Source organism: Chiloscyllium punctatum, chromosome 36, assembly GCF_047496795.1.
Source record: "Chiloscyllium punctatum isolate Juve2018m chromosome 36, sChiPun1.3, whole genome shotgun sequence".
Lineage (NCBI taxonomy): Eukaryota > Metazoa > Chordata > Chondrichthyes > Orectolobiformes > Hemiscylliidae > Chiloscyllium > Chiloscyllium punctatum.
In genome coordinates this window covers 37,234,584-37,377,726 of record NC_092774.1, presented here as the reverse complement: position 1 = coordinate 37,377,726, position 143,143 = coordinate 37,234,584, and the positions used below count along the sequence as shown (strand labels likewise).

The 143,143-nt window shown below is 46.8% G+C and overlaps 22 non-coding genes across 22 annotated transcripts; 21 read left to right on the top strand and 1 right to left on the bottom strand.

Annotated features, from left to right (window-relative positions):
- Nucleotides 1–4,968: 4,968 nt before the first annotated feature.
- On the top strand, nt 4,969–5,040 carry trnae-cuc (transfer RNA glutamic acid (anticodon CUC)). Its single transcript has one exon. It is a non-coding gene; the product is annotated as a tRNA-Glu (tRNA).
- Nucleotides 5,041–20,906: 15,866 nt separating this feature from the next.
- trnan-guu (transfer RNA asparagine (anticodon GUU)) lies at nt 20,907–20,980 on the top strand. The gene has a single exon. It is a non-coding gene; the product is annotated as a tRNA-Asn (tRNA).
- A 28,247-nt stretch (nt 20,981–49,227) lies between these two features.
- trnae-cuc (transfer RNA glutamic acid (anticodon CUC)) lies at nt 49,228–49,299 on the bottom strand. The gene has a single exon. It is a non-coding gene; the product is annotated as a tRNA-Glu (tRNA).
- A 22,517-nt stretch (nt 49,300–71,816) lies between these two features.
- Nucleotides 71,817–71,890, top strand: trnan-guu (transfer RNA asparagine (anticodon GUU)). The gene has a single exon. It is a non-coding gene; the product is annotated as a tRNA-Asn (tRNA).
- A 3,284-nt stretch (nt 71,891–75,174) lies between these two features.
- trnan-guu (transfer RNA asparagine (anticodon GUU)) lies at nt 75,175–75,248 on the top strand. Its single transcript has one exon. It is a non-coding gene; the product is annotated as a tRNA-Asn (tRNA).
- A 3,286-nt stretch (nt 75,249–78,534) lies between these two features.
- trnan-guu (transfer RNA asparagine (anticodon GUU)) lies at nt 78,535–78,608 on the top strand. The gene has a single exon. It is a non-coding gene; the product is annotated as a tRNA-Asn (tRNA).
- Nucleotides 78,609–85,254: 6,646 nt separating this feature from the next.
- On the top strand, nt 85,255–85,328 carry trnan-guu (transfer RNA asparagine (anticodon GUU)). Its single transcript has one exon. It is a non-coding gene; the product is annotated as a tRNA-Asn (tRNA).
- Nucleotides 85,329–88,614: 3,286 nt separating this feature from the next.
- On the top strand, nt 88,615–88,688 carry trnan-guu (transfer RNA asparagine (anticodon GUU)). The gene has a single exon. It is a non-coding gene; the product is annotated as a tRNA-Asn (tRNA).
- A 3,286-nt stretch (nt 88,689–91,974) lies between these two features.
- On the top strand, nt 91,975–92,048 carry trnan-guu (transfer RNA asparagine (anticodon GUU)). Its single transcript has one exon. It is a non-coding gene; the product is annotated as a tRNA-Asn (tRNA).
- A 3,285-nt stretch (nt 92,049–95,333) lies between these two features.
- Nucleotides 95,334–95,407, top strand: trnan-guu (transfer RNA asparagine (anticodon GUU)). Its single transcript has one exon. It is a non-coding gene; the product is annotated as a tRNA-Asn (tRNA).
- A 3,286-nt stretch (nt 95,408–98,693) lies between these two features.
- On the top strand, nt 98,694–98,767 carry trnan-guu (transfer RNA asparagine (anticodon GUU)). Its single transcript has one exon. It is a non-coding gene; the product is annotated as a tRNA-Asn (tRNA).
- A 3,286-nt stretch (nt 98,768–102,053) lies between these two features.
- On the top strand, nt 102,054–102,127 carry trnan-guu (transfer RNA asparagine (anticodon GUU)). The gene has a single exon. It is a non-coding gene; the product is annotated as a tRNA-Asn (tRNA).
- A 3,286-nt stretch (nt 102,128–105,413) lies between these two features.
- Nucleotides 105,414–105,487, top strand: trnan-guu (transfer RNA asparagine (anticodon GUU)). Its single transcript has one exon. It is a non-coding gene; the product is annotated as a tRNA-Asn (tRNA).
- Nucleotides 105,488–108,773: 3,286 nt separating this feature from the next.
- On the top strand, nt 108,774–108,847 carry trnan-guu (transfer RNA asparagine (anticodon GUU)). The gene has a single exon. It is a non-coding gene; the product is annotated as a tRNA-Asn (tRNA).
- Nucleotides 108,848–112,133: 3,286 nt separating this feature from the next.
- trnan-guu (transfer RNA asparagine (anticodon GUU)) lies at nt 112,134–112,207 on the top strand. Its single transcript has one exon. It is a non-coding gene; the product is annotated as a tRNA-Asn (tRNA).
- A 3,285-nt stretch (nt 112,208–115,492) lies between these two features.
- Nucleotides 115,493–115,566, top strand: trnan-guu (transfer RNA asparagine (anticodon GUU)). The gene has a single exon. It is a non-coding gene; the product is annotated as a tRNA-Asn (tRNA).
- A 3,286-nt stretch (nt 115,567–118,852) lies between these two features.
- Nucleotides 118,853–118,926, top strand: trnan-guu (transfer RNA asparagine (anticodon GUU)). The gene has a single exon. It is a non-coding gene; the product is annotated as a tRNA-Asn (tRNA).
- A 3,286-nt stretch (nt 118,927–122,212) lies between these two features.
- On the top strand, nt 122,213–122,286 carry trnan-guu (transfer RNA asparagine (anticodon GUU)). The gene has a single exon. It is a non-coding gene; the product is annotated as a tRNA-Asn (tRNA).
- Nucleotides 122,287–125,572: 3,286 nt separating this feature from the next.
- On the top strand, nt 125,573–125,646 carry trnan-guu (transfer RNA asparagine (anticodon GUU)). The gene has a single exon. It is a non-coding gene; the product is annotated as a tRNA-Asn (tRNA).
- Nucleotides 125,647–128,932: 3,286 nt separating this feature from the next.
- Nucleotides 128,933–129,006, top strand: trnan-guu (transfer RNA asparagine (anticodon GUU)). The gene has a single exon. It is a non-coding gene; the product is annotated as a tRNA-Asn (tRNA).
- Nucleotides 129,007–135,651: 6,645 nt separating this feature from the next.
- trnan-guu (transfer RNA asparagine (anticodon GUU)) lies at nt 135,652–135,725 on the top strand. Its single transcript has one exon. It is a non-coding gene; the product is annotated as a tRNA-Asn (tRNA).
- Nucleotides 135,726–142,370: 6,645 nt separating this feature from the next.
- Nucleotides 142,371–142,444, top strand: trnan-guu (transfer RNA asparagine (anticodon GUU)). The gene has a single exon. It is a non-coding gene; the product is annotated as a tRNA-Asn (tRNA).
- Nucleotides 142,445–143,143: the final 699 nt, after the last annotated feature.

Here is a 143,143-nt window from a genome sequence, read left to right as displayed (position 1 = left end):
TTGGGGAAGGCAGAGGGTGGAGCGATAAAGGGAATGGATGGGGACAGAGGGTGGATGAGGGACTGGACAGAGGGCAGAGGGTGCAGAGATAGAATGGACGGGGTGGGGAGAGTGGCATGTGGGGAGAGAGAGAGAAGGGACTGGTAGGTTAGGGTAGAGAGAGAGAATGGACAGGGGATGCTATGGGTGGCGGTGAGGGAATGGACATGGGACGCTGTGGGGATGATTGGATAGGGAGGTGAGAATGCATCCCACCCTCTCCCAGCATCCCCTTTTCTGCACATGTGCAGTGCAGACTTTTCTGAATGACACGAGAGACGAGTCTGGAACACTGTGAATGCAATCACCATCACATCCAGGCATCAGGAAACCACTGCCTTTCTGTCTTAAAAACTAAATAAAGGTGTGGGCTATATACTAAGGATGGCGAGATGCGGCTGAGAAACTGAACAGATGGTCAGCACTTTCAGGAGAGGGGAGCTGGGCAAAGGGAGGAGGATGGAAGGATGAATTTGGGTTGGAATACATTGAAAGGCTTAGGAATTGAGAGACAGAGATTTCGGGTAGAAGATAGAGAAGGCTGTTCTGTGCAAACCAAAATTCTCTCATCCTATTTTCTGCCCTGCACTGACAGCAGTGATCTGTTTTCTCAAGTTATTAGCAGAGGAGGATTTGCTTTTCAGGCATGGAATAGAAATTTAGTCAGGGCCTGAATATCAGCAGTGTTTGAATCCAGGAGGGGAACTGTTTGTCTGCAGGAAATGATTTCAAATATCAACATGCATTGAGAATCCCCGTGAATACACGCAGCTTGCGTGGGAGTACTCAAGGGTTCTAATTGCGGAGAGGACTTTAATTTTTCAACGAAATGTGGACCAGTGTTCTCGCTATAGACGAGCCCTTCATTGGATCGTTCAATCTGCCGAGTAACAACGACCCCTTCCCCGTGGAAACTCTGTGAAAGCAAATTGAATTCCTCAAACTGATTGGAGTGTCACCAAGATTGGGGAGAAGCCAATCGAATGCATAGAGCTGGAGAGGGGATTCCTCGCAGCGCCAGGGACCTGGGTTCGATCCGACCCTCACAGTGACTGTGTGGAGTTTGCACTTTCCTACCCCTCCCCCACCCCCTGTTCACGTCGGTTTCCTCTGGGTGCTCGGGTTTTCTCCCATGTTCCAAAGATGTGCAGGCTAGAGTGGATTGGGCGTTCGAAATTCAGGGATTAGCTGTGGGATTAACTGGTGGGTCGGGGAGTGGGGGTATGTTCTTCGGAGGGTCAGTGTGGACTTGGTGGATCAAACGGCCTGTTTCCACAGTGAATCCCCCAACGTGTCTGCAGACTGGTTTCCAGCTCCATCTCTCTGTGCCGAAGGTCCTCCAGTATGTGTATTCCTTCGTTTTCAGCACCCAGAACGTCTCACCTTCTGCAAATCGAAAGACAAGTCCCACTCGGCCCTCTCTAATGTGTATTGTGTAACTGCTTAATCATATTTAGTGGCCCAGCAAACGCTGATAACCAAGTTCGGAAACCAGGAGGATGGCCTCAATCGCGAACTTGGGTTCATGTCACATGACAGGTAACCCCACTTCACTGTTACGCTCTCTCTCTCTCACTCTCTCACTCTCACACTCACTCTTCCATACTCACACGCTCATGCAGAGCCTTTCCGATAGACATGCTCTCTCTCAGACACACACTAATACGCCCCCCCACTCACACCCACGCATACATCTTCGCACATGATGACACTCCATCACACACACACTTTACCCAGCATGCACAAGCACATACACACTCTCTCTCTCATGCATTCACTCACACATTTGGGATGAATTTGCTTTTGCAGGATTATATATTTGGAAATAGAAACAGTCTGACTCAAGATTGGGATACAGACAGACTCACCTCACAGCTTTCATGCGTTGTTTGATGTGAGGTGTTACCTCCTTGTATAAAACATCAAGTTTCCTGGAGAACGTGACTTAACAGTTCTGGAATGTACATATTAATGAACCGAAATCTGCAACCCATTTTAAAAGATGAAAGAATTAACAGCAATCTAGGTTTCTTCAATACGTCAGTTATGTTGAATGACACTATAATGTTTTTGTGATATATTCTGTGTCTTGTGATTCTACACCACAGCTACCTGAAGAAGGAGCAGCACTTCGAAACCTAGTGCTTCCAAATAAACCTGTTAGAATATACCCTGGTGTTTGTGAGATTTTAAAACTTTGTTTCCAGTGAATACAGCCCACACCTCCCACTGTTGCCAGTAAACTTTGCAATTCCAATGAAACAATGAACCTGAAGTCCTGAAAAAGTATACAATTTGTAACAATATTAGCGACTCATTCACTGGTCCTTCTGAGACATGACATTAGTGCTGGAGGCTGAAAGAAATGAGCAGCTTTAAAACAAAAACCTGTTGGACGTCACAGAGTCTAAGCCGGGTGGTAAGTTCAGGTAACCTTTACTACGACCCTCTTTTGTTACAGCTTCAGATTTCCCCAGGAAAAGGGCATACAAAAAGTAGTTTTTAAAGAAAACACCTCCAGCTCAAAATGCACCCACTCTCCCCCCCCCCCCCCCCCCCCGCCCACTTTCTTTGTTGGTCAGCTGAGTTGACCCTTTGTAACTGGATCCCTGGTACAGCCGGGTAAAACATGCAGCTGGGATGACTGAGTGAACCCTTTCCCGCAACGGCAGTTTCCTTCACTAAAAAGGTCATGAGTGAATCAGATGGTGTTTTTTCCCCCTAAAAGTGGTTTCATCCTTAGATTCTGAAGTCCAGATTACTGAACGAGCTCCAATTCTGCCATCCACCGCAGTGGGATTCGAACCTGGGACGCCCCAGTGCTGGGTTGATCGGAGCACTTGGCCATCGCTCCTTCAATCCCCTTGCACTGGCACGTGAACTCGATGGTGCCTCCTCAGGTGGGAGGAGCAGGTGAAGCCCTTTTGTAACTTACAGCAGGTGAATGGCCTCTCTCCAGTGTGGACCCACTGGTGGGTCAGCAGTGCAGCTGACTGAGTGAGCTCTCCCCTGCACATGGGGCACGTGAATGGCTTCTCTCTGACTGAACCCCTTCCTGTACACTGAGCAGGTGAACGTCCTCACCCCGTTGTGAATGCGTCTGTGGGTTTCCAGCACTGATGGGGAAGGGAATCCTTTCCCACAGTCCCCACATTTCCACGGTTTCCCCATTGGGTGGAGCTTTCCTTGTGTTGCTCTGGGTTTGTAATTACAAACAGAGCGGGGACATCGTCTTTCCCACCGCGAGGGGTGTGATTTTAATTCCCCAATCTGAGTAAATGGTTTGAAGCGCTTTTCACAGTCAGCGCACTGAATCTTCTTCACTCGGTATCTCAGTATTCTCCCTGCCACACCAGTGTCCAAAGTCTCTCAAGCAGACAAAAGCAAACATTTCTTCAGGACCATGGGGACAATGGATGACGTATCTGACTCCACCTACTTGTTTCAACTGCAGCTCACAGCTTCTTCACACATCCCAATTAATCTTTCTCATTGTCATGAAACCGGCGTATGGGTACAATTCCTAATCTGCAGGAATGAGAATCGTTTCACTGTCTCGCGTCAGTAAATGTCCCTGAGAACATCAAAGTCAAGTCACAGCGCTGTCAGAGGAGGGGAAGCTGAAAGAGACCGACATACTGCTCATGGGCACATTTCACTTTCCCCAACTCACCGCCCCAACCACTGCGACTCTTGGGAGTGGAAAGGGAACAAACACCAAAACCCGGTCTCAGCTTTGTAAATCTTCAGGAAATAAGAAAACTGTACATCCCTTCGGGTCTTCCATCCTGGGCTGACAGCGTTGATTTTAAATGGCTGTCCAGTCAGTGTCGATTCGTTTTGGCTGAAAAAATCTTCCTTATCTCATCCCAGCATTTCTTGCCACAGAGAACTGTGCGGCAGAGTTCATGTATATATTTCCTTGTATGGTATTTTGTAAATTACATTCGTTTTCTGGTTCTTTGTATCGGGTATTTCAGGTTCATTAGCCGCTGTTTAAGTTGTGTTGGTAGGTTTGTGGGCTACCATGATGCTGAGAGGATTGAGTTTTCCGGACATCATTTCCCAGATGTCTTTAATGTAAAGCAATGTGGCTAGGGTTTCTCCAGACGTTGTGTCTACTTGTGTCAGTTTGTTGGTGTGAAATTGGCACACTGAGCTTATTGGGTCGGCAAAAATGAGGACTGCAGATGCTGGAAACCAGAGCTTAGATCAGAGTGGTGCTAGAAAAGCACAGCAGGTCAGACAGCTTCCGAGGAGCAGGAAAATCGACGTTTCGGGCAAAAGCCCTTCATCAGGAATAGAGGCAGGACCCCTCCAGGGTGGAGAGATAAATTGGGGCTGAGGTGTGCTGGGCCGAAGGTAGCAAAAAGTACAATAGGTGAATGGGGTTGGGGATGGAGGTGACATATCAGAGAGGAGGGTGGAGTGGATAGGTGGGGAGGGAGATTGGCAGGTAGGACAGATCATGAGGACAGCGCTGAGCTGGAAGGCTAGAATTGAGGTCAGGTGGAGGGAGGGGAAATGAGGAAACTGATGAAGGCCACATTGATGGCCTGGGGTTGAATTGACCCCAAGCGGAAGATGAGGCGTTTATCCTCCAGGCATCGGGTGGGGAGGGAGCGGCGATGGAGGAGGCCCAGGACCTGCATGTCCTCGGCAGAGTGGGAAGGGGTTTGAAATGTTGGGCCAAAGGGCGATGGGGTTGATTGGTGCGGGTGTCCTGTAGATGTTCCCTCAAGCGCTGTGACCTGACTCTGCGAGGAGTCTCTAGTCTCCCCAATGTGGAGGAGACCGCATCAGGAGCAATGGATACAAGAAATGACATTGTTGGATACACAGGTGAATGCCTTCGACCGACCAAGGCCCGGATTCGATTTCCGGGCAGGAAAGTAATGTTCGGTAGAGCTGTCAGGCTGTGCTTGCATCTCCCTGGTGGTCTAGTGGTTAGGATTCGGCGCTCTCACCACCGCGGCCCGGGTTCGATTCCCGGTCAGGGAAACTGTTTTCAGGGGGTTTAGGGGCTCCCCGTTCTTCGGAAATGCTCTATACAGTTATTTATTGATCTTCGTCGTTCCTGGGTGCAGCAGTGTGTCGTGGCTCGCTGAAATAGTGTCCTGATTCAGATGTGTTTGATTGTGTCGGGGTGATTGCTTCTGTAGTTAAGTTCTTGGTTCGCGTGCATTGTTTTCCTGTAGACGCTGTTTTGAATTTACCATTGACTGTTCGCTCCACTGTGACATCAAGAAATGGCATTTTGTTGTTGTTCTCCTCTTTTGTGAATCTTATGCCAGTAAGGAGATTGTTGATGGTGTTGTAGGTTTCCTCTAATTTGTTTCATTTTTTGATGAGAAAAGTGTCATCGCTGTAGCGGACCCAAAGTTTGGGTTGGATCGTTGGAAGGGCTGTCTGTTCGAGTCTCTGCATTATTGCTTCTGCTAGGAATCCTGATGCTGGAGGTTTCGTGCGTATTTCGTTGATTTGTTTGTAGGGCTTGTTATTGAATATGAAGTGGATGGTAAGGCACAGTTCCACGAGCTTGACAGTGCTATCTTTGCTGATGAAGTTGATGCTGTGTTTGTGTCTTTGGTTCTTCGAGTAGTGTCTTCAGTTTTCTTTGGCCACGTTGATGTTAATGGATGTGAACAGGGCTGTTATGTCAAAGGACAACATTAATCCATCCTCTTCTATCTCAGTGTCTTTGGTGTTCAGGAATTCTTGGATGGAGTAAATGGAGTGGAGTGAATCTTCGACTTGGGGTTTTAGTCCTCAGTGGAGGTGTTTTAGCCTTCAGTGGAGGCCTTTGACTAGTCTGTATATTGGTGTTCCAAGTAGTGAGACTATGGTCTAAGGGGGGCTCCTGGTTTGACGGGGAGGAGAACAACAAAGTGCCATTCCTTGATGTCACAGTGGAGCGAACAGTCAATGCGGAACTTCAAACTGGTATCTACAGAAAAACAACAGACCCAAACCAAGTACTTAACTGCAGAAGCAATCATCCCAACACCCACAAACGAAGCTGCATCAGGAGATTATTTCAACGAGCCACTACACACTGCAGCACAGAGAAACTACGAAGAGCACAAGAGAAATACGTATATAGTGTATTAAAGGAGAACGGGTCCCCAATAAACCCCCTCCGCCGATTTCTCATTGATACTTTCAAGGTGACTCTCAAAAATTCGGTTTGACCCTCCATTCTTTCCTGTTTGTTTTTTGTGGGTTTTGAAAGATTTCCCAATCCTCTGACTGAGTATTGGAGTTGGAAGGTTGTGTTGTGGTTGTACAGGACACTTTTTAGGCCACTTTTGGAATATTGTGTACAATTCTAGTCTCCCTCGTATCAGACGGATATTGTGAAATTTGAAAGGGTTCTGAAGCACCAATGGGTCCACAGAGATGAAGAGGCCCTTCTGCTGCCCTGAGTGTGGGAAGGCCTTCAGTGATTCCGCTGCCCTGCTGATGCACCAGTTGGTCCACACCGGGGAAGGCTGTTCTCCAGCCCCAAGTGCGAGATGGCCTTCAGCAGTTCTTCCCACCTGCTGAGACACCAGTGGGTCCACACTGAGGAGAGGCCGTTCTTCTGCCCCGATTGCAGGAAGGGCTTTGCACTTTCCTCCGACCTGCTGGCCCATTGGTGGGTCCACATGGGGGAGAGGCCGTTCAGTTGCCTAAGTGAAGGAAAGCCTTCATCAATTCCTCTGTCTTACTGAGGCACCAGTCCGTCCACACCGGGGAGATGCCATTCTCCTGCCCGAGTGTGAGAAGGGCTTTACCCGCTCCTCCACACTGCTGAAGCACCAGCTGATCCACACGGGGGGATGGGGGGTGGAGAGGGGAGGCCTTTTTGCTGCCCTGAGTGCGGGAGGTCCTTCAGCAATTCCTCCACCCTGCTGAAGCACCAGTGTGTCCACACCGGGAGAGGCCCTTCAGCTGGCCCGAGTGTGGGAAGAGGTTCATGTTTTCCTGCAACTTGCGGAAGCACCAGCGGGAGCACCAGTGCTCCCAGCAATCAGATCCCACCGGTAACGCTGCCTTTAGTCACCCCCCAGTACTGAACCTCCTGCCAGTTCTGACAGTGGGTGCAGTGGGAGAGTAGGTGGGCTGTTTTTGTTTTCTGCTGGACTGCAATTGCCTCCCCCACCCCCCACAACTACAACCCCATGGTGGCTCAGGGTTAGCACTGCTGCCTCATGGCACCAGGAACCCAGGAATACTTCCACCCTTGGGGCTCTGGGTGCAATTTATGGAGGGTAGGAAAATGGATCTGAGTGGGTTACTCTTCGGAGAATCTGTGCAGATGTGTTGGGCTGAAGGACCTGTTTCCACACTGTAGGAGTTCAACCATCATATGAGCTTTGCTTTCATTGGAAACTGCTGCTCATTGAGCCAGGGACTGCACATTGCCAAATGAAATGATCCAGAGAAACGTAAGACCGCAAGACCATCGGAGCAGAAGTTAGACCATTCGGCCCATCGAGTCTACTCAGCAATACGTTAGTGACAAAAGTAGTGCAGATGAGATTAGCTACAGTGTGGAAACAGGCCATTTGTCCCAACAAGTCCACAGCGACCCTCCGAAGAGTAACCCATCCAGACCCATTTCTCTCTGACTAATATACCTAACTCTGTGGGCAGTTAAGCATGGCCAATCCACATGACCTGAACATCTTTGGACGATGGAAGAAAACAGGACCACCCAGAGAAAACCCACGCAGACACCGGGAGAATATGAAAACTCCTCACAGACAGCCACCCAAGGCTGGAATCAAACCTGGGTCCCTAGCACGGTAAGCCTGCAGTGGTAAACACTGAGCCACTACATATTGCAACCCGAAGTAGGCAAGCAGGAGGTTGGGAGAATGCAGCAAGCCAGGCAGCACCAGGATGTGTAGTAGTCAGCGTTTTGGGTATTAACCCTTCTTCAGGACTGAAACGTTGACTTCTCTGTGAGAAATGATTTACGGGAATGTTGCTGGGGGTTGGAGGATTTGAGCTACAGGGAGAGGCTGAATAGGCTGGGACTGTTTTCACTGGACCATCAGAGGCAGAGGAGTGACCTAATAGAGGTTACAAAATCATGAGTGGCATGGACAGGTTAATAGACAAGGTATTTTCCCTGGGATGGGGGAGTCCAGAACTAGAGGGCATAGGTTTAGGGTGAGAGGCGAAATATATTAAAGGGACAACTTCTTCATGCAGAGGGTGGTACTTATATGAAATGAGCTGCCACAGGATTTGGGTCAGGTGCTGTCAAATGGGACTAGATTAGTTTAGGATATCAGGTCAGCATGGACAAGTTGGACGAAAGGGTCTGTTTCCATGTTGTATGTGTCTCTGACTACTGGTCCTGATGTAAGTTTAAAATCGAGTCCAAGTCACTTTGAATAGTTCAATCTTGTTGAGCTCACCTCCTGAAAAGTTTCAGATGAATCCCTCTGAGCGATACTGTTTAAACATGCTGAGTTGGACAAAGTATCCCATCAAGTTCAACACAAACCCAGAGTTGAAGAAGTCAGAAGTCAGAACACCAAGGGGACCAAAACTGATCATAATATTCCAGGTGCAGCCTCATCAACGTCCTGTATAACGACAACATAACTATATCTAAACTCAATTCCCGAACTGATGAAGGTTAGTGTGCCTAAACCTTTCTTCACTGCCTTGTGTATCGATGTAATCAGAGATATAGGACCTACTTTAAACTGATCCACAATCCTGCTTCTGGGAGCACAATGACTAATAGGGAAGGCAAAAGGGAGATTGACCTTTAAATGGAGTATAAAAGTAGGGAAGTTATAGTGGAGGTTTTGATTGAAAGGGCAGTGAAGATTCAACCAGCTGACAGTGGATCTCAATCACATGTAGATCAGACCAGGTTCGGACAGCAGGAAACCAGATAGGTTTTTACAACAAACCACAACGAGGTCATCATTAGACTCTTAATTCCGGATTTATATTGAATTCAGATTCCACCATCTGCCGTGGCAGGTTTTGAACACAAGTCCCTAGAACATTACCTGGGTGAATAGTCTGGTGACAATAAAGTCGGCCATCGCCTCCCCTGAACACATTGGCTGATTGTGTTCGGAGGTAACAAAGGAGCAAGAGGTTTTAGCAGCTGCTAAGTTGTTGATATTACACAAGGGAACATCAGCACTCTCAGTAATGGCACATACTGAAGTCAGTGTCCTGTATCAGAGGGAATGGCTCGGGAACCATAAGAAATAGGAACAGGAATATGCCATTCAGCCCCTTGAGCCTTCTTCTCCATTCAGTAGGATTCTGGGTGATCTGGCATTCTCCACATTCACTTTCCTGCCCTTTTCCTGTAACTGTTCATCCCCCGACTCTTCACGAATCTATCGATCCTAGTTTTAAAGTGACATGAAGGCTGTCAACAGAGTTACTGGGGTGGGGGTGGGGGGTGGGGACGGGGGCTCAGGTCGAACTTGGGGACTAAAACAATGGCTTCACACTTCACAATATTTAACTAAGGGAATGTTTATGGTTATCCAATGCTGGAAATTGGGCAGGCATTCAGATAAAATTATTGGTAAATTATGAATGATAGAGGAGTCGGGAGAGAAGTGGTGTTCAGGCACAGTTGGATATCATTAGTATAGATGCTAACACCAGCAGCGACGGTAAAACAAATAAGAACGGAAGACACTAAAAGCAGACCCTCCCAGAGGATAGAGTGATGCTGGAGAGGGTCAGTTCTGTCATTAACCCTGATCAAGGCTGTCCGCAGGTCGACGAAGGAATGTTTATCCCTATCACCGTTACAAAGGATGTCAAATATGACCTTGATAAGAACTGTTTCAGGGGTAGAAACCAGACTTGAATGCTTTAAACACAGAATTCTGGAAGAGATGGGAATGGCTAATTCAACAATGTTACATCCAAACCAACACTTCTATTCGTGCGATAATAATAGAAGTGTTTTGGTTTTTATTTCGAAGATTCTCAGCAACACTGAGTAAGAAGCAACAAAATTAACACAAGAAGTACTGCAATTGCTACAATGTGCCTGCTCCCAATAGGGGGCCATCGGTGTGAAACTAAGGGAGTACAAGGGGCAATATTGGAAAGGAATTACCCAGTTCATAGCTGTAAGAGGGGAGACACAGACTGCTTGATCCAAACATATAATGGGCGGGAGTAGGCCACTGGGCACTTCGAGCCTGCTGCAACATTCAATAAGATCATGGCTGAACTGAATTCAACCTCAACTCTACATTCCAACACATCCCCGACAATCTTTCATCCACTTGGTTATCAAGAACCTATCTACCTCTGCCTTAAAGATTTTGAATCCACTGCCTTTTGAAGAAGACACACAACCCTCAGAAAGAAAAGAAATCATCCTCATTTTTGTCTTCTACATTTAAAATATGACCCTGTACTTTCAGATATTAAGATAGGGACACATGCTGCATTCAAATAATACCTGTGGTACAGTTAACTATCTCAAAGTGCTTCACATGAACATTGTGAGAATTCCTTTAAAAATCACAAGACCGGATCACAGATGAGACAGGTGACCAAATTCTTGGTCAAAGGGACAAGTCTAGGGCAATCTTTTGAACAGGTTCAATTTCCCAAACATCAGAGGACAAAGACGTGCACAGCAAACACAAAATAGCAAAGAATGGGGAACAACAGTGTCGTCATAACGTCACAGGATGAGTAATCCAGGGAACATGAGTTCAAATCCCACCACAGCAAGAGGTAAGATGTGAATAATTCAAATCATAAATGGGGAACACAAAGTAAGTCTCAGTATGGTATCGATGGCACTGACGTCAATTGTCCTAAAAACCCATGTTCACCAATGTCCTTTCATGAGGGAAACTGCCATCCTTGCATGGTCTGACTTACATGTGACTCCAGACCCACAGCAATGTGGTTGACTCTTAAACTGCCCTCTGAATTAGCACAACCAAGACACCTTGCACTTAGGGATGGATAACAAACATCAACCTTGTGAAAGTGTCATAACAGAAATTGCTGGAGAAACTCAGCCAGTCTGGCAACACTGGTGGAGAGAGAGAGAAAGAAACAAAGACAATATCCTGGCTTGAGTCCAGAACAGTTGTGAAGAAGGGTCACAGCACTTGAAATGCTATCTCTGCTTCTCTCTCCACATGTGCTGCCAGTCCTATTGGGTTTCTCCAGTATTTGACGCATTTTTGTGTTTCAGATCTCCATCATCTGCAGTTCTTCATTACACTGACTTAGGGAAGCTCAAATCCCATAAAAGGGTAGAGCAGAAGCGCTGGAATTACTCAGCAAGTCTGGCACCAGTTATGGAGATTAAAAACAGTTCGTACTTCGGGTCATTGAATGATCTTACATCAGGGACAAACTTTTGGGGAAGCTGCAAGAGTAAAAGGCACCAGTGTAACTTCAACATCTGGGAGAACTCTCTCAGCCTTAGGGGTCAGGCTGACTCAGCATTCTGGTCCTGCTCATTACCTGTTAAATTCTCAATTTGTTGTTCTTGCTATATTTCTACATGGTTGACACATTCCTATGTTTTAAAATGAAATTCCAGCAGGCAGGAATTTTCCATGTATGTAATCATACATTAGAGGGTTTGGAACGTGAATGTAAACTTTTAAACAGAAAGTATTTATTCATGCATGGGGTGTGGGCATCGCTGGCAATGCCAGCATTTATACCCATCCTTAACCACCCTGTGGTTGGTTGGAAAAGTGCATGAAGGTGTCTGAGATTGTCTTGATCAGCACAGCAATCTCAAAAATGGGCGTGCTCAGGTACAAGTACCCTCCACTCCCACAGCCAAGTCTGCATTCACTTCAATTATAGATGCCATCTAAACCTCCCAGGACAGGGACAGCATGGGATGACAATCAGAATAAAGCTTCCTCTACCCTTCAATTGCAAGTGAAGCTACCTCAACACTGTCCCCAACAAACACTGCCAAGACACAGACTGCATTGGGTTAGATACAGAGTAAAACTTCCTCTACACTTCCCCATTCATACAGTCCCAGGGGAAGGACAGCAAAGGGTTAAATAAACAGTCGAGCTTCTTCCATTCTGACTGACACTTAGTCCGTACTATACCAATCCTCAAGGAAAATTCAGAACTGAGACTATTATCTGGTACTGAATTCACACATCCTAATGGGAATGACAGCAACAGAAAATCATGTCGTGACACACAGATAAAACACACACAATGTACAACAAAACTAGACTGTTATTGGGATCAAAGACATTTAAATGACAGGAGACATAGTCCCTGCAGTGATCCAAATGTGAGCTGAACAAATTTCACACTTGTACAATATTCCCTGAGAATGCAATGTCCACCTCACTGCTGTCTATTCAGTTCCTCTGCTCTCGTTCAGGGCTGAGGTGCGGCTGACCACATTGTGGCGTGGGGGTTAAGAGGTTGGACAGTTCAGGTCAACTTGGATTGAGGGCATCCTTTGTCATGCCAGTGAGGTCAAGGGTCGCTCATTTACTCAACTTATAATCGGGGACAAGGGGATGTCAGGCTGGGCTTGTATCAGTTTGAGTTTTGAAGAAACAGATGATCCAATGGAGCTGTATAACATCTGGAGAGGACTTATTGTAAATGTAATGTCAACTCAATTCTAGCCAGAGACTAGTCTCTCATTTAAGATAGGAGAGTTTTTTATTTCTCTCAAGTGTTCTCGAGTCTTTGAAATTCACTTCTTTAGAGACCAGCATGTGTTGGTGGGTAACGAACTGGTTCTGGGTTGGACCGTCAGTCAATGTTGACTCGATGGCCTGAATGGCTTACTTGCACGCAATTGGCCTATATCAATCAATAATATGCACTTGCTTTATGGTTACCGACATCAAATTGCATGAGTGGTTTTGGTTATTTCATCTCTTATTATTGTATTCAACCAACTACAGCATCTAGAAACTTGCTTCATTACAATATCCAATATCTGCAGAGTACTTTTTCTTTTTGTCAAGACCATTATCTTGAACTCCGACGTGTGACCTCCTCATTGCTGTCAAAGTTCTTTATTTGTCTCTACATTGTCATGTTTTTACTTTGTCGAATGTCCTCCTGGCATTTGCAGTTAAGACCCTATATTCTGCCCTCGTCAACATTTCCCCTTACAATTCTCTACTAAGGATTTCATGACAAACCTCAGAGTGTGGTGAGACTGCGGAACTCACTACCATAGTGAATAGTTGGAGTGGAATACACTACAACTGAGGGTAAGCAACCCAATACAAATGAATGTCACTGTCACCAGATTCACAACACACTGAAATTTAAACATGCAATGTCCCTCAATTTCTCAACTGTCCTGAACCAGACTTGATGAAGAACAGATCTTGCACATCAACATTATAATTTAAACAACAACCAAATTATAAATATGGCAAATTTTCTCGGACAAAGTTAAAGATGATAATCTCATTAATAGCAATTATTTAAACCCTTTGATCAAGTCCCCCACCATCTCAGAGACAGAGACTTTAGCGGCAAATTAAGAAAGAATTTATTTTTAAACTTACCATTTCAAGCAAACAGTTTCCAACAATGGATTGCCAAGCCTTTGTGCAATCTTTGGACTATGACTGTTTCACAGACACGTAACTGTAAATCTAATTTAAAAGTCACTGCTGAATGTGAATAGACACCCCAGTATTCAGCCATTTCTTACAGGCTGGGACTCATTCCCAGAAAGAGCCAACAATTCTTTAACTGGACAGTAGAATCTAGAGAGAACAGCTCCTGGTCTCAAAGAGCAGCAGTGCCCAATGGAAGCAAAGTTGCAGGGGTGGGGGAGCACGACCGCATAAAACAAAAAAAAAGACCGACTCTCCCATTATCAGTACTGTCAGAATGTGCAGGAGTTCAGTCCTCGCAGTGGCCCACAGCAGCTTCACCAGCAGAATCAGATTGTTGGGAGCACTGGTGTGCGCGCTGGTGCTTCTGCAAGGTGCAGAATGATGAGAACCTCCGCTTCCACTCGGGGCAGGTGAACAGCCTCTCCCCGGTATGGCCCCATCTGTGCCTCAGCAGTTGGGAGGAATTGCTGAAGGCCTTCCATCACTCTGGGCAGGGGAAGGGCCTCTCCCCCGTATGGACCCGAAGGTGGGATGCCTGGGTAAAGTCCTTCCCGCACTTGAGGCAGGAGAATGGGCTCTCCCCGGTGTGGACCCAATGTTGCCTCAGCAGGGCAGATGTATCATTGAAGGCCTTCCCGTACTTGGAGCAGCTGAAGGGCTTCTGTAATATGTGGACCCGGCGGTGGGTCAGTAGGACAGAGGAATAGCTGAAGGTCTTCCTGCATTTGGGGCAGGAGAATGGCCTCTCGCCTGTGTGGACCCCCTGGTGGCTCTGCAGAGAGTAGGAATGCTGAAGGTCTTTCCGCACTCAGGGCAGGAGAACAGTCTCACCCCGGTGTGACTGAGCCCATGAGTCTCCAGGTCAGATGGGAAACGGAAGCCTTTCCTACAGTTGCCACATTTTCATGGTTTCTCCACGGGATGGGATTCCTTGGGTTTCTCAATGACAGAAGCTTCAGCTGCACACAAACGCGTGGACAGCACCTCCCTGCCGTGAATTCCACTTCCCAGTCTGTATAACTTTTACTGGCTCCACAATCAGAGTGCTGCAACAGTCGGGTCTCTCTTTCAGTCTCACTGATGCTGAAAACGTACTGAAAGAGGAATCAAAAAGCTTGGTTCCTTTTCACAGAATCACAGTCGAAACTTGTTATAGTCCCGATGGATTCAGTGACTGCCAGACATTGACGTGAAATTGAGGACTGCAAATGCTGGAGATTCAGAGTCAAAGCACAGCAGATCAGGCAGCATCTGAGGAGCAGCAGAGTCAATGTTTCAGGCAAAGCTCTTCATCTATTGATATTGAAACGTCCATCTTCAGATCTTCAAATAATCTGTAAAAAGAGATGACAAAAGTCATTACAGTCAGTCCAGGTTATAAATTCCCAACAAGCAATTCTACTTTCTGCAGAACATTCTTTTCTTTTTCCACAAAATTGAAAGCACCATCCCACCCCCTCTCACCCCTCTATTCTCACTCCGCTCAAACTAATCCTCCCGACGGTACTGATTCAGGATCTGACAGAGACCGAAAAGTGAAAACATCAAGACAGACACCTTAGAATTTTAGATACCTCCACCTGAAAGTTAGTATCTTTCACGACATCTAGGAGTGAGTAAGTCTGATTTTGGAAAGCAAAAAAATGTGTTAATTCAGGATGGACCTTCAATGCAGCTTCTTGAGAAACAACCAGACACGAAATGGTTAACATCTGGGGAGGTGGAAGTGGGGAGATGGAGGAAATGAGATATCAAGGCATTGACACCGACACCAGACAGAAACTGAACACACAGGCAGGGCAAACATTACGGGCAAGCCAGAGTCACAGAGATACACTGCACAGAGACAGGTCCTTCGGTCCAACTCATCCGTGCCGACCAGATAGCCTAAATTAATCTCGTCTCATTTACCAGCACTTGGCCCATCTTCCTCTGAACTCTTCCTATTCATATACCCATCCAGATGCCTTTTAAATGTTATAATTGGACCTACATCCATCACTTCCTCCGGCAGATCATTCCTTACACTTGCCTCCCTCACCTCAAACATATTATCCTCCTGTTCTGGAGTTCTCCCATCCCAGGGAAATGACCTTGTCTATTTACCCTGTCTATGCCTCTCATGATTCTATAAACGTCTGTAAGATCACCCCTCAGCCTCTGGTATACCGGGGAAAACAGCTCAAGCAATGCACTGCGTTTCCTTTTAGCTTCACACTCACAGAACCTTACTCCCTTGTAAAACATTGTTTCCCTCCCCCACACTGTCCATGGGAAAAGCCAAGACTGCTGAGACTCTGGAGTTGGGGGAATGCCACGTAGAATTCCTGCAATGTGGAAACACGCCATTCAGCGTGGGCGGCACGGTGGCACAGTGGTTAGCACTGCTGCCTCACAGCGCCAGAGATCTGGGTTCAATTCCCGCCTCAGATGACTAACTGTGTGGAGTTTGCACGTTCTCCCCGTGTCTGCGTGGGTTTCCTCCGGGTGCTCCGGTTTCCTCCCACAGTCCAAAGATGTGCAGGTCAGGTGAATTGGCCATGCTAAATTGCCCGTAGTGTTAGGTAAGCGGTAAATGTAGGGGTATGGGTGGGTTGCGCTTCGGCGGGGCGTTGTGGACTTGTTGGGCCGAAGGGCCTGTTTCCACACTGTAAGTAATCTAATCTAATCTAATCAAAAAAAAAGTCCACATCGACCATCCAAAGCGTAACTCATGTGGACACATTCCCCCTATCCCATTCCACTACACTTACTGCACACTATGGGCCCATTTAGTATGGCCACTTCTCCCAAAACTGAACACCTTTAGATGTTGGGAGGAAACTAGAGCACCCGGAGGAAACCCAGCAGACACGGCAGGGAGAATGGGCAAACTCCACACAGAGAGTCGCCCCAAGGCTGGAATGGAAAGTAGATCCCTGGCGCTGTAAGGCAGCAGTGCGAACCACTGATCCATCGTGCTGCCCATGTGTGCAGAAAGAGGTGGGGGCTGGGAACTTTGTTAATTGTACTACGCAGTGGATTGTTGTGTAAGGTAAAATCTCACGGCATCCAGGGAGAGCTAACCAACTGGGCACAAAATTTAGAAGCGCGTTGTTGGAGATGCTGGAATCCTTCCTGAAAACAACAAATGCTGGAGATCACAGTGGGTCAGGCAGCGCTGTGCTACTCTATGTGTGGACGTGGAGATGATGTTTCCACTAGGAGAAGGGTTGAGGATGCCAAGTCATTGAGGGCATTTAAAACAGAGATAGGTTCTTGATTAATAAGGGGTCAAGGGTTATGAGGAGAGGGCAGCAGAATGGGATAGAGAAACATATCAGCCATGATCGACTGGTGGAGCAGACTCGATGGGCCAAATGGCCTCATCCTGCTCCTGAGTATTGTAGTCTTAAAGCTGGGCAGGTGACTTAAGGTGTTCTCACAAACTATTTCAGAATCCTGAAGAGGGGTTGTTGGAATCGAAACTTTAACTCTGCTTTCTCTCCACAGATGCTTCCAGTCCTGCTGAGTTTTTCCCGTGTTCTCAGTTTTTGTTTCAGATTTCCAGCATCCACAGGTCTTTGTCTTATTTATCACAGTCGTTTCTTGCCCTTCCCAAGTGTCGGAACCTCATCTCCCTGATCTACAAACTGTTCACTTACCCTAGAAATGACCACTACCTCCTTATCAAAGTAGATCCCTTTGTTGCAAAATGATTGTTCAATTCTGTGACCAAAATTATTGCATTCGTAATTACTTACACCAGGGACTCTCAATATCGCAGGCCAGAACACAGCTAGATTGTTTCAGACAGTACATTTATGTGATTTGATACAATTCCCTATTCCCGACATTACCAGCGTGTTGCAGGGAATAGAGGGTTTGAATTAAGAAGAAGCTGGGACATTTTTCCAATGGAGCCGAGGAAGTTGACAGTTAACCTTATAGAGTTTTTTAAAATCAGAAAGGGTATAGATAAGGTCTCATTCCCAGGAGGCTCAGAATATTTTATTGCTCCAGAAGGTGCAAAAGGGGGTCAAAGCTTCAACAGAAATCGAGCAGAGCTGAGAACAGACAACATTTAACTCTGTGGGAACAGGGAGATCAGAGGACACAGAAATCAGGACCTGAAATCCGAGCTGACACCAGACTACCATGTTATCAGTGCTTTGATTAGCAGTGCCCACCCTCCACCTTTACTGAGCCTCTCAGTCGACTTGAATGCCACGTATCCCCTCGATATTCCGGATCCAATCCTTGTCATTCTGAAGCCATATCTCTGTAAGGAGTCTCTGATCATAATTATTCTCTTCAATGTGTGCAGTCAATTAATTCGCTTTTGTTATAATGCAGCACACATTCACAGACTGAGCTTTTAGTCTTATTTTTTGTGATGGTTAGAATCCAGTTTTGATTGCTAGTACATTTATTCTTCTTGTCCCTTTCTCTCATTCTCTGGTGTTTGGTTTCCACATCACTCCATTGCTCACTGGCCTTGATTTGGATTGGCTGTGGTAAATTGCCCAGTGTTTAGGGATGTGCAGGTTAGGTGGGTTGGCCATGGGAAACGCAGGGTTATCGTTTCAAAGTAATTGAAGGAGTAGGCTATTTGGCCCATCGACCCTGCTCCGCCATTCATTAAAATCATGGCGGATCGATCAATCGTCTCAGCTCCTCCTAATTGCATTATCCCAACTTCCCTTAATTCCCTTTCCACGCAAAAACCCCATCCAACAGTGTCTTAATGAAGCTGCCTCTACTGCTTCCTTGAGCACAGAATTCCATTAATTTACCATTAACCACATAGGTCCTGCCCTGAGTTGCCTCATCAAAATGCAACAGCTCATATTTGTCTAAATTAAACTCCATCCACTACTCCTTGGCCCATCGGCTCATCTGATCAATTATAATTTATATTAAACTTTCTTTCCTACCTTCTTCCCTAAAAGCTGAAAATCTCCACCCCACACTCTCACCCTCCATTCTCACTTTGTTGAATCTAATCACGGATGTCCTCATCCTGAAGGGTTTGGTTCATGCTGATTAACAGGCCCACATTCAAGGGGGATCTAACTGAAACGTGCAGAACATTGAACGCCCTGGACAGATTGGATATTGGGAAGATGTTTTCATTGGGAGGAGAGACTAATACCCATGGGCATAGCCTTAGCATAAAGGGAGAATGGAGATTAGGAGAAATTTCTTTAGCCAGAGAGTGGTGAATCTATGGAATTCATTGTCACAGAAAACTGTGGAGGCCAGGTCACTGAGTATGTTGAACATTGAGATAGAGATGTACAGCACAGAGACAGACTGTTTGGTCCAACTTGTCCATGCCGACTAACTATCCCAACCCAATCTAGTCCCACCTGACAGCACACGGCCCCATATCCCTCCAAACCATTCCTATTCATACACCTACCCAAATGCATTTTAAATGTTGCAATCGGACTAGCCTTCACCACTTCCTCTGGCAGATCATTCAATAAACGTACCATCCTCTGCGTGAAAACGTTGCCTCTTAGGTCTCTTTTGTATCTTTCCCCTCGAACACGAAACCCATTCCCTCTCGGTCTGGACTCACCCACCCCAGGAAAAGACTTTGTCTATTAATCCTATCCATGCCCCTCATGTTTTTATACATGTACAGTTACAACGTTTAAAAGACATTTGGATAAGTACATGAATACGAAAGTTTCGAAGGTTTATGGGCCAAACACTGGTCGGTGGGCCGAGTTTAGTTTGAGAACATACTCAGCACGGACTAGTTGGATGAAGGGTCTGTTCAGTGCTGTCAGACTCTGTGAATGACCTGTACTGGTCTTAAAACCATTTTCTTACCTCCCCCGATAAGCATCCACTTCTTTGTTGTTCAAAACTCAGATGAACTTAGCCTTAAATATGTTCAATGACCCCACTTCTGAACTCAATTCCTCTTCGTAATATACCACTTGCCTCGCTCATTGCCTGCTGCATCTGCCCGACAACTGGCATTGACTGGTGCGGAAGGAATCTGAGACCCCTTAGTACATCCATACATCATTCCTGATGAAGGGCTTGTTCCCGAAACGTTCCCTGTCCTTCTCCTCAGATGCTACCTGTTGTGCTTTTCCAGTGCCACATTTTTCGACTTTCACCTCCAGTCCTCACTTCCTCCACATTCCAATATGTCACCATTTCAACAATGCACTGCTTTTCTTTTAAACAGCAAAGGCTATAACTTCACATTGCCGCACTGCACTTGCCATGTGTCTGTCAATTGAGACACAGACCTGGACCAACTTCGGGAAGAGGCAAAACACTGAGTTCTGAACAAAAACCGTAGCACACTCAAAACGTCGGCTCTGTTTACCTTTCCACTGATGCTACTCGACCCGTTGGCTTTCTGCAGTATTCGCTGTGTTTGTTCGACACAAATGCTGCTTTCCATTAAAGAACTTCAATCCCTGTCCTCTGGTAACTGACCCGAGTCAGTGGCAATAGGTTCTTCTGATCATTAAGGTAAAAACAATGACTGCAGATGCTGAAAACCAAATACTGGATTAGTGGTGCTGGAAGAGCACAGCAGTTCAGGCAGCATCCAACGAGCAGCGAAAACACCACGTCTTCTCCCATCATTGACAACAGCCCCTGGAAATCTCCAGTTAATCATCTTTGCTCCAAAGAGAACATTCCCAAACTTGGGAATGTCTCCACAAAATGGAAATTGCTCATCCCTGAACATGATGCATGTGTTACAATGGGGAAGAGGTTTTGGCAAAATATTGTCAGTTAGCAGGTGGAAAAATGTTCAGGAAGTAAAACACAAATCCCAGTCTCCAGCTTTGTGAATCTTTAGAAACTCTTTGGGAAGTGGAATTCGAGGAGAATGAAGGATGAACTGTCCGACTGAGCAGAGACAGTCCAGACACCGTCCCCTTGTTTAAGAGGCCGATTGACTCTGATATTCTCCGGAGATGAACTGACCCGAGACATTGAAAGAATTCTCTGCACATCAGGAATTCAAACCCCTTCTCGGCTCGGGGCCAATGAGAAAATTCGGGAAGAGGCAAAACACTGAAAGGCTTGGAGGGCGATGGCCCCGGTGTAGGAGAGCTCGTTCCTAGTGTCATGGATGTGCCTGCAGATGGTGGGATCAGGCTGAACCCATGTCTCCATAATGAATGTCCAAGGCTTTATTATGGAAAATTAAAACTGATAGAAGATAATGGTAATTTTGGGCGGGGCGGGTTGAATTATGAATTGAATAGTAGGTTCCTCAAAGACACTTTGCCGGCCGCACTGGAAACTGTCTCTGTGGCGCAATTGGTCAGCGCGTTCGGCTGTTAACCGAAAGGTTGGTGGTTCGAGACCACCCAGGGACGGAGTGCTACTTGTTCTCGCTCCTACCGCTTTCTTGGCTGCGAATGTGCACGTTTTTCATGGTTTCAGGAAAATGTTTCCCAAACGGAAATCTTTTCCACTGAGGCAGCACAAAGGGGTTTCTGAATTTGTTGAATTTCTAACGTAAAGGACTGCGGATGCTGAGAATCCGAGACAGAAAGCGAAACTGCTGGAAAAACTCAGCAGGTTTGGCTGTACTTGGATGAGGTAAAAAACGAGTTCTGAAATGTTGTCTCTGATTCTCTTTCCACAGATGCTGCCTGACCTGCTGAGTTGCTCCTGCAATTTCTGTTTTTGACTGAACGTCCATTTCATCTTTCGGGATGAAACACCCAGACTCGCCATTTGCAGATATTTAACCCTTTCGAAACCTGTGAAGTGATTGGATTCAAACAAACTCAGCAATGATTTACTCTTTCGCAGCTCCACAGGCAGATAGACCTGGGAAATGAAGCTGTCAGTGTGGTTCTGTATTGGTGGGCCGAGTGGTGAATGCGATGGACATGAAATCCATTCCGGTTCCCCCTGCCGACTTCAGTTGAGAAACGACATCAAAAGAAAAGGGAGATTGCTCCACGGTTTTTTTTTTAAATGCAATCAGTGGACGGGTTGAAATATTTCAATCACATTGGCACTGGTCGGGAATCTGCAAACCACTGCCTGACAGGGTGGAACAAGCAGATACCCACAGAGCTGCTATTGAGGCGATGAGCCAAGAGTTTGGAAATGAAACAAGAACAGTGAGGGGCGTGAAGTCGTGATCGAAGTTAAGCAGGCACCTGAGGATAAAGGTGTTTTATTTCCCGGTGAAAGATACTGCTTCACAAAGTTGGGACTATGGAAGGGAAGCAGTGACGGTGATCATCTTTGGCTGTTCCTCTTGTGAATGTTCCCATTGTTGCGCATGTCCGTGTATAACGTCAGAACTCTGCAGCATGGTGGCGTTAGATACGCACAGTGCCAGGGGCGCAATGGATGACGCATCTGACTCCACCTACCTGTTTGAAATGCAGCTCACAGCTTCTTCACACACCCCAATTAATCTTTCTCATTGTCCTGAAGCCAGCACACGGTTTGAATTCCCGATCTGCAGGAACGAGACTCTTTTCAATGTCTCGCGTCAGGAAATTTCCCTGAGAACATCAGAGTCAAGTCATAGCGCTGTCGGAGGAGGGGAAGCTGAAATAGCCCCACACGCTGCTCACGGGCACATTTCACTTTCCCCAACACACTGCCCCAACCACTGCGCCTCCTGGGAGTGGAAAGGAAACAAACACCAAAACCCAGTCTCAGCTTTGTAAATCTTCAGGAAATAAGAAAACTGTTCATCCCTTCGGATCTTCCATCCTGGGCTGACAGCCTTGATTTTAAATGGATGTCCAGTCAGTGCCGACTCGTTTTGGCTGAAAAAAATCTTCCTTATCTCATCCCAGCATTTCTTGCCAGAGAGACCTGTGTGGCAGAGTTCATGTATATATTTCCTTGTATGGTATTTTGTAAATAACATTCGTTTGCTGGTTGTTTGTATCGGGTATTTCAGGTTCATTAGCCGCTGTTTAAGTTTGTTGGTAGGTTTGTGGGCTACCATGATGCTGAGAGGTTTGATTTGTCTGGACATCATTTCCCAGATGTCTTTAATGTAAAGTAATGTGCTAGGGTTTCTGTAGACGTTGTGTCTACTTGTGTCTGTTTGTTGATGTGAAATCGGCACACTGGGTTTATTGGGTAGGCAAAAGTGAGGACTGTAGATGCTGGAAACCAGAGTTTAGATCAGAGTGGTGCTGGAAAAGCACAGCAGGTCTGACAACTTCCGAGGAGCAGGAAAATCGACGTTTCGGGCAAAAGCCCTTCATCAGGAATAGAAGCAGGACGCTTCCAGGGGTGGCGAGATAAATTGGGGGTGTGCTGGGCCAAAGGTAGCAAAGAGTACAATAGGTGAATGGGGTTGGGGACGTAGGTGACAGGTCAGAGAGGAGGGTGGAGCGGATAGGTGGGAAGGGAGATTGACAGGTAGGACAGGTCATGAGGACAGCGCTCGGATGGAAGGTTGGAACTCAGCTAAGGTGGGGGGAGTGGAAATGAGGAAACTGGTGCAGTCCACATCGATGTCCTGGGGTTGAATGTATCCGAGGCTGAAGTTGGGGCGTTCTTCCCCCAGACATCGGGTGGGGAGCGAGCGGCGATGGAGGAGGTTCAGGTCCTGCATGTCCCTGGCAGAGTGGGAGGGGAGGTTGAAATGTTGGGCCACAGGGCGATGGGGTTGATTATTGCGGGTGTCCTGGAGATGTTCCCTCAAACGCTGTGGCTTGATTCTGCGACGGGGCTCCAGTCTCCCCAATGTAGGGGAGACCGCATCGGGAGCAATGGATACAAGAAACAACTTTGGTGGAAGCCTTCGAACTCCCGTGACCCGGGTTCGATTTCCGGGCAGGGAAGCAATTTTCAGTAGAGCTGTCAAACTTCGCTGCCATCTCCGTGGTGGTCTAGTGGTTAGGATTCGGCGCTTTCACCACTGCGGCCCGGGTTCGATTCCCGGTCAGGGAAGCAGTTTCCAGTGTATTTTTTGGGCTGCACATTCTCCTTAAATGCGCTGTAGAGTTACATATTGGTCTTCGGAGTCTCTGGCTGCTGCACTGTGTTGTGGTTCGTTGGAATAGTACCCTCGTTCAGATTTGTTTGTAGGTGTAGGGATGATTACTTCTGTAGCTAAGTACTTGGTTCGTGTGTGTTGCTTTCCTGCAGAGGCTGTTTTGAATTTATCATTGACTGGTCGGTCTACTGTGACATCCAGAAATGGCACTTTGTTGTTGTTCTCCTCTTTTGTGAATTTTATGCCAGGAAGGAGATTGTTGATGGTGTTGTAGGTTTCCTCTAATTTGTTTCATTTTTTGATGACAGAAGTGTTTCATGGGCGTTTCGTTGATTTGTTTGTCGGGCTTGTTACTGAATATGAAGTGGGTGGTAAGGCACAGTTCCACGAGGTTGACAGTGTTATCTTTGCAGGCTGAAGTTGGTTCTGTGTTTTTGTCTTTAGTTCTTCGAGTAGTGTCTTCAGTTTTCTTTGGCGACGTTGATGTTAATGGATGTGAACAGGGCTGTTATGTCAAAGGACAACATTATTCCATCCTCTTCTGTCTTCGTGTCTTTGGTGTTCGGGAATTCTTGGATGGAGTAAATGGAGTGGAGTGAATCTTCGACTTGGTGTTTTAGTCCTCAGTGGAGGCCTTTGACAAGTCTGTATATTGGTGTTCCAAGTAGTGAGACGATGGCCTGAGGGGGGCTCCTAGTTTGAAAAAGAGGAGAACAACAATAAACTGCATTCTTAGATGTCACAGTAGAGCGAACAGTCAATGGGGAACTTCAAACTCGCGTCGACAGAAAAACAACACACACAAATACTTAACCACGGAAGCAATCATCCCAACACCCACAAACGAAGATTCAACAGGACATTATTTCAACGAGCCGCTACACACTGCAGCACAGAGAAATTACGAATTACAAGAGAGAAATACGTATATAATATATTTAAGGAGAACGCGTCCCAAAAAAACCCATTCCGCCGATTTCTCAGTGATGCTTCCAAGCTCACTCTCAAAAATTCGGTTTGTCCCTCCATTCTTTCCTGTTTGTTTTTTGTGGGTTTTGAAAGCGTTCCCAAAGCGTTCCCAATCCTCTGACTGAGTATTGGAGTTGGGAAGGTAAAAACAATGACTGCAGATGCTGGAAACCAGATTCTGGATTAGTGGTGCTGGAAGAGCACAGCAGTTCAGGCAGCATCCAAGTAGCTTCGAAATCGACGTTTCGGGCAAAAGCCCTTCGTCAGGAATAAAGGCAGTGAGCCTGAAGCATGGAGAGATAAGCTTATCTCTCCATGCTTCAGGCTCACTGCCTTTGTTCCTGAGGAAGGACTTTTGCCCGAAACGTCGATTTCGAAGCTGCTTGGATGCTGCCTGAATTGTAGTTGTGAAGTTATGTTGTGGCTGTACAGGACATTGGTGAGACCACTTTTAGAATATTGTGTGCAATTCTGGTGTCCCTCCAATCAGAAGGATATTGTGAAATTTGAAAGGGTTCTGAAGCACCAATGGGTCCACAGAGGGGAAGAGGCCCTTCTGCTGCCCTGAGTGTGGGAAGGCCTTCAGTGATTCCTCTGCCCTGCTGACGGACCAGTTGGTCCACACCGTGGAAGGCTGTTCTCCGGCCCCAAGTGCGAGATGGCCTTCAGCAGTTCTTCCCACCTGCTGAGACACCAGTGGGTCCACACTGAGAGGCCGTTCTTCTGCCCCAACTGCAGGAAGGGGCATTGCTCTTTCCTCTGACGTACTGGCCCATTGGTGTGTCCAAATGGTAGAGAGGTCGTTAAGTTGCCCTATGTGCAGGAAGGCCTTCAGCAATTCCTCGGCCCTGCTGAGGCACCAGTCTATCCACACCGGGGAGAAGCCGTTCTCCTGCCCCGAATTTGGGAAGGTCTTTACCCACTCCTCCACACTGCTGAATCACCAGCTGGACCACACGGGGGTTTGGGGGGGGGGGAGAGTGGCGGAGGAGGGGAGGCCATTCTGCTGCCCTAAGTGTGGGAAAGCCTTCAGCAATTCCTCCGCCCTGCTGAAGCACCAGTGTGTCCACCCTGGGGAGAGACCCTTCAGCTGGCCCGAGTGTGGGAAGAGGTTCATGTTTTCCTGCAACTTGCGGAAGTACTAGCGGGGGCAACAGCGCTCCCAGCAATCAGATCCCACCAGTGACGCTGCCTTCGGTCACCCCCCAGGACTGAATCTGCTGCCATTTCTGACAGTGGGTGCAGTGGGAGAGTAGGTGAGCTGTTATTGTTTTCTGCTGGAATGCAATTGCCTCCCCTACACCACACAAACCCAACCCCAAGGTAGCTCAGGGTAAGCACTGCTGCCTCATGGCACCAGGAACTCAAGAATAATTCCACCCTTGGGGGTCTGTGTGCAATTTATGGAGGGTTGGAAAATGGATCTGAGTGGGTTAGTCTTCGGAAGATCAGTGCAGATGTGTTCGGCTGAAGGACCTGTTTTTCCACATTGTGGGGGTGCTATGATTCTATGAGCTTTGCCTTCAGTGGACACTGTTGCTCATTGAGCCCGGGACTGCACATTGCCAATGAAATGATCCAGCTTCCAGCCTTACCCCCGCCTCCCCACCCCCCCCCCCCCGCCCCCTCTCGCTTCTTGGAGCTTGGACCATCCTCAAGCGCCGGGGGGTTGTTGAACTCCTGGGCTCCAGCGGCCACGCCTCCACTGAAGAAGCTTTGGGAAACAGATGCAAAGGCAAGATGCAGAATAGAGAACCTTTGTATATGAAAGCAGCTTACAGAGATATTGAGCAACAGAATCACATGATTTTTACCCATCGTCCTCTGGGTTATCGACCCAGCACACTCACGCAGCACTACTCTACTTCTGTGCTCCCAGCAGCTGGATCGTGGATCAGTTTAAAGTAGGTCCTATATCTCTGATTACATCAGTACACAAGGCAGTGAAGAAAGGTTTCAGCACACTGGCCTTCATCAGTTAGGGAATTGAGTATAGATGTTGGCAAGTTATGTTGTAGTTATACAGGACGTTGATGAGACTGCACCTGGAATATTGTGATCAGTTTTGGTCCCCTTGGTGTTCTGACTTCTGACTTCTTCAACTCTGGGTTTGTGTTGAACTTGATGGGATACTTTGTCCAACTCAGCATGTTTAAACAGTATCTCTCAGAGGGATTCATCTGAAACTTTTCAGGAGGTGAGCTCAACAAGATTGAACTCTTCAAAGTTACTTGGACTCTATTTTAAACTTACATCAGGACTAGTAGTCAGAGACACGTACAGCATGGAAACAGACCCTTCGGTCCAACTTGTCCATGCTGACCTGATATCCTATATTAATCTAGTCCCATTTGACAGCACCTGACCCATATACTCTGGCAGCTCATTTCATATATGTACCACCCTCTGCATGAAGAAGTTGTCCTTTTAATTTGTTTCGCCTCTTACCCTAAACTTATGCCCTCTAGTTCTGGACTCCCCTACCCAAGGAAAGGACATTGTCTATTGCACTGTCGATGCCCCTCATGATTTTATAACCGCTATTAGGTCACTTCTCTGCCTCCGATGCTCCAGTGAAAACAACCCCATGCTATTCAGCCGCTCCCTGCAGCTCAAGCCCTCCAACCCCCAGCAACATTCATGTAAATCTTTTCTCATAGATAAGTCACTCTTTCAGTCATGAAGAAGGGTTTATACCCAAAACGCTGACTACTCCACATCCTGGTGCTGCCTGGCTTGCTGTATTCTCCCAACCCCCGGCTTGCCAACTTCGGGTTGCAATATGTAGTGGCTCAGTGATTACCACTGCAGCCTCACAGTGCTGGGGACCCAGATTTGATTCCAGCCTTGGGTGGCTGTCTGTGAGGACTTTGCACTTTCCCCCAATGTCTGAGTGAGTTTTCTCTGGGTGGTCCTGTTTTCTTCCATAAACCAAAGATGTGCAGGTCATGTGGATGGGCCATGCTTATTTGCCCATAGAGTTAGGTACATTAGTCAGAGGGAAATGTGTCTGGATGGTTTACACTTCGGAGGGTCGATGTGGACTTGTTGGAATGAATGGCCTGTTTCCACACTGTAGCTAATCTCATCCAATACTTTTGTTACTAACGAATAGCAGAGTCGGCCAAACTTCTTCTCCGATGGTCTTGCGGTCTTAGGTTTCTCTGGTTCATTTCATTAGCAATGTGCAGTCCCGGGCTCAATGAGCAACAGTGTCCACTGAAGGCAAAGCTCACAGAATCATAGAACCCCCACAATGTGGAAACAGGTCCTTCAGCCGAACACATCTGCACTGATCTTCCGAAAACTAACCCACTCAGATCCATTTTCCTACCCTCCTTAACTTGCACACAGACTCCCAAGGGTGGAATTATTCCTGGGTTCCTGGTGCCATGAGGCAGCAGTGCTAACCCTGAACCATCATGGAGTTGTGATTGTGGGGTGTCGGGAAGGCAAAGGCAGTCCAGCAGAAGACTAAAACAGCCCACCTACTCTCCCACTGCACCCACTATCAGAACTGGCAGGAGGTTCAGATCTGGGAGGTGACTGAAGGCATCATCACTGGTAGGATCTGATTGCTGGGAGCGCTGGTGCCCCCGCTGGTGCTTCCGCAAGTTGTAGGAAAACATGAACCTCTTCCCACACTCGGTCCAGCTGGAGGGCATCTCCCAGGTGTGGGCACATTGGTGCTTCAGTAGGGCAAAGGAATTGCTGAAGGCTTTCCCACACTTAGGGCAGCAGAATGGCCTCCCCTCCTCCGCCACTCTCCCCCCCCCCCCCCACCCCACCCCCAAACCCCCGTGTGGTCCAGCTGGAGATTCAGCAGTGTGGAGGAGCAGGTAAAGACCTTCCCACATTCGGGGCAGGAGAACGGCTTCTCCCCGGTGTGGATAGACTGGTGCCTCAGCAGGGACGAGGAATTGCTGAAGTCCTTCCTGCACATAGGCAACTGAACGACCTCTCTACCATTTGGACACACCAATGGGCCAATACGTCGGAGGAAAGAGCAAGGCCCCTCCTGCAGTTGGGGCAGAAGAACGGCCTCTCAGTGTGGACCCACTGGTGTCTCAACAGGTGGGAATAACTGCTGAAGGCCATCTCGCACTTGGGGCCGGAGAACAGCCTTCCCTGGTGTGGACCAACTGGTGCGTCAGCAGGGCAGAGGAATCACTGAAGGCCTTCCCACACTCAGTTCAGCAGAAGGGCCTCTTCCCCTCTGTGGACCCATTGGTGCTTCAGAACCCTTTCAAATTTCACAATATCCTTCTGATTGGAGGAACACCAGAATTGCACACAATATTCTAAAAGTGGTCTCACCAATGTCCTGTACAGCCACAACATAACTTCCCAACTCCAATTCAGGCAGCATTCAAGCAGCTTCGAAATCGACGTTTCAGGCAAAAGCCCTTCGTCAGGAATAAAGGCAGTGAGCCTGAAGCATGGAGACATAAGCTTATCTCTCCATGCTTCAGGCTCACTGCCTTTATTCCTGACGAAGGGCTTTTGCCTGAAACGTCGATTTCGAAGCTCCTTGGATGCTGCCTGAACTGCTGTGCTCTTCCAGCACCACTAATCCAGAATCTGGTTTCCAGCATCTGCAGTCATTGTTTTTACCTTCCCAGCTCCAATACTCAGTCGGAGGATTGGGAACGCTTTCAAAACCCACAAAAAACAAACAGGAAAGAATGGAGGGACAAACCGAATTTTTGAGAGTGAGCTTGGAAGCATCAGCGAGAAATCGGCGGAATGGGTTTATTGCGGACGCGTTCTCCTTAAATACACTATATACGTATTTCTCTTGTGGTCTTCGTAGTTTCTCTGTGCTGCAGTGTGTAGTGGCTCGTTGAAATAATGTCCTGATGCAGCTTCGTTTGTGGGTGTTGGGATGATTGCTTCTGTGGTTAAGTATTTGGTTTGTGTGTGTTGTTTTTATGTAGATGCTAGTTTGAAGTTCCCCATTGACAGTTCGCTCTACTGTGACATCTAAGAATGCAGTTTATTGTTGTTCTCCTCTTTTTCAAACTAGGAGCCCCCCTCAGGCCATAGTCTCACTACTTGGAACACCAATATACAGACTTGTCAAAGGCCTCCACTGAGGACTAAAACACCAAGTCGAAGATTCATGCCACTCCATTTACTCCATCCAAGAATTCCCGAACACCAAAGACACGAAGATAGAAGAGGATGGAATAATGTTGTCCTTTGACATAACAGCCCTGTTCACATCCATTAACTTCAACGTGGCCAAAGAAAACTGAAGACACGACTCGAAGAACTAAAGACGAAAACACAGAACCAACTTCAGCAGCAAAGATAACACTGTCAACCTCGTGGAACTATACCTTACCACCCACTTCATATTCAGTAACAAGCCCTACAAACAAATCAACGAAACGCCCATGAAACACTTCTGTCATCAAAAAATGAAACAAATTAGAGGAAACATACAACACCATCAACAATCTCCTTACTGGCATAAAATTCACAAAAGAGGACAACAACAAAGTGCCATTTCTAGATGTACAGTCCACCGAACAATCAATGATAAATTCAAAACAGCCTCTACAGGAAAACAGCACACGCGAACCAAGAACTTAGCTACAGAAGTAATCATCTCTACACATACAAACATTTCTGAACGAGGGCACTATTTCAACGAAACACGACACAGTGCAGCACCCAGTGACTACGAAGACCAAATAGTAACTGTACAGCGCTTTTAAGGAGAATGGATAGCCAAGCAACACACTGAAAATTGCTTCCCTGACCGGGAATTGAACCCGTGCTGCAGCGGTGAAAGCGCCGAATGCGAACCACTAGACCACCAGGGAGACATAGGCAAAGCTGGACAGCTCTCCTGAAAATTGCTTCCCTGCCCGGAAGTCGAATCCGAGTCACGAAGTTAGAAGGCTAACACCAATGTCATTTCGTGTAGCCATTGCTCCCGATGCGGTCTCTTCTACATTGGGGAGACTGGAGCCCCGCCGCAGAGTCAAGTCACAGCGTTTGAGGGAACATGTCCAGGACACCCGCAACAATCAACCCCAGCGCCCTGTGGCCCAACATTTCAACCTCCCCTCCCACTCTGCCAGGGACATGCAGGACCTGGGCCTCCTCCATCGTCCCTCCCTCCCCACCCGATGCCTGGAGGAAGAACGCCCCAACTTCAGCCTCGGATACATTCAACCCCAGGACATCAATGTGGACTGCACCAGTTTCCTCATTTCCCCTCCCCCCACCTTACCTCAGTTCCAACCTTCCAGCTGAGCGCTGTCCTCATGACCTGTCCTACCTGCCAATCTCCCTCCCCACCTATCCGCTCCACCCTGCTCTCTGATATGTCACCTCCATCCCCACCCCCATTCACCTATTGTACTCTTTGCTACCTTTGGCCCAGCACACCCCACCCCCAATTTATCTCTCCACCCTGGAAGGGGTCCTGCCTCTATTCCTGATGAAGGGCTTTTGCCTGAAACATCGATTTTCCTGCTCCTCGGAAGCTGTCTGACCTTCTGTGCTTTTCCAGCACCACTCTGATCTAAACTCTGGTTTCCAGCATCTGCAGTCCTCACTTTTGCCTACCCAATAAACCCAGTGTGCCGATTTCACATCAACAAACTGACACAAGCAGACACAACGTCTGCAGAAACCTTAGCCACATTACTTTACATTAAAGACATCTGGGAAATGATGTCCAGACAACTCAACCCTCTCAGCATCATGGTAGCCCACAAACCGCCCAACACACTTAAACAGCGGCTAATGAACCTGAAATACCCGATACAAACAACCAGCAAACGAATGTTATTTACAAAATACCATACAAGGAAATATATACATGAACTCTGCCGCTCAGTTCTCTGTGGCAAGAAATGCTGGGATGAGATAAGGAAGATTTTTTTCAGCCAAAACGAATCGACACTGACTAGACAGCCATTTAAAATCAACGTTGTCAGCCCAGGATGGAAGACCCGAAGGGATGAACAGTTTTCTTATTTCCTGAAGATTTACAAAGCTGAGACTGGGTTTTGGCGTTTGTTCCCTTTCCACTCCCAAGAGCCGCAGTGTTGGGGCGGTGAGTTGGGAAAAGTGAAATGTGCCCGTGAGCAGCGTGTGGGACTATTTCAGCTTCCCCTCCTCCGACAGCGCTATGACGTGACTCTAATGTTCTCAGGGACACTTACTGACGCGACACAGTGAAAATAGTCTCGTTCCCGCAGATCAGGAATTCAAACCGTATGCCGGCTTCAGGACAATGAGAAAGACTAATTGGGATGTGTGAATAAGCTGTGAGCTGCATTTCAAACAGGTAGGTGGAGTCAGATGCGTCATCCATTGCGCCCCTGGCACTGTGCGGACCTGACGCCGCCATGCTGCACAGTTCTGACGTTAACACGGACATGCGCAGCAATGGGAACATTCACAATGCGAACAACCAAAGGTAATCACCACCACTGCTTCCCTTCCATAGTCCCAACTTTGTGAAGCAGTATCTTTCACTGGCAAATAAAACACCTTTGTCCTCAGGTGCCTGCTTAACTTCGATCACGACTTCACACCCCACACTGTTCTATCTCATTTCCAAACTCTTGGCTCATCGCCTCAATAGCAGCTCTGTGGGTATCTGCTTGTTCCACCCTGTCAGGCAGTGGGCTACAAATTCCCGACTAGTCCCAATGTGATTGAAATATTTCAACTCCTCCACTGATTTGCATCTTTAACAAATACCGTGGAGCAATCTCCCTTTCTTTCTGATGACAGTTCTCAACTGTAGTCGGCAGGGTTCACCCCTGCGTGTGGAAACCACAATGGATTTCATGTCCATTGCATTCGCCACTCGGCCCACCAATACAGAACCACACTGACAGCTTCATTTCCCAGGTCTCTCTGCCTGTGGAGCTGCGAAAGAGTGAATCATTGCAGAGTTTGTTTGAATCCAATCACTTCACAGGTTTTGAAAGTGGTAAATATCTGCAAATGGCGAGTCTGCGTGTTTCATCCCGAAAGATGAAATGGACGTTCAGTTAAAAACAAAAACAGAAATTGCAGGAGCAACTCAGCAGGTCAGGCAGCATCAGTGGAAAGAGAATCAGAAACAACATTTCAGAACTCGTTTTTTTTCTCATCCAGGTACAGCTAAACCTGCTGAGTTTCTCCAGCAGTTTCGGTTTCTGTCTCGGATTCTCAGCATCCGCAGTCCTTGACATTAGAATTTCAATCAATTCAGAAACCCCTTTGTGCTGCCTCAGTGGAGAAGATTTCCGTTTGGGAAATATTTTCCTGAAACCATTAAAAACGTGCACTTTCGCAGCCAAAAAAGCGATAGGAGCAGGAACAGAAAACACTGCGTTCCTGGGTGGTCTCGAACCACCAACCTTTCGGTAAACAACCGAACGTGCTGACCAATTGCGCCACAGAGACCGGGCCAAACACCAGCCACACAGTGTCTTTGAGGAACCTACTAATCAATTCATAATTCAACCCGCCCCGCCCAAAAATTACCATTGTCCTATATCAGTTTTACTTTTCCATAATAAAGCCTTGGACATTCATTGTGGAGACATGGGGACAGCCTGATCCCACCATCTGCAGGCACATCCATGTCACGAGGAACGAGCTGTCCTACACCGGGGCCATCGCCCTCCGAGCCTTTCAGTGTTTTGCTTCTTCCCGCATTTTCTCATTGGCCCCGAGCCGAGAATGGATTTGAATTCCTGATGTGCAGAGAATTCTTTCAATGTCTCGGGTCAGTTCATGTCCCGAGAATATCACAGTCAATCCCCCGGCCTCTTAAACAAGGGGACGGTGTCTGGACTATCTCTGCTCAGTCGAACAGTTCATCCTTCATTCTCCTCTAATTCCACTTCCCAAAGAGTTTCGATAGATTCACAAAGCTGGAGACTGGGATTTCTGTTTTACTTCCAGAACATTTTTCCACCTGCTAACTGACGATATTTTGCCAAAACCGCTTTCGCATTGTAACATTTGCATCATGTCCAGGGATGAGCAATTTTCATTTTGTGGAGACATTCCCAAGTTTGGGAATGTTCTCTTTGGAGCAAAGAAGGTTAACTGGAGATTTCCAGGGGCTGTTGGCAATGATGGGAGAAGACGTGTGGGAATGGGCAGGTTAATGATCAGAAGAACCTCTTGCCACTGACTAGGGTCAGTTACCAGAGGACAGGGATTTAAGTTCTTTAATGGAAAGCAGCATTTGTGTAGAACAAACACAGCGAATACTGCAGAAAGCCAACGGGTCGAGCAGCATCTGTGGAAAGGTAAACAGAGCCGACGTTTTGAGTGTGCTACGGTTTTTGTTCAGAACTCAGTCTTTTGCCTCTTCCCGAAGTTGGTCCAGGTCTGTGTCTCAATTGGCAAACACATGGCAAGTGCAGTGCCGCAATGTGAAGTTATAGCCTTTGCTGTTTAAAAAAAAAAGCAGCGCATTGTTTAAATGGTGATATATTGGAATGTGGATAAAGTGAGGAGGAGAGGTGAAAGTCGAAAAATGTGGCACTGGAAAAGCAAAACAGGTCAGGGAGCATCTGAGGAGCAGGACAGGGAACGTTTCGGGCACAAGCCCTTCATCAGGAATGATGTATGGATGTACTAAGGGGTCTCAGAGTCCCTCCACCCCAGTCAATGCCAGTTGTCGGGCAGATGCAGCAGGCAATGAGCGAGGCAAGTGGTATATTACGAAGAGGAATTGAGTTCAGAAGTGGGGTCATTGAACATATTCAAGGCGAAGTTCATCTGAGTTTTGAACAACAAAGAAGTGGATGCTTATGGGGGGAGGTAAGAAAATGGTTTTAAGACCAGTACAGGTCAGTCACAGGGTCAGACAGCACTGAACAGACCCTTCATCGAACTAGTCCATGCTGAGTATGTTCTGAAAGTAAACTCGTCCCACCTACCAGTGTTTGGCCCATAACCCTTCCAACCTTTCGTATTCATGTACTTATCCAAATGTCTTTTGAACGTCGTAACTGTACGTGTATAAAATCATGAGGGGCATGGATAGGATTAATAAAGAAAGTCTTTTCCTGGGGTGGGTGAGTGCAGAACGAGAGGACATGGGTTTCGCGTTCGAGGGAAAAGATGCAAAAGAGATCCACGGGGCCACTTTTTCACGCAGAGGATGGTACATTTATTGAATGATCTGCCAGAGGAAGTGGTGAAGGCTAGTCCGATTGCAACATTTAAAAGGCATTTGGGTAGGTGTATGAATAGGAAGGGTTTGGAGGGATATGGGGCCGTGTGCTGTCAGGTGGGACTAGATTGGGTTGGGATAGTTGGTCGGCATGGACAAGTTGGACCAAACAGTCTGTTTCTGTGCTGTACATCTCTATCTCATTGTTAAACATACTCAGTGACCTGGCCTCCACAGTTTTCTGTGACAATGAATTCCATAGATTCACCACTCTTTGGCGAAAGAAATTTCTCCTAATCTCCATTCTCCCTTTATGCTGAGGCTATGCCCATGCGTATTAGTCTCTCCTCCCAATGAAAACATCTTCCCAATGTCCATTCTGTCCAGGCCGTTCAATGTTCTGTACGTTTCAGTTAGATCTCCGTTGAATGTGGGCCTGTTAATCAGCATGAACCAAACCCTTCAGGATGAGGACATCCGTGATTAGATTCAACAAAGTGAGAATGGAGGGTGAGAGTGTGGGATGGAGATTTTCAGCTTTTAGGGAATAAGGTTGGAAAGAAAGTTTAATATACATTATAATTGATCAGATGAGCCGATGGGCCAAGGAGTAGTGGATGGAGATTAATTTAGACAAATATGAGCTGTTGCATTTTGATGAGGCAACTCAGGGCAGGGCCTATGTGGTTAATGGTAAATTAATGGAATATTGTGCTCAAGGAAGCAGTAGAGGCAGCTTCATTTTGACACTGTTGGATGGGTTTTTTGCGTGGTAAGGGAATTAAGGGAAGTTGGGATAATGCAATTAGAAGGAGCTGAGACGATTGATCGATCCGCCATCATTTTAATGAATGGCGGAGCAAGGTCGATGGGCCAAATGGGCTACTCCTTCTATTACTTTGAAACGATAACCCTGCGTTTCACATGGCCTCCCCACCTAACCTGCACGTCCCTGGACATTGGGCAATTTAGCATGGCCAATCCAAATCAAGGCCTTTGAGCAATATAGTGATGTGGAAACCAAACACCAGAGAATGAGAGAAAGGGACAAGGAGAATAAATGTACTAGCAATCAAAACTGGATTCTAACCATCACAATAAATAAAACTAAAAGCTCAGTATGTGAATGTATGCTGCATTGTAACAAAAAATAAAACTAAAAGCTGCATTGTAAAAAAAGCGAATTAATTGACTGCACACATTGAAGAGAATAATTATGATCTGAGACTCCTTACAGAGATATGGCTTCAGAATGACAAGGATTGGATCCAGAACTTTGAGGGGATACGTGGCATTCAAGTCGAGTGAGAGGCTCAGTAAAGGTAGAGGGTGGGCACTGCTAATCAAAGCACTGATAACATGGTAGTGTGGTGTCAGCTCGGATTTCTGGTCCTGATTTCTCTCTCCTCTGATTAAATGTTGTCTGTTCTCAGCTCTGCTCGATTTCTGTTGAAGCTTTGACCCCCTTTTACACCTTCTGGAGCAATAAAATATTCTGAGCCTCCTGGAAATGACACCTTATCTATACCCCTCCTGATTTTAAAAATCTCTACAAAGTTATCTGTCAACTTGCTCGGCTCCGTTGGAAAAAATGTACCAGCTTCTTAATTCAAACCCTCCATTCCCAGCAACACGCTGGTAAAGTAGGGAATAGGGAATTACATCAAATCACATAAATGTACTGTCTGAAACAATCTAGCTGTGTTCTGGCCTGAGATATTGAGAGTCCCTGGTGTAAGTAATTACGAATGCAATAATTTTGGTCACAGAATTGAACAATCATTTTGCAACAAAGTGATCTACTCTGATAAGGAGGTAGTGGTCATTTCTAGGGTAAGTGAACAGTTTGTAGATCAGGGAGATGAGGTTCCAGACACTTGGGAAGGGCAAGAAATGAATTTGATAAATACGACAAAGAACTGTGGATGCTGGAAATCTGAAACAAAAACTGAGAACACGGGAAAATCTCAGCAGGACTGGAAGCATCTGTGGAGAGAAAGCAGAGTTAAAGTTTCGAGTCCAGCAACTCCTCTTCGGGATTCTGAAATAGTTTGTGAGAACCCCTTAAGTCATCTGCCCAGCTTTAAGACCATAATACACAGGAGCAGGATGAGGCCATTTGGCTCATCGAGTCTGCTCCACCAGTCTATCATGGCTGATACGTTTCTCCATCCCATTCTGCTGCCTTCTCCTCATCACCCTTGACGCCTTACTAATCAAGAACCTATCTCTGTCTGAAATGCCCTCAATGACTTGTCATCCTCAACCCTTCTCCTAGTGGAAACATCATCTCCACGTCCACACTAACCAGTCATAGAGTAGCACAGCGCTGCCTGACCCACTGTGATCTCCAGCATTTGTTAATTTCAGCAAGGATTCCAGCATCTACAACAACGTGCTTCTAAATTTTGTACCCAGTTGTTTAGCTCTCCCTGGATCCCGTGAGATTTAACCTTACTCAACAATCCACTGTGCGGTACAATTAACAAAGTTCCCAGCCCCCACCTCTTTCTGCACACATACGCAGCGCGATGGATCAGTGGTTAGCACTGCTGCCTTACAGCGCCAGGGATTCGCTTTCGATTCCAGCCTTGGGGCGACTGTTTGTGTGGAGTTTGCACATTCTCCCTACCGTGTTTCCTCCGGGTGCTCTGATTTCCTCCCAAAATCTAATGATGTGCAGTTTCGGGAGAATAGGCCATACTAAATGGGCCCATAGTGTGCAGTAAGTGCCGTGGCATGGGATAGGGGAAAGTGTCTGCATGGGTTACGCTTTGGATGGTCGGTGCGGACTTGTTGGGCTGAATGGCGTCTTTCCACATTGCAGGAATTCTACGTGGTATTCCCCCAACTCCAGAGTCTCAGCACTCTTGGCTTTTCCCATGGACAGTGTGCGGGAGGAAAACAATGTTTTACACGGGAGTAAGGATCCGTGCGTGTGAAGCTAGAAGTAAACGCAGTGAATTGCTTGAACTGTTTTCCCCCGTATACCAGAGGCTGAGGGGTAATCTTACAGACGTTTATAGAATCATGAGAGGTATGGATAGGGTAAATAGACAAAGTCATTTCCCTGGGATGGGAGAAGTACAGAACAGGACGATATTATGTTTGGGATGAGGGAAGCAAGTGTGAATTATCTGTCGGAGGAAGTGGTGGATGTAGCTCCAATTATAACATTTTAAAAAGGCATCTGGATGGGTATATGAATAGGAAGAGTTCAGAGGGATATGGCCAAGTGCTCGTAAAAGAGACGAGATTAATTTAAGCTATCTGGTCGGCACGGATGAGTTGGACTGAAGGACCTGTTTCTGTGAGGTGTTATCTCCATGTCTCTGGTTTGCCCGTAATGTTTGCCATGTCTGTATATTCAGTATCTATCCGTTGTCGGTGACAATGCCTTGATATCTCATTTCCTCCATCTCCCCACTTCCACTCCCCAGATGTTAACCATTTCGTATCTGGTTGTTTCTCAAGAAGCTGCATTGAAGGTTCATCCTGAATTGACACTTTTGTTTGCTTCCCAAAATCAGACTTACTCACTCCTAGATGTCGTGAAAGTTACTAACTCTCAGGTGGAGGTATCCAAAGTTCAGAGGTGTCTGTCTTCATGATTTCACTTTTCGGTCTCTGCAAAATCCTGAATCAGTACCATCGGGAGGATTAGTTTGAGCGGAGTGAGAATAGAGGGGTGAGAGGGGGTGGGATGGTTCTTTCAATTTTGTAGAAAAAGAAAAGAATGTTCTGCAGAAAGTAGAATTGCTTGTTTGGAATTTATAACCTGGGCTTACAGTGATGACTTTTGTAATCTCTTTTTACAGATTATTTGAAGATCTGAAGACGGACATTTCAATATCAATAGATGAAGAGCTTTGCCTGAAACATTGACTCTGCTGCTCCTCAGATGCTGCCTGATCTGCTGTGCTTTGACTCTGACTCTCCAGCATTTGCAGCCCTCAATTTCACGTCAATGTCTGGCAGTCACTGAATCCATCGGGAGTATAACATTTTTTGGCTATGATTATGTGAGAAGGAACCAAGCTTTTTGGTTCCTCTTTCAGTACGTTTTCAGCATCAGTGAGACTGGAAGAGAGACCCGACTGTTGCAACACTCTGATTATGGAGGCAGTAAAGGTTATACAGACTGGGAAGAGGAATTCACGGCAGAGAGGTGCTGTACACGCGTTTGTGTGCAGCTGAAGCTTCGGTCATGGAGAAACCCAAGGAATCCCGTCCCGTGGAGAAACCATGAAAATGTGGCGACTGTGGGAAAGGCTTCCGTTTCCCATCTGACCTGGAGAATCATGGGCGCAGTAACACCTGGGTGAGACTGTTCTCCTGCCCTGAGTGCGGGAAGACCTTCAGCAGTTCCTACTTTCCGCAGTGGCACCAGCGGGTCCACACAGCCGAGAGGTCATTCTCCTGCCCCGAATGCGGGAAGGCCTTCAGCTATTTCCTCCATCCTACTGACCCACCACCGGGTCCACATATTAGAGAAGTCCTTCAGCTGCTCCAAGCACGGGAAGGCCTTCAATGATACCTCTGCCCTGCTGAGGCAACAGCGGGTCCACACCAGGGAGACCCCGTTCTCCTGCCTCAAGTGCAGGAAGGGCTTTAGCCAGGCATCCCACCTTCGGGTCCATACGGGGGAGAGGCCCTTCTCCTGCCCAGAGTGCGGGAAGGCCTTCAGTAATTCCTCCCACCTGCTGAGGCACAGGTGGGGCCATACCGGGGAGAGGCCGTTCACATGCCCCGAGTGGAACTGGAGGTTCTCATCATTCTGCACCTTGCAGAAGCGCCAGCGGGCGCACCAGTGCTCCCAACAATCTGATTCTGCTGGTGAAGCTGCTGTGGGCCACTGAGAGGACTGAACCCCTGCCCATTCTGACAGTGCTTATAGTGGGAGAGTCGGTTGGATTTTTTTGTTTTATGCCGTCGTGCTCCCCCACCCCTGCAATTTTGCTTCCAGTGGGCGCTGCTGCTCGTTGAGACCAGGAGCTGTTCTCTTTAGATTTTTTTTGTCCAGTTAAACAATTATTGACTCTGTCTGGGAACGAGTTCCAGTCTGTAAGAAATAGCTGAATACTTCAGGGTGTCCATTCGCATTCAGCAATGACTTAGAAATTAAATTTACGGTTCTGTGCCTGTGAACAACTCATCATCGAAGGATTGCCCAACGGCTTGGCAATCCATTGTTGGAAACTGTTTGCTTGAATTGATAATTTGAAAAATTCTCTTCCTTAATTTACCCCTTAAGTTTCTGTCTCGGAGATGGTGGAGGAGTTGATCAAAGGGATTAAATCATTGCTATTAACTGGATTATCTTGTTTAACTTTGCCCTAGTAAATTTGCAGTATTCATAATTGTTTGTTTTTGTTTAAATTATAATTCTGGTGTGCAAGATCTGTTCATCAAGTGTGGTTCACTTCACGAAACTGCTGTGGGTCACTCCCAGGACTGAGCCCCTGTGTATTCTGACAGCGTGTGTGAAGTGGGAGAGTCAGTGGGCTTTTTTGATTTTGACCTTGCCCCGCCCTGCCCCGCCGCCAACTGCTTCCATTGGGCGTTGCCGCTTGTTGAGCCCAGGAGCTGTTCTCTCTAGATTCTACTGTCCAGTTAAAGAATTTTTGACTCTTTCTGGGAATGAGTCCCAGGGTGTAAAAAATGGCTGAATACTTTGGGGTGTCTATTCACATTCAGCATTGACTTTTAAATCAGATTTACAGTTACGTGTCTGTGAAACAGTCATTGTCCAAGGATTGCACAAAGTCTTGGCAATCCATTGTTGGAAAGTGTTTGCTTGAATTGGTAAGTTTAAAAAAAAATTCTTTCTTAATTTGCCGCTAAAGTTTCAGTCTCTGAGAAGGTGGGGGACTTGATAAAAGGGTCTAAATAATTGCTATTAATTAGATTATCTTCTTTAACTTTGCCCTAGAAAATTTGCCATATTTATCATTGTTGTTTTTTATTTAAATTATAATGTTGATGTGCAAGATCTGTTCTTCAAAAAGTCTGGTTCGGAACCGTTGAGAAATTGAGGGACATTGCATATTTTAATTTCACTCTGTTGTGAATCTGGTGAGAGTGACATTCATTTGTATTGGGTTGCTTACCCTTAGTTGTCGTGTCTTCCACCCCAACTATTCACTATGGTAGTGAGTTCCGCAGTCTCACCACACTCTGAGGTTTTTCATGAAATCCTGAGTAGAGAATTGTAAGGGAAAATGTGGACAAGGGCAGAATATAGGGTCTTAACTGCAAAAGCCAGGAAGACATTCGACAAAGTAAAAACATGACAATGTCGGGATAAATAAGGAACTTTGACAGCAATGAAAAGGTCACACGTCAGAGTTCAAGATAATGGTCGTGACAAAAAGAAAAAGTACTCTGCAGATATTGGATATAGTAATTAAGCAAGTTTCTAGATGCTGTAGTTGGTTGAATACGATAATAAGAGATGAAATAACCAAAACCATTCATGTAATTTGATGTCGGTAACCATAAAGCAAGTGCATACTATTGATTGATATAGACCAACTGCGTGCAAGTTGGTCATTCAGCCCATCGAGTCAACATTGACTGACCGTCCCACCCAGACACAGTTCGTTACACTATCCCTGTAACCCTGCATCTCCCATGGTCAATCCACCCTCACCTGCACATCCTTTGGACTGTGGGAGGAGGCCAGAGCACCAGAGGAAACCCACGCAGACACAAGGGGAGAATGTGCAAACTCCACACAGACGGTCGGCCCGAAGGTGGGATCAAACCCAGGTCACTGATGCCGTGAGGCAGCAGTGCTAACCACCGTGACACCACCACATGCTGCTCTCTAAAGAAGTGAATTTCAAAGACTCGAGAACACTTGTGAGAAAAACAAAACTCTCCTATCTTAAATGAGAGACTAATCTCTGGCTAAAATTGAGTTGACATTACATTTGCATTAAGTCCTCTCCAGATGTTAGACAGCTCCATCGGATCATCTGTTTCTTCTAAACTCAAACTGATACAAGCCCAGCCTGACATCCCCTTCTCCCCGATTATAAGTTGAGTAAATGAGCGACCCTCGACCTCACTGGCATGACAAAGGATGCCCTCAATCCAAGTTGACCTTAACTGTCTCACCTCTTGACCCCCACGCCACAATGTGGTCAGCCGCAACTCAGCCCTGAACGAGAGCAGAGGAACTGACCAGACATCAGTGAGGTGGACATTGCATTCCCAGAGAATATTATTCACATGAGAATGTTGTTCAGCTCACATTCGGATCACTGCAGGGACTATGTCTCCTGTCATTTCAATGTCTTTGATCCCAATAACAGTCTAGATTTGTTGTACATTGTGTGCGTTTTATCTGTGTTTCACTACATGATTTTCTGTTTCTGCCATTCCCATTAGGATGTGTGAATTCAGTCCCAGATAATGGACTCAGTTCTGAATTTTCCTTGATGATTGGTGTAAGACGTACTAAGTGTCAGTCAGAATGGAAGAAGCTCTACTGATGATTTAACCCTCTGCTGTCATTGTCCTGGGACTGTATGAATGTGGAAGTGTAGAGGAAGTTTTACTCTGTATCTAACCCAATGCAGTCTCTGTCTTGGCAGTGTTTGTTGGGGACAGTGTTGAAGTAGCTTCACTTGAAATTTAAGAGTAGAGGAAGCTTTATTCTGATTGTCATTCCATGCTGTCTTTGTCCTGGGAGGTTTAGATGGCATCTATAATTGAAGTGAATGCAGACTTGGCTGTGGGAGTGGAGGGTACTTGTACCTGAGCACACCCATCTTTGAGATTGCTGTGCTGATCAAGACAATCTCAGACACCTTCATGCACTTTTCCAACCAACCACAGGGTGGTTAAGGATGGGTATAAATGCTGGCATTGCCAGCGATGCCCACGCCCCATGCATGAATAAATAGTTTAAAAGTTACATTCACGTTCCAAACCCTCTAATGTATGATTACTTACATGGAAAATTCCTGTCTGTTTGGAATTTCATTTTAAAACATAGGAATGTGTCAACCATGTAGAAATATAACAAGAACAACAAATGGAGAATTTAACAGGTAATGAGCAGGACCAGAATGCTGAGTCAGCCTGACCCCCATGGCTGAGAGAGTTCTCCCAGATGTTGAAGTTACACCAGTGCCTTTTACTCTTGCAGCTTCCCCAAAAGTTTGTCCCAGATGTAAGATCATTCAATGACCCGAAGTACGAACTGTTTTTATCTCCATAGCTGGTGCCAAACTTGCTGAGTAATTCCAGCCTTTCTGCGCTACCCTTTTATGGGATTTGAGCGTCCCTAAATCAGTGTAATGAAGAACTGCAGATGCTGGAGATCTGAAACCCCAAAATTCATCAAATGCTGGAGAAAGGCAATAGGACTGGCAGCACATGTGGAGAGCGAAGCAGAGTTAGCATTTCCAATGCTGTGACCCTTCTTCACAACGGTTCTGGACTCAAGCCAGAATATTGTCTCTGTTTCTTTCTCTCTCTCTCTCCACCGGTGTTGCCAGACTGGCTGAATTTCTCCAGCAGTTTCTGTTATGACACTTTCGTAAGGTTGATGTTTTTTATCCATCCCTAAGTGCAAGGTGTCTTGCTTGTGCCAATTCAGAGGGCAGTTTAAGAGTCAACCACATTGCTGTGGGTCTGGAGTCACATGTAAGTCAGACCATACATGGATGGAAGTTTCCCTCCTGAAAGGACATTGGTGAGCATGGGTTCTTATGACAATTGACGAGTGCCATCGATACCATACAGAGACTAACTTTGTGTTCCCCATTTATGATTTGAATTATTCACATCTCACCTCTTGCTGTGGTGGGATTTGAACTCATGTTCCCTGGATTACCCATCCTGTGACATTATGACTCCACTGTTGTTTCCCATTCTTTGCTATTTTGTGTTTGCTGTTTACGTCTTTGTCCTCTGATATTTGGGAAATTGAACCTGTTTAAAAGATTGCCCTAAACTTGTCCCTTTGACCAAGTCTTTGGTCACCTGTCCTAATCTGTGCTCCGCAGTTGTGATTTTTAAAGGAATTCTCATTATGTTCATGTGAAGCACTTTGACACAGTTAACTGTACCACAGGTACTATTTGAATGCAGCTTGTGTCCCTATCTTAATATCTGAAAGTGCAGGGTCATATTTCAAATGTAGAAGACAAAATTGAGGATGATTTCTTTTCTTTCTGAGGGTTGTGTGTCTTCTTCAAAAGGCAGTGGATTCAAAATCTTTAAGGCAGAGGTAGATAGGTTCTTGATAACCAAGTGGATGAAAGATTGTCGGGGATGTGTTGGAATGTAGAGTTGAGGTTAAATTCAGATCAGGGATGATCTTATTGAATGTTGCAGCAAGCTCAAAGTGCCGATTGGCCTACTCCCGCCCATTATATGTTTGTATCAAGCAGTCTGTGTCTCCCCTCTTACAGCTATGAACTGGGTAATTCCTTTCCAATATTGCCCCTTGTAGACAGTTAATTTCACACCGATGGCCCCCTATTGGGAGCAGGTACATTGTAGCAATTGCAGTATTTCTTGTGTTAATTTTGTTGATTCTTACTCAGTGTTGCTGAGAATCTTCGAAATACAAACCAAAACACTTCTATTATTATCGCACTAATGGAAGTGTTGGTTTGGATGTAACATTGTTGAATTAGCCATTCCCATCTTTTCCAGAATTCTGTGTTTAAAGCCCTCGAGTCTGGTTTCCACCCCTGAAACTGTTCTTATCAAGGTCATGTTTGACATCCTTTGTAACGATGACAGGGATAAACATTCCCTCGTCGACCTCCGGACAGCCTTGATCAGGGTTAATGACAGTACTGTCCCTCTCCAGCATCACTCTATCCTCTGGGAGGGTCTGCTTTTCGCGTCTTCCATTCTGATTTGTTTAACCGTAGCTGCTGGTGTTGGCATCTATACTGATGATATCCAACTGTGCCTGAACACCACTTCTCTCCCGACTCCTCGATCATTCATAATTTATCAATAATTTCATCTGAATGTCTGCCCAATTTCCAGCATTGGATAACCATAGACATTCCCTTCGTTAAATATTGTGAAGTGTGAAGCCATTGTTTTAGTCCCCAAGTTCGACCTGAGCCCCCGCCCCCTCCCCACCCCCACCCCCACCCCAGTAACTCTGTTGACAGCCTTCATGTCACATTTAAAACTAGGATAGATAGATTCGTGAAGAGTCGGGGGATGAAAAGTTACAGGAAAAGTGCAGGAAAGTGAATGTGGGGAATGCCAGATCACCCAGAATCCTACTGAATGGAGAAGAAGGCTCAAGGGGCTGAATGGCATATTCCTGTTCCTATTTCTTATCGTTCCCGAGCCCTTCCCTCTGATACAGGACACTGACTTCAGTGTGTGCCATTACTGAGAGTGCTGATGTTCCCTTGTGTAATATCAACAACTTAGCAGCTGCTGAAACCTCTTGCTCCTTTATTACCTCCAAACACAATCAGCCAATGTGTTCAGGGGAGGCGATGGCCGACTTTATTGTCACCAGACTATTTAGCCAGGTAATGTTCCGGGGACTTGGATGCACAACCTGCCACGGCAGATGGTGGAATCTGAATTCAATATAAATCTGGAATTAAGAGTCTAATGATGAAATCGTTGTGGTTTGTTGTAAAAATTTATCTGGTTTCCTGCTGTCCGAACCTGACCTGATCTCCATGTGATTCAGATCCACTGTCAGCTGGTTGAATCTTCACTGCCCTTTCAATCAAAACCTCCTCTATAACCTCCCTACTTTTATACTCCATTTAAAGGCCAATCTCCCTTTTGCCTTCCCTATTAGTCACTGTGTTCCCAGAAGCAGGATTGTAGATCAGTTTAAAGTAGGTCCTATATTTCTGATTACAACGGTACACAAGGCAGTGAAGAAAGGTTTCAGCACACTGGCCTTCATCAATTAGGGAATTGAGTATTGATGTTGGCAAGTTATGTTGTAGGTATACAGGACGTTGATGAGGCTGCACCTGGAATATTGTGATCAGTATTGGCCCTCTTGGTGTTCTGACTTCTGACTTCATCAACTCTGGGTTTGTGTTGAACTTGATGGGATACTTTGTCCAACTCAGCATGTTTAAACAGGGATTCATTTGAAACTTTTCAGGAGGTGTGCACAACAAGATTGAACTATTCAAAGTTACTTGGACTCGATTTGAAACTTACATCAGGACTAGTAGTCAGAGACACATAAAGCATGGAAACAGACCCTTTGGTCCAACTTGTCCATGATGACCTGATATCATAAACTAATCTAGTCCCATTTGACAACACCTGACCCAAATCCTGTGGCACCTCATTTCATATAAGTACCACCCACTGCGTGAAGAATTTGTCCCTTTAATATATTTCGCCTCTCACCCAAAACCTTTGACCTCTCATTCTGGACTCCCCATCCCAGGGAAAAGACCTTGTCTATTAACCTGTCCATGCCCCTCATGATTTTTAACCTCTATTAGGTCACTCCTCTGCCTCTGATGCTCCAGTGAAAACAGTCCCAGCCTATTCAGCCTCTCCCTGTAGCTCAAACCCTCCAAACCACAGCAACATTCCCGTAAATCGTTTCTCACAGAGAAGTCAACGTTTCAGTCATGAAGAAGGGTTAATACCCAAAACGCTGACTACTCCACATCCTGGTGCTGCCTGGCTTGCTGTATTCTCGCCACCTCCTGCTTGCCTACTTCGAGTTGCAACATTTAGTGGCTCAGCGTTTACCACTGCAGGCTCACCATGCCAGGGACCCAGGTTTGATTCCAGCCTTGGGTGGCTGTCTGTGAGAAGTTTTTATATTCTCCCAGTGTCTGAGTGCGTTTTCTCTGGGTGGTCCTGCTTTCTTCCATAGTCCAAAGATGTTCAGGTCATGTCGATTGGCCATGCTTAATTGCCCATCGAGTTAGGTACATTAGTCAGAGGGAAATGGGTCTGGATGGGTTACTCTTCGGAGGGTCAATGTGGACTTTTTGGGGCAAATGGCCTGTTTCCACACTGTAGCTAATCTCATCTGCACCACTTTGTCACTAACGAATGGCTGAGTATACTTCATGGGCCGATTAGCCTAACTTCTGCTCAGATGGTTTTGCGGTCTAACGTTTCTTTGGATCATTTCATTTGGCAATGTGCAGTCCCTGTCTCAATGAGCAGCAGTATCCAATGAAAGCAAAGCTCATACGATGGTTGAACTCCTACAGTGTGGAAACAGGTCCTTTAGCACAACACATCTGCACTGATTCTCCAAAGAGTAACCCACTCAGATCCATTTTCCTACCCTCCTTAAATTGCACGCAGACCCCCAAGGGTGGAAGTATTCCTGGATTCCTGGTGCCATGAGGCAGCAGTGCTAACCGTGAGCCACCATGAGGTTGTGGTTGTGGGGGGTGGGGGAGGCAATTGCAGTCCAGCAGAAAACAAAAACAGCCCACCTACTCTCCCAGTGCACCCACTGTCAGAACTGGCAGGAGGTTCAGTCCTTGGGGGTGACGAAAGGCAGCGTCACTGGTGGGATCTGATTGCTGGGAGCGCTGGTGCCCCCGCTGGTGCTTCCGCAAGTTGCAGGAAAACATGAACCTCTTCCCACACTCGGGCCAGCTGAAGGTCCTCTCCCCGGTGTGGACACACTGGTGCTTCAGCAGGGCGGAGGAATTGCTGAAGGACCTCCCGCATTCAGGGCAGCAGAAAGGCCTCCCCCCTCCGCCCCCCATCCCCCCATGTGGACCAGCAGGTGCTTCAGCAGTGTGGAGGAGCGGGTAAAGCTCTTCCCACACTCGGGCAGGAGAATGGCATCTCCCCGGTGTGGACGGACTGGTGCCTCAGCAGGGCTGAGGAATTGATGAAGGACTTCCTGCACTTAGGCAACTGAACGACCTCTCCCCCATGTGGACCCACCAATGGGCCAGCAGGTCGGAAGAAAGAGCAAAGCCCTCCCTGCACTCGGGGCAGAAGAACGACCTCTCCTCAATATGGACCCACTGGTGTCTCAGCAGGTGGGAAGAACTGCTGAAGGCAATCTCGTACTTGGGGCCGGAGAACAGCCTTCCCCGGTGTGGACCAACTGGTGCAACAGCAGGGCAGAGGAATCACTGAAGGCCTTCCCACACTCAGGGGAGCAGAAGGGCCTCTTCCCCTCTGTGGACCCATTGGTGCTTCAGAACCCTTTCAAATTTCACAATATCCTTCTGATAGGAGGGAGACCAGAATTGTACACAATATTTCAAAAGTGGTCTAAAAAATGTCCTGTACAACCACAACATAACCTCCCAACTCCAATACTCAGTCAGAGGATTTGGGAAAACTTTCAAAACCCACATAAAACAAACAGGAAAGAATGGAGGGATAAACCGAATTTTTGAGAGTCAGCTTGAAAGCATTAATGAGAAATCGGCGGACTGCGTTTATTGGGTAGCTGTTCTCCTTAAATACACTATATACGTATTTTTCTTGTGCTCTTCGTAGTTTCTCTGTGCTGCAGTGTTTAGTGGCTCGTTGAAATAATCTCCTGATGCAGCTTCGTTTGTGGGTGTTGGGATGATTGCTTCTGTGGTTAAGTACTTGGTTTGTGTGTGTTGTTTTTCTGTAGATGCTAGTTTGAAGTTCCTCATTGACTGTTCGCTCTCCTGTGATATCAAGGAATGGCACTTTGTTGCTGTTCTCCTCCCCTTCAAACCAGGAGCCCCCCTTAGACCATAGTCTCACGACTTGGAACACCAATATACAGACTAGTCAAAGGCCTCCACTGAAGGCTAAAACACCGAGTCGAAGATTCACTCCACTCCATTTACTCCATCCAAGAATTCCTGAACACCAAAGACACTGAGATAGAAGGGGATGGAATAATGTTCTCCTTTGACATAACAGCCCTGTTCACATCCATTAACATCAACGTGGCCAAAGAAAACTGAAGACTCTACTCGAAGAACCAAAGACACAAACACAGCATCAATTTCATCAGCAAAGTTAGCACTGTCAAGCTCGTGGAACTGTTCCTTACCATCCACTTCATATTCAGTAACAAGCCCTACAAACAAATCACCGAAATATGCATGAAACCACCGGCATCTGGATTCCGAGCAGAAGCAATACTGCAGAGACTCGAACAAACAGCCCTTCCAACGATCCAACCCAAACTTTGGGTCCGCTACAGCGATGACACTTTTGTCATCAAAAAATGAAACAAATTAGTGGAAACCTCCAACACCATCAACAATATCCTTCCTGACATAAAATTCACAAAAGAGGAGAACAAGAACAAAGTGCCATTTCTAGATGTCACAGTAGAGCGAACAGTTAATGGGAAATTCAAAACAGCGTCTACCGGAAAACACTGCACGCAAACCAAGAAATTAACTACAGAAGCAATCACCACTACACAAACAAACAAATCTGAATCAGGATACGATTTCAACGAGCAACGACACACTGCAGCACGCAGGAACTCCGAAGATCAATAAATAACTGTCCAAAGCATTTTAGAAGAACGGGTGGTCTATAAACCCCCGGAAAACGGTTTCCTTGACCGGGAATCGAACCCGGGCCGCGGCGGTGAGAGCGCCGAATCCTAACCACTAGACCACCAGGGAGATACGGACCCAGCAAAATAGCTCTACTGAAAATTTCTTCCCTGCCCGGAAATCGAATCCGGGCCTTGGTCGGTCGAAGGCTTTCACCTGTGTATCCAACAATGTCATTTCTTGTATCCATTGCTCCTGATGTGGTCTCCTCTACATTGGGGAGACTGGAGACTCCTCGCAGAGTCAAGTCAGAGCGCGTGAGGGAACATCTCCAGGACACCCGCAGCAATCAACCCCATTGCCCTATGGCCCAACATTTCAAACCCCCTCCCACTCTGCCGAGGACATGCAGGTCCTGGGCCTCCTCCATCGCCGCTCCCTCCCCACCCGATGCCTGGAGGATGAACGTCTCATCTTCCGCTTGGGGTAAATTCAACCCCAGGCCATCAATGTGGACTTCATCAGTTTCCTCATTTCCCTGCCCCCCACCTTACCTCAATTCCAACCTTCCAGCTCAGCGCTGTCCTCATGACCTCGCCTCCCTGCCAATCTCCCTCCCCACCTATCCACTCCACCCTCCTCTCTGATCTGTCACCTTCATGCCCACCCCCATTCACCTATTGTACTTTTTGCTACCTTCGGCCCAGCACACCCCACCCCCAATTTATCTCTCCACCCTGGAGGGGTCCTGCCTCTATTCCTGATGAAGGGCTTTTGCCCGAAACGTCGATTTTCCTGCTCCTCGAAAGCTGTCTGATCTGCCGTGCTTGTCCAGCACCATTCTGTTCTAAACTCTGGTTTCCAGCATCTGCAGTCCTCACTTTTGCCTACCCAATAAACCCAGTGTGCCAATTTCACATCAACAAACTGACACAAGCAGACACAACGTCTGCAGAACCCTAGCCACATTACTTTACATTAAAGACATCTGGGAAATGATGTCCAGACAACTCAACCCTCTCAGCATCATGGTCGCCCACAAATTTACCAACACCCTTAAACAGCCTCGAATGAACCTGAAATACCCGATACAAACAACCAGCAAACGAATGTAATTTACAAAATAGCATACAAGGAAATAAAAACATGAACTCTGCCGCACAGTTCTCTGTGGCAAGAAATGCTGGGATGAGATAAGGAAGATATTTTCAGCCAAGAAGAATCGACACTGATTGGACAACCATTTAAAATCAACGCTGTCTGCCCAGGATGGAAGATCCGAAGGGATGAATTTATTTCTTATTTCATGAAGATTTACAAAGCTGAGACTGGGTTTTGGTGTTTGTTCCCTTTCCACTCCTAAGAACCGCAGTGGTTGGGGCGGTGTGTTGGGGAAAGTGAAATGTGCCCATGAGCAGTGTGTGGGGTCTTTCAGCTTCCCCTCCTCTGACAGCGCTGTGACTTAACTCTGATGTTCTCAGGGACATTTACTGACGCGAGACAGTGAAAAGATTCTCATTCCTGCAGATTAGGAATTGTTCCCATACGCCGGTTTCATGACAATGAGAAAGATTAATTGGGATGTGTGAAGAAGCTGTGAGCTGCAGTTGAAACGAGTAGGTGGAGTCAGATACGTCATCCATTGCCCCCATGGTCCTGAAGAAATGTTTGCTTTTGTGTGCTTGAGAGACTTTGGACACTGGTGTGGCAGGGAGAATACTGGGATACCGAGTGAGGGAGATTCAGTGCGTTGACTGTGAAAAGTGCTTCAAACCATTTACTCAGATTGGGGAATTAAAATCACACACCTCACGGTGGGAAAGACTATGTCCCCGCTCTGGTTGTAATTTCAAACCCAGAGCAACACAAGGAAAGCTCCACCCAATGGGGAAACCGTGGAAATGTGGAGACTGTGGGAAAGGATTCCCTTCCCCATCAGTGCTGGAAACCCAAAGACACATTCACAACGGGGTGAGGACGTTCACCTGCTCAGTGTGCAGTAAGGGGTTCAGTCAGAGAGAAGCCATTCACGTGCCCCATGTGCAGGAGAGAGTTCACTCAGTCAGCTGCACTGCTGACCCACCAGTGGGTCCACACTGGAGAGAGGCCAGGAAGTTCCAAATGGGCTTCACCTACTCCTCCCACCTGAGGAGGCGCCATCGAGTTCACGTGCCAGCGCAAGGGGATTGAAGGAGCGATGGCCAAGTGCTCCGATCAACCCAGCACTGGGGCGTCCCAGGTTCGAATCCCACTGTGGTATATTTCAGAATTGGAGTTCGGTCAGTAATCTGGACTTCATAATCTAAGGATGAAACCACTTTTAGGGGGAAAAAACACCATCTGATTCACTCATGTCCTTTTTAGTGAAGGAAACTGCCGTTGTGGGAAAGGGTTCACTCAGTCATCCCAGCTGCATGTTTTCCCCGGCTGTACCAGGGATCCAGTTACAAACGGACAACTCAGCTGACCAACAAAGAAAGTGGGGTGGGGAGAGTGGGTGCATTTTGAGCTGGAGGTGTTTTCTTTAAAAACTACTTTTTGTATGTCTTTTTCCTGGGGAAATCTGAAGCTGTAACAAAATAGGGTCGTAGTAAAGGTTACCTGAACTTACCACCCGGCTTAGACTCTGTGAGGTCCAACAGGTTTTTGTTTTAAAGCTGCTCATTTCTTTCTGCCTCCAGCACTAATGTCATGTCTCAGAAGGACCAGTGAATGAGTAGCTAATATTGTTCCAAACTGTATATTTTTTCAGGACTTCAGGTTCATTGTTTCATTGGCATTGCAAAGTTTATTGGCAACAGTGGGAGGTGTGGGCTGTATTCAATGGAAACAAAGTTTTAAAATCTCACAAACACCAGGGTATATTCTAACAGGTTTATTTGGAAGCACTAGGTTTCGAAGTGCTACTCCTTCTTCAGGTAGCTGTGGTGTAGAATCACAAGACAGAATTTATCGCAAAAACATTAGAGTGTCATGCAACATAAGTGACATATTGAAGAAATCGAGATTGCTGTTAAATCTTTCATCTTTTAAAATGGGCTGAAGATTTCGGTTCATTAATATGTACATTCCAGAACTTCTTTTCAGTCACGTTCTCCAGGAAACTTGATGTTTTATAAAAGGAGGTAACACCTCACATCAAACAACGCATGAAAGCTGTGAGGTGAGAGTCTGTCTGTGTCCCAATCTTGATTCAGACTGTTTCTATTTCCAAATATATAATCCTGCAAATGCAAATTCACCCCAAATGTGTGAGTGCATGCATGAGACAGAGAGTGTGGATGTGCGTGTGCATGCTGGGTAAAGTGTGTGTGTGATGGAGTGTAATCATGTGCGAAGATGTATGCGTGGGTGTGAGTGGGGGGCGTATGAGTGTGTGTCGGAAAGAGAGCATGTCTATCGGAAAGGCTCTGCACAAGTGTGTGAGTATGTAAGAGTGTGTGTGAGAGTGAGAGAGAGAGAGAGAGAGAGCGCGTAACAGTGAAGTGGGGTGACCTGTCATGTGACATGAACCCAAGGTCGCGATTGAGGCCATCCTCCTGGTTTCCGAACTTGGCTATCAGCCTCTGCTGGGCCACTAGAAATGATTAAGCAGTTACACAACACACATTGGAGAGGGCAGGGTGGGACTTGTCTTTCGATTTGCAGAAGGTGGGACGTTCTGGGTGCTGGAAACTAAGGAATGCACCTACTGGAGGACCTTCGGCACAGAGAGATGGAGCTGGAAGCCAGGCTGCAGACACGTTGGGGGATTCACTGTGGAAACAGGCCGTTTGGCCCACCAAGTCCACACTGACCCTCCGAAGAACATACCCCCACCCCCCCCCCCCCAACCCACCCGATAACCCCACAGCTAATCCCTGTATTTAGAACGCCCAATCCACTCTAGCCTGCACAACTTTGGAACATGGGAGAAAACCCGAGCACCCAGAGGAAACCGACGCGGACATGGGGTGGGGGAAGGGTAGGAAAGTGCAAAATCCACACAGTCACTGTGAGAGTGGGATTGAACCCAGGTCCCTGGCGCTGCGAGGAATCCCCTCTCCAGCTCTCGGCAATCGATTGGCTTCTCCCCAATCCTGGTGACACTCCAATCAGTTTGAGGAATTCAATTTGCTTCCACAGAGTTTCCATGGGGCAGGGGTCGTTGTTACTCGGCAGATTCAACGATCCAGTGAAGGGCTCGTCTATAGCGAGAACACTGGTCCACATTTCGCTGAAAAATTAAAGTTCTCTCCGCAATTAGAACCCTTGAGCACTCCCACGCAGGCTGCATGTATTCACGGGGATTCTCAATGCATGTTGATATTTGAAATCATTTCCTGCAGACAAACATTTCCCCTCCTGGATTCAAACACTGCTGATATTCAGGCCCTGACTAAATTTCTTGTCCATGCCTGAAAAGCAAATCCTCCTCTGCTAAAAACTTGAGAAAACAGATCCCTGCTGTCAGTGCAGGGCAGAAAATAGGATGAGAGAATTTTAGTTTGCACAGAACAGCCTTCTATTTCTTCTCCCCGAAATCTCTGTCTCTCAATTCCAAAACCTTTCAATGTATTCCAACCCAAATTCATCCTTCCATCCTCCTGCCTTTGCCCAGCTCCCCTCTCCTGAAAATGCTGACCCTCTGTTCAGTTTCTCAGCCACATCTCGCCATCCTTAGTATATAGCCCACATCTTTATTTAGTTTTTAAAACAGAAAGGCAGTGGTTTGCTGATTCCAGGATGTGAGGGTGACTGCACTCACACAGTGTTCCAGACTCGTCTCTCGTGTCATTCAGAAAAGTCTGCACTGCACATGTGCAGAGAAGGGGATGCTGGGAGTGGGTGGGATGCATTTTCACCTCCCCATCCAATCATCCCCATAGCATCCCCTGTCCATTCCCTCACCGCCACCCATAGCATCCCCTGTCCATTCTCTCTCTCTACCCTAACCTACCAGTCCCTTCTCTCTCTGTCCCACACATGCCACTCTCCCCACCCCGTCCATTCTATCGCTGCACCCTCTGCCCTCTGTCCAGTCCCTCATCCACCCTCTGTCCCCATCCATTCCCTTTATCGCTCCACCCTCTGCCTTCCCCAATCCAGTCCCTTCCCTTACACTCATTTTCTCTCACCTCCCACACGCTGCCCCCATCCATTCCTTCTCTCCCCCACCTTCTCCTGCCATTCAGTGTTGCTGTCTTTCTCCACCCTCTAACCCGTCCATTCTCACCCCAACCTTTGCCCCGTCCATTCTGACCCCACCCACTGCCGCCCGTCCATTCTCTCCCCACCCACTGCTCCCTGTCCAATCTCTACCCACCCATTGACCCCATCCATTCTCTCCCCATCTACTGCCCCGTCCATTCTCTCCACACCCACTATCCCCGTCCATTATCTCCCCACCCATTGACCCCTGTCCATTCTCTCCCCTCCCATTGCCCCGTGTCCATTCTGTCCTGATCCACTGCTCCCCGTCCAATCTCTCCCCATCCACGGCCCCATGAATTCTCTCCGAACCCATTGCCCCCGTCCATTCTCTCCCCACCCACTGCCCCGTCCATTCTCTCCCCACCCACTGCCCCGTGTCCATTCTGTCCTGACCCACTGCTCCCCGTCCAATCTCTCCCCATCCACTGCCCCATGAATTCTCTCCCCACCCATTGCCCCCGTCCATTCTCTCCCCACCACAGGCCCCCGTCTATTCTCTCCCCACCCACTGCCCTGTCCATTCTCTCTCCCCACACTCTGCAACCAATTTCTTTCACTTCACACTTTGTAACTCCGCATTCTCTCTCCCCTCCCCAATCCTCTTCACCACATTCTCTCTCTCTGCTCCCACCCTGTGTACCCCCATGCATTCTCTACCCCCGATGCTCTGCTCTCCTACCCATTTTCTCTCTTTCTCTTCCCCCAGTCTCTGCGCCCCCGGTCAAATCTCACTCTGAGTACCCTCCCCCCGTCCTTTCTCGTGCCTCGAGCCCTCTTTGATCGCTGTATCAAACCCTTCTAATGATAGAGAGAGAATGGATGGTGATGGCGACCTGGGGTGAGGGTGGGGAAAGGAAGTGTGAGAAATGGTTGACCTTTAACATTGAGAATAGCTAAAATGATGTATTCAGAAACATCAGTAATGTCTGAAAGCACATTCAAATGTTTAAAAAAAGCTGCAGACATCTTTCTGAAACTTGCATTGAAATCTGCACAGTTCGGCCACAATTGAGGATAGCCGGTAAACTTGGAATGGCCTATTCCTAGTCTTGTGAAATTGGTTCAGAATATGTAGAAATACAGTCATAGAGTTGCAGAGAAGAGAAACAAACCTTTCGGTCCACGCAGACAACATTTCCTACATTAACCTCGTGATCCGTTTGCCAGCATTTGTCCCATATCTCTCTCAGCCCTTCCTATTCATACCTCCATCCAGATGCCTTTTAAATGTTGTAATTCTACCAGCCTCGACCACTGCCTCTGGCAGCTTATTCCAAACACATGCCACGCTCTGTGTGAAAAAGTTCCCCCGTTCAGTCCCTTTTAACCCTTTTCCCTCTCAGCCTAAACCCCTCTAGTTTTGGACTTCCTCCACCCTGGGGAATAGATATACAAAAGTTGAGCTGCCAGACAAAATCATAGAGTCACAGAGATGTCCAGCATGGGAACAGACCCTTTAGTCCAACCCATCCATGCCGACCAGATATCCCAACCCAATCTAGTCCCACCTGCCAGCACCCAGCCCATATCCTTCCAAACCCTTCCTATTCATATAGCCATCCAAAAGCCTCTTAAATGTGGCAATTGTACCAACCTCCACCGTTTCCTCTGACAGCTCATTCCATACACGTACCACCCTCTGCGTGATTCCGTTGCTCCTTCGGTCTCATTTCTATCTTTCCCCTCTCGCCCTAAACCTATGCCCTCTAGTTCTGGACTCCCCGATCCCAGAGAAAAACCTTTGCCTATTTATTCTATCCATGCCCCTCACAATTGTGTAAACCACCACAAGGTCACCCCTCACCCTCTGATGCGCCAGGGAAAACAGCCCCAGCCTGTTCAGCCTCTCCCTCTAGCTCAGATTCTCCAACCCTGGCAACATCCTTGTAAATCGTTTCTGAACCCATTCAAGTTTCACAACATCTTTCCGATAGGAAGGAGACCAGAATTGGACGCAATATTCCAACAGTGGCCTAATCAATGTCCTGTACAGCTGCAACATGACCGCCCAAATGCTGTACTCAATACTCTGACCAATAAAGGAAAGCATACCAAACGCCTTCTTCATTATCCTATCTACCTGCGACTCCAATTTTAAGGAGGAGCTATGAACCTGCACTCCAAGGTCTCTTTGTTCAGAAACACTCCCTCGGACCTTACGATTAATTGTATAAGTCCTGCTAAGATTTGCTTTCCCAAAATACAGCACCTCACATTTATCTGAATTAAACTCCATCTGCCACTTCTCAGCTCCTTGGCCCATCTGGTCCAGATCCTGTTGTAATCTAAGGTAACCCTCTTTGCTGTCCTCTACACCTCCAATTTTGATGTCATCTGAAAACTTACTAACAGTACCTTTTATGCTCGAATCCAAATCATTTATGTAAATGACAAAAAGTAGAGGGCCCAGCACCGATCCTTGTGGCACTCCACTGGTCACACGCCTCCAGCCGGAAAAACAGCCCTCCACCACCACCCTCTGCCTTCTACCTTTGAGCCAGTTCTGTATCCAAATGGCTAGTTCTCCCTGAGATCTAACCTCGTTAATCAATCTCCCATGGGGAACCTTGTTGAACGCCTTACTGAAGTCCGTATAGATCACATCTACTGCTCTGCCCTCATCAATCTTCTTTGTTACTTCTTCAAAAACCTCAATCAAGTTTCTGAGACATGAAATCCTGTGCACAAAGCCATGTTGACTATGCCGAATCAGTCCTTGCCTTTCCAAATACATGTACATCCTGCCCCTCAGGATTCCCTCCAACAACTTGGCCACCACCGTGGTCAGGCTCACCGGTCTATGGTTATCTGGACTCTCTTTACCGCCGTTCTAAAACAGTGGCACCACATTTGCCAACCTCCAGTCTTCCGACACCTCACCTGTGACTATTGATGATACAAATAACTCAGCAAGAGGCCCAGCAATCACTTCTCGAGCTTCCCACAGAATTCTTGGTTACACCTGATCAGGTCCTGGGGATTTATCCATCTTTAACCGTTTCAAGACACTTCTTCCTCTGTAATCTGGACATTTTGCAAGGTGTCACCATCTATTTCCCTTCAGTCTATATCTTCCATATCCTTTTCCACAGTAAATACTGATGCAAAATATTCATTTAGTATCTCCCCCATTTTCTGTGGCTCCACACAAAGGCCGCCTTTCTGATCTTTGAGGGGCCCTATTCTCTGAGTAGAAAGTGAGGACTGCAGATGCTGGAGATCAGAGCTGAAAATTTGTTGCTGGAAAAGCGCAGCAGGTCAGGAAGCATCCAAGGAACAGGAGAATCGACGTTTCGGGCATAAGCCCTTCTTCAGGATGCACAGTTGGGCCACAAACAAGGATAGGCTGTAAGAGTGAATGAGTGAATAAAAGACAAATCCCACCTCGCCCATGAGGAGAAAGTGAGAACTGCAGATGCTGGAGAGCAGAGTCGAGAGTGTGGTGTTGAAAAAGCACAGCAGGTCAGGCAGCATCCAGAGAGCAGGGGAATCAATGTTTCAGACATAAGCCCTTCACCTTGCCCTCTCCAGTGTGTGTTGTGAAACGGCTCAACTGCTTAAGCATTTCTAGTGGCCGAGCAGAGGCTGATAACAGGTTTGGAACACACGAGAATGACCTCAGCTGAAACCTTGGATTCATGTCTCACTACAGGAGACCCAGCTACACAATACACACAAACCCTATCTCTCTCTCTCTCTGTCTCTCTCTCTCTCTCTCACACGCACACACACAAATACACAAGTACTCACACGGTCGTGCAGACCCTCTCTGATAGACAGGGCTCTCTCTCAGACACACATTGATACACCCCTCACACTCTCATCCATGGCACACACCTTCTCACACAATTATACTCCATCACACGCACACTTTACCCAGCATGCGCGCACACACACACACACACACACACACAGACGCTCTGACTCATGAATGCACTCACACATAGAAGTCTTTGGGGTGAATTGCATTTTCAGGATTATATGTTTGGAAATAGAAAATGTCTGACTCAAGGCTGGGATACAGAACGACTCTAACCTCACAGCTCTCATGCGTTATCTGAACTCAGGTGTCACCTCCCTTTATAAAACATTTAGTTACCTCGAGAATGTTAATAAAAAGAAGTTCTGGGATTTACAGATTAATGAACCGAAATCTGCAACCCATTTTAAAAGATGAAAGACTTAACAGGTTTCTTCAATGTATCATTTATGTTGCATGACACTATAATCTTTTGCTATATATTCTGTGTCTTACCATTCTACTCAACAGCTACCTGATGAAGGAACAGCGCTCCAAAACCTTGTGCTTCCAAATAAACCTGCTGGAATATACCCTGGTGTCTGTGTCATTTTAAAACTTTGTTTCCAGTGAATACAGCCCGCACCTCCCACTGTTGCCAGTAAACTTTGCAATGTCAATTAAACAATAAACCTGCAGTCCTAAAAAATTTACAATTTCGAACAATACCATCTACTCATTCACTGTTCCTTCTGAGACACGACATTGGAAACTCGGTGCTGGTGGCTGAATGAAATGAGAAGCTGTTGGATCTCCCAGCTTTCAATGAGAGTTTAAGCCTGACCGTAAGTTCAGGTAACCTTTACTGCGACCCAACTTTGTTGCAGCTTCAGATCTCCACATCACAAGGCGTACAAAAAGTTGCTTTTCTTAAAAAAAAAGCACCTCAAGCTCAAAGTGCACACGCTCACCCCCACTCCTCCCACCACACTTTCTTTATTATTGGTCAGTTGAGTTGTTGTCCCTTTGTAACTGGATCCTTCGTAAAGCCGGGTAAAGCATGCAGCTGGGACGACTGAGTGAATCTTTTCCCGCAACGGCAGTTTCCATCACTGAAAAGGACATGAGTGAATCAGATGGGTTTTTGCCCTCTGAAAATGGTTTCATCCTTAGATTCTGAAGTCCAGATTACTGACCGAATCCCAATTCTGCCATCTGCCGCGATGGGATTCGAACCTGAGAGTCCCCAAAGCTGGGTTGTTAGCGGCGCTCGGCCATCGCTCCTCCCATCGCCCCTGCGATGGCACGTGAACGCGCTGGTGCCTCCGCAGGTGGGAGGAGCAGGTGAAGCCTTTTCGGCTCCGACAGCAGGTGAACGGCCTCTCTCCGGTGTGGACCCACTGGTGGGTCAGCAGTGCAGCTGACTGAGTGAACTCTCTCCTGCACATGGGGCACGTGAATGGCTTTTCTCACTTGTGGACCCACTCGTGCGTCTCCAGATGGCTGATCCGACTGAAGCACCTCCTGCACACCGAGCAGGTGAATGGCCTCTCCCCGCTGTGAATATATTTGTGGGTTTCCAGGAGGGATGGGAAAGGGAATCCTTTCCCTCAGTCCCCACATTTCCACAGTTTCCCCATTGGGAGAGCTTTCCTTGTGTTGGTCTGGGTTTGAAATTACACTCAGAACGGGGACATCGTCTTTCCCACCGTGAGGGGTGAGACTTTGATTCCCCCAAGCTGAGTAAATGGTGTGAAGCACTTTTCACAGTCAGTGCACTGAATCTCCCTCACTCGGTGTCTCAGTGTTCTTCCTGCCGCACCAGTGTCCAAAATCTCTCAAGCAAACAAAAGCAACCATGTCTTCTTGATTGGAATGGCTGCTGATATTCAAGTCCCAATGAATCAAGTGGCTCTGTCAGAAGTTGATGGATCATTTGTTTTCAGATTTCTTTCGGCACGTCTTCCTGCAAAAAAAAATCACAAAATAAGTGATAATTGGCAGTACACTGAAACGAACATAACATCGGTGGCAGTTCCTGTAGTTTGCCAGATGCCTGCTGATCACATAATACCCAGCACACAGAAACCTGAAATCCCTCATGCAGCCAGATAGGCTCAGGTGTGTTTAGAGGAAAACTTCATTCAAATATAATCTAATCTTAAACTAAATACGTGTACATATATATATATATCAATATGACAATCCTGTCAATGCGGCTCAGTTCCATGAGAAACTACACTTTTAATTGTGAACATGGGGAAAAAAGCAATCATTTTCCAGGGTGCAAACTGCACACGTGCCAAACTGAGGGAATACACAAGGAAAAGACCGAAAGGAGAGATAGAAAGTATTTGAGCACCTTTGCAGAATCTGCTCCCTCTCTGGATTCACTCCAGTTGCTCCAAGTAAACCTCCCTGGGGGTCAGGCAGCCCTGCATCGGGAAGCACTGGGATGGTCAACTCCGACCAGTTCACATGGAAAACGCATCTCCACATTAAACAGCCTCGAGGCAAACTTCCCTTCCTTCCACAAAGTTCAAGACCCCTCAAAGCGAAAATTCCCAGGTAAGTTTGGAAGAATTTCTTCCAGGTGTTCACTAATCATTTCTATGAGCAATTTGTTAAAGTTTGAATATTGCGAGTTTTGAAAATTAGTGATTTTGAGCGAAATCATAGTTCGAAAAACAGAATGTGGGAATTTAGACAGAGTTTATTTTTGCACATCGACGATATGTCTGCACAACAGCATATGACACGACAGCAGTGAAGATCTTCTGACGTCATTCTCAAACGTGCCTGCCACACGCCAGATGAAAAGCTGAATACTTCTCTGGAAAAACTGCCGAGCAATGCAGGAGAATGGCACAATGTGTGCGTGTTGGAACCATAACCCAAAAGGGAGTCCATTCTCTCCTATTCATTCAACGTCGTCTTTAGCAGCTTTCCCGTATAACGGCGCTCTGTTCTGCACCTTGCCTTCTCATCTGCTTCCCAAAAAAGCTTCGCCATAAATATTTCACAATGATATACTGGCCCAGAGGTGACAACCTCTGAGTGGTCTCCTGTTCTCTGTATCCTATGTTGAGGAGGGCAATGCTTGTCACTGGACACTCGGGTGTCAGAGAAAAGTTTTGAAACAGTGGAGGGAGCCCGGTTCCTGGGGACGGGACAACGAGCAGCAGGGAGACAGAATGAGAAGCAGCTGTTCTGGAAACTCTTCGTCACTTGCAATTCTGAGAGCAATGTCAAATGTATTTCACACTAAGCAAGTCTCAGCTGGCTTAAGAGGTGTGAGGTCGGGAAATAGCCGCTGTTTGGCTTGTTGGTTTCGGGGCATGATTCTCACGTAGAGTCTTTAACTGTGCAGACTTGTGCGCGACGAGGCTGTGTCGCTTAACTTGATTTGTGCAAAAATGCCCCATTAATTTTCTCAAAAAGCACCTTCGTGAAACGAGGTTGGGCTGCTTGGAGTATGAATGAGGCAGAAAACAGGGAAGTGAAATGGTTGGAGATCGCGTTGAACAGGTTGATGTAAGTGGTGCGGTGTTTGAGGAATAAAGTAAAAATGTCATCAATCAAGGTAGATTGAAAAACTGGGCCAGCTCTCCTCAGACAACCGAAGTTTTCCAAGTCAGTAGGGGCCTAGAAACAGGAAATAATGCTGTGAAAATGCTCCCATGCCTGAAAGGATCTATCGTGATTCGGCAGAGATTTAAACTCACGAGGACGAGCGAATGCAGTAGACTAGGTTGTGGCAAATGTGCAGGTAAAGTGCTGCTTCACCTGGAAAGTATGTTCGAGCCTGGAAGGATAGGCAACGATTCGGCAGAGTTTTAAAGTCATGAGGAAAAGAACCAAAAGTGACATTAGGAAGAATGCTTTCGTACAGGGAGTGGTTGCGGGTCAGTAAATCCCTAACTGACACTGACAAAGAGGCAGATTCATTAGACGCAAACGGGAATTCGGTGATCATGTTTAAAGTAACAATGTGCAGAATTACATGGAGAAGGCAAGAGAATGATACGAATAGAGACCCACGTTTACTTACTGTGTCGACCCAGCAGAGCGAAGGTGGGCCGCATGGCGTCTATTCAGAGTGAAATCACAAGAGAATGTGGGAAGTTAGAAAAAGTTTATATTTACACAGCCTCCAGACGTCTGCGCAACACCATATAAGACGACAGCAGTGAAGATCTTTGACATCAGTCTCTGAGGTGCATGCCACGCGCCAGACGAAAGGCTGAAGGGACCTGTGGAAAGACGCACTCTGCGGAGGAGCAGAGTGGCACAGGGGGACCGTGCTAGGCCCATAACCCAGAGGTCGATGGATCAAAACCGCCATCTGCTCTTGTTCAGAGCCTCGTTGAGCTTCTTTCCTTCGAGATGTCACTCTGTTCAGCATCTTGCCTTTCAAACGACTTCCTGAGTGTTCCGGTTCATATCGAAACTCACAGCGTGCTTTTGGAGGTCTGAGTGGTCTTCTCCTGTTCTTCGAAGGTTTCCTCTGAGCTGAATCGCAAAACCACTTCTCTGAGATGCTAATGAGCTGATAGCTGAATCGCAAAACCACTTCTCTGAGATGCTAATGAGCTGATAAAATTGAAAACGCGTACCTTGTGGTTTCATGCTTTCCCTGCAGTAGTTCGCCAAGACCGTTCCGAAGTGAATGACAAGACGATTCGCATGTCAGAAACCGCATCCCGGGGACAGAATGACAAGCCGATGTTCTGGAAACTCTTTGCTGCTTGCAATTCTGGGAGCAAAGTGGAATGTATTTCACAGTGAGCAAGTTTCAGCTGGCTCAGAGTCTCCAGTGTACATTGCTCTCTTTCCCGCCAGCTCAGAGAGAGAACAATAGGAGGGACAAAGGAGTAAATAACGATCCGTGTGGGAGGGTGAATAACTGTTATTGAAGACCGTTAGTGGCTAACAATAAGTAGTGTGTCGTAGCAAACTATGTGATAACAAGGGCTCGTATGTGTGTGGTAGGGGTCAAGGACATGGGGGATTTCAGGCCCTAAAGTCATGGAACTCGATCTCGAAGACCGGAGGGCTGTAGGGTTTTGAAGTAGAATATGAGGCGTTGTTCTTTCATCTGGAGCTGAGCTTTGCTGGAACACTGCTGTAAGCCTGAGACAGAGATGTTGGCCTGGGAACATGGTGGCGTGTTAAAGTGGCAGGAAAGCACAAAGCTCAGGGCCTTTTTTCGCGGGCAGAACCGAGATGTTCTGCGAAGCAGTCATCCAGTTTATACTTCATGCTCCGTTGGGGAAACGACGCTGTGAGCAGCGAATGCAGTAGACTAGGTTGCAGCAAATGTGCAGATAAAGTGCTGCTTCACCTGGAAGGTATGTTCGAGCCTGGAAGGATATTCAGGAGGGAGCAGGTAAATTGTGCTTCTGAGTGAAATCACGGTTCGTAAAAACAGAATGTGGCAATTTAGACAGAGTTAATATTTGCTCGTCGGCGATAATTCTGCCGGTGGGCGATGGGAGCATAACCCAGAAGGGAAACCATCTTCCCTCTTCACTCAATGTCGAGTTTAGCAGCTTTCCCGTATAACGGCGCACTGTTGTGCACCTCGCCGTATCATCTGCTTCCCAAAAAACTTCGACGTAAATATTTCACATTGATACACAGGCCCAGTATGCAGAGTTGAGATGACACACTCGTGGAGGTCTGTGGGGTCTTCTCCTGTTCTCTGTGCCCTATGTTGAGGAGGGCAATACTTGTCACTGGTCACTCCGGTGTCAGAGAAAAGTTTAGAAAGAAAACGGGTTAATTTTCTGCCAGTAGAGAGGGCCCGGTTCCTGGGGACGGGCAAACGGCAGCAGAGAGACAGAATGAGAAGCAGCTGTTCATACAGTCATAGAGATGTACAGCATGGAAACAGACCCTTCGGTCCAACCCGTCCATGCCGACCAGATATCCCACCCCAATCTAATCCCACCTGCCAGCACCCGGCCCATATACCTCCAAACCCTTCCTATTCATATATCCATCCAAACGCCTCTTAAATGTTGCAATTGTACCAGTCTCCGCCACTTTCTCTGGCAGCTCATTCCATACACGCACCACCCTCTGCGTGAAAAAGTTGCCCCTAGGATCTCTTTTATATCTTTCCCCTCTCACCCTAAACCCTAAAGCCCTCTAGTTCCTGACTCCCCGACCCCTGGGAATTAACTTTGCCTATTTATCCTATCCATGCCCCTCATAATTTTGTAAACCTCCATAAAGTTACCCTTCAACCTCCGACGTTCCAGAGAAAACAGCCCCAGCCTGTTCAATGTCAACTGGACTTTACTCTGAGCAAGACTCAGCTGGTTCAAGAGGTAGGGCGGGGGCAGGGGCGCCCGTGTGGCGAGCCGTGTGGCTAGCCGTGTGGCTCGTTGGTGTCGGGGCGTAATTCTCGCTTTGGGTCCTCATTAACGCAGGCGTTCGAAAGATCGCGGGTTCAAAGCCCGGAGGAGACCGCGTTTCATGTCTTGTGCGAAAGTGCCTATTTAATTTGATCAAAAAGCACCTTCGTAAAACGAGGTTGGGCTCCCTGGAGGACCAATGGGACAGAAAGCAGCGAAGTCAAATGATTGGAGGTAGCGTTGAATAAGTTGACGGGAGTGGTGCAGTGTTTGAGGGATGTCAGCGATGAGGGTCGATTAGAAATTTGGGACAGCTCTCTTCGGAGTACGTAAGTTTGAAATCTAGCCCGATTGAAGCTTTTCAAGTCATGCGAAGTCTAGACAGAGAAAGTAATGTCGTCAAATTGTTCTCACGCCTGAAAGGATCGGCAACGATTCGACAGAGTTTAAAAGTCACGAGGAAAAGAACCAAAAGTGACAACAGGAAGAATACTTTCGTACAGGGAGTGGTTGAGGTCAGTAAATCCCGAACTGACAAAGAGGCAGATTCATTAGACGCAAACGGCAAGATTTGACTCAACCGATATACGGAGTCAACGGACTCCTTTCATGATTTGAAACATAAGGAGTCGACGCAATGGAGCCAATCGAGATTCGAACATGCAACTTCGGGAACTCGAGTCAGACGCGCTACCGTTGCGCCACAAGTTCACACAGGCCATGGCGTCAAAGCTGTGCGCTTTTAATGGGGTCAGGAAAATGTTCCCCAAACGGAAATCTTCTCCACAAAGGGATTTCGAATTGAATTAATGTCTAACGTAAGGGACTGCGTATGCTGAGAAGACGAGACCAAAAGAGAAACTCGGCAGGTTTGACAGTACCTGTCGGAGAAAACAAAATTCTGAAATGTTGTCTCTGATTCTCTTTCCACAGACGTTGCCTGACCTTCTCAGTTCCTCGTGCAATTTCTAGTTTTGTTTTTTACTGCAAGTTCATTTCATCTTTTGGGATGAAACAACTGGAGACGCCGCATGCAGATATATAACCCTTTCGAATCATTGTGACGTGATTGGATTCAAACAAACTCTGCGATGATTCACTCTTTCTCAGCTCCATAGGCAGACAGACCTGGGAAGTCAAGCTGTCAGTGTGGTTCTGTATTCGTGGGCCGAGTGGTTAATGCGATGGACTTGAAATCCATTGCGGTTTCCCCACGCAGGTGTGAACCCTGCCGAGTACAACATGAGAAATGTCGTCGTAAAGAAAAGGAGCTTGCTCCCCGGCTTCTTCTTTCAGATTCAAATCAGTGGAGGGTCAAAAATATTTCACTCAAATTGGGACTGGTGGGAATCTGCAACCCACTGCCGGTTCGGGTGGAACAAGCAGATACCCGCAGAGCTTCTTTTGAGGCTATGAGCAAAGTGTTTGGAAATGAGACTAAAAGAGTGAGACGCTTGAAATCGTGATCGAAATGAAGCAGGCACCTGTGGACAAAGGCGTTTCCTTTGCCAGTGAAAGATACTGCTTCACAAAGTTGGGCCTGTGGAAGGGAATCAGTGACGGTGATTATCTTTGGTTGTTCACCTTGTGAATGTTCCCATTGCTGCGCATGTCCGTGTTAATGTCAGAACTCTGCAGCATGGTGGCGTGAGATACGCACAGGGCCGGGGCGCAATGGATGATGCATCTGACTCCACCTACCTGTTTGAAATGCAGCTCACAGCTTCTTCACACACCCCAATTAATCTTTCTCATTGTCCTGAAGCCGGCATACGGTTTGAATTCAAGAACTGCGGGAATGAGAATCGTTTCACTGTCTCGCGTCAGTAAATGTCCCTGAGAACATCTGAGTCAACTCACAGCGCAGTCAGATGAGGGGAAGCTGAAATAGCCCCACACGCTGTTCACGGGCACATTTTATTCTCACCAACTCAAAGCCTCAACCACTGCGGCTCCTGGGAGTGGAAAAGAAACAATCACCAAAACCCAGTCTAAGCTCTGTGAATCTTCAGAAAATCAGCAAACGTTCATCCCTTCGGATTTTCTATCCTGGGCTGACAGGGATGGGTTTTGTCACTCTATTGTAGGATATTGCAAGTGGTTGTTTTGCAGAAAAGCACCACAATGCAATCTGATTGATCAGGACCTGGATGTTTTCGGTCTTTGAATGGAAGTGTTGTGCTCCAGAACTTTGTTGTTCCCAGTTTATAATACTTATCTTCCCAGTCCCCTGTATCACTTCTCGAAAATGTTTAATTTGTGTCTTGTAATCCTTTCACTGTCTGCTAATGAGCATAGCGTTTCCGTGTTTTACCTAAATTATCTTGACCTTACATACCTCATGCCTCAAGCCAATTTCACGAGAAACCCTCTCCAGTTCAAAAGCCAACTGTTAATGATGGCTCTGTTTCTTGTCACGTGTCCAATTTCAGATCGATGTTGTTAATGTCCCTTACACTCCTTCAGATCCAGGTTTCGCTCACAGGGCTAGAACAGAACTGTCACCAAATACATTTACCAATCTACGTTCATCCTATCGATTGTATTAGCATCATCAACACTTCTCATCAAAATAACTCGAGAGACTTTCATCACAATTTTCTGTGAACAGTTCTACATTAGCTTTGCTGAATGAACCCCATATTTCTTGAAGTGGCTCCTTATTTTCGGTCCGGATTATTAATCTCTCTACGCATGGGAATGGATCCTTCCCAGCCGCTCTATCTCTCATCAATGTGTGTAGTTCAATTCGATCTCCCATCAGCCTCCTCTGTCCTGATCAAATCCAGGGGAACAGGAAACGTTGGGACTATGGCGTGGACAGGACAAGCCCAATACTCACCTTTCCTGTTAGAACTATTCCATGAGAAAGTTTAGACCACAACTTTGGGCGTGTAGTTGTGGCCGAACACTTAAGGTGTTGGCGTAGAGATCCTTTGGGGCTCCCCGCCCAGGGTGGTAACCTGCTGACTATGCTTTCTTCACTGGCGATTTTAAATGACTTCCTGTTGGTTGCATTATCGCTGAAACTTCACAAAACCCGTCTCAATAAAGTCCCGTTTTCTCATGTCTGGGAATTGATTGCCATGCAGGAAACTCGGGTTCTGAACAAACAACGTACCAGACTCACAACGTCAGCTCTGTTTCCCTTTCCACAGATGCTGCTCGACCTGTTGGCATTCTGTAGTATTCTCTGTGTTTATTAGGCACAAGTGCTGCTTTTCATTCAAGAACTTCAATCCCTGTCCTCTGGTAACTGACTCTGGTCAGTGGCAATTGGTTCTTCTGATCATTAATCTGCCCATTCCCACCGCTTCTTCTCCCATCATTACCAACAGCCCCAGGAAATCTCCAGTTAACCTTCTTTGCTCCAAAGCGAACATTCTCAACCTTGGCAATGTCTCGCCAAAATGGAAATTCCTCATCCCTGGACATGAGGCAAGGCGTACAATTGGGAAGAAATTTTGGCAAAATATTGTCAGTTAGGCAATGGAAAAATGTTCAAATGTTCATGAAGCAAAACAGAAATCCCAGTCTCCAGCTTTGTGAACCTTTAGAAACACTTTTGGAAGCGGATTTAGAGGAGAATGAAAGATGACCTGTCCGATTGAGCAGAGACAGTCCAGACACCGTCCCCTTGTTGAAGAGGCCGGGAGGTTGATTCTGATGTTCTCGGCTCACGAACTGATCTGAGACATTGAAAGAATTGTCGTTCCTGCACATCAGGAATTCAAACTCCTTCTCGCCTCCGAGCCAATGAGAGAACTCGGGAACAGGCAAAACACTGAAAGGCTGGAAGTTCGACGGCCCCGAAGGAAGATAGCTAGTTCCTCGTGACATGGATGTGTCTGCAGACTGTCCCCGGTATCTCCACAATAGATCTCCCAGGCTTGATTCTGGAAAAGTAAAACTGATAGACGACAATTGTAATTCTAGGCGGGGGGCTGAATTATAAAATCACTACGCGATGGGGCAGCCCCGGGCAGCGCCTGTCTCTGTGGCGCAATCGGTCAGTGCGTTCGGCTGTTAACCGAAAGGTTGGTGGTTCGCTCCCACCCAGGGGCGGTGTGTTCGCTGCTCTTCTTTGGCTTCGAAGCTGTGCGCTTTTAATGGGGTCAGGAGAATGTTCCCCAAACGGAAATCTTCTCCACAAAGGGGTTTCTGAATTGAATTAATGTCTAACGTAAGGGACTGCGTGTGCTGAGAAGACGAGACCAAAAGAGAAACTCGGCAGCTTTGACAGTACCTGTCGGAGAAAACAGAATTTTGGAATGTTGCCTCTGATTCTCTTTCCACAGATGTTGCCTGACCTGCTGAGTTCCTCCTGCAATTTCTAACTGAAAGTTCATTTCATCTTTTGGGGTGAAACACCTAAATATCTGCAAACATCATGTGCAGATATTTCACCCTTTCGAATCACTGTGAAGTGATTGGATTCAAACAAACTCTGCGATGATTCACTCTTTCTCAGCTCCACAGGCAGACAGACCTGGGAAGTCAAGCTGTCAGTGTGGTTCTGTATTCGTGGGCCGAGTGGTTAATGCGATGGACTTGAAATCCATTGCGGTTTCCCCACGCAGGTGTGAACCCTTCCGAGTACAAAATGAGAAATGTCGTCGAAAAGAAAGGGAGCTTGCTCCCCGGCTTCTTCTTTAAGATTCAAATCAGTGGAGGGGGAAAAATATTTCACTCAAATTGGGACTGGTGGTAATCTGCAACCCACTGCCTGTTCGGGTGGAACAAGCAGACACACGCAGAGCTTCTTTTGAGGCTATGAGCAAAGTGTTTGGAAATGAGACTAGAAGAGTGAGGGGCTTGAAATCGTGATCGAAATGAAGCAGGCACCTGAGGACAAGGGTGTTTCCTTTGCCAGTGAAAGATACTGCTTCACAAAGTTGGGCCTGTGGAAGGGAATCAGTGACGGTGATTATCTTTGGTTGTTCACCTTGTGAATGAACCCATTGCTGCGCATGTGCGTGTTAATGTCAGAACTCTGCAGCATGGTGGCGTGAGATACGCACAGGGCCGGGGCGCAATGGATGATGCATCTGACTCCACCTACCTGTTTGAAATGCAGCTCACAGCTTCTTCACACACCCCAATTAATCTTTCTCATTGTCCTGAAGCCGGCATACGGTTTGAATTCCCGATCTGCGGGAATGAGAATCCTTTCACTGTCTCGCGTCAGTAAATGTCCCTGAGAACATCGGAGTCATCTCACAGCGCAGTCAGATGAGGGGAAGCTGAAATAGCCCCACATGCTGCTCACGGGCACATTTTATTCTCCCCAACTCAACGCCTCAACCACTGCGGCTACTGGGAGTGGAAAAGAAACAATCACCAAAACCCAGTCTAAGCTCTGTGAATCTTCAGAAAATAAGCATGCGTTCATCCCTTCGGATTTTCTATCCTGGGCTGACAGGGATGGGTTTTGTCACTCTTTTGTAGGACATTGCAAGTGGATGTTTTGCAGAAAAGCACCACAATGCAATCTGATTAATCAGGACCTGGATGTTTTCGGTCTTTGAATGTAAGTGTTGTGCTCCAGAACTTTGTTGTTCCCAGTTTATAATACTTATCTTCCCAGTCCCCTGTATCACTTCTCGAAAATGATTAATTTGTGTCTTGTAATCCTTTCACTGTCTGCTAATGAGGATAGCGTTTCCGTGTTTTACCTCAATTATCTTGACCTTGCATACCTCAAGCCTCAAGCTAATTTCACGAGAAACTTTGTCCAGTTCAAAAGCCAACTGTTCATGATGGCTCTGTTCCTTGTCACGTGTCCAATTTCAGATCGATGTTGTTAATGTCCCTTCTACTCCTTCAGATCCAGGTTTCGCTCACAGGGCTAGAACAGAACTATCACCAAATACATTTACCAATCTACGTTCATCCGATCGATTGTATTAGCATCATCAACACTTCTCATCAAAATAACTCGAGAGACTTTCATCACAATTTTCTGTGAACAGTTCTACATTAGCTTTGCTGAATGAACCCCATACTTCTTGAAGTGGCTCCTTATTTTCGGCCCTGATTATTAATCTCTCTACGCATGGGAATGGATCCTTCCCAGCCGCTCTATCTCTCATCAACGTGTGTAGTTCAATTCGATCTCCCATCAGCCTCCTCTGTCCTGATCAAATCCAGGGGAACAGGAAACGTTGGGACTATGGCGCGGACAGGACAAGACCAATACTCACCTTTCCTGTTAGAACTATTCCATGAGAAAGTTTAGAGCACAACTTTGGGCTTGTAGTTGTGGCCGAACACATAAGGTGTTGGTGTAAAGATCCTTTGGGGCTCCCCGCCAAGCGTGGTAACCTGCTGGCTATGCTTTCTTCGCTGGCGATTTTAAATGACTTCCTGTTGGTTGCATTATCGCTCAAACTTCACAAAACCCGTCTCAATAAAGCCCCGTTTTCTCATGTCTGGGAATTGATTGCCATGCAGGAAACTCGGGTTCTGAACAAACAACGTACCAGACTCACAACGTCAGCTCTGTTTCCCTTTCCACAGATGCTGCTCGACCTGTTGGCATTCTGTAGTATTCTCTGTGTTTATTAGGCACAAGTGCTGCTTTTCATTCAAGAACTTCAATCCCTGTCCTCTGGTAACTGACTCTGGTCAGTGGCAATTGGTTCTTCTGATCATTAATCTGCCCATTCCCACCGCTTCTTCTCCCATCATTACCAACAGCCCCAGGAAATCTCCAGTTAACCTTCTTTGCTCCAAAGCGAACATTCTCAACCTTGGCAATGTCTCGCCAAAATGGAAATTCCTCATCCCTGGACATGAGGCAAGGCGTACAATTGGAAGAGATTTTGGCAAAATATTGTCAGTTAGGCAATGGAAAAATGTTCAAATGTTCATGAAGCAAAACAGAAATCCCAGTCTCCAGCTTTGTGAACCTTTAGAAACACTTTGGGAAGCGGATTTAGAGGAGAATGAAAGATGACCGGTCCGATTGAGCAGAGACAGTCCAGACACCGTCCCCTTGTTGAAGAGGCCGGGAGGTTGACTCTGATGTTCTCGGCACATGAACTGATCTGAGACATTGAAAGAATTGTCGTTCCTGCACATCAGGAATTCAAACCCCTTCTCCCCTGCGAGCCAAGGAGTGAACTCGGGAACAGGCAAAACACTGAAAGGCTGGAAGGGCGCCGGCCCCGGAGTAAGAAAGCTAGTTCCTCGTGACATGGATGTGTCTGCAGACTGTCCCCGGTATCTCCACAACACATCTCCCAGGCTTGATTATGGAAAAGTAAAACTGATAGACGACAATTGTAATTCTCGGCGGGGAGGCTGAATTATAAAATCACTAAGCGATGGTACAGCCCCCGGCCGCGCCTGTCTCTGTGGCGCAATTGGTCAGCGCGTTCGGCTGTTAACCGAAAGGTTGGTGGTTCGAGCCCACCCAGGGGCGGTGTGTTCGTTGCCCTTCTTTGGCTTCGAAGGTTTGGCCTTTTAATGGGGTCAGGAAAATGTTCCCAAGCGGAATTCTTCTCCATAAAGGGGTTTCGGAATTGAATTAATGTCTCACGTAAGGGACTGCGTATGCTGAGAAGACCAGACCAAAAGAGAAACTCGGCAGTTTTGACAGGACCTGTCGGTGAAAACAGAATTTTGAAATGTTGCCTCTGATTCTTTTTCCACAGATGTTGCCTGACCTGCTGAGTTCCTCCTGCAATTTCTAACTGAAAGTTCATTTCATCTTTTGGGGTGAAACACCTAAATATCTGCAAACACCATGTGCCGATATTTAACCCTTTCGAATCACTGTGAAGTGATTGGATTCAAACAAACTCTGCGATGATTCACTCTTTCTCAGCTCCACAGGCAGACAGACCTGGGAAGTCAAGCTGTCAGTGTGGTTCTGTATTCGTGGGCCGAGTGGTTAATGCGATGGACTTGAAATCCATTGCGGTTTCCCCACGCAGGTGTGAACCCTGCCGAGTACAAAATGAGAAATGTCGTCGAAAAGAAAGGGAGCTTGCTCCCCGGCTTCTTCTTTAAGATTCAAATCAGTGGAGGGGGAAAAATATTTCACTCAAATTGGGACTGGTGGGAATCTGCAACCCACTGCCTGTTCGGGTGGAACAAGCAGATACCCGCAGAGCTTCTTTTGAGGCTATGAGCAAAGTGTTTGGAAATGAGACTAGAACAGTGAGGTGCTTGAAATCGTGATCGAAATGAAGCAGGCACCTGAGGACAAGGGTGTTTCTTTTGCCAGTGAAAGATACTGCTTCACCAAGTTGGGCCTGTGGAAGGGAATCAGTGACGGTGATTATCTTTGGTTGTTCGCCTTGTGAATGAACCCATTGCTGCGCATGTCCGTGCTAACGTCAGAACTCTGCAGCATGGTGGCGTGAGATACGCACAGGGCCGGGGCCAATGGATGATGCATCTGACTCCACCTCCCTGTTTGAAATGCAGCTCACAGCTTCTTCACACACCCCAATTAATCTTTCTCATTGTCCTGTAGCCGGCATACGGTTTGAATTCCCGATCTGCGGGAATGAGAATCCTTTCACTGTCTCGCGTCAGTAAATGTCCCTGAGAACATCTGAGTCAACTCACAGCGCAGTCATATGAGGGGAAGCTGAAATAGCCCCACATGCTGCTCACGGGCACATTTTATTCTCCCCAACTCAACGCCTCAAACACTGCGGCTCCTGGGAGTGGAAAAGAAACAATCACCAAAACCCAGTCCAAGCTCTGTGAATCTTCAGAAAATCAGCAAACGTTCATCCCTTCGGATTTTCTATCCTGGGCTGACAGGGATGGGTTTTGTCACTCTTTTGTAGGACATTGCAAGTGGATGTTTTGCAAACATGCACTACAATGCAATCTGATTAATCAGGACCTGGATGTTTTCGGTCTTTGAATGTATGTGTTGTGCTCCAGAACTTTGCTGTTCACAGTTTATAATACTTATCTTCCCAGTCCCCTGTATCACTTGTCGAAAATGTTTAATTTGTGTCTTGTAATCCTTTCACTGTCTGCTAATGAGGATAGCGTTTCCGTGTTTTACCTAAATTATCTTGACCTTGCATACCTCAAGCCTCAAGCGAATTTCACGAGAAACCTTCTCCAGTTCAAAAGCCAACTGTTCATGATGGCTCTGTTCCTTGTCACGTGTCCAATTTCAGATCGATGTTGTTAATGTCCCTTCTACTCCTTCAGATCCAGGTTTCGCTCACAGGGCTAGAACAGAACTGTCACCAAATACATTTACCAATCTACGTTCATCCTATCGATTGTATTAGCATCATCAACACTTCTCATCAAAATAACTCGAGAGACTTTCATCACAATTTTCTGTGAACAGTCATACATTAGCTTTGCTGAATGAACCCCAAATTTCTTGAAGTGGCTCCTTATTTTCGGCCCTGATTATTAATCTCTCTACGCATGGGAATGGATCCTTCCCAGCCGCTCTATCTCTCATCAATGTGTGTAGTTCAATTCGATCTCCCATCAGCCTCCTCTGTCCTGATCAAATCCAGGGCAACAGGAACCGTTGGGGCTATGGCGCGGACAGGACAATCCCAATACTCACCTTTCCTGTTAGAACTATTCCATGAGAAAGTTTAGACCACAACTTTGGGCGTGTAGTTGTGGCCGAACACTTAAGGTGTTGGCGTAGAGATCCTTTGGGGCTCCCCGCCCAGGGTGGTAACCTGCTGGCTATGATTTCTTCGCTGGCGATTTTAAATGACTTCCTGTTGGTTGCATTATCGCTCAAACTTCACAAAACCCGTCTCAATAAAGACCCGTTTTCTCATGTCTGGGAATTGATTGCCATGCAGGAAACTCGGGTTCTGAACAAACAACGTACCAGACTCACAACGTCAGCTCTGTTTCCCTTTCCACAGATGCTGCTCGACCCGTTGGCTTTCTGCAGTATTCTCTGTGTTTATTAGGCACAAGTGCTGCTTTTCATTCAAGAACTTCAATCCCTGTCCTCTGGTAACTGACTCTGGTCAGTGGCAATTGGTTCTTCTGATCATTAAACTGCCCATTCCCACCGCTTCTTCCTCCATCGTGACCAACAGCCCCAGGAAATCTCCAGTTTTCCTTCTTTGCTCCAAAGCGAACATTCTCCACCTTGGGAATGTCTCCCCAAAATGGAAATTCCTCATCCCTGGACATGAGGCAAGGCGTACAATTGGAAGAGATTTTGGCAAAATATTGTCAGTTAGGAAATGGAAAAATGTTCAAATGTTCATGAAGCAACACAGAAATCCCAGTCTCCAGCTTTGTGAACCTTTAGAAACACTTTGCGAAGCGGATTTCGAGGAGAATGAAAGATGACCGGTCCGATTGAGCAGAGACAGTCCAGACACCGTCCCCTTGTTGACGAGGCCGGGAGGTTGACTCTGATGTTCTTGGCACATGAACTGATCTGAGACAATGAAAGAATTGTCGTTCCTGCACATCATGAATTCAAACCCCTTCTCCCCTGCGAGCCAACGAGAGAACTCGGAAACAGGCAAAACACTGAAAGGCTGGAAGGGCGACGGCCCCGGAGTAAGAAAGCTAGTTCCTCGTGACATGGATGTGTCTGCAGACTGTCCCCGGTATCTCCACAAGAGATCTCCCAGGCTTGATTATGGAAAAGTAAAACTGATAGACGACAACTGTAATTCTCGGCGGGGAGGCTGAATTATAAAATCACCAGGCGATGTGCAGCCCAAGTCAGCGCCTGTCTCTGTGGCGCAATTGGTCCGCGCGTTCGGCTGTTAACCGAAAGGTTGGTGGTTCGAGCCCACCCAGGGGCGGTGTGTTCGCTGCCCTTCTTTGGCTTCGAAGCTGTGCGCTTTTAATGGCGTCAGGAAAATTTTCCCCCAACGGAAATCTTCTCCACAAAGGGGTTTCTGAATTGAATTGATGTCTAACGGAAGGGACTGCGTTTGCTGAGAAGACGAGACCAAAAGAGAAACTAGGCAGGTTTGACAGTACCTGTTGGTGAAAACACAATTTTGAAATGTTGCCTCTGATTCTCTTTCCACAGATGTTGCCTGACCTGCTGAGTTCCTCCTGCAATTTCTAACTGAAAGTTCATTTCATCTTTTGGGGTGAAACACCGAAATATCTGCAAACACCATGTGCCGATATTTAACCCTTTCGAATCACTGTGAAGTGATTGGATTCAAACAAACTCTGCGATGATTCACTCTTTCTCAGCTCCATAGGCAGACAGGCCTGGGAAGTCAAGCTGTCAGTGTGGTTCTGTATTCGTGGGCCGAGTGGTTAATGCGATGTACATGAAATCCATTGCGGTTTCCCCTCGCAGGTGTGAACCCTGCCGAGTACAAAATGAGAAATGTCGTCGAAAAGAAAGGGAGCTTGCTCCCCGGCTTCTTCTTTAAGATTCAAATCAGTGGAGGGGGAAAAATATTTCACTCAAATTGGGACTGGTGGGAATCTGCAACCCACTGCCTGTTCGGGTGGAACAAGCAGATACCCGCAGAGCTTCTTTTGAGGCTATGAGCAAAGTGTTTGGAAATGAGACTAGAAGAGTGAGGTGCTTGAAATCGTGATCGAAATGAAGCAGGCACCTGAGGACAAGGGTGTTTCCTTTGCCAGTGAAAGATACTGCTTCACAAAGTTGGGCCTGTGGAAGGGAATCAGTGACGGTGATTATCTTTGGTTGTTCGCCTTGTGAATGAACCCATTGCTGCGCATGTCCGTGCTAACGTCAGAACTCTGCAGCATGGTGGCGTGAGATACGCACAGGGCCGGGGCCAATGGATGATGCATCTGACTCCACCTCCCTGTTTGAAATGCAGCTCACAGCTTCTTCACACACCCCAATTAATCTTTCTCATTGTCCTGTAGCCGGCATACGGTTTGAATTCCCGATCTGCGGGAATGAGAATCCTTTCACTGTCTCGCGTCAGTAAATGTCCCTGAGAACATCTGAGTCAACTCACAGCGCAGTCATATGAGGGGAAGCTGAAATAGCCCCACATGCTGCTCACGGGCACATTTTATTCTCCCCAACTCAACGCCTCAAACACTGCGGCTCCTGGGAGTGGAAAAGAAACAGTCACCAAAACCCAGTCCAAGCTCTGTGAATCTTCAGAAAATCAGCAAACGTTCATCCCTTCGGATTTTCTATCCTGGGCTGACAGGGATGGGTTTTGTCACTCTTTTCTAGGACATTGCAAGTGGATGTTTTGCAAACATGCACTACAATGCAATCTGATTAATCAGGACCTGGATGTTTTCGGTCTTTGAATGTATGTGTTGTGCTCCAGAACTTTGCTGTTCACAGTTTATAATACTTATCTTCCCAGTCCCCTGTATCACTTGTCGAAAATGTTTAATTTGTGTCTTGTAATCCTTTCACTGTCTGCTAATGAGGATAGCGTTTCCGTGTTTTACCTAAATTATCTTGACCTTGCATACCTCAAGCCTCAAGCGAATTTCACGAGAAACCTTCTCCAGTTCAAAAGCCAACTGTTCATGATGGCTCTGTTCCTTGTCACGTGTCCAATTTCAGATCGATGTTGTTAATGTCCCTTCTACTCCTTCAGATCCAGGTTTCGCTCACAGGGCTAGAACAGAACTGTCACCAAATACATTTACCAATCTACGTTCATCCTATCGATTGTATTAGCATCATCAACACTTCTCATCAAAATAACTCGAGAGACTTTCATCACAATTTTCTGTGAACAGTCATACATTAGCTTTGCTGAATGAACCCCAAATTTCTTGAAGTGGCTCCTTATTTTCGGCCCTGATTATTAATCTCTCTACGCATGGGAATGGATCCTTCCCAGCCGCTCTATCTCTCATCAATGTGTGTAGTTCAATTCGATCTCCCATCAGCCTCCTCTGTCCTGATCAAATCCAGGGCAACAGGAACCGTTGGGGCTATGGCGCGGACAGGACAATCCCAATACTCACCTTTCCTGTTAGAACTATTCCATGAGAAAGTTTAGACCACAACTTTGGGCGTGTAGTTGTGGCCGAACACTTAAGGTGTTGGCGTAGAGATCCTTTGGGGCTCCCCGCCCAGGGTGGTAACCTGCTGGCTATGATTTCTTCGCTGGCGATTTTAAATGACTTCCTGTTGGTTGCATTATCGCTCAAACTTCACAAAACCCGTCTCAATAAAGACCCGTTTTCTCATGTCTGGGAATTGATTGCCATGCAGGAAACTCGGGTTCTGAACAAACAACGTACCAGACTCACAACGTCAGCTCTGTTTCCCTTTCCACAGATGCTGCTCGACCCGTTGGCTTTCTGCAGTATTCTCTGTGTTTATTAGGCACAAGTGCTGCTTTTCATTCAAGAACTTCAATCCCTGTCCTCTGGTAACTGACTCTGGTCAGTGGCAATTGGTTCTTCTGATCATTAAACTGCCCATTCCCACCGCTTCTTCCTCCATCGTGACCAACAGCCCCAGGAAATCTCCAGTTTTCCTTCTTTGCTCCAAAGCGAACATTCTCCACCTTGGGAATGTCTCCCCAAAATGGAAATTCCTCATCCCTGGACATGAGGCAAGGCGTACAATTGGAAGAGATTTTGGCAAAATATTGTCAGTTAGGAAATGGAAAAATGTTCAAATGTTCATGAAGCAACACAGAAATCCCAGTCTCCAGCTTTGTGAACCTTTAGAAACACTTTGCGAAGCGGATTTCGAGGAGAATGAAAGATGACCGGTCCGATTGAGCAGAGACAGTCCAGACACCGTCCCCTTGTTGACGAGGCCGGGAGGTTGACTCTGATGTTCTTGGCACATGAACTGATCTGAGACAATGAAAGAATTGTCGTTCCTGCACATCATGAATTCAAACCCCTTCTCCCCTGCGAGCCAACGAGAGAACTCGGGAACAGGCAAAACACTGAAAGGCTGGAAGGGCGACGGCCCCGGAGTAAGAAAGCTAGTTCCTCGTGACATGGATGTGTCTGCAGACTGTCCCCGGTATCTCCACAAGAGATCTCCCAGGCTTGATTATGGAAAAGTAAAACTGATAGACGACAATTGTAATTCTCGGCGGGGAGGCTGAAGTATAAAATCACCAGGCGATGGTGCAGCCCAAGTCAGCGCCTGTCTCTGTGGCGCAATTGGTCAGCGCGTTCGGCTGTTAACCGAAAGGTTGGTGGTTCGAGCCCACCCGGGGGCGGTGTGTTCGCTGCCCTTCTTTGGCTTCGAAGCTGTGCGCTTTTAATGGCGTCAGGAAAATTTTCCCCAAACGGAAATCTTCTCCACAAAGGGGTTTCTGAATTGAATTGATGTCTAACGGAAGGGACTGCGTTTGCTGAGAAGACGAGACCAAAAGAGAAACTAGGCAGGTTTGACAGTACCTGTCGGTGAAAACACAATTTTGAAATGTTGCCTCTGATTCTCTTTCCACAGATGTTGCCTGACCTGCTGAGTTCCTCCTGCAATTTCTAACTGAAAGTTCATTTCATCTTTTGGGGTGAAACACCGAAATATCTGCAAACACCATGTGCCGATATTTAACCCTTTCGAATCACTGTGAAGTGATTGGATTCAAACAAACTCTGCGATGATTCACTCTTTCTCAGCTCCATAGGCAGACAGGCCTGGGAAGTCAAGCTGTCAGTGTGGTTCTGTATTCGTGGGCCGAGTGGTTAATGCGATGTACATGAAATCCATTGCGGTTTCCCCTCGCAGGTGTGAACCCTGCCGAGTACAAAATGAGAAATGTCGTCGAAAAGAAAGGGAGCTTGCTCCCCGGCTTCTTCTTTAAGATTCAAATCAGTGGAGGGGGAAAAATATTTCACTCAAATTGGGACTGGTGGGAATCTGCAACCCACTGCCTGTTCGGGTGGAACAAGCAGATACCCGCAGAGCTTCTTTTGAGGCTATGAGCAAAGTGTTTGGAAATGAGACTAGAAGAGTGAGGTGCTTGAAATCGTGATCGAAATGAAGCAGGCACCTGAGGACAAGGGTGTTTCCTTTGCCAGTGAAAGATACTGCTTCACAAAGTTGGGCCTGTGGAAGGGAATCAGTGACGGTGATTATCTTTGGTTGTTCGCCTTGTGAATGAACCCATTGCTGCGCATGTCCGTGCTAACGTCAGAACTCTGCAGCATGGTGGCGTGAGATACGCACAGGGCCGGGGCCAATGGATGATGCATCTGACTCCACCTCCCTGTTTGAAATGCAGCTCACAGCTTCTTCACACACCCCAATTAATCTTTCTCATTGTCCTGTAGCCGGCATACGGTTTGAATTCCCGATCTGCGGGAATGAGAATCCTTTCACTGTCTCGCGTCAGTAAATGTCCCTGAGAACATCTGAGTCAACTCACAGCGCAGTCATATGAGGGGAAGCTGAAATAGCCCCACATGCTGCTCACGGGCACATTTTATTCTCCCCAACTCAACGCCTCAAACACTGCGGCTCCTGGGAGTGGAAAAGAAACAATCACCAAAACCCAGTCCAAGTTCTGTGAATCTTCAGAAAATCAGCAAACGTTCATCCCTTCGGATTTTCTATCCTGGGCTGACAGGGATGGGTTTTGTCACTCTTTTCTAGGACATTGCAAGTGGATGTTTTGCAAACATGCACTACAATGCAATCTGATTAATCAGGACCTGGATGTTTTCGGTCTTTGAATGTATGTGTTGTGCTCCAGAACTTTGCTGTTCACAGTTTATAATACTTATCTTCCCAGTCCCCTGTATCACTTGTCGAAAATGTTTAATTTGTGTCTTGTAATCCTTTCACTGTCTGCTAATGAGGATAGCGTTTCCGTGTTTTACCTAAATTATCTTGACCTTGCATACCTCAAGCCTCAAGCGAATTTCACGAGAAACCTTCTCCAGTTCAAAAGCCAACTGTTCATGATGGCTCTGTTCCTTGTCACGTGTCCAATTTCAGATCGATGTTGTTAATGTCCCTTCTACTCCTTCAGATCCAGGTTTCGCTCACAGGGCTAGAACAGAACTGTCACCAAATACATTTACCAATCTACGTTCATCCTATCGATTGTATTAGCATCATCAACACTTCTCATCAAAATAACTCGAGAGACTTTCATCACAATTTTCTGTGAACAGTCATACATTAGCTTTGCTGAATGAACCCCAAATTTCTTGAAGTGGCTCCTTATTTTCGGCCCTGATTATTAATCTCTCTACGCATGGGAATGGATCCTTCCCAGCCGCTCTATCTCTCATCAATGTGTGTAGTTCAATTCGATCTCCCATCAGCCTCCTCTGTCCTGATCAAATCCAGGGCAACAGGAACCGTTGGGGCTATGGCGCGGACAGGACAATCCCAATACTCACCTTTCCTGTTAGAACTATTCCATGAGAAAGTTTAGACCACAACTTTGGGCGTGTAGTTGTGGCCGAACACTTAAGGTGTTGGCGTAGAGATCCTTTGGGGCTCCCCGCCCAGGGTGGTAACCTGCTGGCTATGATTTCTTCGCTGGCGATTTTAAATGACTTCCTGTTGGTTGCATTATCGCTCAAACTTCACAAAACCCGTCTCAATAAAGACCCGTTTTCTCATGTCTGGGAATTGATTGCCATGCAGGAAACTCGGGTTCTGAACAAACAACGTACCAGACTCACAACGTCAGCTCTGTTTCCCTTTCCACAGATGCTGCTCGACCCGTTGGCTTTCTACAGTATTCTCTGTGTTTATTAGGCACAAGTGCTGCTTTTCATTCAAGAACTTCAATCCCTGTCCTCTGGTAACTGACTCTGGTCAGTGGCAATTGGTTCTTCTGATCATTAAACTGCCCATTCCCACCGCTTCTTCCTCCATCGTGACCAACAGCCCCAGGAAATCTCCAGTTTTCCTTCTTTGCTCCAAAGCGAACATTCTCCATCTTGGGAATGTCTCCCCAAAATGGAAATTCCTCATCCCTGGACATGAGGCAAGGCGTACAATTGGAAGAGATTTTGGCAAAATATTGTCAGTTAGGAAATGGAAAAATGTTCAAATGTTCATGAAGCAACACAGAAATCCCAGTCTCCAGCTTTGTGAACCTTTAGAAACACTTTGCGAAGCGGATTTCGAGGAGAATGAAAGATGACCGGTCCGATTGAGCAGAGACAGTCCAGACACCGTCCCCTTGTTGACGAGGCCGGGAGGTTGACTCTGATGTTCTTGGCACATGAACTGATCTGAGACAATGAAAGAATTGTCGTTCCTGCACATCATGAATTCAAACCCCTTCTCCCCTGCGAGCCAACGAGAGAACTCGGGAACAGGCAAAACACTGAAAGGCTGGAAGGGCGACGGCCCCGGAGTAAGAAAGCTAGTTCCTCGTGACATGGATGTGTCTGCAGACTGTCCCCGGTATCTCCACAAGAGATCTCCCAGGCTTGATTATGGAAAAGTAAAACTGATAGACGACAATTGTAATTCTCGGCGGGGAGGCTGAAGTATAAAATCACCAGGCGATGGTGCAGCCCAAGTCAGCGCCTGTCTCTGTGGCGCAATTGGTCAGCGCGTTCGGCTGTTAACCGAAAAGTTGGTGGTTCCAGCCCACCCAGGGGCGGTGTGTTCGCTGCCCTTCTTTGGCTTCGAAGCTGTGCGCTTTTAATGGCGTCAGGAAAATTTTCCCCCAACGGAAATCTTCTCCACAAAGGGGTTTCTGAATTGAATTGATGTCTAACGGAAGGGACTGCGTTTGCTGAGAAGACGAGACCAAAAGAGAAACTAGGCAGGTTTGACAGTACCTGTCGGTGAAAACACAATTTTGAAATGTTGCCTCTGATTCTCTTTCCACAGATGTTGCCTGACCTGCTGAGTTCCTCCTGCAATTTCTAACTGAAAGTTCATTTCATCTTTTGGGGTGAAACACCGAAATATCTGCAAACACCATGTGCCGATATTTAACCCTTTCGAATCACTGTGAAGTGATTGGATTCAAACAAACTCTGCGATGATTCACTCTTTCTCAGCTCCATAGGCAGACAGGCCTGGGAAGTCAAGCTGTCAGTGTGGTTCTGTATTCGTGGGCCGAGTGGTTAATGCGATGTACATGAAATCCATTGCGGTTTCCCCTCGCAGGTGTGAACCCTGCCGAGTACAAAATGAGAAATGTCGTCGAAAAGAAAGGGAGCTTGCTCCCCGGCTTCTTCTTTAAGATTCAAATCAGTGGAGGGGGAAAAATATTTCACTCAAATTGGGACTGGTGGGAATCTGCAACCCACTGCCTGTTCGGGTGGAACAAGCAGATACCCGCAGAGCTTCTTTTGAGGCTATGAGCAAAGTGTTTGGAAATGAGACTAGAAGAGTGAGGTGCTTGAAATCGTGATCGAAATGAAGCAGGCACCTGAGGACAAGGGTGTTTCCTTTGCCAGTGAAAGATACTGCTTCACCAAGTTGGGCCTGTGGAAGGGAATCAGTGACGGTGATTATCTTTGGTTGTTCGCCTTGTGAATGAACCCATTGCTGCGCATGTCCGTGCTAACGTCAGAACTCTGCAGCATGGTGGCGTGAGATACGCACAGGGCCGGGGCCAATGGATGATGCATCTGACTCCACCTCCCTGTTTGAAATGCAGCTCACAGCTTCTTCACACACCCCAATTAATCTTTCTCATTGTCCTGTAGCCGGCATACGGTTTGAATTCCCGATCTGCGGGAATGAGAATCCTTTCACTGTCTCGCGTCAGTAAATGTCCCTGAGAACATCTGAGTCAACTCACAGCGCAGTCATATGAGGGGAAGCTGAAATAGCCCCACATGCTGCTCACGGGCACATTTTATTCTCCCCAACTCAACGCCTCAAACACTGCGGCTCCTGGGAGTGGAAAAGAAACAATCACCAAAACCCAGTCCAAGTTCTGTGAATCTTCAGAAAATCAGCAAACGTTCATCCCTTCGGATTTTCTATCCTGGGCTGACAGGGATGGGTTTTGTCACTCTTTTCTAGGACATTGCAAGTGGATGTTTTGCAAACATGCACTACAATGCAATCTGATTAATCAGGACCTGGATGTTTTCGGTCTTTGAATGTATGTGTTGTGCTCCAGAACTTTGCTGTTCACAGTTTATAATACTTATCTTCCCAGTCCCCTGTATCACTTGTCGAAAATGTTTAATTTGTGTCTTGTAATCCTTTCACTGTCTGCTAATGAGGATAGCGTTTCCGTGTTTTACCTAAATTATCTTGACCTTGCATACCTCAAGCCTCAAGCGAATTTCACGAGAAACCTTCTCCAGTTCAAAAGCCAACTGTTCATGATGGCTCTGTTCCTTGTCACGTGTCCAATTTCAGATCGATGTTGTTAATGTCCCTTCTACTCCTTCAGATCCAGGTTTCGCTCACAGGGCTAGAACAGAACTGTCACCAAATACATTTACCAATCTACGTTCATCCTATCGATTGTATTAGCATCATCAACACTTCTCATCAAAATAACTCGAGAGACTTTCATCACAATTTTCTGTGAACAGTCATACATTAGCTTTGCTGAATGAACCCCAAATTTCTTGAAGTGGCTCCTTATTTTCGGCCCTGATTATTAATCTCTCTACGCATGGGAATGGATCCTTCCCAGCCGCTCTATCTCTCATCAATGTGTGTAGTTCAATTCGATCTCCCATCAGCCTCCTCTGTCCTGATCAAATCCAGGGCAACAGGAACCGTTGGGGCTATGGCGCGGACAGGACAATCCCAATACTCACCTTTCCTGTTAGAACTATTCCATGAGAAAGTTTAGACCACAACTTTGGGCGTGTAGTTGTGGCCGAACACTTAAGGTGTTGGCGTAGAGATCCTTTGGGGCTCCCCGCCCAGGGTGGTAACCTGCTGGCTATGATTTCTTCGCTGGCGATTTTAAATGACTTCCTGTTGGTTGCATTATCGCTCAAACTTCACAAAACCCGTCTCAATAAAGACCCGTTTTCTCATGTCTGGGAATTGATTGCCATGCAGGAAACTCGGGTTCTGAACAAACAACGTACCAGACTCACAACGTCAGCTCTGTTTCCCTTTCCACAGATGCTGCTCGACCCGTTGGCTTTCTGCAGTATTCTCTGTGTTTATTAGGCACAAGTGCTGCTTTTCATTCAAGAACTTCAATCCCTGTCCTCTGGTAACTGACTCTGGTCAGTGGCAATTGGTTCTTCTGATCATTAAACTGCCCATTCCCACCGCTTCTTCCTCCATCGTGACCAACAGCCCCAGGAAATCTCCAGTTTTCCTTCTTTGCTCCAAAGCGAACATTCTCCATCTTGGGAATGTCTCCCCAAAATGGAAATTCCTCATCCCTGGACATGAGGCAAGGCGTACAATTGGAAGAGATTTTGGCAAAATATTGTCAGTTAGGAAATGGAAAAATGTTCAAATGTTCATGAAGCAACACAGAAATCCCAGTCTCCAGCTTTGTGAACCTTTAGAAACACTTTGCGAAGCGGATTTCGAGGAGAATGAAAGATGACCGGTCCGATTGAGCAGAGACAGTCCAGACACCGTCCCCTTGTTGACGAGGCCGGGAGGTTGACTCTGATGTTCTTGGCACATGAACTGATCTGAGACAATGAAAGAATTGTCGTTCCTGCACATCATGAATTCAAACCCCTTCTCCCCTGCGAGCCAACGAGAGAACTCGGGAACAGGCAAAACACTGAAAGGCTGGAAGGGCGACGGCCCCGGAGTAAGAAAGCTAGTTCCTCGTGACATGGATGTGTCTGCAGACTGTCCCCGGTATCTCCACAAGAGATCTCCCAGGCTTGATTATGGAAAAGTAAAACTGATAGACGACAATTGTAATTCTCGGCGGGGAGGCTGAAGTATAAAATCACCAGGCGATGGTGCAGCCCAAGTCAGCGCCTGTCTCTGTGGCGCAATTGGTCAGCGCGTTCGGCTGTTAACCGCGAGGTTGGTGGTTCGAGCCCACCCAGGGGCGGTGTGTTCGCTGCCCTTCTTTGGCTTCGAAGCTGTGCGCTTTTAATGGCGTCAGGAAAATTTTCCCCAAACGGAAATCTTCTCCACAAAGGGGTTTCTGAATTGAATTGATGTCTAACGGAAGGGACTGCGTTTGCTGAGAAGACGAGACCAAAAGAGAAACTAGGCAGGTTTGACAGTACCTGTCGGTGAAAACACAATTTTGAAATGTTGCCTCTGATTCTCTTTCCACAGATGTTGCCTGACCTGCTGAGTTCCTCCTGCAATTTCTAACTGAAAGTTCATTTCATCTTTTGGGGTGAAACACCGAAATATCTGCAAACACCATGTGCCGATATTTAACCCTTTCGAATCACTGTGAAGTGATTGGATTCAAACAAACTCTGCGATGATTCACTCTTTCTCAGCTCCATAGGCAGACAGACCTGGGAAGTCAAGCTGTCAGTGTGGTTCTGTATTCGTGGGCCGAGTGGTTAATGCGATGTACATGAAATCCATTGCGGTTTCCCCTCGCAGGTGTGAACCCTGCCGAGTACAAAATGAGAAATGTCGTCGAAAAGAAAGGGAGCTTGCTCCCCGGCTTCTTCTTTAAGATTCAAATCAGTGGAGGGGGAAAAATATTTCACTCAAATTGGGACTGGTGGGAATCTGCAACCCACTGCCTGTTCGGGTGGAACAAGCAGATACCCGCAGAGCTTCTTTTGAGGCTATGAGCAAAGTGTTTGGAAATGAGACTCGAACAGTGAGGTGCTTGAAATCGTGATCGAAATGAAGCAGGCACCTGAGGACAAGGGTGTTTCCTTTGCCAGTGAAAGATACTGCTTCACCAAGTTGGGCCTGTGGAAGGGAATCAGTGACGGTGATTATCTTTGGTTGTTCGCCTTGTGAATGAACCCATTGCTGCGCATGTCCGTGCTAACGTCAGAACTCTGCAGCATGGTGGCGTGAGATACGCACAGGGCCGGGGCCAATGGATGATGCATCTGACTCCACCTCCCTGTTTGAAATGCAGCTCACAGCTTCTTCACACACCCCAATTAATCTTTCTCATTGTCCTGTAGCCGGCATACGGTTTGAATTCCCGATCTGCGGGAATGAGAATCCTTTCACTGTCTCGCGTCAGTAAATGTCCCTGAGAACATCTGAGTCAACTCACAGCGCAGTCATATGAGGGGAAGCCGAAATAGCCCCACATGCTGCTCACGGGCACATTTTATTCTCCCCAACTCAACGCCTCAAACACTGCGGCTCCTGGGAGTGGAAAAGAAACAATCACCAAAACCCAGTCCAAGCTCTGTGAATCTTCAGAAAATCAGCAAACGTTCATCCCTTCGGATTTTCTATCCTGGGCTGACAGGGATGGGTTTTGTCACTCTTTTGTAGGACATTGCAAGTGGATGTTTTGCAAACATGCACTACAATGCAATCTGATTAATCAGGACCTGGATGTTTTCGGTCTTTGAATGTATGTGTTGTGCTCCAGAACTTTGCTGTTCACAGTTTATAATACTTATCTTCCCAGTCCCCTGTATCACTTGTCGAAAATGTTTAATTTGTGTCTTGTAATCCTTTCACTGTCTGCTAATGAGGATAGCGTTTCCGTGTTTTACCTAAATTATCTTGACCTTGCATACCTCAAGCCTCAAGCGAATTTCACGAGAAACCTTCTCCAGTTCAAAAGCCAACTGTTCATGATGGCTCTGTTCCTTGTCACGTGTCCAATTTCAGATCGATGTTGTTAATGTCCCTTCTACTCCTTCAGATCCAGGTTTCGCTCACAGGGCTAGAACAGAACTGTCACCAAATACATTTACCAATCTACGTTCATCCTATCGATTGTATTAGCATCATCAACACTTCTCATCAAAATAACTCGAGAGACTTTCATCACAATTTTCTGTGAACAGTTCTACATTAGCTTTGCTGAATGAACCCCAAATTTCTTGAAGTGGCTCCTTATTTTCGGCCCTGATTATTAATCTCTCTACGCATGGGAATGGATCCTTCCCAGCCGCTCTATCTCTCATCAATGTGTGTAGTTCAATTCGATCTCCCATCAGCCTCCTCTGTCCTGATCAAATCCAGGGCAACAGGAACCGTTGGGGCTATGGCGCGGACAGGACAATCCCAATACTCACCTTTCCTGTTAGAACTATTCCATGAGAAAGTTTAGACCACAACTTTGGGCGTGTAGTTGTGGCCGAACACTTAAGGTGTTGGCGTAGAGATCCTTTGGGGCTCCCCGCCCAGGGTGGTAACCTGCTGGCTATGATTTCTTCGCTGGCGATTTTAAATGACTTCCTGTTGGTTGCATTATCGCTCAAACTTCACAAAACCCGTCTCAATAAAGACCCGTTTTCTCATGTCTGGGAATTGATTGCCATGCAGGAAACTCGGGTTCTGAACAAACAACGTACCAGACTCACAACGTCAGCTCTGTTTCCCTTTCCACAGATGCTGCTCGACCCGTTGGCTTTCTGCAGTATTCTCTGTGTTTATTAGGCACAAGTGCTGCTTTTCATTCAAGAACTTCAATCCCTGTCCTCTGGTAACTGACTCTGGTCAGTGGCAATTGGTTCTTCTGATCATTAAACTGCCCATTCCCACCGCTTCTTCCTCCATCGTGACCAACAGCCCCAGGAAATCTCCAGTTTTCCTTCTTTGCTCCAAAGCGAACATTCTCCACCTTGGGAATGTCTCCCCAAAATGGAAATTCCTCATCCCTGGACATGAGGCAAGGCGTACAATTGGAAGAGATTTTGGCAAAATATTGTCAGTTAGGAAATGGAAAAATGTTCAAATGTTCATGAAGCAACACAGAAATCCCAGTCTCCAGCTTTGTGAACCTTTAGAAACACTTTGCGAAACGGATTTCGAGGAGAATGAAAGATGACCGGTCCGATTGAGCAGAGACAGTCCAGACACCGTCCCCTTGTTGACGAGGCCGGGAGGTTGACTCTGATGTTCTTGGCACATGAACTGATCTGAGACAATGAAAGAATTGTCGTTCCTGCACATCATGAATTCAAACCCCTTCTCCCCTGCGAGCCAACGAGAGAACTCGGGAACAGGCAAAACACTGAAAGGCTGGAAGGGCGACGGCCCCGGAGTAAGAAAGCTAGTTCCTCGTGACATGGATGTGTCTGCAGACTGTCCCCGGTATCTCCACAAGAGATCTCCCAGGCTTGATTATGGAAAAGTAAAACTGATAGACGACAATTGTAATTCTCGGCGGGGAGGCTGAAGTATAAAATCACCAGGCGATGGTGCAGCCCAATTCAGCGCCTGTCTCTGTGGCGCAATTGGTCAGCGCGTTCGGCTGTTAACCGAAAGGTTGGTGGTTCGAGCCCACCCGGGGGCGGTGTGTTCGCTGCCCTTCTTTGGCTTCGAAGCTGTGCGCTTTTAATGGCGTCAGGAAAATTTTCCCCCAACGGAAATCTTCTCCACAAAGGGGTTTCTGAATTGAATTGATGTCTAACGGAAGGGACTGCGTTTGCTGAGAAGACGAGACCAAAAGAGAAACTAGGCAGGTTTGACAGTACCTGTCGGTGAAAACACAATTTTGAAATGTTGCCTCTGATTCTCTTTCCACAGATGTTGCCTGACCTGCTGAGTTCCTCCTGCAATTTCTAACTGAAAGTTCATTTCATCTTTTGGGGTGAAACACCGAAATATCTGCAAACACCATGTGCCGATATTTAACCCTTTCGAATCACTGTGAAGTGATTGGATTCAAACAAACTCTGCGATGATTCACTCTTTCTCAGCTCCAAAGGCAGACAGGCCTGGGAAGTCAAGCTGTCAGTGTGGTTCTGTATTCGTGGGCCGAGTGGTTAATGCGATGTACATGAAATCCATTGCGGTTTCCCCTCGCAGGTGTGAACCCTGCCGAGTACAAAATGAGAAATGTCGTCGAAAAGAAAGGGAGCTTGCTCCCCGGCTTCTTCTTTAAGATTCAAATCAGTGGAGGGGGAAAAATATTTCACTCAAATTGGGACTGGTGGGAATCTGCAACCGACTGCCTGTTCGGGTGGAACAAGCAGATACCCGCAGAGCTTCTTTTGAGGCTATGAGCAAAGTGTTTGGAAATGAGACTAGAAGAGTGAGGGGCTTGAAATCGTGATCGAAATGAAGCAGGCACCTGAGGACAAGGGTGTTTCCTTTGCCAGTGAAAGATACTGCTTCACCAAGTTGGGCCTGTGGAAGGGAATCAGTGACGGTGATTATCTTTGGTTGTTCGCCTTGTGAATGAACCCATTGCTGCGCATGTCCGTGCTAACGTCAGAACTCTGCAGCATGGTGGCGTGAGATACGCACAGGGCCGGGGCCAATGGATGATGCATCTGACTCCACCTCCCTGTTTGAAATGCAGCTCACAGCTTCTTCACACACCCCAATTAATCTTTCTCATTGTCCTGTAGCCGGCATACGGTTTGAATTCCCGATCTGCGGGAATGAGAATCCTTTCACTGTCTCGCGTCAGTAAATGTCCCTGAGAACATCTGAGTCAACTCACAGCGCAGTCATATGAGGGGAAGCTGAAATAGCCCCACATGCTGCTCACGGGCACATTTTATTCTCCCCAACTCAACGCCTCAAACACTGCGGCTCCTGGGAGTGGAAAAGAAACAATCACCAAAACCCAGTCCAAGCTCTGTGAATCTTCAGAAAATCAGCAAACGTTCATCCCTTCGGATTTTCTATCCTGGGCTGACAGGGATGGGTTTTGTCACTCTTTTGTAGGACATTGCAAGTGGATGTTTTGCAAACATGCACTACAATGCAATCTGATTAATCAGGACCTGGATGTTTTCGGTCTTTGAATGTATGTGTTGTGCTCCAGAACTTTGCTGTTCACAGTTTATAATACTTATCTTCCCAGTCCCCTGTATCACTTGTCGAAAATGTTTAATTTGTGTCTTGTAATCCTTTCACTGTCTGCTAATGAGGATAGCGTTTCCGTGTTTTACCTAAATTATCTTGACCTTGCATACCTCAAGCCTCAAGCGAATTTCACGAGAAACCTTCTCCAGTTCAAAAGCCAACTGTTCATGATGGCTCTGTTCCTTGTCACGTGTCCAATTTCAGATCGATGTTGTTAATGTCCCTTCTACTCCTTCAGATCGAGGTTTCGCTCACAGGGCTAGAACAGAACTGTCACCAAATACATTTACCAATCTACGTTCATCCTATCGATTGTATTAGCATCATCAACACTTCTCATCAAAATAACTCGAGAGACTTTCATCACAATTTTCTGTGAACAGTCATACATTAGCTTTGCTGAATGAACCCCAAATTTCTTGAAGTGGCTCCTTATTTTCGGCCCTGATTATTAATCTCTCTACCCATGGGAATGGATCCTTCCCAGCCGCTCTATCTCTCATCAATGTGTGTAGTTCAATTCGATCTCCCATCAGCCTCCTCTGTCCTGATCAAATCCAGGGCAACAGGAACCGTTGGGGCTATGGCGCGGACAGGACAATCCCAATACTCACATTTCCTGTTAGAACTATTCCATGAGAAAGTTTAGACCACAACTTTGGGCGTGTAGTTGTGGCCGAACACTTAAGGTGTTGGCGTAGAGATCCTTTGGGGCTCCCCGCCCAGGGTGGTAACCTGCTGGCTATGATTTCTTCGCTGGCGATTTTAAATGACTTCCTGTTGGTTGCATTATCGCTCAAACTTCACAAAACCCGTCTCAATAAAGACCCGTTTTCTCATGTCTGGGAATTGATTGCCATGCAGGAAACTCGGGTTCTGAACAAACAACGTACCAGACTCACAACGTCAGCTCTGTTTCCCTTTCCACAGATGCTGCTCGACCCGTTGGCTTTCTGCAGTATTCTCTGTGTTTATTAGGCACAAGTGCTGCTTTTCATTCAAGAACTTCAATCCCTGTCCTCTGGTAACTGACTCTGGTCAGTGGCAATTGGTTCTTCTGATCATTAAACTGCCCATTCCCACCGCTTCTTCCTCCATCGTGACCAACAGCCCCAGGAAATCTCCAGTTTTCCTTCTTTGCTCCAAAGCGAACATTCTCCACCTTGGGAATGTCTCCCCAAAATGGAAATTCCTCATCCCTGGACATGAGGCAAGGCGTACAATTGGAAGAGATTTTGGCAAAATATTGTCAGTTAGGAAATGGAAAAATGTTCAAATGTTCATGAAGCAACACAGAAATCCCAGTCTCCAGCTTTGTGAACCTTTAGAAACACTTTGCGAAACGGATTTCGAGGAGAATGAAAGATGACCGGTCCGATTGAGCAGAGACAGTCCAGACACCGTCCCCTTGTTGACGAGGCCGGGAGGTTGACTCTGATGTTCTTGGCACATGAACTGATCTGAGACAATGAAAGAATTGTCGTTCCTGCACATCATGAATTCAAACCCCTTCTCCCCTGCGAGCCAACGAGAGAACTCGGGAACAGGCAAAACACTGAAAGGCTGGAAGGGCGACGGCCCCGGAGTAAGAAAGCTAGTTCCTCGTGACATGGATGTGTCTGCAGACTGTCCCCGGTATCTCCACAAGAGATCTCCCAGGCTTGATTATGGAAAAGTAAAACTGATAGACGACAATTGTAATTCTCGGCGGGGAGGCTGAAGTATAAAATCACCAGGCGATGGTGCAGCCCAAGTCAGCGCCTGTCTCTGTGGCGCAATTGGTCAGCGCGTTCGGCTGTTAACCGAAAGGTTGGTGGTTCGAGCCCACCCAGGGGCGGTGTGTTCGCTGCCCTTCTTTGGCTTCGAAGCTGTGCGCTTTTAATGGCGTCAGGAAAATTTTCCCCAAACGGAAATCTTCTCCACAAAGGGGTTTCTGAATTGAATTGATGTCTAACGGAAGGGACTGCGTTTGCTGAGAAGACGAGACCAAAAGAGAAACTAGGCAGGTTTGACAGTACCTGTCGGTGAAAACACAATTTTGAAATGTTGCCTCTGATTCTCTTTCCACAGATGTTGCCTGACCTGCTGAGTTCCTCCTGCAATTTCTAACTGAAAGTTCATTTCATCTTTTGGGGTGAAACACCGAAATATCTGCAAACACCATGTGCCGATATTTAACCCTTTCGAATCACTGTGAAGTGATTGGATTCAAACAAACTCTGCGATGATTCACTCTTTCTCAGCTCCATAGGCAGACAGACCTGGGAAGTCAAGCTGTCAGTGTGGTTCTGTATTCGTGGGCCGAGTGGTTAATGCGATGTACATGAAATCCATTGCGGTTTCCCCTCGCAGGTGTGAACCCTGCCGAGTACAAAATGAGAAATGTCGTCGAAAAGAAAGGGAGCTTGCTCCCCGGCTTCTTCTTTAAGATTCAAATCAGTGGAGGGGGAAAAATATTTCACTCAAATTGGGACTGGTGGGAATCTGCAACCCACTGCCTGTTCGGGTGGAACAAGCAGATACCCGCAGAGCTTCTTTTGAGGCTATGAGCAAAGTGTTTGGAAATGAGACTCGAACAGTGAGGTGCTTGAAATCGTGATCGAAATGAAGCAGGCACCTGAGGACAAGGGTGTTTCCTTTGCCAGTGAAAGATACTGCTTCACCAAGTTGGGCCTGTGGAAGGGAATCAGTGACGGTGATTATCTTTGGTTGTTCGCCTTGTGAATGAACCCATTGCTGCGCATGTCCGTGCTAACGTCAGAACTCTGCAGCATGGTGGCGTGAGATACGCACAGGGCCGGGGCCAATGGATGATGCATCTGACTCCACCTCCCTGTTTGAAATGCAGCTCACAGCTTCTTCACACACCCCAATTAATCTTTCTCATTGTCCTGTAGCCGGCATACGGTTTGAATTCCCGATCTGCGGGAATGAGAATCCTTTCACTGTCTCGCGTCAGTAAATGTCCCTGAGAACATCTGAGTCAACTCACAGCGCAGTCATATGAGGGGAAGCCGAAATAGCCCCACATGCTGCTCACGGGCACATTTTATTCTCCCCAACTCAACGCCTCAAACACTGCGGCTCCTGGGAGTGGAAAAGAAACAATCACCAAAACCCAGTCCAAGCTCTGTGAATCTTCAGAAAATCAGCAAACGTTCATCCCTTCGGATTTTCTATCCTGGGCTGACAGGGATGGGTTTTGTCACTCTTTTGTAGGACATTGCAAGTGGATGTTTTGCAAACATGCACTACAATGCAATCTGATTAATCAGGACCTGGATGTTTTCGGTCTTTGAATGTATGTGTTGTGCTCCAGAACTTTGCTGTTCACAGTTTATAATACTTATCTTCCCAGTCCCCTGTATCACTTGTCGAAAATGTTTAATTTGTGTCTTGTAATCCTTTCACTGTCTGCTAATGAGGATAGCGTTTCCGTGTTTTACCTAAATTATCTTGACCTTGCATACCTCAAGCCTCAAGCGAATTTCACGAGAAACCTTCTCCAGTTCAAAAGCCAACTGTTCATGATGGCTCTGTTCCTTGTCACGTGTCCAATTTCAGATCGATGTTGTTAATGTCCCTTCTACTCCTTCAGATCCAGGTTTCGCTCACAGGGCTAGAACAGAACTGTCACCAAATACATTTACCAATCTACGTTCATCCTATCGATTGTATTAGCATCATCAACACTTCTCATCAAAATAACTCGAGAGACTTTCATCACAATTTTCTGTGAACAGTCATACATTAGCTTTGCTGAATGAACCCCAAATTTCTTGAAGTGGCTCCTTATTTTCGGCCCTGATTATTAATCTCTCTACGCATGGGAATGGATCCTTCCCAGCCGCTCTATCTCTCATCAATGTGTGTAGTTCAATTCGATCTCCCATCAGCCTCCTCTATCCTGATCAAATCCAGGGCAACAGGAACCGTTGGGGCTATGGCGCGGACAGGACAAGCCCAATACTCACCTTTCCTGTTAGAACTATTCCATGAGAAAGTTTAGACCACAACTTTGGGCGTGTAGTTGTGGCCGAACACTTAAGGTGTTGGCGTAGAGATCCTTTGGGGCTCCCCGCCCAGGGTGGTAACCTGCTGGCTATGATTTCTTCGCTGGCGATTTTAAATGACTTCCTGTTGGTTGCATTATCGCTCAAACTTCACAAAACCCGTCTCAATAAAGACCCGTTTTCTCATGTCTGGGAATTGATTGCCATGCAGGAAACTCGGGTTCTGAACAAACAACGTACCAGACTCACAACGTCAGCTCTGTTTCCCTTTCCACAGATGCTGCTCGACCCGTTGGCTTTCTGCAGTATTCTCTGTGTTTATTAGGCACAAGTGCTGCTTTTCATTCAAGAACTTCAATCCCTGTCCTCTGGTAACTGACTCTGGTCAGTGGCAATTGGTTCTTCTGATCATTAAACTGCCCATTCCCACCGCTTCTTCCTCCATCGTGACCAACAGCCCCAGGAAATCTCCAGTTTTCCTTCTTTGCTCCAAAGCGAACATTCTCCACCTTGGGAATGTCTCCCCAAAATGGAAATTCCTCATCCCTGGACATGAGGCAAGGCGTACAATTGGAAGAGATTTTGGCAAAATATTGTCAGTTAGGAAATGGAAAAATGTTCAAATGTTCATGAAGCAACACAGAAATCCCAGTCTCCAGCTTTGTGAACCTTTAGAAACACTTTGCGAAGCGGATTTCGAGGAGAATGAAAGATGACCGGTCCGATTGAGCAGAGACAGTCCAGACACCGTCCCCTTGTTGACGAGGCCGGGAGGTTGACTCTGATGTTCTTGGCACATGAACTGATCTGAGACAATGAAAGAATTGTCGTTCCTGCACATCATGAATTCAAACCCCTTCTCCCCTGCGAGCCAACGAGAGAACTCGGAAACAGGCAAAACACTGAAAGGCTGGAAGGGCGACGGCCCCGGAGTAAGAAAGCTAGTTCCTCGTGACATGGATGTGTCTGCAGACTGTCCCCGGTATCTCCACAAGAGATCTCCCAGGCTTGATTATGGAAAAGTAAAACTGATAGACGACAACTGTAATTCTCGGCGGGGAGGCTGAATTATAAAATCACCAGGCGATGTGCAGCCCAAGTCAGCGCCTGTCTCTGTGGCGCAATTGGTCCGCGTGTTCGGCTGTTAACCGAAAGGTTGGTGGTTCGAGCCCACCCAGGGGCGGTGTGTTCGCTGCCCTTCTTTGGCTTCGAAGCTGTGCGCTTTTAATGGCGTCAGGAAAATTTTCCCCAAACGGAAATCTTCTCCACAAAGGGGTTTCTAAATTGAATTGATGTCTAACGGAAGGGACTGCGTTTGCTGAGAAGACGAGACCAAAAGAGAAACTAGGCAGGTTTGACAGTACCTGTCGGTGAAAACACAATTTTGAAATGTTGCCTCTGATTCTCTTTCCACAGATGTTGCCTGACCTGCTGAGTTCCTCCTGCAATTTCTAACTGAAAGTTCATTTCATCTTTTGGGGTGAAACACCGAAATATCTGCAAACACCATGTGCCGATATTTAACCCTTTCGAATCACTGTGAAGTGATTGGATTCAAACAAACTCTGCGATGATTCACTCTTTCTCAGCTCCATAGGCAGACAGGCCTGGGAAGTCAAGCTGTCAGTGTGGTTCTGTATTCGTGGGCCGAGTGGTTAATGCGATGTACATGAAATCCATTGCGGTTTCCCCTCGCAGGTGTGAACCCTGCCGAGTACAAAATGAGAAATGTCGTCGAAAAGAAAGGGAGCTTGCTCCCCGGCTTCTTCTTTAAGATTCAAATCAGTGGAGGGGGAAAAATATTTCACTCAAATTGGGACTGGTGGGAATCTGCAACCCACTGCCTGTTCGGGTGGAACAAGCAGATACCCGCAGAGCTTCTTTTGAGGCTATGAGCAAAGTGTTTGGAAATGAGACTCGAACAGTGAGGTGCTTGAAATCGTGATCGAAATGAAGCAGGCACCTGAGGACAAGGGTGTTTCCTTTGCCAGTGAAAGATACTGCTTCACCAAGTTGGGCCTGTGGAAGGGAATCAGTGACGGTGATTATCTTTGGTTGTTCGCCTTGTGAATGAACCCATTGCTGCGCATGTCCGTGCTAACGTCAGAACTCTGCAGCATGGTGGCGTGAGATACGCACAGGGTCGGGGCCAATGGATGATGCATCTGACTCCACCTCCCTGTTTGAAATGCAGCTCACAGCTTCTTCACACACCCCAATTAATCTTTCTCATTGTCCTGTAGCCGGCATACGGTTTGAATTCCCGATCTGCGGGAATGAGAATCCTTTCACTGTCTCGCGTCAGTAAATGTCCCTGAGAACATCTGAGTCAACTCACAGCGCAGTCATATGAGGGGAAGCTGAAATAGCCCCACATGCTGCTCACGGGCACATTTTATTCTCCCCAACTCAACGCCTCAAACACTGCGGCTCCTGGGAGTGGAAAAGAAACAATCACCAAAACCCAGTCCAAGCTCTGTGAATCTTCAGAAAATCAGCAAACGTTCATCCCTTCGGATTTTCTATCCTGGGCTGACAGGGATGGGTTTTGTCACTCTTTTGTAGGACATTGCAAGTGGATGTTTTGCAAACATGCACTACAATGCAATCTGATTAATCAGGACCTGGATGTTTTCGGTCTTTGAATGTATGTGTTGTGCTCCAGAACTTTGCTGTTCACAGTTTATAATACTTATCTTCCCAGTCCCCTGTATCACTTGTCGAAAATGTTTAATTTGTGTCTTGTAATCCTTTCACTGTCTGCTAATGAGGATAGCGTTTCCGTGTTTTACCTAAATTATCTTGACCTTGCATACCTCAAGCCTCAAGCGAATTTCACGAGAAACCTTCTCCAGTTCAAAAGCCAACTGTTCATGATGGCTCTGTTCCTTGTCACGTGTCCAATTTCAGATCGATGTTGTTAATGTCCCTTCTACTCCTTCAGATCCAGGTTTCGCTCACAGGGCTAGAACAGAACTGTCACCAAATACATTTACCAATCTACGTTCATCCTATCGATTGTATTAGCATCATCAACACTTCTCATCAAAATAACTCGAGAGACTTTCATCACAATTTTCTGTGAACAGTCATGCATTAGCTTTGCTGAATGAACCCCAAATTTCTTGAAGTGGCTCCTTATTTTCGGCCCTGATTATTAATCTCTCTACGCATGGGAATGGATCCTTCCCAGCCGCTCTATCTCTCATCAATGTGTGTAGTTCAATTCGATCTCCCATCAGCCTCCTCTGTCCTGATCAAATCCAGTGCAACAGGAACCGTTGGGGCTATGGCGCGGACAGGACAATCCCAATACTCACCTTTCCTGTTAGAACTATTCCATGAGAAAGTTTAGACCACAACTTTGGGCGTGTAGTTGTGGCCGAACACTTAAGGTGTTGGCGTAGAGATCCTTTGGGGCTCCCCGCCCAGGGTGGTAACCTGCTGGCTATGATTTCTTCGCTGGCGATTTTAAATGACTTCCTGTTGGTTGCATTATCGCTCAAACTTCACAAAACCCGTCTCAATAAAGACCCGTTTTCTCATGTCTGGGAATTGATTGCCATGCAGGAAACTCGGGTTCTGAACAAACAACGTACCAGACTCACAACGTCAGCTCTGTTTCCCTTTCCACAGATGCTGCTCGACCCGTTGGCTTTCTGCAGTATTCTCTGTGTTTATTAGGCACAAGTGCTGCTTTTCATTCAAGAACTTCAATCCCTGTCCTCTGGTAACTGACTCTGGTCAGTGGCAATTGGTTCTTCTGATCATTAAACTGCCCATTCCCACCGCTTCTTCCTCCATCGTGACCAACAGCCCCAGGAAATCTCCAGTTTTCCTTCTTTGCTCCAAAGCGAACATTCTCCACCTTGGGAATGTCTCCCCAAAATGGAAATTCCCCATCCCTGGACATGAGGCAAGGCGTACAATTGGAAGAGATTTTGGCAAAATATTGTCAGTTAGGAAATGGAAAAATGTTCAAATGTTCATGAAGCAACACAGAAATCCCAGTCTCCAGCTTTGTGAACCTTTAGAAACACTTTGCGAAGCGGATTTCGAGGAGAATGAAAGATGACCGGTCCGATTGAGCAGAGACAGTCCAGACACCGTCCCCTTGTTGACGAGGCCGGGAGGTTGACTCTGATGTTCTTGGCACATGAACTGATCTGAGACAATGAAAGAATTGTCGTTCCTGCACATCATGAATTCAAACCCCTTCTCCCCTGCGAGCCAACGAGAGAACTCGGGAACAGGCAAAACACTGAAAGGCTGGAAGGGCGACGGCCCCGGAGTAAGAAAGCTAGTTCCTCGTGACATGGATGTGTCTGCAGACTGTCCCCGGTATCTCCACAAGAGATCTCCCAGGCTTGATTATGGAAAAGTAAAACTGATAGACGACAATTGTAATTCTCGGCGGGGAGGCTGAAGTATAAAATCACCAGGCGATGGTGCAGCCCAAGTCAGCGCCTGTCTCTGTGGCGCAATTGGTCAGCGCGTTCGGCTGTTAACCGAAAGGTTGGTGGTTCGAGCCCACCCAGGGGCGGTGTGTTCGCTGCCCTTCTTTGGCTTCGAAGCTGTGCGCTTTTAATGGCGTCAGGAAAATTTTCCCCCAACGGAAATCTTCTCCACAAAGGGGTTTCTGAATTGAATTGATGTCTAACGGAAGGGACTGCGTTTGCTGAGAAGACGAGACCAAAAGAGAAACTAGGCAGGTTTGACAGTACCTGTCGGTGAAAACACAATTTTGAAATGTTGCCTCTGATTCTCTTTCCACAGATGTTGCCTGACCTGCTGAGTTCCTCCTGCAATTTCTAACTGAAAGTTCATTTCATCTTTTGGGGTGAAACACCGAAATATCTGCAAACACCATGTGCCGATATTTAACCCTTTCGAATCACTGTGAAGTGATTGGATTCAAACAAACTCTGCGATGATTCACTCTTTCTCAGCTCCATAGGCAGACAGGCCTGGGAAGTCAAGCTGTCAGTGTGGTTCTGTATTCGTGGGCCGAGTGGTTAATGCGATGTACATGAAATCCATTGCGGTTTCCCCTCGCAGGTGTGAACCCTGCCGAGTACAAAATGAGAAATGTCGTCGAAAAGAAAGGGAGCTTGCTCCCCGGCTTCTTCTTTAAGATTCAAATCAGTGGAGGGGGAAAAATATTTCACTCAAATTGGGACTGGTGGGAATCTGCAACCCACTGCCTGTTCGGGTGGAACAAGCAGATACCCGCAGAGCTTCTTTTGAGGCTATGAGCAAAGTGTTTGGAAATGAGACTCGAACAGTGAGGTGCTTGAAATCGTGATCGAAATGAAGCAGGCACCTGAGGACAAGGGTGTTTCCTTTGCCAGTGAAAGATACTGCTTCACCAAGTTGGGCCTGTGGAAGGGAATCAGTGACGGTGATTATCTTTGGTTGTTCGCCTTGTGAATGAACCCATTGCTGCGCATGTCCGTGCTAACGTCAGAACTCTGCAGCATGGTGGCGTGAGATACGCACAGGGTCGGGGCCAATGGATGATGCATCTGACTCCACCTCCCTGTTTGAAATGCAGCTCACAGCTTCTTCACACACCCCAATTAATCTTTCTCATTGTCCTGTAGCCGGCATACGGTTTGAATTCCCGATCTGCGGGAATGAGAATCCTTTCACTGTCTCGCGTCAGTAAATGTCCCTGAGAACATCTGAGTCAACTCACAGCGCAGTCATATGAGGGGAAGCTGAAATAGCCCCACATGCTGCTCACGGGCACATTTTATTCTCCCCAACTCAACGCCTCAAACACTGCGGCTCCTGGGAGTGGAAAAGAAACAATCACCAAAACCCAGTCCAAGCTCTGTGAATCTTCAGAAAATCAGCAAACGTTCATCCCTTCGGATTTTCTATCCTGGGCTGACAGGGATGGGTTTTGTCACTCTTTTGTAGGACATTGCAAGTGGATGTTTTGCAAACATGCACTACAATGCAATCTGATTAATCAGGACCTGGATGTTTTCGGTCTTTGAATGTATGTGTTGTGCTCCAGAACTTTGCTGTTCACAGTTTATAATACTTATCTTCCCAGTCCCCTGTATCACTTGTCGAAAATGTTTAATTTGTGTCTTGTAATCCTTTCACTGTCTGCTAATGAGGATAGCGTTTCCGTGTTTTACCTAAATTATCTTGACCTTGCATACCTCAAGCCTCAAGCGAATTTCACGAGAAACCTTCTCCAGTTCAAAAGCCAACTGTTCATGATGGCTCTGTTCCTTGTCACGTGTCCAATTTCAGATCGATGTTGTTAATGTCCCTTCTACTCCTTCAGATCCAGGTTTCGCTCACAGGGCTAGAACAGAACTGTCACCAAATACATTTACCAATCTACGTTCATCCTATCGATTGTATTAGCATCATCAACACTTCTCATCAAAATAACTCGAGAGACTTTCATCACAATTTTCTGTGAACAGTTCTACATTAGCTTTGCTGAATGAACCCCAAATTTCTTGAAGTGGCTCCTTATTTTCGGCCCTGATTATTAATCTCTCTACGCATGGGAATGGATCCTTCCCAGCCGCTCTATCTCTCATCAATGTGTGTAGTTCAATTCGATCTCCCATCAGCCTCCTCTGTCCTGATCAAATCCAGGGCAACAGGAACCGTTGGGGCTATGGCGCGGACAGGACAATCCCAATACTCACCTTTCCTGTTAGAACTATTCCATGAGAAAGTTTAGACCACAACTTTGGGCGTGTAGTTGTGGCCGAACACTTAAGGTGTTGGCGTAGAGATCCTTTGGGGCTCCCCGCCCAGGGTGGTAACCTGCTGGCTATGATTTCTTCGCTGGCGATTTTAAATGACTTCCTGTTGGTTGCATTATCGCTCAAACTTCACAAAACCCGTCTCAATAAAGACCCGTTTTCTCATGTCTGGGAATTGATTGCCATGCAGGAAACTCGGGTTCTGAACAAACAACGTACCAGACTCACAACGTCAGCTCTGTTTCCCTTTCCACAGATGCTGCTCGACCCGTTGGCTTTCTGCAGTATTCTCTGTGTTTATTAGGCACAAGTGCTGCTTTTCATTCAAGAACTTCAATCCCTGTCCTCTGGTAACTGACTCTGGTCAGTGGCAATTGGTTCTTCTGATCATTAAACTGCCCATTCCCACCGCTTCTTCCTCCATCGTGACCAACAGCCCCAGGAAATCTCCAGTTTTCCTTCTTTGCTCCAAAGCGAACATTCTCCACCTTGGGAATGTCTCCCCAAAATGGAAATTCCTCATCCCTGGACATGAGGCAAGGCGTACAATTGGAAGAGATTTTGGCAAAATATTGTCAGTTAGGAAATGGAAAAATGTTCAAATGTTCATGAAGCAACACAGAAATCCCAGTCTCCAGCTTTGTGAACCTTTAGAAACACTTTGCGAAACGGATTTCGAGGAGAATGAAAGATGACCGGTCCGATTGAGCAGAGACAGTCCAGACACCGTCCCCTTGTTGACGAGGCCGGGAGGTTGACTCTGATGTTCTTGGCACATGAACTGATCTGAGACAATGAAAGAATTGTCGTTCCTGCACATCATGAATTCAAACCCCTTCTCCCCTGCGAGCCAACGAGAGAACTCGGGAACAGGCAAAACACTGAAAGGCTGGAAGGGCGACGGCCCCGGAGTAAGAAAGCTAGTTCCTCGTGACATGGATGTGTCTGCAGACTGTCCCCGGTATCTCCACAAGAGATCTCCCAGGCTTGATTATGGAAAAGTAAAACTGATAGACGACAATTGTAATTCTCGGCGGGGAGGCTGAAGTATAAAATCACCAGGCGATGGTGCAGCCCAATTCAGCGCCTGTCTCTGTGGCGCAATTGGTCAGCGCGTTCGGCTGTTAACCGAAAGGTTGGTGGTTCGAGCCCACCCGGGGGCGGTGTGTTCGCTGCCCTTCTTTGGCTTCGAAGCTGTGCGCTTTTAATGGCGTCAGGAAAATTTTCCCCAAACGGAAATCTTCTCCACAAAGGGGTTTCTGAATTGAATTGATGTCTAACGGAAGGGACTGCGTTTGCTGAGAAGACGAGACCAAAAGAGAAACTAGGCAGGTTTGACAGTACCTGTCGGTGAAAACACAATTTTGAAATGTTGCCTCTGATTCTCTTTCCACAGATGTTGCCTGACCTGCTGAGTTCCTCCTGCAATTTCTAACTGAAAGTTCATTTCATCTTTTGGGGTGAAACACCGAAATATCTGCAAACACCATGTGCCGATATTTAACCCTTTCGAATCACTGTGAAGTGATTGGATTCAAACAAACTCTGCGATGATTCACTCTTTCTCAGCTCCAAAGGCAGACAGGCCTGGGAAGTCAAGCTGTCAGTGTGGTTCTGTATTCGTGGGCCGAGTGGTTAATGCGATGTACATGAAATCCATTGCGGTTTCCCCTCGCAGGTGTGAACCCTGCCGAGTACAAAATGAGAAATGTCGTCGAAAAGAAAGGGAGCTTGCTCCCCGGCTTCTTCTTTAAGATTCAAATCAGTGGAGGGGGAAAAATATTTCACTCAAATTGGGACTGGTGGGAATCTGCAACCCACTGCCTGTTCGGGTGGAACAAGCAGATACCCGCAGAGCTTCTTTTGAGGCTATGAGCAAAGTGTTTGGAAATGAGACTAGAAGAGTGAGGGGCTTGAAATCGTGATCGAAATGAAGCAGGCACCTGAGGACAAGGGTGTTTCCTTTGCCAGTGAAAGATACTGCTTCACCAAGTTGGGCCTGTGGAAGGGAATCAGTGACGGTGATTATCTTTGGTTGTTCGCCTTGTGAATGAACCCATTGCTGCGCATGTCCGTGCTAACGTCAGAACTCTGCAGCATGGTGGCGTGAGATACGCACAGGGCCGGGGCCAATGGATGATGCATCTGACTCCACCTCCCTGTTTGAAATGCAGCTCACAGCTTCTTCACACACCCCAATTAATCTTTCTCATTGTCCTGTAGCCGGCATACGGTTTGAATTCCCGATCTGCGGGAATGAGAATCCTTTCACTGTCTCGCGTCAGTAAATGTCCCTGAGAACATCTGAGTCAACTCACAGCGCAGTCATATGAGGGGAAGCTGAAATAGCCACACATGCTGCTCACGGGCACATTTTATTCTCCCCAACTCAACGCCTCAAACACTGCGGCTCCTGGGAGTGGAAAAGAAACAATCACCAAAACCCAGTCCAAGCTCTGTGAATCTTCAGAAAATCAGCAAACGTTCATCCCTTCGGATTTTCTATCCTGGGCTGACAGGGATGGGTTTTGTCACTCTTTTGTAGGACATTGCAAGTGGATGTTTTGCAAACATGCACTACAATGCAATCTGATTAATCAGGACCTGGATGTTTTCGGTCTTTGAATGTATGTGTTGTGCTCCAGAACTTTGCTGTTCACAGTTTATAATACTTATCTTCCCAGTCCCCTGTATCACTTGTCGAAAATGTTTAATTTGTGTCTTGTAATCCTTTCACTGTCTGCTAATGAGGATAGCGTTTCCGTGTTTTACCTAAATTATCTTGACCTTGCATACCTCAAGCCTCAAGCGAATTTCACGAGAAACCTTCTCCAGTTCAAAAGCCAACTGTTCATGATGGCTCTGTTCCTTGTCACGTGTCCAATTTCAGATCGATGTTGTTAATGTCCCTTCTACTCCTTCAGATCCAGGTTTCGCTCACAGGGCTAGAACAGAACTGTCACCAAATACATTTACCAATCTACGTTCATCCTATCGATTGTATTAGCATCATCAACACTTCTCATCAAAATAACTCGAGAGACTTTCATCACAATTTTCTGTGAACAGTCATACATTAGCTTTGCTGAATGAACCCCAAATTTCTTGAAGTGGCTCCTTATTTTCGGCCCTGATTATTAATCTCTCTACGCATGGGAATGGATCCTTCCCAGCCGCTCTATCTCTCATCAATGTGTGTAGTTCAATTCGATCTCCCATCAGCCTCCTCTGTCCTGATCAAATCCAGTGCAACAGGAACCGTTGGGGCTATGGCGCGGACAGGACAATCCCAATACTCACCTTTCCTGTTAGAACTATTCCATGAGAAAGTTTAGACCACAACTTTGGGCGTGTAGTTGTGGCCGAACACTTAAGGTGTTGGCGTAGAGATCCTTTGGGGCTCCCCGCCCAGGGTGGTAACCTGCTGGCTATGATTTCTTCGCTGGCGATTTTAAATGACTTCCTGTTGGTTGCATTATCGCTCAAACTTCACAAAACCCGTCTCAATAAAGACCCGTTTTCTCATGTCTGGGAATTGATTGCCATGCAGGAAACTCGGGTTCTGAACAAACAACGTACCAGACTCACAACGTCAGCTCTGTTTCCCTTTCCACAGATGCTGCTCGACCCGTTGGCTTTCTGCAGTATTCTCTGTGTTTATTAGGCACAAGTGCTGCTTTTCATTCAAGAACTTCAATCCCTGTCCTCTGGTAACTGACTCTGGTCAGTGGCAATTGGTTCTTCTGATCATTAAACTGCCCATTCCCACCGCTTCTTCCTCCATCGTGACCAACAGCCCCAGGAAATCTCCAGTTTTCCTTCTTTGCTCCAAAGCGAACATTCTCCACCTTGGGAATGTCTCCCCAAAATGGAAATTCCTCATCCCTGGACATGAGGCAAGGCGTACAATTGGAAGAGATTTTGGCAAAATATTGTCAGTTAGGAAATGGAAAAATGTTCAAATGTTCATGAAGCAACACAGAAATCCCAGTCTCCAGCTTTGTGAACCTTTAGAAACACTTTGCGAAACGGATTTCGAGGAGAATGAAAGATGACCGGTCCGATTGAGCAGAGACAGTCCAGACACCGTCCCCTTGTTGACGAGGCCGGGAGGTTGACTCTGATGTTCTTGGCACATGAACTGATCTGAGACAATGAAAGAATTGTCGTTCCTGCACATCATGAATTCAAACCCCTTCTCCCCTGCGAGCCAACGAGAGAACTCGGGAACAGGCAAAACACTGAAAGGCTGGAAGGGCGACGGCCCCGGAGTAAGAAAGCTAGTTCCTCGTGACATGGATGTGTCTGCAGACTGTCCCCGGTATCTCCACAAGAGATCTCCCAGGCTTGATTATGGAAAAGTAAAACTGATAGACGACAATTGTAATTCTCGGCGGGGAGGCTGAAGTATAAAATCACCAGGCGATGGTGCAGCCCAAGTCAGCGCCTGTCTCTGTGGCGCAATTGGTCAGCGCGTTCGGCTGTTAACCGCGAGGTTGGTGGTTCGAGCCCACCCAGGGGCGGTGTGTTCGCTGCCCTTCTTTGGCTTCGAAGCTGTGCGCTTTTAATGGCGTCAGGAAAATTTTCCCCAAACGGAAATCTTCTCCACAAAGGGGTTTCTGAATTGAATTGATGTCTAACGGAAGGGACTGCGTTTGCTGAGAAGACGAGACCAAAAGAGAAACTAGGCAGGTTTGACAGTACCTGTCGGTGAAAACACAATTTTGAAATGTTGCCTCTGATTCTCTTTCCACAGATGTTGCCTGACCTGCTGAGTTCCTCCTGCAATTTCTAACTGAAAGTTCATTTCATCTTTTGGGGTGAAACACCGAAATATCTGCAAACACCATGTGCCGATATTTAACCCTTTCGAATCACTGTGAAGTGATTGGATTCAAACAAACTCTGCGATGATTCACTCTTTCTCAGCTCCATAGGCAGACAGACCTGGGAAGTCAAGCTGTCAGTGTGGTTCTGTATTCGTGGGCCGAGTGGTTAATGCGATGTACATGAAATCCATTGCGGTTTCCCCTCGCAGGTGTGAACCCTGCCGAGTACAAAATGAGAAATGTCGTCGAAAAGAAAGGGAGCTTGCTCCCCGGCTTCTTCTTTAAGATTCAAATCAGTGGAGGGGGAAAAATATTTCACTCAAATTGGGACTGGTGGGAATCTGCAACCCACTGCCTGTTCGGGTGGAACAAGCAGATACCCGCAGAGCTTCTTTTGAGGCTATGAGCAAAGTGTTTGGAAATGAGACTCGAACAGTGAGGTGCTTGAAATCGTGATCGAAATGAAGCAGGCACCTGAGGACAAGGGTGTTTCCTTTGCCAGTGAAAGATACTGCTTCACCAAGTTGGGCCTGTGGAAGGGAATCAGTGACGGTGATTATCTTTGGTTGTTCGCCTTGTGAATGAACCCATTGCTGCGCATGTCCGTGCTAACGTCAGAACTCTGCAGCATGGTGGCGTGAGATACGCACAGGGCCGGGGCCAATGGATGATGCATCTGACTCCACCTCCCTGTTTGAAATGCAGCTCACAGCTTCTTCACACACCCCAATTAATCTTTCTCATTGTCCTGTAGCCGGCATACGGTTTGAATTCCCGATCTGCGGGAATGAGAATCCTTTCACTGTCTCGCGTCAGTAAATGTCCCTGAGAACATCTGAGTCAACTCACAGCGCAGTCATATGAGGGGAAGCCGAAATAGCCCCACATGCTGCTCACGGGCACATTTTATTCTCCCCAACTCAACGCCTCAAACACTGCGGCTCCTGGGAGTGGAAAAGAAACAATCACCAAAACCCAGTCCAAGCTCTGTGAATCTTCAGAAAATCAGCAAACGTTCATCCCTTCGGATTTTCTATCCTGGGCTGACAGGGATGGGTTTTGTCACTCTTTTGTAGGACATTGCAAGTGGATGTTTTGCAAACATGCACTACAATGCAATCTGATTAATCAGGACCTGGATGTTTTCGGTCTTTGAATGTATGTGTTGTGCTCCAGAACTTTGCTGTTCACAGTTTATAATACTTATCTTCCCAGTCCCCTGTATCACTTGTCGAAAATGTTTAATTTGTGTCTTGTAATCCTTTCACTGTCTGCTAATGAGGATAGCGTTTCCGTGTTTTACCTAAATTATCTTGACCTTGCATACCTCAAGCCTCAAGCGAATTTCACGAGAAACCTTCTCCAGTTCAAAAGCCAACTGTTCATGATGGCTCTGTTCCTTGTCACGTGTCCAATTTCAGATCGATGTTGTTAATGTCCCTTCTACTCCTTCAGATCCAGGTTTCGCTCACAGGGCTGGAACAGAACTGTCACCAAATACATTTACCAATCTACGTTCATCCTATCGATTGTATTAGCATCATCAACACTTCTCATCAAAATAACTCGAGAGACTTTCATCACAATTTTCTGTGAACAGTTCTACATTAGCTTTGCTGAATGAACCCCAAATTTCTTGAAGTGGCTCCTTATTTTCGGCCCTGATTATTAATCTCTCTACGCATGGGAATGGATCCTTCCCAGCCGCTCTATCTCTCATCAATGTGTGTAGTTCAATTCGATCTCCCATCAGCCTCCTCTGTCCTGATCAAATCCAGGGCAACAGGAACCGTTGGGGCTATGGCGCGGACAGGACAATCCCAATACTCACCTTTCCTGTTAGAACTATTCCATGAGAAAGTTTAGACCACAACTTTGGGCGTGTAGTTGTGGCCGAACACTTAAGGTGTTGGCGTAGAGATCCTTTGGGGCTCCCCGCCCAGGGTGGTAACCTGCTGGCTATGATTTCTTCGCTGGCGATTTTAAATGACTTCCTGTTGGTTGCATTATCGCTCAAACTTCACAAAACCCGTCTCAATAAAGACCCGTTTTCTCATGTCTGGGAATTGATTGCCATGCAGGAAACTCGGGTTCTGAACAAACAACGTACCAGACTCACAACGTCAGCTCTGTTTCCCTTTCCACAGATGCTGCTCGACCCGTTGGCTTTCTGCAGTATTCTCTGTGTTTATTAGGCACAAGTGCTGCTTTTCATTCAAGAACTTCAATCCCTGTCCTCTGGTAACTGACTCTGGTCAGTGGCAATTGGTTCTTCTGATCATTAAACTGCCCATTCCCACCGCTTCTTCCTCCATCGTGACCAACAGCCCCAGGAAATCTCCAGTTTTCCTTCTTTGCTCCAAAGCGAACATTCTCCACCTTGGGAATGTCTCCCCAAAATGGAAATTCCTCATCCCTGGACATGAGGCAAGGCGTACAATTGGAAGAGATTTTGGCAAAATATTGTCAGTTAGGAAATGGAAAAATGTTCAAATGTTCATGAAGCAACACAGAAATCCCAGTCTCCAGCTTTGTGAACCTTTAGAAACACTTTGCGAAACGGATTTCGAGGAGAATGAAAGATGACCGGTCCGATTGAGCAGAGACAGTCCAGACACCGTCCCCTTGTTGACGAGGCCGGGAGGTTGACTCTGATGTTCTTGGCACATGAACTGATCTGAGACAATGAAAGAATTGTCGTTCCTGCACATCATGAATTCAAACCCCTTCTCCCCTGCGAGCCAACGAGAGAACTCGGGAACAGGCAAAACACTGAAAGGCTGGAAGGGCGACGGCCCCGGAGTAAGAAAGCTAGTTCCTCGTGACATGGATGTGTCTGCAGACTGTCCCCGGTATCTCCACAAGAGATCTCCCAGGCTTGATTATGGAAAAGTAAAACTGATAGACGACAATTGTAATTCTCGGCGGGGAGGCTGAAGTATAAAATCACCAGGCGATGGTGCAGCCCAATTCAGCGCCTGTCTCTGTGGCGCAATTGGTCAGCGCGTTCGGCTGTTAACCGAAAGGTTGGTGGTTCGAGCCCACCCGGGGGCGGTGTGTTCGCTGCCCTTCTTTGGCTTCGAAGCTGTGCGCTTTTAATGGCGTCAGGAAAATTTTCCCCAAACGGAAATCTTCTCCACAAAGGGGTTTCTGAATTGAATTGATGTCTAACGGAAGGGACTGCGTTTGCTGAGAAGACGAGACCAAAAGAGAAACTAGGCAGGTTTGACAGTACCTGTCGGTGAAAACACAATTTTGAAATGTTGCCTCTGATTCTCTTTCCACAGATGTTGCCTGACCTGCTGAGTTCCTCCTGCAATTTCTAACTGAAAGTTCATTTCATCTTTTGGGGTGAAACACCGAAATATCTGCAAACACCATGTGCCGATATTTAACCCTTTCGAATCACTGTGAAGTGATTGGATTCAAACAAACTCTGCGATGATTCACTCTTTCTCAGCTCCAAAGGCAGACAGGCCTGGGAAGTCAAGCTGTCAGTGTGGTTCTGTATTCGTGGGCCGAGTGGTTAATGCGATGTACATGAAATCCATTGCGGTTTCCCCTCGCAGGTGTGAACCCTGCCGAGTACAAAATGAGAAATGTCGTCGAAAAGAAAGGGAGCTTGCTCCCCGGCTTCTTCTTTAAGATTCAAATCAGTGGAGGGGGAAAAATATTTCACTCAAATTGGGACTGGTGGGAATCTGCAACCCACTGCCTGTTCGGGTGGAACAAGCAGATACCCGCAGAGCTTCTTTTGAGGCTATGAGCAAAGTGTTTGGAAATGAGACTAGAAGAGTGAGGGGCTTGAAATCGTGATCGAAATGAAGCAGGCACCTGAGGACAAGGGTGTTTCCTTTGCCAGTGAAAGATACTGCTTCACCAAGTTGGGCCTGTGGAAGGGAATCAGTGACGGTGATTATCTTTGGTTGTTCGCCTTGTGAATGAACCCATTGCTGCGCATGTCCGTGCTAACGTCAGAACTCTGCAGCATGGTGGCGTGAGATACGCACAGGGCCGGGGCCAATGGATGATGCATCTGACTCCACCTCCCTGTTTGAAATGCAGCTCACAGCTTCTTCACACACCCCAATTAATCTTTCTCATTGTCCTGTAGCCGGCATACGGTTTGAATTCCCGATCTGCGGGAATGAGAATCCTTTCACTGTCTCGCGTCAGTAAATGTCCCTGAGAACATCTGAGTCAACTCACAGCGCAGTCATATGAGGGGAAGCTGAAATAGCCCCACATGCTGCTCACGGGCACATTTTATTCTCCCCAACTCAACGCCTCAAACACTGCGGCTCCTGGGAGTGGAAAAGAAACAATCACCAAAACCCAGTCCAAGCTCTGTGAATCTTCAGAAAATCAGCAAACGTTCATCCCTTCGGATTTTCTATCCTGGGCTGACAGGGATGGGTTTTGTCACTCTTTTGTAGGACATTGCAAGTGGATGTTTTGCAAACATGCACTACAATGCAATCTGATTAATCAGGACCTGGATGTTTTCGGTCTTTGAATGTATGTGTTGTGCTCCAGAACTTTGCTGTTCACAGTTTATAATACTTATCTTCCCAGTCCCCTGTATCACTTGTCGAAAATGTTTAATTTGTGTCTTGTAATCCTTTCACTGTCTGCTAATGAGGATAGCGTTTCCGTGTTTTACCTAAATTATCTTGACCTTGCATACCTCAAGCCTCAAGCGAATTTCACGAGAAACCTTCTCCAGTTCAAAAGCCAACTGTTCATGATGGCTCTGTTCCTTGTCACGTGTCCAATTTCAGATCGATGTTGTTAATGTCCCTTCTACTCCTTCAGATCCAGGTTTCGCTCACAGGGCTAGAACAGAACTGTCACCAAATACATTTACCAATCTACGTTCATCCTATCGATTGTATTAGCATCATCAACACTTCTCATCAAAATAACTCGAGAGACTTTCATCACAATTTTCTGTGAACAGTCATACATTAGCTTTGCTGAATGAACCCCAAATTTCTTGAAGTGGCTCCTTATTTTCGGCCCTGATTATTAATCTCTCTACGCATGGGAATGGATCCTTCCCAGCCGCTCTATCTCTCATCAATGTGTGTAGTTCAATTCGATCTCCCATCAGCCTCCTCTGTCCTGATCAAATCCAGGGCAACAGGAACCGTTGGGGCTATGGCGCGGACAGGACAATCCCAATACTCACATTTCCTGTTAGAACTATTCCATGAGAAAGTTTAGACCACAACTTTGGGCGTGTAGTTGTGGCCGAACACTTAAGGTGTTGGCGTAGAGATCCTTTGGGGCTCCCCGCCCAGGGTGGTAACCTGCTGGCTATGATTTCTTCGCTGGCGATTTTAAATGACTTCCTGTTGGTTGCATTATCGCTCAAACTTCACAAAACCCGTCTCAATAAAGACCCGTTTTCTCATGTCTGGGAATTGATTGCCATGCAGGAAACTCGGGTTCTGAACAAACAACGTACCAGACTCACAACGTCAGCTCTGTTTCCCTTTCCACAGATGCTGCTCGACCCGTTGGCTTTCTGCAGTATTCTCTGTGTTTATTAGGCACAAGTGCTGCTTTTCATTCAAGAACTTCAATCCCTGTCCTCTGGTAACTGACTCTGGTCAGTGGCAATTGGTTCTTCTGATCATTAAACTGCCCATTCCCACCGCTTCTTCCTCCATCGTGACCAACAGCCCCAGGAAATCTCCAGTTTTCCTTCTTTGCTCCAAAGCGAACATTCTCCACCTTGGGAATGTCTCCCCAAAATGGAAATTCCTCATCCCTGGACATGAGGCAAGGCGTACAATTGGAATAGATTTTGGCAAAATATTGTCAGTTAGGAAATGGAAAAATGTTCAAATGTTCATGAAGCAACACAGAAATCCCAGTCTCCAGCTTTGTGAACCTTTAGAAACACTTTGCGAAACGGATTTCGAGGAGAATGAAAGATGACCGGTCCGATTGAGCAGAGACAGTCCAGACACCGTCCCCTTGTTGACGAGGCCGGGAGGTTGACTCTGATGTTCTTGGCACATGAACTGATCTGAGACAATGAAAGAATTGTCGTTCCTGCACATCATGAATTCAAACCCCTTCTCCCCTGCGAGCCAACGAGAGAACTCGGGAACAGGCAAAACACTGAAAGGCTGGAAGGGCGACGGCCCCGGAGTAAGAAAGCTAGTTCCTCGTGACATGGATGTGTCTGCAGACTGTCCCCGGTATCTCCACAAGAGATCTCCCAGGCTTGATTATGGAAAAGTAAAACTGATAGACGACAATTGTAATTCTCGGCGGGGAGGCTGAAGTATAAAATCACCAGGCGATGGTGCAGCCCAAGTCAGCGCCTGTCTCTGTGGCGCAATTGGTCAGCGCGTTCGGCTGTTAACCGCGAGGTTGGTGGTTCGAGCCCACCCAGGGGCGGTGTGTTCGCTGCCCTTCTTTGGCTTCGAAGCTGTGCGCTTTTAATGGCGTCAGGAAAATTTTCCCCAAACGGAAATCTTCTCCACAAAGGGGTTTCTGAATTGAATTGATGTCTAACGGAAGGGACTGCGTTTGCTGAGAAGACGAGACCAAAAGAGAAACTAGGCAGGTTTGACAGTACCTGTCGGTGAAAACACAATTTTGAAATGTTGCCTCTGATTCTCTTTCCACAGATGTTGCCTGACCTGCTGAGTTCCTCCTGCAATTTCTAACTGAAAGTTCATTTCATCTTTTGGGGTGAAACACCGAAATATCTGCAAACACCATGTGCCGATATTTAACCCTTTCGAATCACTGTGAAGTGATTGGATTCAAACAAACTCTGCGATGATTCACTCTTTCTCAGCTCCATAGGCAGACAGACCTGGGAAGTCAAGCTGTCAGTGTGGTTCTGTATTCGTGGGCCGAGTGGTTAATGCGATGTACATGAAATCCATTGCGGTTTCCCCTCGCAGGTGTGAACCCTGCCGAGTACAAAATGAGAAATGTCGTCGAAAAGAAAGGGAGCTTGCTCCCCGGCTTCTTCTTTAAGATTCAAATCAGTGGAGGGGGAAAAATATTTCACTCAAATTGGGACTGGTGGGAATCTGCAACCCACTGCCTGTTCGGGTGGAACAAGCAGATACCCGCAGAGCTTCTTTTGAGGCTATGAGCAAAGTGTTTGGAAATGAGACTCGAACAGTGAGGTGCTTGAAATCGTGATCGAAATGAAGCAGGCACCTGAGGACAAGGGTGTTTCCTTTGCCAGTGAAAGATACTGCTTCACCAAGTTGGGCCTGTGGAAGGGAATCAGTGACGGTGATTATCTTTGGTTGTTCGCCTTGTGAATGAACCCATTGCTGCGCATGTCCGTGCTAACGTCAGAACTCTGCAGCATGGTGGCGTGAGATACGCACAGGGCCGGGGCCAATGGATGATGCATCTGACTCCACCTCCCTGTTTGAAATGCAGCTCACAGCTTCTTCACACACCCCAATTAATCTTTCTCATTGTCCTGTAGCCGGCATACGGTTTGAATTCCCGATCTGCGGGAATGAGAATCCTTTCACTGTCTCGCGTCAGTAAATGTCCCTGAGAACATCTGAGTCAACTCACAGCGCAGTCATATGAGGGGAAGCTGAAATAGCCCCACATGCCGCTCACGGGCACATTTTATTCTCCCCAACTCAACGCCTCAAACACTGCGGCTCCTGGGAGTGGAAAAGAAACAATCACCAAAACCCAGTCCAAGCTCTGTGAATCTTCAGAAAATCAGCAAACGTTCATCCCTTCGGATTTTCTATCCTGGGCTGACAGGGATAGGTTTTGTCACTCTTTTGTAGGACATTGCAAGTGGATGTTTTGCAAACATGCACTACAATGCAATCTGATTAATCAGGACCTGGATGTTTTCGGTCTTTGAATGTATGTGTTGTGCTCCAGAACTTTGCTGTTCACAGTTTATAATACTTATCTTCCCAGTCCCCTGTATCACTTGTCGAAAATGTTTAATTTGTGTCTTGTAATCCTTTCACTGTCTGCTAATGAGGATAGCGTTTCCGTGTTTTACCTAAATTATCTTGACCTTGCATACCTCAAGCCTCAAGCGAATTTCACGAGAAACCTTCTCCAGTTCAAAAGCCAACTGTTCATGATGGCTCTGTTCCTTGTCACGTGTCCAATTTCAGATCGATGTTGTTAATGTCCCTTCTACTCCTTCAGATCCAGGTTTCGCTCACAGGGCTAGAACAGAACTGTCACCAAATACATTTACCAATCTACGTTCATCCTATCGATTGTATTAGCATCATCAACACTTCTCATCAAAATAACTCGAGAGACTTTCATCACAATTTTCTGTGAACAGTCATACATTAGCTTTGCTGAATGAACCCCAAATTTCTTGAAGTGGCTCCTTATTTTCGGCCCTGATTATTAATCTCTCTACGCATGGGAATGGATCCTTCCCAGCCGCTCTATCTCTCATCAATGTGTGTAGTTCAATTCGATCTCCCATCAGCCTCCTCTGTCCTGATCAAATCCAGGGCAACAGGAACCGTTGGGGCTATGGCGCGGACAGGACAAGCCCAATACTCACCTTTCCTGTTAGAACTATTCCATGAGAAAGTTTAGACCACAACTTTGGGCGTGTAGTTGTGGCCGAACACTTAAGGTGTTGGCGTAGAGATCCTTTGGGGCTCCCCGCCCAGGGTGGTAACCTGCTGGCTATGATTTCTTCGCTGGCGATTTTAAATGACTTCCTGTTGGTTGCATTATCGCTCAAACTTCACAAAACCCGTCTCAATAAAGACCCGTTTTCTCATGTCTGGGAATTGATTGCCATGCAGGAAACTCGGGTTCTGAACAAACAACGTACCAGACTCACAACGTCAGCTCTGTTTCCCTTTCCACAGATGCTGCTCGACCCGTTGGCTTTCTGCAGTATTCTCTGTGTTTATTAGGCACAAGTGCTGCTTTTCATTCAAGAACTTCAATCCCTGTCCTCTGGTAACTGACTCTGGTCAGTGGCAATTGGTTCTTCTGATCATTAAACTGCCCATTCCCACCGCTTCTTCCTCCATCGTGACCAACAGCCCCAGGAAATCTCCAGTTTTCCTTCTTTGCTCCAAAGCGAACATTCTCCACCTTGGGAATGTCTCCCCAAAATGGAAATTCCTCATCCCTGGACATGAGGCAAGGCGTACAATTGGAAGAGATTTTGGCAAAATATTGTCAGTTAGGAAATGGAAAAATGTTCAAATGTTCATGAAGCAACACAGAAATCCCAGTGTCCAGCTTTGTGAACCTTTAGAAACACTTTGCGAAGCGGATTTCGAGGAGAATGAAAGATGACCGGTCCGATTGAGCAGAGACAGTCCAGACACCGTCCCCTTGTTGACGAGGCCGGGAGGTTGACTCTGATGTTCTTGGCACATGAACTGATCTGAGACAATGAAAGAATTGTCGTTCCTGCACATCATGAATTCAAACCCCTTCTCCCCTGCGAGCCAACGAGAGAACTCGGAAACAGGCAAAACACTGAAAGGCTGGAAGGGCGACGGCCCCGGAGTAAGAAAGCTAGTTCCTCGTGACATGGATGTGTCTGCAGACTGTCCCCGGTATCTCCACAAGAGATCTCCCAGGCTTGATTATGGAAAAGTAAAACTGATAGACGACAACTGTAATTCTCGGCGGGGAGGCTGAATTATAAAATCACCAGGCGATGTGCAGCCCAAGACAGCGCCTGTCTCTGTGGCGCAATTGGTCCGCGTGTTCGGCTGTTAACCGAAAGGTTGGTGGTTCGAGCCCACCCAGGGGCGGTGTGTTCGCTGCCCTTCTTTGGCTTCGAAGCTGTGCGCTTTTAATGGCGTCAGGAAAATTTTCCCCAAACGGAAATCTTCTCCACAAAGGGGTTTCTAAATTGAATTGATGTCTAACGGAAGGGACTGCGTTTGCTGAGAAGACGAGACCAAAAGAGAAACTAGGCAGGTTTGACAGTACCTGTCGGTGAAAACACAATTTTGAAATGTTGCCTCTGATTCTCTTTCCACAGATGTTGCCTGACCTGCTGAGTTCCTCCTGCAATTTCTAACTGAAAGTTCATTTCATCTTTTGGGGTGAAACACCGAAATATCTGCAAACACCATGTGCCGATATTTAACCCTTTCGAATCACTGTGAAGTGATTGGATTCAAACAAACTCTGCGATGATTCACTCTTTCTCAGCTCCATAGGCAGACAGGCCTGGGAAGTCAAGCTGTCAGTGTGGTTCTGTATTCGTGGGCCGAGTGGTTAATGCGATGTACATGAAATCCATTGCGGTTTCCCCTCGCAGGTGTGAACCCTGCCGAGTACAAAATGAGAAATGTCGTCGAAAAGAAAGGGAGCTTGCTCCCCGGCTTCTTCTTTAAGATTCAAATCAGTGGAGGGGGAAAAATATTTCACTCAAATTGGGACTGGTGGGAATCTGCAACCCACTGCCTGTTCGGGTGGAACAAGCAGATACCCGCAGAGCTTCTTTGGAGACTATGAGCAAAGTGTTTGGAAATGAGACTCGAACAGTGAGGTGCTTGAAATCGTGATCGAAATGAAGCAGGCACCTGAGGACAAGGGTGTTTCCTTTGCCAGTGAAAGATACTGCTTCACCAAGTTGGGCCTGTGGAAGGGAATCAGTGACGGTGATTATCTTTGGTTGTTCGCCTTGTGAATGAACCCATTGCTGCGCATGTCCGTGCTAACGTCAGAACTCTGCAGCATGGTGGCGTGAGATACGCACAGGGTCGGGGCCAATGGATGATGCATCTGACTCCACCTCCCTGTTTGAAATGCAGCTCACAGCTTCTTCACACACCCCAATTAATCTTTCTCATTGTCCTGTAGCCGGCATACGGTTTGAATTCCCGATCTGCGGGAATGAGAATCCTTTCACTGTCTCGCGTCAGTAAATGTCCCTGAGAACATCTGAGTCAACTCACAGCGCAGTCATATGAGGGGAAGCTGAAATAGCCCCACATGCTGCTCACGGGCACATTTTATTCTCCCCAACTCAACGCCTCAAACACTGCGGCTCCTGGGAGTGGAAAAGAAACAATCACCAAAACCCAGTCCAAGCTCTGTGAATCTTCAGAAAATCAGCAAACGTTCATCCCTTCGGATTTTCTATCCTGGGCTGACAGGGATGGGTTTTGTCACTCTTTTGTAGGACATTGCAAGTGGATGTTTTGCAAACATGCACTACAATGCAATCTGATTAATCAGGACCTGGATGTTTTCGGTCTTTGAATGTATGTGTTGTGCTCCAGAACTTTGCTGTTCACAGTTTATAATACTTATCTTCCCAGTCCCCTGTATCACTTGTCGAAAATGTTTAATTTGTGTCTTGTAATCCTTTCACTGTCTGCTAATGAGGATAGCGTTTCCGTGTTTTACCTAAATTATCTTGACCTTGCATACCTCAAGCCTCAAGCGAATTTCACGAGAAACCTTCTCCAGTTCAAAAGCCAACTGTTCATGATGGCTCTGTTCCTTGTCACGTGTCCAATTTCAGATCGATGTTGTTAATGTCCCTTCTACTCCTTCAGATCCAGGTTTCGCTCACAGGGCTAGAACAGAACTGTCACCAAATACATTTACCAATCTACGTTCATCCTATCGATTGTATTAGCATCATCAACACTTCTCATCAAAATAACTCGAGAGACTTTCATCACAATTTTCTGTGAACAGTCATACATTAGCTTTGCTGAATGAACCCCAAATTTCTTGAAGTGGCTCCTTATTTTCGGCCCTGATTATTAATCTCTCTACGCATGGGAATGGATCCTTCCCAGCCGCTCTATCTCTCATCAATGTGTGTAGTTCAATTCGATCTCCCATCAGCCTCCTCTGTCCTGATCAAATCCAGTGCAACAGGAACCGTTGGGGCTATGGCGCGGACAGGACAATCCCAATACTCACCTTTCCTGTTAGAACTATTCCATGAGAAAGTTTAGACCACAACTTTGGGCGTGTAGTTGTGGCCGAACACTTAAGGTGTTGGCGTAGAGATCCTTTGGGGCTCCCCGCCCAGGGTGGTAACCTGCTGGCTATGATTTCTTCGCTGGCGATTTTAAATGACTTCCTGTTGGTTGCATTATCGCTCAAACTTCACAAAACCCGTCTCAATAAAGACCCGTTTTCTCATGTCTGGGAATTGATTGCCATGCAGGAAACTCGGGTTCTGAACAAACAACGTACCAGACTCACAACGTCAGCTCTGTTTCCCTTTCCACAGATGCTGCTCGACCCGTTGGCTTTCTGCAGTATTCTCTGTGTTTATTAGGCACAAGTGCTGCTTTTCATTCAAGAACTTCAATCCCTGTCCTCTGGTAACTGACTCTGGTCAGTGGCAATTGGTTCTTCTGATCATTAAACTGCCCATTCCCACCGCTTCTTCCTCCATCGTGACCAACAGCCCCAGGAAATCTCCAGTTTTCCTTCTTTGCTCCAAAGCGAACATTCTCCATCTTGGGAATGTCTCCCCAAAATGGAAATTCCTCATCCCTGGACATGAGGCAAGGCGTACAATTGGAAGAGATTTTGGCAAAATATTGTCAGTTAGGAAATGGAAAAATGTTCAAATGTTCATGAAGCAACACAGAAATCCCAGTCTCCAGCTTTGTGAACCTTTAGAAACACTTTGCGAAGCGGATTTCGAGGAGAATGAAAGATGACCGGTCCGATTGAGCAGAGACAGTCCAGACACCGTCCCCTTGTTGACGAGGCCGGGAGGTTGACTCTGATGTTCTTGGCACATGAACTGATCTGAGACAATGAAAGAATTGTCGTTCCTGCACATCATGAATTCAAACCCCTTCTCCCCTGCGAGCCAACGAGAGAACTCGGGAACAGGCAAAACACTGAAAGGCTGGAAGGGCGACGGCCCCGGAGTAAGAAAGCTAGTTCCTCGTGACATGGATGTGTCTGCAGACTGTCCCCGGTATCTCCACAAGAGATCTCCCAGGCTTGATTATGGAAAAGTAAAACTGATAGACGACAATTGTAATTCTCGGCGGGGAGGCTGAAGTATAAAATCACCAGGCGATGGTGCAGCCCAAGTCAGCGCCTGTCTCTGTGGCGCAATTGGTCAGCGCGTTCGGCTGTTAACCGAAAGGTTGGTGATTCGAGCCCACCCAGGGGCGGTGTGTTCGCTGCCCTTCTTTGGCTTCGAAGCTGTGCGCTTTTAATGGCGTCAGGAAAATTTTCCCCCAACGGAAATCTTCTCCACAAAGGGGTTTCTGAATTGAATTGATGTCTAACGGAAGGGACTGCGTTTGCTGAGAAGACGAGACCAAAAGAGAAACTAGGCAGGTTTGACAGTACCTGTCGGTGAAAACACAATTTTGAAATGTTGCCTCTGATTCTCTTTCCACAGATGTTGCCTGACCTGCTGAGTTCCTCCTGCAATTTCTAACTGAAAGTTCATTTCATCTTTTGGGGTGAAACACCGAAATATCTGCAAACACCATGTGCCGATATTTAACCCTTTCGAATCACTGTGAAGTGATTGGATTCAAACAAACTCTGCGATGATTCACTCTTTCTCAGCTCCATAGGCAGACAGGCCTGGGAAGTCAAGCTGTCAGTGTGGTTCTGTATTCGTGGGCCGAGTGGTTAATGCGATGTACATGAAATCCATTGCGGTTTCCCCTCGCAGGTGTGAACCCTGCCGAGTACAAAATGAGAAATGTCGTCGAAAAGAAAGGGAGCTTGCTCCCCGGCTTCTTCTTTAAGATTCAAATCAGTGGAGGGGGAAAAATATTTCACTCAAATTGGGACTGGTGGGAATCTGCAACCCACTGCCTGTTCGGGTGGAACAAGCAGATACCCGCAGAGCTTCTTTTGAGGCTATGAGCAAAGTGTTTGGAAATGAGACTCGAACAGTGAGGTGCTTGAAATCGTGATCGAAATGAAGCAGGCACCTGAGGACAAGGGTGTTTCCTTTGCCAGTGAAAGATACTGCTTCACCAAGTTGGGCCTGTGGAAGGGAATCAGTGACGGTGATTATCTTTGGTTGTTCGCCTTGTGAATGAACCCATTGCTGCGCATGTCCGTGCTAACGTCAGAACTCTGCAGCATGGTGGCGTGAGATACGCACAGGGTCGGGGCCAATGGATGATGCATCTGACTCCACCTCCCTGTTTGAAATGCAGCTCACAGCTTCTTCACACACCCCAATTAATCTTTCTCATTGTCCTGTAGCCGGCATACGGTTTGAATTCCCGATCTGCGGGAATGAGAATCCTTTCACTGTCTCGCGTCAGTAAATGTCCCTGAGAACATCTGAGTCAACTCACAGCGCAGTCATATGAGGGGAAGCTGAAATAGCCCCACATGCTGCTCACGGGCACATTTTATTCTCCCCAACTCAACGCCTCAAACACTGCGGCTCCTGGGAGTGGAAAAGAAACAATCACCAAAACCCAGTCCAAGCTCTGTGAATCTTCAGAAAATCAGCAAACGTTCATCCCTTCGGATTTTCTATCCTGGGCTGACAGGGATGGGTTTTGTCACTCTTTTGTAGGACATTGCAAGTGGATGTTTTGCAAACATGCACTACAATGCAATCTGATTAATCAGGACCTGGATGTTTTCGGTCTTTGAATGTATGTGTTGTGCTCCAGAACTTTGCTGTTCACAGTTTATAATACTTATCTTCCCAGTCCCCTGTATCACTTGTCGAAAATGTTTAATTTGTGTCTTGTAATCCTTTCACTGTCTGCTAATGAGGATAGCGTTTCCGTGTTTTACCTAAATTATCTTGACCTTGCATACCTCAAGCCTCAAGCGAATTTCACGAGAAACCTTCTCCAGTTCAAAAGCCAACTGTTCATGATGGCTCTGTTCCTTGTCACGTGTCCAATTTCAGATCGATGTTGTTAATGTCCCTTCTACTCCTTCAGATCCAGGTTTCGCTCACAGGGCTAGAACAGAACTGTCACCAAATACATTTACCAATCTACGTTCATCCTATCGATTGTATTAGCATCATCAACACTTCTCATCAAAATAACTCGAGAGACTTTCATCACAATTTTCTGTGAACAGTCATACATTAGCTTTGCTGAATGAACCCCAAATTTCTTGAAGTGGCTCCTTATTTTCGGCCCTGATTATTAATCTCTCTACGCATGGGAATGGATCCTTCCCAGCCGCTCTATCTCTCATCAATGTGTGTAGTTCAATTCGATCTCCCATCAGCCTCCTCTGTCCTGATCAAATCCAGTGCAACAGGAACCGTTGGGGCTATGGCGCGGACAGGACAATCCCAATACTCACCTTTCCTGTTAGAACTATTCCATGAGAAAGTTTAGACCACAACTTTGGGCGTGTAGTTGTGGCCGAACACTTAAGGTGTTGGCGTAGAGATCCTTTGGGGCTCCCCGCCCAGGGTGGTAACCTGCTGGCTATGATTTCTTCGCTGGCGATTTTAAATGACTTCCTGTTGGTTGCATTATCGCTCAAACTTCACAAAACCCGTCTCAATAAAGACCCGTTTTCTCATGTCTGGGAATTGATTGCCATGCAGGAAACTCGGGTTCTGAACAAACAACGTACCAGACTCACAACGTCAGCTCTGTTTCCCTTTCCACAGATGCTGCTCGACCCGTTGGCTTTCTGCAGTATTCTCTGTGTTTATTAGGCACAAGTGCTGCTTTTCATTCAAGAACTTCAATCCCTGTCCTCTGGTAACTGACTCTGGTCAGTGGCAATTGGTTCTTCTGATCATTAAACTGCCCATTCCCACCGCTTCTTCCTCCATCGTGACCAACAGCCCCAGGAAATCTCCAGTTTTCCTTCTTTGCTCCAAAGCGAACATTCTCCATCTTGGGAATGTCTCCCCAAAATGGAAATTCCTCATCCCTGGACATGAGGCAAGGCGTACAATTGGAAGAGATTTTGGCAAAATATTGTCAGTTAGGAAATGGAAAAATGTTCAAATGTTCATGAAGCAACACAGAAATCCCAGTCTCCAGCTTTGTGAACCTTTAGAAACACTTTGCGAAGCGGATTTCGAGGAGAATGAAAGATGACCGGTCCGATTGAGCAGAGACAGTCCAGACACCGTCCCCTTGTTGACGAGGCCGGGAGGTTGACTCTGATGTTCTTGGCACATGAACTGATCTGAGACAATGAAAGAATTGTCGTTCCTGCACATCATGAATTCAAACCCCTTCTCCCCTGCGAGCCAACGAGAGAACTCGGGAACAGGCAAAACACTGAAAGGCTGGAAGGGCGACGGCCCCGGAGTAAGAAAGCTAGTTCCTCGTGACATGGATGTGTCTGCAGACTGTCCCCGGTATCTCCACAAGAGATCTCCCAGGCTTGATTATGGAAAAGTAAAACTGATAGACGACAATTGTAATTCTCGGCGGGGAGGCTGAAGTATAAAATCACCAGGCGATGGTGCAGCCCAAGTCAGCGCCTGTCTCTGTGGCGCAATTGGTCAGCGCGTTCGGCTGTTAACCGAAAGGTTGGTGGTTCGAGCCCACCCAGGGGCGGTGTGTTCGCTGCCCTTCTTTGGCTTCGAAGCTGTGCGCTTTTAATGGCGTCAGGAAAATTTTCCCCCAACGGAAATCTTCTCCACAAAGGGGTTTCTGAATTGAATTGATGTCTAACGGAAGGGACTGCGTTTGCTGAGAAGACGAGACCAAAAGAGAAACTAGGCAGGTTTGACAGTACCTGTCGGTGAAAACACAATTTTGAAATGTTGCCTCTGATTCTCTTTCCACAGATGTTGCCTGACCTGCTGAGTTCCTCCTGCAATTTCTAACTGAAAGTTCATTTCATCTTTTGGGGTGAAACACCGAAATATCTGCAAACACCATGTGCCGATATTTAACCCTTTCGAATCACTGTGAAGTGATTGGATTCAAACAAACTCTGCGATGATTCACTCTTTCTCAGCTCCATAGGCAGACAGGCCTGGGAAGTCAAGCTGTCAGTGTGGTTCTGTATTCGTGGGCCGAGTGGTTAATGCGATGTACATGAAATCCATTGCGGTTTCCCCTCGCAGGTGTGAACCCTGCCGAGTACAAAATGAGAAATGTCGTCGAAAAGAAAGGGAGCTTGCTCCCCGGCTTCTTCTTTAAGATTCAAATCAGTGGAGGGGGAAAAATATTTCACTCAAATTGGGACTGGTGGGAATCTGCAACCCACTGCCTGTTCGGGTGGAACAAGCAGATACCCGCAGAGCTTCTTTTGAGGCTATGAGCAAAGTGTTTGGAAATGAGACTCGAACAGTGAGGTGCTTGAAATCGTGATCGAAATGAAGCAGGCACCTGAGGACAAGGGTGTTTCCTTTGCCAGTGAAAGATACTGCTTCACCAAGTTGGGCCTGTGGAAGGGAATCAGTGACGGTGATTATCTTTGGTTGTTCGCCTTGTGAATGAACCCATTGCTGCGCATGTCCGTGCTAACGTCAGAACTCTGCAGCATGGTGGCGTGAGATACGCACAGGGTCGGGGCCAATGGATGATGCATCTGACTCCACCTCCCTGTTTGAAATGCAGCTCACAGCTTCTTCACACACCCCAATTAATCTTTCTCATTGTCCTGTAGCCGGCATACGGTTTGAATTCCCGATCTGCGGGAATGAGAATCCTTTCACTGTCTCGCGTCAGTAAATGTCCCTGAGAACATCTGAGTCAACTCACAGCGCAGTCATATGAGGGGAAGCTGAAATAGCCCCACATGCTGCTCACGGGCACATTTTATTCTCCCCAACTCAACGCCTCAAACACTGCGGCTCCTGGGAGTGGAAAAGAAACAATCACCAAAACCCAGTCCAAGCTCTGTGAATCTTCAGAAAATCAGCAAACGTTCATCCCTTCGGATTTTCTATCCTGGGCTGACAGGGATGGGTTTTGTCACTCTTTTGTAGGACATTGCAAGTGGATGTTTTGCAAACATGCACTACAATGCAATCTGATTAATCAGGACCTGGATGTTTTCGGTCTTTGAATGTATGTGTTGTGCTCCAGAACTTTGCTGTTCACAGTTTATAATACTTATCTTCCCAGTCCCCTGTATCACTTGTCGAAAATGTTTAATTTGTGTCTTGTAATCCTTTCACTGTCTGCTAATGAGGATAGCGTTTCCGTGTTTTACCTAAATTATCTTGACCTTGCATACCTCAAGCCTCAAGCGAATTTCACGAGAAACCTTCTCCAGTTCAAAAGCCAACTGTTCATGATGGCTCTGTTCCTTGTCACGTGTCCAATTTCAGATCGATGTTGTTAATGTCCCTTCTACTCCTTCAGATCCAGGTTTCGCTCACAGGGCTAGAACAGAACTGTCACCAAATACATTTACCAATCTACGTTCATCCTATCGATTGTATTAGCATCATCAACACTTCTCATCAAAATAACTCGAGAGACTTTCATCACAATTTTCTGTGAACAGTCATACATTAGCTTTGCTGAATGAACCCCAAATTTCTTGAAGTGGCTCCTTATTTTCGGCCCTGATTATTAATCTCTCTACGCATGGGAATGGATCCTTCCCAGCCGCTCTATCTCTCATCAATGTGTGTAGTTCAATTCGATCTCCCATCAGCCTCCTCTGTCCTGATCAAATCCAGTGCAACAGGAACCGTTGGGGCTATGGCGCGGACAGGACAATCCCAATACTCACCTTTCCTGTTAGAACTATTCCATGAGAAAGTTTAGACCACAACTTTGGGCGTGTAGTTGTGGCCGAACACTTAAGGTGTTGGCGTAGAGATCCTTTGGGGCTCCCCGCCCAGGGTGGTAACCTGCTGGCTATGATTTCTTCGCTGGCGATTTTAAATGACTTCCTGTTGGTTGCATTATCGCTCAAACTTCACAAAACCCGTCTCAATAAAGACCCGTTTTCTCATGTCTGGGAATTGATTGCCATGCAGGAAACTCGGGTTCTGAACAAACAACGTACCAGACTCACAACGTCAGCTCTGTTTCCCTTTCCACAGATGCTGCTCGACCCGTTGGCTTTCTGCAGTATTCTCTGTGTTTATTAGGCACAAGTGCTGCTTTTCATTCAAGAACTTCAATCCCTGTCCTCTGGTAACTGACTCTGGTCAGTGGCAATTGGTTCTTCTGATCATTAAACTGCCCATTCCCACCGCTTCTTCCTCCATCGTGACCAACAGCCCCAGGAAATCTCCAGTTTTCCTTCTTTGCTCCAAAGCGAACATTCTCCATCTTGGGAATGTCTCCCCAAAATGGAAATTCCTCATCCCTGGACATGAGGCAAGGCGTACAATTGGAAGAGATTTTGGCAAAATATTGTCAGTTAGGAAATGGAAAAATGTTCAAATGTTCATGAAGCAACACAGAAATCCCAGTCTCCAGCTTTGTGAACCTTTAGAAACACTTTGCGAAGCGGATTTCGAGGAGAATGAAAGATGACCGGTCCGATTGAGCAGAGACAGTCCAGACACCGTCCCCTTGTTGACGAGGCCGGGAGGTTGACTCTGATGTTCTTGGCACATGAACTGATCTGAGACAATGAAAGAATTGTCGTTCCTGCACATCATGAATTCAAACCCCTTCTCCCCTGCGAGCCAACGAGAGAACTCGGGAACAGGCAAAACACTGAAAGGCTGGAAGGGCGACGGCCCCGGAGTAAGAAAGCTAGTTCCTCGTGACATGGATGTGTCTGCAGACTGTCCCCGGTATCTCCACAAGAGATCTCCCAGGCTTGATTATGGAAAAGTAAAACTGATAGACGACAATTGTAATTCTCGGCGGGGAGGCTGAAGTATAAAATCACCAGGCGATGGTGCAGCCCAAGTCAGCGCCTGTCTCTGTGGCGCAATTGGTCAGCGCGTTCGGCTGTTAACCGAAAGGTTGGTGGTTCGAGCCCACCCAGGGGCGGTGTGTTCGCTGCCCTTCTTTGGCTTCGAAGCTGTGCGCTTTTAATGGCGTCAGGAAAATTTTCCCCCAACGGAAATCTTCTCCACAAAGGGGTTTCTGAATTGAATTGATGTCTAACGGAAGGGACTGCGTTTGCTGAGAAGACGAGACCAAAAGAGAAACTAGGCAGGTTTGACAGTACCTGTCGGTGAAAACACAATTTTGAAATGTTGCCTCTGATTCTCTTTCCACAGATGTTGCCTGACCTGCTGAGTTCCTCCTGCAATTTCTAACTGAAAGTTCATTTCATCTTTTGGGGTGAAACACCGAAATATCTGCAAACACCATGTGCCGATATTTAACCCTTTCGAATCACTGTGAAGTGATTGGATTCAAACAAACTCTGCGATGATTCACTCTTTCTCAGCTCCATAGGCAGACAGGCCTGGGAAGTCAAGCTGTCAGTGTGGTTCTGTATTCGTGGGCCGAGTGGTTAATGCGATGTACATGAAATCCATTGCGGTTTCCCCTCGCAGGTGTGAACCCTGCCGAGTACAAAATGAGAAATGTCGTCGAAAAGAAAGGGAGCTTGCTCCCCGGCTTCTTCTTTAAGATTCAAATCAGTGGAGGGGGAAAAATATTTCACTCAAATTGGGACTGGTGGGAATCTGCAACCCACTGCCTGTTCGGGTGGAACAAGCAGATACCCGCAGAGCTTCTTTTGAGGCTATGAGCAAAGTGTTTGGAAATGAGACTCGAACAGTGAGGTGCTTGAAATCGTGATCGAAATGAAGCAGGCACCTGAGGACAAGGGTGTTTCCTTTGCCAGTGAAAGATACTGCTTCACCAAGTTGGGCCTGTGGAAGGGAATCAGTGACGGTGATTATCTTTGGTTGTTCGCCTTGTGAATGAACCCATTGCTGCGCATGTCCGTGCTAACGTCAGAACTCTGCAGCATGGTGGCGTGAGATACGCACAGGGTCGGGGCCAATGGATGATGCATCTGACTCCACCTCCCTGTTTGAAATGCAGCTCACAGCTTCTTCACACACCCCAATTAATCTTTCTCATTGTCCTGTAGCCGGCATACGGTTTGAATTCCCGATCTGCGGGAATGAGAATCCTTTCACTGTCTCGCGTCAGTAAATGTCCCTGAGAACATCTGAGTCAACTCACAGCGCAGTCATATGAGGGGAAGCTGAAATAGCCCCACATGCTGCTCACGGGCACATTTTATTCTCCCCAACTCAACGCCTCAAACACTGCGGCTCCTGGGAGTGGAAAAGAAACAATCACCAAAACCCAGTCCAAGCTCTGTGAATCTTCAGAAAATCAGCAAACGTTCATCCCTTCGGATTTTCTATCCTGGGCTGACAGGGATGGGTTTTGTCACTCTTTTGTAGGACATTGCAAGTGGATGTTTTGCAAACATGCACTACAATGCAATCTGATTAATCAGGACCTGGATGTTTTCGGTCTTTGAATGTATGTGTTGTGCTCCAGAACTTTGCTGTTCACAGTTTATAATACTTATCTTCCCAGTCCCCTGTATCACTTGTCGAAAATGTTTAATTTGTGTCTTGTAATCCTTTCACTGTCTGCTAATGAGGATAGCGTTTCCGTGTTTTACCTAAATTATCTTGACCTTGCATACCTCAAGCCTCAAGCGAATTTCACGAGAAACCTTCTCCAGTTCAAAAGCCAACTGTTCATGATGGCTCTGTTCCTTGTCACGTGTCCAATTTCAGATCGATGTTGTTAATGTCCCTTCTACTCCTTCAGATCCAGGTTTCGCTCACAGGGCTAGAACAGAACTGTCACCAAATACATTTACCAATCTACGTTCATCCTATCGATTGTATTAGCATCATCAACACTTCTCATCAAAATAACTCGAGAGACTTTCATCACAATTTTCTGTGAACAGTCATACATTAGCTTTGCTGAATGAACCCCAAATTTCTTGAAGTGGCTCCTTATTTTCGGCCCTGATTATTAATCTCTCTACGCATGGGAATGGATCCTTCCCAGCCGCTCTATCTCTCATCAATGTGTGTAGTTCAATTCGATCTCCCATCAGCCTCCTCTGTCCTGATCAAATCCAGGGCAACAGGAACCGTTGGGGCTATGGCGCGGACAGGACAATCCCAATACTCACCTTTCCTGTTAGAACTATTCCATGAGAAAGTTTAGACCACAACTTTGGGCGTGTAGTTGTGGCCGAACACTTAAGGTGTTGGCGTAGAGATCCTTTGGGGCTCCCCGCCCAGGGTGGTAACCTGCTGGCTATGATTTCTTCGCTGGCGATTTTAAATGACTTCCTGTTGGTTGCATTATCGCTCAAACTTCACAAAACCCGTCTCAATAAAGACCCGTTTTCTCATGTCTGGGAATTGATTGCCATGCAGGAAACTCGGGTTCTGAACAAACAACGTACCAGACTCACAACGTCAGCTCTGTTTCCCTTTCCACAGATGCTGCTCGACCCGTTGGCTTTCTGCAGTATTCTCTGTGTTTATTAGGCACAAGTGCTGCTTTTCATTCAAGAACTTCAATCCCTGTCCTCTGGTAACTGACTCTGGTCAGTGGCAATTGGTTCTTCTGATCATTAAACTGCCCATTCCCACCGCTTCTTCCTCCATCGTGACCAACAGCCCCAGGAAATCTCCAGTTTTCCTTCTTTGCTCCAAAGCGAACATTCTCCATCTTGGGAATGTCTCCCCAAAATGGAAATTCCTCATCCCTGGACATGAGGCAAGGCGTACAATTGGAAGAGATTTTGGCAAAATATTGTCAGTTAGGAAATGGAAAAATGTTCAAATGTTCATGAAGCAACACAGAAATCCCAGTCTCCAGCTTTGTGAACCTTTAGAAACACTTTGCGAAGCGGATTTCGAGGAGAATGAAAGATGACCGGTCCGATTGAGCAGAGACAGTCCAGACACCGTCCCCTTGTTGACGAGGCCGGGAGGTTGACTCTGATGTTCTTGGCACATGAACTGATCTGAGACAATGAAAGAATTGTCGTTCCTGCACATCATGAATTCAAACCCCTTCTCCCCTGCGAGCCAACGAGAGAACTCGGGAACAGGCAAAACACTGAAAGGCTGGAAGGGCGACGGCCCCGGAGTAAGAAAGCTAGTTCCTCGTGACATGGATGTGTCTGCAGACTGTCCCCGGTATCTCCACAAGAGATCTCCCAGGCTTGATTATGGAAAAGTAAAACTGATAGACGACAATTGTAATTCTCGGCGGGGAGGCTGAAGTATAAAATCACCAGGCGATGGTGCAGCCCAAGTCAGCGCCTGTCTCTGTGGCGCAATTGGTCAGCGCGTTCGGCTGTTAACCGAAAGGTTGGTGGTTCGAGCCCACCCAGGGGCGGTGTGTTCGCTGCCCTTCTTTGGCTTCGAAGCTGTGCGCTTTTAATGGCGTCAGGAAAATTTTCCCCCAACGGAAATCTTCTCCACAAAGGGGTTTCTGAATTGAATTGATGTCTAACGGAAGGGACTGCGTTTGCTGAGAAGACGAGACCAAAAGAGAAACTAGGCAGGTTTGACAGTACCTGTCGGTGAAAACACAATTTTGAAATGTTGCCTCTGATTCTCTTTCCACAGATGTTGCCTGACCTGCTGAGTTCCTCCTGCAATTTCTAACTGAAAGTTCATTTCATCTTTTGGGGTGAAACACCGAAATATCTGCAAACACCATGTGCCGATATTTAACCCTTTCGAATCACTGTGAAGTGATTGGATTCAAACAAACTCTGCGATGATTCACTCTTTCTCAGCTCCATAGGCAGACAGGCCTGGGAAGTCAAGCTGTCAGTGTGGTTCTGTATTCGTGGGCCGAGTGGTTAATGCGATGTACATGAAATCCATTGCGGTTTCCCCTCGCAGGTGTGAACCCTGCCGAGTACAAAATGAGAAATGTCGTCGAAAAGAAAGGGAGCTTGCTCCCCGGCTTCTTCTTTAAGATTCAAATCAGTGGAGGGGGAAAAATATTTCACTCAAATTGGGACTGGTGGGAATCTGCAACCCACTGCCTGTTCGGGTGGAACAAGCAGATACCCGCAGAGCTTCTTTTGAGGCTATGAGCAAAGTGTTTGGAAATGAGACTAGAACAGTGAGGTGCTTGAAATCGTGATCGAAATGAAGCAGGCACCTGAGGACAAGGGTGTTTCCTTTGCCAGTGAAAGATACTGCTTCACCAAGTTGGGCCTGTGGAAGGGAATCAGTGACGGTGATTATCTTTGGTTGTTCGCCTTGTGAATGAACCCATTGCTGCGCATGTCCGTGCTAACGTCAGAACTCTGCAGCATGGTGGCGTGAGATACGCACAGGGCCGGGGCCAATGGATGATGCATCTGACTCCACCTCCCTGTTTGAAATGCAGCTCACAGCTTCTTCACACACCCCAATTAATCTTTCTCATTGTCCTGTAGCCGGCATACGGTTTGAATTCCCGATCTGCGGGAATGAGAATCCTTTCACTGTCTCGCGTCAGTAAATGTCCCTGAGAACATCTGAGTCAACTCACAGCGCAGTCATATGAGGGGAAGCTGAAATAGCCCCACATGCTGCTCACGGGCACATTTTATTCTCCCCAACTCAACGCCTCAAACACTGCGGCTCCTGGGAGTGGAAAAGAAACAATCACCAAAACCCAGTCCAAGCTCTGTGAATCTTCAGAAAATCAGCAAACGTTCATCCCTTCGGATTTTCTATCCTGGGCTGACAGGGATGGGTTTTGTCACTCTTTTGTAGGACATTGCAAGTGGATGTTTTGCAAACATGCACTACAATGCAATCTGATTAATCAGGACCTGGATGTTTTCGGTCTTTGAATGTATGTGTTGTGCTCCAGAACTTTGCTGTTCACAGTTTATAATACTTATCTTCCCAGTCCCCTGTATCACTTGTCGAAAATGTTTAATTTGTGTCTTGTAATCCTTTCACTGTCTGCTAATGAGGATAGCGTTTCCGTGTTTTACCTAAATTATCTTGACCTTGCATACCTCAAGCCTCAAGCGAATTTCACGAGAAACCTTCTCCAGTTCAAAAGCCAACTGTTCATGATGGCTCTGTTCCTTGTCACGTGTCCAATTTCAGATCGATGTTGTTAATGTCCCTTCTACTCCTTCAGATCCAGGTTTCGCTCACAGGGCTAGAACAGAACTGTCACCAAATACATTTACCAATCTACGTTCATCCTATCGATTGTATTAGCATCATCAACACTTCTCATCAAAATAACTCGAGAGACTTTCATCACAATTTTCTGTGAACAGTCATACATTAGCTTTGCTGAATGAACCCCAAATTTCTTGAAGTGGCTCCTTATTTTCGGCCCTGATTATTAATCTCTCTACGCATGGGAATGGATCCTTCCCAGCCGCTCTATCTCTCATCAATGTGTGTAGTTCAATTCGATCTCCCATCAGCCTCCTCTGTCCTGATCAAATCCAGGGCAACAGGAACCGTTGGGGCTATGGCGCGGACAGGACAATCCCAATACTCACCTTTCCTGTTAGAACTATTCCATGAGAAAGTTTAGACCACAACTTTGGGCGTGTAGTTGTGGCCGAACACTTAAGGTGTTGGCGTAGAGATCCTTTGGGGCTCCCCGCCCAGGGTGGTAACCTGCTGGCTATGATTTCTTCGCTGGCGATTTTAAATGACTTCCTGTTGGTTGCATTATCGCTCAAACTTCACAAAACCCGTCTCAATAAAGACCCGTTTTCTCATGTCTGGGAATTGATTGCCATGCAGGAAACTCGGGTTCTGAACAAACAACGTACCAGACTCACAACGTCAGCTCTGTTTCCCTTTCCACAGATGCTGCTCGACCCGTTGGCTTTCTGCAGTATTCTCTGTGTTTATTAGGCACAAGTGCTGCTTTTCATTCAAGAACTTCAATCCCTGTCCTCTGGTAACTGACTCTGGTCAGTGGCAATTGGTTCTTCTGATCATTAAACTGCCCATTCCCACCGCTTCTTCCTCCATCGTGACCAACAGCCCCAGGAAATCTCCAGTTTTCCTTCTTTGCTCCAAAGCGAACATTCTCCACCTTGGGAATGTCTCCCCAAAATGGAAATTCCTCATCCCTGGACATGAGGCAAGGCGTACAATTGGAAGAGATTTTGGCAAAATATTGTCAGTTCGGAAATGGAAAAATGTTCAAATGTTCATGAAGCAACACAGAAATCCCAGTCTCCAGCTTTGTGAACCTTTAGAAACACTTTGCGAAGCGGATTTAGAGGAGAATGAAAGATGACCGGTCCGATTGAGCAGAGACAGTCCAGACACGGTCCCCTTGTTGACGAGGCCGGGCGGTTGACTCTGATGTTCTTGGCACATGAACTGATCTGAGACAATGAAAGAATTGTCGTTCCTGCACATCATGAATTCAAACCCCTTCTCCCCTGCGAGCCAACGAGAGAACTCGGGAACAGGCAAAACACTGAAAGGCTGGAAGGGCGACGGCCCCGGAGTAAGAAAGCTAGTTCCTCGTGACATGGATGTGTCTGCAGACTGTCCCCGGTATCTCCACAAGAGATCTCCCAGGCTTGATTATGGAAAAGTAAAACTGATAGACGACAACTGTAATTCTCGGCGGGGAGGCTGAATTATAAAATCACCAGGCGATGTGCAGCCCAAGTCAGCGCCTGTCTCTGTGGCGCAATTAGTCCGCGCGTTCGGCTGTTAACCGAAAGGTTGGTGGTTCGAGCCCACCCAGGGGCGGTGTGTTCGCTGCCCTTCTTTGGCTTCGAAGCTGTGCGCTTTTAATGGCGTCAGGAAAATTTTCCCCCAACGGAAATCTTCTCCACAAAGGGGTTTCTGAATTGAATTGATGTCTAACGGAAGGGACTGCGTTTGCTGAGAAGACGAGACCAAAAGAGAAACTAGGCAGGTTTGACAGTACCTGTCGGTGAAAACACAATTTTGAAATGTTGCCTCTGATTCTCTTTCCACAGATGTTGCCTGACCTGCTGGGTTCCTCCTGCAATTTCTAACTGAAAGTTCATTCCATCTTTTGGGGTGAAACACCGAAATATCTGCAAACACCATGTGCCGATATTTAACCCTTTCGAATCACTGTGAAGTGATTGGATTCAAACAAACTCTGCGATGATTCACTCTTTCTCAGCTCCATAGGCAGACAGGCCTGGGAAGTCAAGCTGTCAGTGTGGTTCTGTATTCGTGGGCCGAGTGGTTAATGCGATGTACATGAAATCCATTGCGGTTTCCCCTCGCAGGTGTGAACCCTGCCGAGTACAAAATGAGAAATGTCGTCGAAAAGAAAGGGAGCTTGCTCCCCGGCTTCTTCTTTAAGATTCAAATCAGTGGAGGGGGAAAAATATTTCACTCAAATTGGGACTGGTGGGAATCTGCAACCCACTGCCTGTTCGGGTGGAACAAGCAGATACCCGCAGAGCTTCTTTTGAGGCTATGAGCAAAGTGTTTGGAAATGAGACTAGAAGAGTGAGGTGCTTGAAATCGTGATCGAAATGAAGCAGGCACCTGAGGACAAGGGTGTTTCCTTTGCCAGTGAAAGATACTGCTTCACAAAGTTGGGCCTGTGGAAGGGAATCAGTGACGGTGATTATCTTTGGTTGTTCGCCTTGTGAATGAACCCATTGCTGCGCATGTCCGTGCTAACGTCAGAACTCTGCAGCATGGTGGCGTGAGATACGCACAGGGCCGGGGCCAATGGATGATGCATCTGACTCCACCTCCCTGTTTGAAATGCAGCTCACAGCTTCTTCACACACCCCAATTAATCTTTCTCATTGTCCTGTAGCCGGCATACGGTTTGAATTCCCGATCTGCGGGAATGAGAATCCTTTCACTGTCTCGCGTCAGTAAATGTCCCTGAGAACATCTGAGTCAACTCACAGCGCAGTCATATGAGGGGAAGCTGAAATAGCCCCACATGCTGCTCACGGGCACATTTTATTCTCCCCAACTCAACGCCTCAAACACTGCGGCTCCTGGGAGTGGAAAAGAAACAATCACCAAAACCCAGTCCAAGCTCTGTGAATCTTCAGAAAATCAGCAAACGTTCATCCCTTCGGATTTTCTATCCTGGGCTGACAGGGATGGGTTTTGTCACTCTTTTGTAGGACATTGCAAGTGGATGTTTTGCAAACATGCACTACAATGCAATCTGATTAATCAGGACCTGGATGTTTTCGGTCTTTGAATGTATGTGTTGTGCTCCAGAACTTTGCTGTTCACAGTTTATAATACTTATCTTCCCAGTCCCCTGTATCACTTGTCGAAAATGTTTAATTTGTGTCTTGTAATCCTTTCACTGTCTGCTAATGAGGATAGCGTTTCCGTGTTTTACCTAAATTATCTTGACCTTGCATACCTCAAGCCTCAAGCGAATTTCACGAGAAACCTTCTCCAGTTCAAAAGCCAACTGTTCATGATGGCTCTGTTCCTTGTCACGTGTCCAATTTCAGATCGATGTTGTTAATGTCCCTTCTACTCCTTCAGATCCAGGTTTCGCTCACAGGGCTAGAACAGAACTGTCACCAAATACATTTACCAATCTACGTTCATCCTATCGATTGTATTAGCATCATCAACACTTCTCATCAAAATAACTCGAGAGACTTTCATCACAATTTTCTGTGAACAGTCATACATTAGCTTTGCTGAATGAACCCCAAATTTCTTGAAGTGGCTCCTTATTTTCGGCCCTGATTATTAATCTCTCTACGCATGGGAATGGATCCTTCCCAGCCGCTCTATCTCTCATCAATGTGTGTAGTTCAATTCGATCTCCCATCAGCCTCCTCTGTCCTGATCAAATCCAGGGCAACAGGAACCGTTGGGGCTATGGCGCGGACAGGACAATCCCAATACTCACCTTTCCTGTTAGAACTATTCCATGAGAAAGTTTAGACCACAACTTTGGGCGTGTAGTTGTGGCCGAACACTTAAGGTGTTGGCGTAGAGATCCTTTGGGGCTCCCCGCCCAGGGTGGTAACCTGCTGGCTATGATTTCTTCGCTGGCGATTTTAAATGACTTCCTGTTGGTTGCATTATCGCTCAAACTTCACAAAACCCGTCTCAATAAAGACCCGTTTTCTCATGTCTGGGAATTGATTGCCATGCAGGAAACTCGGGTTCTGAACAAACAACGTACCAGACTCACAACGTCAGCTCTGGTTCCCTTTCCACAGATGCTGCTCGACCCGTTGGCTTTCTGCAGTATTCTCTGTGTTTATTAGGCACAAGTGCTGCTTTTCATTCAAGAACTTCAATCCCTGTCCTCTGGTAACTGACTCTGGTCAGTGGCAATTGGTTCTTCTGATCATTAAACTGCCCATTCCCACCGCTTCTTCCTCCATCGTGACCAACAGCCCCAGGAAATCTCCAGTTTTCCTTCTTTGCTCCAAAGCGAACATTCTCCACCTTGGGAATGTCTCCCCAAAATGGAAATTCCTCATCCCTGGACATGAGGCAAGGCGTACAATTGGAAGAGATTTTGGCAAAATATTGTCAGTTAGGAAATGGAAAAATGTTCAAATGTTCATGAAGCAACACAGAAATCCCAGTCTCCAGCTTTGTGAACCTTTAGAAACACTTTGCGAAGCGGATTTCGAGGAGAATGAAAGATGACCGGTCCGATTGAGCAGAGACAGTCCAGACACCGTCCCCTTGTTGACGAGGCCGGGAGGTTGACTCTGATGTTCTTGGCACATGAACTGATCTGAGACAATGAAAGAATTGTCGTTCCTGCACATCATGAATTCAAACCCCTTCTCCCCTGCGAGCCAACGAGAGAACTCGGGAACAGGCAAAACACTGAAAGGCTGGAAGGGCGACGGCCCCGGAGTAAGAAAGCTAGTTCCTCGTGACATGGATGTGTCTGCAGACTGTCCCCGGTATCTCCACAAGAGATCTCCCAGGCTTGATTATGGAAAAGTAAAACTGATAGACGACAATTGTAATTCTCGGCGGGGAGGCTGAAGTATAAAATCACCAGGCGATGGTGCAGCCCAAGTCAGCGCCTGTCTCTGTGGCGCAATTGGTCAGCGCGTTCGGCTGTTAATCGAAAGGTTGGTGGTTCGAGCCCACCCAGGGGCGGTGTGTTCGCTGCCCTTCTTTGGCTTCGAAGCTGTGCGCTTTTAATGGCGTCAGGAAAATTTTCCCCCAACGGAAATCTTCTCCACAAAGGGGTTTCTGAATTGAATTGATGTCTAACGGAAGGGACTGCGTTTGCTGAGAAGACGAGACCAAAAGAGAAACTAGGCAGGTTTGACAGTACCTGTCGGTGAAAACACAATTTTGAAATGTTGCCTCTGATTCTCTTTCCACAGATGTTGCCTGACCTGCTGAGTTCCTCCTGCAATTTCTAACTGAAAGTTCATTTCATCTTTTGGGGTGAAACACCGAAATATCTGCAAACACCATGTGCCGATATTTAACCCTTTCGAATCACTGTGAAGTGATTGGATTCAAACAAACTCTGCGATGATTCACTCTTTCTCAGCTCCATAGGCAGACAGGCCTGGGAAGTCAAGCTGTCAGTGTGGTTCTGTATTCGTGGGCCGAGTGGTTAATGCGATGTACATGAAATCCATTGCGGTTTCCCCTCGCAGGTGTGAACCCTGCCGAGTACAAAATGAGAAATGTCGTCGAAAAGAAAGGGAGCTTGCTCCCCGGCTTCTTCTTTAAGATTCAAATCAGTGGAGGGGGAAAAATATTTCACTCAAATTGGGACTGGTGGGAATCTGCAACCCACTGCCTGTTCGGGTGGAACAAGCAGATACCCGCAGAGCTTCTTTTGAGGCTATGAGCAAAGTGTTTGGAAATGAGACTAGAACAGTGAGGTGCTTGAAATCGTGATCGAAATGAAGCAGGCACCTGAGGACAAGGGTGTTTCCTTTGCCAGTGAAAGATACTGCTTCACCAAGTTGGGCCTGTGGAAGGGAATCAGTGACGGTGATTATCTTTGGTTGTTCGCCTTGTGAATGAACCCATTGCTGCGCATGTCCGTGCTAACGTCAGAACTCTGCAGCATGGTGGCGTGAGATACGCACAGGGCCGGGGCCAATGGATGATGCATCTGACTCCACCTCCCTGTTTGAAATGCAGCTCACAGCTTCTTCACACACCCCAATTAATCTTTCTCATTGTCCTGTAGCCGGCATACGGTTTGAATTCCCGATCTGCGGGAATGAGAATCCTTTCACTGTCTCGCGTCAGTAAATGTCCCTGAGAACATCTGAGTCAACTCACAGCGCAGTCATATGAGGGGAAGCTGAAATAGCCCCACATGCTGCTCACGGGCACATTTTATTCTCCCCAACTCAACGCCTCAAACACTGCGGCTCCTGGGAGTGGAAAAGAAACAATCACCAAAACCCAGTCCAAGCTCTGTGAATCTTCAGAAAATCAGCAAACGTTCATCCCTTCGGATTTTCTATCCTGGGCTGACAGGGATGGGTTTTGTCACTCTTTTGTAGGACATTGCAAGTGGATGTTTTGCAAACATGCACTACAATGCAATCTGATTAATCAGGACCTGGATGTTTTCGGTCTTTGAATGTATGTGTTGTGCTCCAGAACTTTGCTGTTCACAGTTTATAATACTTATCTTCCCAGTCCCCTGTATCACTTGTCGAAAATGTTTAATTTGTGTCTTGTAATCCTTTCACTGTCTGCTAATGAGGATAGCGTTTCCGTGTTTTACCTAAATTATCTTGACCTTGCATACCTCAAGCCTCAAGCGAATTTCACGAGAAACCTTCTCCAGTTCAAAAGCCAACTGTTCATGATGGCTCTGTTCCTTGTCACGTGTCCAATTTCAGATCGATGTTGTTAATGTCCCTTCTACTCCTTCAGATCCAGGTTTCGCTCACAGGGCTAGAACAGAACTGTCACCAAATACATTTACCAATCTACGTTCATCCTATCGATTGTATTAGCATCATCAACACTTCTCATCAAAATAACTCGAGAGACTTTCATCACAATTTTCTGTGAACAGTCATACATTAGCTTTGCTGAATGAACCCCAAATTTCTTGAAGTGGCTCCTTATTTTCGGCCCTGATTATTAATCTCTCTACGCATGGGAATGGATCCTTCCCAGCCGCTCTATCTCTCATCAATGTGTGTAGTTCAATTCGATCTCCCATCAGCCTCCTCTGTCCTGATCAAATCCAGGGCAACAGGAACCGTTGGGGCTATGGCGCGGACAGGACAATCCCAATACTCACCTTTCCTGTTAGAACTATTCCATGAGAAAGTTTAGACCACAACTTTGGGCGTGTAGTTGTGGCCGAACACTTAAGGTGTTGGCGTAGAGATCCTTTGGGGCTCCCCGCCCAGGGTGGTAACCTGCTGGCTATGATTTCTTCGCTGGCGATTTTAAATGACTTCCTGTTGGTTGCATTATCGCTCAAACTTCACAAAACCCGTCTCAATAAAGACCCGTTTTCTCATGTCTGGGAATTGATTGCCATGCAGGAAACTCGGGTTCTGAACAAACAACGTACCAGACTCACAACGTCAGCTCTGTTTCCCTTTCCACAGATGCTGCTCGACCCGTTGGCTTTCTGCAGTATTCTCTGTGTTTATTAGGCACAAGTGCTGCTTTTCATTCAAGAACTTCAATCCCTGTCCTCTGGTAACTGACTCTGGTCAGTGGCAATTGGTTCTTCTGATCATTAAACTGCCCATTCCCACCGCTTCTTCCTCCATCGTGACCAACAGCCCCAGGAAATCTCCAGTTTTCCTTCTTTGCTCCAAAGCGAACATTCTCCACCTTGGGAATGTCTCCCCAAAATGGAAATTCCTCATCCCTGGACATGAGGCAAGGCGTACAATTGGAAGAGATTTTGGCAAAATATTGTCAGTTCGGAAATGGAAAAATGTTCAAATGTTCATGAAGCAACACAGAAATCCCAGTCTCCAGCTTTGTGAACCTTTAGAAACACTTTGCGAAGCGGATTTAGAGGAGAATGAAAGATGACCGGTCCGATTGAGCAGAGACAGTCCAGACACGGTCCCCTTGTTGACGAGGCCGGGCGGTTGACTCTGATGTTCTTGGCACATGAACTGATCTGAGACAATGAAAGAATTGTCGTTCCTGCACATCATGAATTCAAACCCCTTCTCCCCTGCGAGCCAACGAGAGAACTCGGGAACAGGCAAAACACTGAAAGGCTGGAAGGGCGACGGCCCCGGAGTAAGAAAGCTAGTTCCTCGTGACATGGATGTGTCTGCAGACTGTCCCCGGTATCTCCACAAGAGATCTCCCAGGCTTGATTATGGAAAAGTAAAACTGATAGACGACAACTGTAATTCTCGGCGGGGAGGCTGAATTATAAAATCACCAGGCGATGTGCAGCCCAAGTCAGCGCCTGTCTCTGTGGCGCAATTAGTCCGCGCGTTCGGCTGTTAACCGAAAGGTTCGTGGTTCGAGCCCACCCAGGGGCGGTGTGTTCGCTGCCCTTCTTTGGCTTCGAAGCTGTGCGCTTTTAATGGCGTCAGGAAAATTTTCCCCCAACGGAAATCTTCTCCACAAAGGGGTTTCTGAATTGAATTGATGTCTAACGGAAGGGACTGCGTTTGCTGAGAAGACGAGACCAAAAGAGAAACTAGGCAGGTTTGACAGTACCTGTCGGTGAAAACACAATTTTGAAATGTTGCCTCTGATTCTCTTTCCACAGATGTTGCCTGACCTGCTGGGTTCCTCCTGCAATTTCTAACTGAAAGTTCATTCCATCTTTTGGGGTGAAACACCGAAATATCTGCAAACACCATGTGCCGATATTTAACCCTTTCGAATCACTGTGAAGTGATTGGATTCAAACAAACTCTGCGATGATTCACTCTTTCTCAGCTCCATAGGCAGATAGGCCTGGGAAGTCAAGCTGTCAGTGTGGTTCTGTATTCGTGGGCCGAGTGGTTAATGCGATGTACATGAAATCCATTGCGGTTTCCCCTCGCAGGTGTGAACCCTGCCGAGTACAAAATGAGAAATGTCGTCGAAAAGAAAGGGAGCTTGCTCCCCGGCTTCTTCTTTAAGATTCAAATCAGTGGAGGGGGAAAAATATTTCACTCAAATTGGGACTGGTGGGAATCTGCAACCCACTGCCTGTTCGGGTGGAACAAGCAGATACCCGCAGAGCTTCTTTTGAGGCTATGAGCAAAGTGTTTGGAAATGAGACTAGAAGAGTGAGGTGCTTGAAATCGTGATCGAAATGAAGCAGGCACCTGAGGACAAGGGTGTTTCCTTTGCCAGTGAAAGATACTGCTTCACAAAGTTGGGCCTGTGGAAGGGAATCAGTGACGGTGATTATCTTTGGTTGTTCGCCTTGTGAATGAACCCATTGCTGCGCATGTCCGTGCTAACGTCAGAACTCTGCAGCATGGTGGCGTGAGATACGCACAGGGCCGGGGCCAATGGATGATGCATCTGACTCCACCTCCCTGTTTGAAATGCAGCTCACAGCTTCTTCACACACCCCAATTAATCTTTCTCATTGTCCTGTAGCCGGCATACGGTTTGAATTCCCGATCTGCGGGAATGAGAATCCTTTCACTGTCTCGCGTCAGTAAATGTCCCTGAGAACATCTGAGTCAACTCACAGCGCAGTCATATGAGGGGAAGCTGAAATAGCCCCACATGCTGCTCACGGGCACATTTTATTCTCCCCAACTCAACGCCTCAAACACTGCGGCTCCTGGGAGTGGAAAAGAAACAATCACCAAAACCCAGTCCAAGCTCTGTGAATCTTCAGAAAATCAGCAAACGTTCATCCCTTCGGATTTTCTATCCTGGGCTGACAGGGATGGGTTTTGTCACTCTTTTGTAGGACATTGCAAGTGGATGTTTTGCAAACATGCACTACAATGCAATCTGATTAATCAGGACCTGGATGTTTTCGGTCTTTGAATGTATGTGTTGTGCTCCAGAACTTTGCTGTTCACAGTTTATAATACTTATCTTCCCAGTCCCCTGTATCACTTGTCGAAAATGTTTAATTTGTGTCTTGTAATCCTTTCACTGTCTGCTAATGAGGATAGCGTTTCCGTGTTTTACCTAAATTATCTTGACCTTGCATACCTCAAGCCTCAAGCGAATTTCACGAGAAACCTTCTCCAGTTCAAAAGCCAACTGTTCATGATGGCTCTGTTCCTTGTCACGTGTCCAATTTCAGATCGATGTTGTTAATGTCCCTTCTACTCCTTCAGATCCAGGTTTCGCTCACAGGGCTAGAACAGAACTGTCACCAAATACATTTACCAATCTACGTTCATCCTATCGATTGTATTAGCATCATCAACACTTCTCATCAAAATAACTCGAGAGACTTTCATCACAATTTTCTGTGAACAGTCATACATTAGCTTTGCTGAATGAACCCCAAATTTCTTGAAGTGGCTCCTTATTTTCGGCCCTGATTATTAATCTCTCTACGCATGGGAATGGATCCTTCCCAGCCGCTCTATCTCTCATCAATGTGTGTAGTTCAATTCGATCTCCCATCAGCCTCCTCTGTCCTGATCAAATCCAGGGCAACAGGAACCGTTGGGGCTATGGCGCGGACAGGACAATCCCAATACTCACCTTTCCTGTTAGAACTATTCCATGAGAAAGTTTAGACCACAACTTTGGGCGTGTAGTTGTGGCCGAACACTTAAGGTGTTGGCGTAGAGATCCTTTGGGGCTCCCCGCCCAGGGTGGTAACCTGCTGGCTATGATTTCTTCGCTGGCGATTTTAAATGACTTCCTGTTGGTTGCATTATCGCTCAAACTTCACAAAACCCGTCTCAATAAAGACCCGTTTTCTCATGTCTGGGAATTGATTGCCATGCAGGAAACTCGGGTTCTGAACAAACAACGTACCAGACTCACAACGTCAGCTCTGGTTCCCTTTCCACAGATGCTGCTCGACCCGTTGGCTTTCTGCAGTATTCTCTGTGTTTATTAGGCACAAGTGCTGCTTTTCATTCAAGAACTTCAATCCCTGTCCTCTGGTAACTGACTCTGGTCAGTGGCAATTGGTTCTTCTGATCATTAAACTGCCCATTCCCACCGCTTCTTCCTCCATCGTGACCAACAGCCCCAGGAAATCTCCAGTTTTCCTTCTTTGCTCCAAAGCGAACATTCTCCACCTTGGGAATGTCTCCCCAAAATGGAAATTCCTCATCCCTGGACATGAGGCAAGGCGTACAATTGGAAGAGATTTTGGCAAAATATTGTCAGTTAGGAAATGGAAAAATGTTCAAATGTTCATGAAGCAACACAGAAATCCCAGTCTCCAGCTTTGTGAACCTTTAGAAACACTTTGCGAAGCGGATTTCGAGGAGAATGAAAGATGACCGGTCCGATTGAGCAGAGACAGTCCAGACACCGTCCCCTTGTTGACGAGGCCGGGAGGTTGACTCTGATGTTCTTGGCACATGAACTGATCTGAGACAATGAAAGAATTGTCGTTCCTGCACATCATGAATTCAAACCCCTTCTCCCCTGCGAGCCAACGAGAGAACTCGGGAACAGGCAAAACACTGAAAGGCTGGAAGGGCGACGGCCCCGGAGTAAGAAAGCTAGTTCCTCGTGACATGGATGTGTCTGCAGACTGTCCCCGGTATCTCCACAAGAGATCTCCCAGGCTTGATTATGGAAAAGTAAAACTGATAGACGACAATTGTAATTCTCGGCGGGGAGGCTGAAGTATAAAATCACCAGGCGATGGTGCAGCCCAAGTCAGCGCCTGTCTCTGTGGCGCAATTGGTCAGCGCGTTCGGCTGTTAACCGAAAGGTTGGTGGTTCGAGCCCACCCAGGGGCGGTGTGTTCGCTGCCCTTCTTTGGCTTCGAAGCTGTGCGCTTTTAATGGCGTCAGGAAAATTTTCCCCCAACGGAAATCTTCTCCACAAAGGGGTTTCTGAATTGAATTGATGTCTAACGGAAGGGACTGCGTTTGCTGAGAAGACGAGACCAAAAGAGAAACTAGGCAGGTTTGACAGTACCTGTCGGTGAAAACACAATTTTGAAATGTTGCCTCTGATTCTCTTTCCACAGATGTTGCCTGACCTGCTGAGTTCCTCCTGCAATTTCTAACTGAAAGTTCATTTCATCTTTTGGGGTGAAACACCGAAATATCTGCAAACACCATGTGCCGATATTTAACCCTTTCGAATCACTGTGAAGTGATTGGATTCAAACAAACTCTGCGATGATTCACTCTTTCTCAGCTCCATAGGCAGACAGGCCTGGGAAGTCAAGCTGTCAGTGTGGTTCTGTATTCGTGGGCCGAGTGGTTAATGCGATGTACATGAAATCCATTGCGGTTTCCCCTCGCAGGTGTGAACCCTGCCGAGTACAAAATGAGAAATGTCGTCGAAAAGAAAGGGAGCTTGCTCCCCGGCTTCTTCTTTAAGATTCAAATCAGTGGAGGGGGAAAAATATTTCACTCAAATTGGGACTGGTGGGAATCTGCAACCCACTGCCTGTTCGGGTGGAGCAAGCCGATACCCGCAGAGCTTCT